Raw genomic sequence first — 116136 nt, 5'->3', positions numbered from 1 at the left:
TGGAACCCAGGCCCTGCACACACTGGACCTTCCCCTCTCGGTGCTGCAGGGCACAAGCCATGGATCTCCTGCACACGTCCCCTGCTCCGAGGCCCTACTGTGCAGCAAGCTTCCAGCCCACCTGTGCTAGTGTCTCTGCACAGCTCTGTGAACACTCCAAACCGCAGGGATGGAGCCACTCATTCTGGCTTCGCGAATCAGGATTGTTCATAGATTTGTTCCTGCCTCCTAGTTATCCTTTCCTCCTGGTGTCTCTGCCTTCAGCACCCTGAGGAGCACTGGCCATTGTCAGCCTCATGCTGACCATGACATAATGATGTAGAACATTGCATCTGGGACACACACAATGTATTTACATAAGAAAATGGACTTGGCAGGGGTAAGAGCTGAGGTCTCTAGCTCACAAATTCTTTCATATGGGCAGGACTCATGGATATTCAGGCGGCCTGAGTCACAGTCCTTAGGCCCAGGAGGTGGGCCCTGTTCTACTGTGGCTCATGTCCCTTCCTGGAAAGACCCTCCTGTCCCTGCCTGTGTTCAGTCTTCCTGAGAGAGAGGGCACTTCAGGGAGAAGCCATTCCTGGTTTGGTTTGCTTTGGTTTTTCGAGACACGGTTTCTCTGTAGCTTTGGAGCCTGTTCTGGAACTCTGTAGACCAGGCTGGCCTTAAACTCACAGAGATCCACCTGTCCCTACCTCAGAGTGTTGGGATTAAAGGCTTATGCCACCATCACTCCTGTTTAAACACTCATCTGGTTCACTGTCTGACAGATTCTACCCGGTGGGACGGAGAGGCTAGTGAGGGTTCCGCTGGGAAAGGGACAAGTGACACAGAGGACTTTGGAAACTCGAGGTGTTTTTTCCACCATGCTCTTGCTTGGTGTCTGTCTCTACCCAGTTCTTTATGTCAGGAATAAATTTGTGGAACCCCTGCTGCAGTGGGACATTGCCAGGCTTGACTCCTTCCCCTGGTAGCAACTGAGCCTCCTATTGGGGCAATGAGGTGATAGCCTGCCATGACCCTTGTCCCACAGTGGCCCTGGACTGCAGGAGTGCTTCTTCCTAAAAGCTGGGATGCCGGTTTCAACCTGCCCGAGAGAGAAGAGCCCTGCTCACTGTCATCTGCCATGACCGTACACCATAGTTACACAGAAGAGCTAGTTAATCACGGGATTCTAAAGCAGCCCCTTGCTGTCTGCAGCCCCGAAAGCTCAACACACTCAGAGGGCTGAGAAAATACCCAAAGATAGCAAAGCTATGTGCTGCCTCTGATCCATTCATTTTTATTTTGAAGACAGTTGTTGCTACGAAGGAGAGAGAAAGCAGATTTAGCTGTAGAATTTATCGATGCCCAGAGCACGAGAGAATAAATTGGAAGCTGCTTGGACCCTGACAACCCTGACTGGAACAATCAAACCTGCTGTTCTTTTAGCCTTACAAAGCACGATGGCTGCCAGAGGTCTGCAGAGCCTGGGAAACAGAACAGCTGTGGTCTGGACAGGCTGATAGCCTTGGCTGTCCTGTGTGTGCCCGTGAGGGCACTTTAATGATGTTTGCCTGTCACCTAGTACACAGGAAGGGCTCTGCAAATGTCTACGGGGGAGTTAACTTCGTGTAGGTTCCGAAAATAATATCAAATGACACATTTAAGCAAATTTATTCTTAGGGGGGATAGGGGTACACTCACGCTGTGGTGTGGGTGTGGCAATCAGAGGACAACTTTCAAGGGTCATTCTTTCCTTCCGTCATGGGTTACTGTCCTGGGTGCTGTGATCAGAGGCTTGGCAGTCCTGGGTGGCTTTTTGATTTGGTTTGGTTTGGTTTGGTTTTTCAAGGCAGGGTTTCTCTGTGTATCTTTGGGGTCCATCTGGCACTTGTTCTGTAGACCAGGCTGGGCTCAAACTCAGAGATCCACCTGCCTCTGCCTCCTGAGTGCTGAGATTAAAGGCGTGCACCACCAACACCTGGCCTCCCTGGGTGGTTTTTAAATGCTGCTTCTAGTCCCTTGGTGTAGAAGGCCCTGAAGGGAGAACATGAACCCTCCACATGGTCCTTGCACTGCCTCAGGTGGTCTGTGCCACCTTTGTTCCTCTCCAGGCAGACCTTCTTCTGGTATTCCCTTTTATCAGACACACGGCCAAAAGAACCTCCCCCAGACAGCCCTATGGATTCCCTGCTTCTGACTTCTGACAGGTGGATGGAAGGCTTCTCCTTAACTTCCCCACCTGGCTGTCCTCTCCAGGCCCAGCTGGTGGACTCTGTTCCTCACTGGGGCAAAGAGCATAAGGCAAGGAAGTTATTCAGGTTGTCTAAGGGCTAGAGGGCAGATTCTGTGCCAACTAAGAGCCATTTCCTACTTCCAGGGAAAAGAGAATTGCTACCTTCTCCTTCCAGGGGACAAGGCCTTATGAAGGAGTCCCTGAGCTGGAGGAGGCTCCAGCCCTGGCATCTTTGTCAAGTGCCTCCTTGGGGCCTGGCTGCACTATACTGAGCTGTGTTTTGTGGTTCCGGTCTGCTCAGACCCCCTCAGACCCCACAGGTGCCATGGCCTCACATGGCCATCTCAGCCTGGACTTGCAGACTGGAGTCAAGAGCATACTGCCACCAAAGTCACAGGAAGAGAGGACCTGCAGCATTCTGGGAATCAGCTGATTTCAAACCTCTGGATCCACAGAGGAGGAAGCAGGGCAAGGGGCAGGGAAAACCAGAGGTCATGTCGCATAGGTAGTGGTGGACACCTGTGCAGCTGGTAGGTCGGAGCTATGCTGCTCAGTCTTTCTGCTTGTGTTTCTTTCTGTTTTAGTGAGGGTCTTGGCATGAAGCCCAGGCTGGCCTGGAACTTACTACATAGACCAGCTTGACCTCAAGTTCCAAATCACTCTTCCTGCCTGTGCCTCCTGAATAATAGAATTAGAGGGATGTATCACCACTCCTGGCTTGTGCCATAGAATTTTTGTTTTGTAGGCGGGCATTGGTGGCACACGCCTTTAATCCCAGCACTCGGGAGGCAGAGGCAGGCGGATCTCTGTGAATTCGAGGCCAGCCTGGTCTCCAGAGCGAGTGCCAGGATAGGCTCCAAAGCTACACAGAGAAACCTGTCTTGAAAAACTAAAAACAACAAAAAAAAAGAATTTTTGCTTTGTGATGGCCTCATGGAGGCCTGGCTGGCTCTGAAGTTGTTACACAGCTGAAAATGATCTCCTTGAACTCCTGATCCTTCTCTCAAGTGTTGGGGTAACAAGTATTGTCAACACACCCACCTCTAGCCACGAGGGTTCCAATATGAGCCACAGATGCAAGCCTCACCTGTATCATCGAGTTTGCTAGAAGCCACGTATTTATTTTGTTGTTTGTTTGTTTTTGTTTTTCGAGACAGGCTTTCTCTGTGTAACAGTCCTGGCTGTACTGGAACTTGCTTTGTGGACCAGGCTGGACTCAAACTCACAGAGATCCATCTGCCTCTACCTCCCAAGTGCTGGAATTAAAAAGCATAAGCCACCACTACAAGGCTTTATTTTTTTTTTTTTATTTTATGTGAGTGTTTTGTCTGCATATTCAGGGCAAAAGAAGGTATCAGATCTCCTGGAAGTGGAGTCACAGACAGCTGTGAGCCCCCGTGTGGGTGCTGGGATTTAACCCGGGTTCTCTGGAAGAGCAGCCTGTGCTCTTAACTGCTGAGCCATCTCTCCAGTGCCTAGTTATTAAGACAAAGATTCATGTAGCTCCAGCTGGTGACCTTGAACTACTGGTCTTCCGGCCTCCATCACTCTAGAGCTTGAATTTCAAGTGTCACCACACTGTGCTGGACACTGAACCTAAGGCCTCGTAAAGGGTAGGCAGGCACTCTGTGAACTGAACTGCACCCCCAGCAGTAACAGCCAAACAAATTGGGACTGTTATATGTTTAACTTCACATACTCAGAATCTCATTGCAGCATGTCATTAGTAATTATGTGAAAGACAGAGCAGGATTTGCCAGGCGCAGTGGCGCACGCCTTTAGTCCCAGCGCTCGGGAGGCAGAGGCAGGCGGTTCTCTGTGAGTTCGAGGCCAGCCTGGACTACAGAGTGAGTGCCAGGACAGCCAGAGCTGTTATACAGAGAAACCTTGTGGGGGGTGGGGGGAGATTTTATATGTGGTCAGTTTAGGCATGTTCAAACACTCAGCAGCCACAAAGCTCCAATGCACAACATTGCAGGTCTCAATAGAGACAGGAACACCCAGTCACAGCTATCCTTTCTCCCAGGATTTACCCTTGGGACCAATGCTGCTGCCATCTGAGCCGGAACCCCTGCTTTGAGGATTCCTATCAGAGCCTGGAATCTCCCTGCCTGCACTGGCCAGCCCTCAGCTGGGAGCCATCCGATTTGATCTGACAATCACATCAGGCAGTCAGCTCTTGTTTTTTCTTGCAGTGAGTCAATTAGCCCTTGAGCCTTGGCACACACAGCAACCCATGGTGCTCATCTGTTGCCTGGAGGCCTTCCGTAGGGGAGTGGAGCTCTGTGGCACAGGCCAGCTGCAGTCTGGGTACCTTCTACCACCCCACCCACCTCCCACAGCCACTACCTCTTGGGAAGGGTCCTGTCTCCAAGGTGAAGATAGCTGTGTGGACACAGGTCTGGGAGAAAGGTGGTAGTTAGTGCAGACCTTTGGGCCATGAAGTCACTTAAATGGTCCCTTGTGAGACAAGCTGACTGCAGGCCGGGATATTGGTGTTTAGAAGGAAATTGCCACAGGAATTAAGGGGGGGGGGAGGCTGGGACTGAGGCTGAGTGGCTTGCATCCCTGGTGCCTAGAGTAGAGGATGTTGTGGGCGGGGCCTCCTGTCCTGAGGGTTCTTCACCCCCATCGCTACTACCAGCCTCTTCAGGAACAGAAAACTGAATCTTCTTCTCTAGTTAAGTGGCCGAATTTGGTAGCTTCTCGGTGAGATGCAGCCAAAAGACGCTCTTCTGTTGCCCCGAGGCCCTGCTAGAAATAGGAGTCTCCTTGGCACTTGCTGTGAGGAAAAAGCCACTAAATCGGTGTGATCATCCAACACTCAGTTTGACTTGGCAGAAACCACAAGGGCCACTCAGTGGTCTTTCTACCAGGAAACCCGACAGAGGAACAACCAGGGTACCACGGGCTTCTCGGTGACCTCGGCTGAGGCTTAGCTGCAGGGCTGACCAATTCTGGTAGTGACTGGAAAAGGGGCACAGTGGCCTCTCTGGGGGGGGTCCTAACCATGCCTGGAGCTGTAGGGCCCGTGGGGAACCAGCTGGGTAGCACCTACATTTTAAAATATTAGGTTCGAGCAGTTATGGTGGCTCACACCTGTAATCACAGCACTTGGGGGGCTGAGGCAGGAAGGCTGATTGCCAGTTTGGGTTACATAGCAAGAGCTTATCTCGAATGAAAAAAAAAGGTTGCTGCATGTGAATGTCTCCCAGCTGTGCTGTGGGAGACAGAGCAAGGCCCCAAGTGGCCCCACCTCTCCTGGCCGGCGAGCGGTGGGCGGGGGCCACGGCTGATAGCGGACCTCCGTGCAAGGGGCCCCGGTGTTGGCTAACTCCAGCACGAGGACCCGCTGAGCCAGCGCCTGCCTATGTGCTTAGGTCGGTCTGTTTCGCCTTGCTCCGGCCAGGCCACTTCCCCACCTGGGTGTGATCGTTGCTCTTTAGCTGGGCGTGTGGGTGTAACAAGTCCAAACCTCGTGGGAGTCGCTCGGGCGCCCCGCCCTTGGGCTGTGCCCTCTCCTCCCAGACTGGTTGTGCAGGAGCTGGCTGTGCACGTCGGGGCGGGCGGGCGAGCGCTGGGGCATGCGCGGGCCGGGCCTGGCCAGGACACCACACCTGCAGGGAGGGGCCTCCCAGAAACTGCCATCCCTGACCGCCGCCCCACCTCTCCAGAGCCCGGCTAGTAGCCAGCGAGGACGCGCGTCGCCTTCCCGCCCTCCTCCCAGGAGAGCCCAGCCTGAGCCGGCACCTGCTTCACCACCATGTTCAAGGGGCTGAGCAAAGGCTCCCAGGGGAAGGGGTCCCCCAAGGGCTCCCCAGCCAAGGGGTCCCCCAAGGGCTCCCCCAACAAGCACAACCGGTGAGCGGGGCCCTGGGTAGCGGTGCTGGGATCAGGGTGGTGCAGGGCCCAGGTGTTAGAGCTACCTGGGAGCCCAGTTCTGGCATTTGGTCTCCTGAAGCCAAGGGCCCAAGGGTGGGCACTCTCCAGCCCAGGTTGAGCAAGGGATGAACAGCCTGCCTCCGCTCACGTTCTCCTGAGGCGCAAGGGGGGTGCACAGATGGAGGGTGGCCTTGCGGAGATGCTGCACGAGGTGACTGGGAACGGCAGAGTCCGGCTCCCTGTTTGCCACTCAACTGTCATGGTCCACTTGGATTGGATAGGTCTTGGAGCGTGGGCACAGGTTGGACAGGACCGAGAGGCTCAAGAGAAGGGTTTCTGGGCTGGCCCACACCCCCCACCTAACACGACTTTCCTTCAGGTTCCAAGCCTGGGTCCTGGCTGTGAAGAGTCAGAAGGCCCTTTTCATGGGGTGAGAAGGGGTGGTGCCATGCCCTGGTCACCAACTCTCCACAGAGAGACTTGGCCGAGTTCTTCCCGCTCACAGGCCTCAAGCCCTCTGTAGGAGGGGGTAGCAGCCTGCCTGGAGTCAGGTGTTGGGGTGCAGAGGTGTCAAGATAAGATGAAAGGCTGAGGTCTGGGTACCCATTACCTCGATAGGGATCAGGGTGCCAACCCAGAGGCTGGGCATCTGGGCGGACAGGAAAGACAGCGGTTAAGACTCTCACTGGACTGACCTGTCCCCCTCAGGCGCTGAGCCAGCCCAGGGTGGAGCGCACAGTTCCTAGTGGAAGTGTTTCTATCGGGAGGCCCAACCTGAGGCTGGACTCTCCCTGGAGTCCCAGACGCCTCCTGGCCTTGCGTTCTGGACTCCTCTAGCTGTATTCACACATCCCCCTAAGGGCTCCTTGTTCCCCTCAGAGGTGCCTACTCTTCAGCTCTTCTTTGAGGGCCTGTGGTGTGCCAGGACTGCCCTAGGCTCCGGGGATGCCCTGCAAGAGAAACAATGACGTCTTTTCCTTCAAGGTGTTCATATTAGCACAATAAAAATTAGCTGGGTGGTGGAGGCGCACGCCTTTAATCCCAGCACTAGGTAGGCAGAGACAAGTGGATCTGTGAGTTGGAGGCTAACTTCCAACTACATAGTGAGTTCCAGGCCAGCCAGGGCTACACAATAAGATCCTGTTTCAACTAATAAAAAGGGGGTTGGGGTGGGGCTGGAGAGATGGCTCAGTGGTTAAGAGCACTGACTTCTCTTCCAAAGTACCTGGGTTCTAGTCCCAGCTTCCACACTGACAACTATCTGTAACTTCAGGTCCAGAGAATCCTTGGCTGGTCTCCACTGACACACGGGGTACAGATGCAGGCAAAACACCCATACACATAAAAATAGAATAATATGTACTGTGAGGCTCTGAAGTGAGAGCTTCTCATGGCTTAATTCTTCAAATGCCTAAGAGAGCTCTGTGTTCAGGGCCGGGCATGGTAAGCTCCAGGCCAGCCTGGGCTACAGAGTAAGACTTGGTTGCTGTGGGTGCTTCTTGTTGTTTGTGTTTTTAAGACTAACAATAATATAATAATAGTAATAAGTAAAGCCAGATGTGGTAGCATGTGCCACTGAATTCAGCACCTCAGGAGGTGGAGACAGACAGGGTGACCGAGCCAACGGTGGCTGTGCACCGAGTCCTAGCACGGAGGACCAAACACAGGCCTTCGTGGTCACAGACTTCTGGTATGGCCATGTCTTCACTGGCACTGTCCCTCGAGAGTCTAGGTGCAGCTCAGGTAACACTTCCAGGTTGCTGGACTGTGACTCCTGACTTTCCAAGTCCATCTAATTCTCTCCCTCTGCAGAGCTCTGTGGAGGACGCTGAGTGAGAGTCTGGGGAAGAAGCCTGGGGGTTGAGCCTAGGGGCTAGCTGCTTAAGAGCAAAGCAGGACAGGAGGAGGCCAGGCTTTTAGCCCTGAATCAGCAGGAAGATTCCAGCCCTCTCTTGCCCCCTCCCTGCCCCGACACTGGCTCCTCCAGGGAGTCACTAATGTCTCCATACTGCTGAGGCCCCATGTGCCAGAAGAATGGTGGGGGCAGAAAGGCTGGAATGGGAGCAGTTGGGGCCGGAGGATACGCCACTACTCCCTCGCCTTCACTCAGCCCAGCTGTGCCTGTGAAGCCAGCCAGGCTGTCTTAGGTCATTTACTTTCTCCCTGGGCCACCTCCCTACCCACCCCAAGAAGCAGGCAGGGTGTTGGACAGGGTTTGGAGTAATTCATGCATACATGCTTTGTAGCTGCACACAGCCCTGGACTGTCGATTTCCGAACCCTCTGCAGGGGACAGTACCCTCAGCCCCATCTAAGGCCCAGTGCTTCAGAGCTCAGACCATGGATTCTTCCCTGTGGAAGGGCAGGGGAGGTCCCACATGGCAGAGGGCTTTTCCCTAAGGCTATCTTCTGTCTCCCACCCCCACCCCCCACCGCCATCCTCCAGGGCTGCAACCCAGGAACTGGCCCTGCTCATCTCTCGAATGCAAGCCAACGCTGACCAGGTGGAAAGGGACATTTTGGAGACTCAGAAGAGATTGCAACAAGTAAGGACTCTGCAACTGGGGGGCAGAGAGAGGGATAGGGATGGGGGGTGGGATGACGACAGAGGCCCAGAATCAAAGTCTGGGAGTCCCCAGAAGGCCTTCTGTGAAGAGGAATGGACAGCCCAGTCCTCAACTGTCCACAGCCCACCCCAGGCTCAGGGAGGGCACATCTTTCTTTCTGCATTGTGCACCCTACTTTGGGAATAAAATAAAAGCTGACCTAGGTGTCCTTGACACCTGCCACAAGGATGCACTAGTCCTCTGCTTGGTGGTCTGCAAGGCAGACTGGTACAGGGTCCCAGGGCCAGGTTGGAGGGGGTCAGTCCAGCAGGAGTTTGCATGGCTCCGTGTCTGGCACCAGGACCGGCAGAATGGTGAGCAGAACCAGGCTTTGCAGCACCAGCAGGAGACCGGCCGCAACCTGAAGGAGGCTGAGGGGCTGCTTAAGGACCTTTTCCTGGATGTAGACAAGGCCCGTCGGCTCAAGCACCCTCAGGCTGAGGAGATTGAGAAGGAGTAAGTGAGCTGGGGCTCACAGTGGAAGGCCGAGGCGGTGGCAGCAGGGGGTGGGGCGGGGGGGGGACACGACAAAGCCAGCTCAGCTCTGACCTGGTGGCTCCTCCTTGGCAGCATCAAGCAGCTGCATGAACGGGTGACCCAGGAGTGTGCGGAGTACCGTGCCCTGTATGAGAAGATGGTGTTACCGCCCGATGTGGGGCCCAGAGTCGACTGGGCGCGTGTGTTGGAGCAGAAACAGGTTAGGGTCGCCTGAGTATCAACTCATTCTGAGGGGCTTAAAGCCATCCGTAGTGCAGTCAGATGTGTTTGTTGGGGCTTTGAATTTGAACCCGGGGCCGGGAGGGGAGCCGGCAGACAGTGCAGCCAGGGAGGGCTTCCTGCAGAAGGCACTGACAGGTGGGAGGACTTGGCTGGGTCACAGTGAAGAGTGAGGACCTCCCAGGAGTGGGGTAAGATGGACAGTGGACATACGAAGCCTTGGATAATTGTGATGAGAACCAGGGACCGTAGGGAAGGGCAGGTCCTGGGTCTGGCTGTCCATGTCCAGGCAGCAGTTGCTGAGGTGTGGGCTACAGATAACACGGGAGTATAGTGGGAGACCAGAGTCCTGAGAACCATGGCCACATGAGGATGGCATGTCCCTACTGTGGGGAACAGGGCCTGTCCACTCTTTGTCCATTCTGCTTCTGCTGTGGGAAGGGCACAGGTAGCTGTTTGGGGTGGGGTGGGGAATTGTTCTCTGGGCTGTAGGACCCAGGCCTTCCTGGTGGGACTGAGGACCTGGCTGCTCCACAGAAACTGGTCTGTGAGGGCCAGTACGGGCCTGGGATGGCAGAGTTGGAACAGCAGGTGGCCGAGCATAACATCTTGCAGAGAGAGATCGAGGCATACGGACAGCAGCTACGGACCCTGGTGGGACCGGTGAGTGAGTCCCAATCCTGTCCAGCCTGGTGCAGGTCTCCCTTTCTTCCATCACAGCCGGGCTAGATCTGCCGGCCTTCAAGGGAGAGATGCTGATGGGGAGTGGCCCGTATGTAGGGGGCCGCCCCACTACACCCTGCTTCTCACTGGCCCCGTTTCTCCCCTTGGTTGAGACAGGATGCGACCACCATCAGGAACCAATACCGTGACCTACTGGTGAGCTAGGAGATGGGCTGGGCCTGGGTGCTGAGGTTGGTGGGAGCTCTCTGCCTGGACCCTTCTGGGGTCACTGTTGCTGATGGCACTGATGCTGCCTCTTGCCTTGTGCTTCCCTCCTGAGCACAGAAGGCGGCCTCCTGGCGCCGACAGAGCCTGGGCAGCTTGTACACACACCTGCAGGGCTGCACTCGGCAGCTGAGTGCCCTGGCGGAGCAGCAAGGCCGCATCCTGCAGCAGGATTGGAGTGACCTCATGCCTGACCCCACTGGTGTGAGGCGAGAGTATGAGGTCTGTGGGGACAGGCCCAGATGGTGGGGGTGTCTCGGGCTGTCTCATTGCTAATGCTGTCCTCACTTCACTCGTCCCTAGCACTTTAAGCAGCATGAACTGCTGGCCCAGGAGCAGAATATTAACCAGCTGGAGGATGACGCAGATCGCATGGTGGAACTTGGGCATCCAGCCGTTGGGCCCATCCAGGTGTGGAGGCCCCACCCATGCCCCCAACCCTGAGCTCCCCAAACAGGAGGGGGGGCTGGTAGGTGTGGCAGGATTCCCGCGCTCACCCCGCTGCGCTCCAGGTCCACCAGGAGGCCCTCAAAATGGAGTGGCAGAATTTCCTGAACCTTTGCATCTGCCAGGAGAGCCAGCTCCAGCATGTGGAGGACTACCGCAAGGTGAGCCTGGGGCTAGGGAGCCAGGGTGGTGGCTGCAGGAGAGGGGGCTTGAGGGCAGCACAGGACACAGGGGCCACCCAAAAGACAGTGTACCTAGGTCACCGTGGGGGAACAATACCAAGACTACGTTCTTCAACAGAGTGGTTTCACCCCAGTGAGCTTATTTTCTTTCTTTTTTTAAAAAAATAATTTACTTAACCTTTATTTTATGTGCGTTGGGGTAAAGTTATCAGATCCTGGAACTCTAGTTACTCTAGTAACAGACAGTTGTGAGCTGCCATGTGGGTGCTGGGAATTGAACCTGGGTCCTCTGGAAGAACAGTCAGTGCTCTTAACCGCTACACAACGAGTTCTAGGACAGCTAAGGCTACACAATGAAACCTGGCTCAAAAAGACAAACAAAAATTAATAAGAAAAATAGGGGGCTGGAGAGATGGCTCAGGGGTTAAGAGCACTGACTGTTGTTTTTCCAGAGGTTCTGAGTTCAAGTCCCAGCAACCACATGGTGGCTCACAACCATCTGTAATGTGATCTGGTGCCCTCTTCTGGCACGCACTGTATACATGATAAATAAATAAAAATAAAAGACAGCAAGGTGAATTCATCACTTTAAAAAATTAATAAAAAATAATAAAATAACAGCTGGGGTCTAGTGTGGTGGCTGTGGCTGTGGCTGAAAGGGTACTCCTGTATCCTAGCACTTGGGGAGCAGAAAGCAAGAGATTGACAAGCTGGAGGCTAGCCTGTGCTACTTATTGAGACCCTATCTCAAAATTAAAAAAAAAAAAAAAGAGGCCGATGAGGAAGAGGAGGAAGATAAATAGCTAGGGCTGCAGTTGGGTGTAGAAGACTGAGCTGGATGCCCCAGACCCCTGAGTACAGCAGGCAGCAGATTACCTCACTATACAACACAGATATTAGCAACACACCAAAATGCCCCGTTTGTGGACACTCCCTTTTAAAAATGTCCCAGTGCCTGGGTGGATGGAGCTGGTCTTTGTTTAACTGGTTGAGATTTAACCTGTTTTTGGTTTTTAAGCTGTTTTGTGTGTAGCTGTTTGAGTGTAGCTGGCCCGGAGTTTAGCCTGACTTGAATTTTATCCCAGTATGAGTTTAGCCTGACCAGTGTTCCAGCCACTTTGCAGGGTCAATGGGTATCAGGTTGCCCCGGCTCTACCCTTGACTACCCGGTCACCTTAGTTTCAGGAAGAGGCAGACTCTGTCAGCCAGACCCTGGCGAAGCTCAACTCCAACCTGAACACCAAGTATGGCCTCATCGCTGGGGCCTCCTCTGGCTCCGCCACAGAGCTCCTGCTGCAGCTGGAGGTGAGACGCCCCCGCCCAGCGCCACGGGAACATCTGCACCCTGCTTCTGGGCATGGAGCTGTCTCCAGAAAAGTGGTTCCCAGTTCAGTCCCAAGGCCCCCAGGAGAAGGGCTGCCCCAGCAGAAGCCCTGACCCTTCTACCCTTAAGTATCCCATCTGTAATGTGACCAGAGATGCCTGGGAGAGCTCTGAGGACCCTGCAGCTTTCACTCTGGAGACCTGTGTGGTACTAGCTGGCATCCTTACCCTCCATCCATCCGTAGCCACTCTGATTTAGACTTCTTCCCTGATGAAGGCCATACCCCTCATGAGAGATGGAAAGGGGGCAGGTGGCTTCCATTGCAGCCTGGTCTGAGCTCCTGCTGCCTGGGTCCCTAACAGGCAGAGGAGAAGCAGCTGGCCATGACGGAGAGGGCCGTGGGGGAGCTGCAACAGCAAAGCCGGAAGGTGGCCCCGCTGCCACAGCGTAGGAACCCACCCAAGCAGGCCCTGCAGGTGGACAGCATCTGTGACTGGGACTCAGGAGAAGTACAAGTGTGCCCAACCTTCCTTCCCTGCCCTCCCCAGTCTCTGCACCCCCACACCGTGGACATGTCACTCTGCACCCCTGCCGCCTCCCTCTCCCTCGCTCCCTCTCTGACCCAGCCCCACCCTCACCAATCTGTCCCACCTCTGATCTGTCCTTGTCCTTACCTCAGCCTCTCCCACCTCTAATCTAACTCCAGTCCCAGCTGCTGTCCCCACCCACGCCTGTCCCCAGCACAGACCCCTCTTGACACTAGTCACCTCGCCAGCTCCTGTCGTTGATCCCACACGAGCCCCTCTCCATCTGCCCCAGGTGCAGCTGCTTCGGGGAGAGCAGTACACACTCAAGGACAATGCTGACCCATATACGTGGGTGGTTCAGGGCCCTGGAGGAGAGACCAAGAGCGCCCCCGCTGCCTGCCTCTGTATCCCTGCACCAGACCCTGAAGCTGGCGCCACGGCCTCCAGGTGGCTCACCCCAAGATGCCCATAGGCACCAAAGCCAATGCTTTCCTCTGAGGTGTTGGGTGCTCGGGCTGGAATCGGGGAGAGACATGCTTCTCTCATCTCCTCATTCCAGACTGGGTGCAGAGCTGCAGACCCTGAAGCAGAAACTGTCTACAGTGAAGAGCCGCCTTAAGACCACTGTGGTCGAGCCCTTACAGCCAGGCCAGCAGGGTACCAGAGGATGGCCTAAGGAGGGGGCTGATGGGAGGGCCACCGTGGGTGGGTAGGCCGTACTCCATCCCTGGGACTATCCCTCCCTCGGTTAGGCCCAGCCCATCCTCCAGGTCCTCCACACCCTGTGGACACTCAGGGAGAACCCATTTCAGGGAGACATAGGTAGACCTGGATGCCTACTGGCGCTTCTGCCCCCAGCTCCAGCAGGCTCAGCCCCAGCTGACCCCCAGGCTCAGAAACTCCTGACACGGATGACCCAGCTGGATGGGGATCTGGGGACAATAGAGAGGCAGGTGCTGACCTGGGCTCGGACCCCGCTGAACCGATCTAGTCCACTGGCAGACCTGGAAGACCGCATCCACAGCCATGAGGTGAGCAGATGGAGCGCCTGCGACAAGAAAGGGCCCCACTCTGGGGCCACAGACTCAGGAAACAGGGTTTCCACACACCCTGGCTCCTCTACGGCATGCTCTGTCACCGTGGACATGTCACTTTTCTGAGCTCCAGTTTTCTCACATCTGGGGCGGTCCCCAGATCCTTCGGGCATCCTTCGGGTGAAAGTGTGACCATGCCTGGCCAGAGTAGAGGCCCCACACACGGAAGATTTTCTAGTGAGAGTTGTGGCATAGCAAGGAAGCCTGGGATGTTCCGGGGGGGGGGGGATTTCTCAGCACTACAGGGAAAGCCTACCTGGAGGGATGGGAGGGCTGTCAGTGTCAGTCAGTGATGACCCTGTTCTCTGACACGTGAACCCAGCAGCCTGGAAGTGCCCTGGGTAGAAGTCCAAGCATTCTAGTCAGCCTTCCAAACCGGTTTCTGTTCAAACACAGCATACCATTACTGTTGGTTTTTCAAAAATGTGAACCATGTTCATTTACATTGTTGTATAACCTGTTCTGGTCTGTCTGCTGCACAGAGCACAGAGAGGGAGGTGGCAGCTCAGCCCTGCTGGGAGGAGGAGAGAGGCTTCCCCAGGGCAGGGGATATGAAGCCAGGTGCCACATGTGGGCCCTCTGGCTTGGGGTGGGGTGGGGGTCTCGGTGCTCATTGAGGGTCTCACATATGGGATGTTTGTAGAGGGAAGGGTATGGATACAGGATATCTGAGGCTGATAGTTGACCCTGCTACACCAAAATAGGTCTGTGGGGTTTTGTTTGTTTGCTTGTTTTGAGACAGGGTCTCCCTTTGTGTCCCAAACTGGCCTCAGCCTCCTGAGTGCCGGGATTACGGCCATAAGCCACCACGTCCAGTGGCCCTTTGTTTTGATGCTAATTGCCATATCAGAGGTGTTGGCAAGACCTCTAAGCACCCAGTTCAAAGGTCTGCCTTGTGGAATAGATGAATTAATGGTGATGAGAAGTCAGAAGGCAGCAGCCCCAAGTGAGCTGAGCCAGGGCTCTGCCTGCCCAGCTTGAAGCTACAGCAAGCTAGAGGGCCTGACGGTGAGCGGTGAGCCACAGGCCACGTGTTCTTGTTGCTAAGCGTCTAATATATAGGATCTCATGCCATCGCCCAATCCGCCAGTCTGCAGGTGAAGACATGGGAGGGGGTAAGAAAGGGTGTCCAGCCCTAGGCTACTTGGGGACTAGAACAGACAGGCTGGCCTCCAACTGCACAGTGCCTTCATGTGCTTACGGTCAGGTGAGCCAGGGATCTCCAACTGTGTTCTCTGCCTGCTCCTCCCGTGACCCAGGGCACAGCACAGCACCTTCAGAGCCTGGGAGCTGAGAAGGAGGCAGCCCAGCAGGAGTGCGAGGCGTTTCTGTCTACGAAGCCTGTGGGCCCAGCGGCCCTGCAGCTGCCTGTGGTCCTTAACAATGTCAAGAATAAGTACAATGATGTGCGGAGTCTGTGCTGCCTCTATGGGGAGAAGTGAGTGCTTGAGTGGGGGCCATCTGGAGGGCCCTGGAGTGTATGGCTGAGGTACCTGACTGTCGCTTCCTCACTGCAGAGCCAAAGCTGCCCTGGGCCTGGAGCAGCAGATCCAGGAGGCAGACGTGGTCATCCGAGGCTTCGAGACTACCCTGGCACAGGAGGGCCCCATCCCTGAAGGCTCTGGGGCCCTGCAGGAGAGGGTCAGTGAGCTGCAGGTAGGCTCAGCGGCAGCTTCCTGGTGGAACGGGCAGGTAAGGAGTGGTCTGGCTATCCCAAGGAGCCTGGAGCATTCTCCCTTCTGTCCTTCTCCACAGCACCAGCGGAAAGAGCTCCTCCAGCAACAGGCCTGTGTGCTGGGGCTGCACCGCCAGCTGAAGGCGGCTGAGCATGCGTGCGGTGCACTGCAGAACAACTTCCAAGAGTTCTGCCAAGACCTGCCGCGCCAGCAGCGCCAGGTGCGCGTCCTCACAGACCGCTACCACGCCGTGGGGGACCAGCTGGATCTGAGGTGAGTGGAATGGGGGGTGCACGGGCACTGCTGCTGAGCTTGTGAAAAGGTGGTTTCCTTGCCTCTAAAATGGGTGGTAACCGTGCTGTCTTCTCGCCCTTACCTGTGCCAGGCAGGCACAGTTCACTGTGTCTCTGGGAGAGGACCTACATGGCCTGTCGCTCAGGCCTCCTGCTCTGTCTCAGGAAGGAGGCACAGACTTCTCTGTGTACCCCCCAAGCTATGCACCCCCCCATCCTTCCGGGGAGGTTAACTCTCACTCCTGTATGGGACCTTGTCCTATGGCAGAGAGAAGACCCTACAAGATGCCAGGCTCACCTACCAGCAGTTCATAAATGTCAGGGATAACCTGAATTCCTGGCTGGAGCAGCTGCCCCACAACCAGATGCTGCCCGGAGATGGGCCCAGCCAGATTGCCTACAAGTTACAGGCACAGAAGGTGAGGGCCAGGGCTACAGGGTGGCCTGAGACAGGGCCTGGCCTAGAGCTGGGGCCTCTGGCTACCTGTTCTTTCCAGCCACCTTCCCAGAAGGGACGGGTGCTTGTATTCATGAGGCTGAGCCTCAAAAGCAAGAGGCCTCACAGTTGAGACCGGGGGAGGGGGGGGTTGCCCCTTCCCCTCCACAGGTTGCTCAACAGCACTTTCCACTGGTGGGATCCAGTCACTGTTGTATGCTCTTCCTGATCCTGGTTAAGGCTGTAGGTGATGAGCCGGGAGTGGAGGGTACAGACCCCACTCCCTCAGGCAGTCTGTCCGTCCCAGGCCTGAGCTGATAAATGTATTCAGAGTCAAGATGCCACCTTGGTGTGGGCGCTCCTTGGTGGACACTTGTGGGACTGAGGGCAAGTGACCTGAGGAAAAAGCCTACTCAGGGGACTCTGGTGCAGAGAGCTCTGTGGGGCTGTGAGGCTCAGGGGACTCTGGTGCAGGGAGCTCTGTGGGGCTGTGAGGCTCAGGGACAGGCCACCTAGGCTCTTCTAAGTACAGGAGGGAATCTGGACTTGATGTTACAGCACTGGCAGCCCTGGGGGAAGAGGGTCACCTCAGGTTGTTTGAAAGTGGTCTAAGGCTCCAAATGGACAATGGATAAAAGGGTGTGGATAGAGACAGGGGGCTTCTGAGGAGCCAGGGTAGAAGTTCAGGGGGAATAGGGGGCCCCAGTACCCATCTCCAAAAATTGAAGTTGGAATTCTTTTTTTTGGGGGGGGTTGTTTTCAAGACAGTGTTTCTCCATGGCTTTGGAGGCTGTCCTGGAACTAGCTCTTGTAGGCCAGGCTGGTCTCGAACTCACAGAGATCCACCTTTCTCTGCCTCCCAAGTGCTGGGACTAAAGGTGTGTGCCACCAACGCCCGGTGAAGTTGGAATTCTTATAGCATTGGAATTTTTGTCTTGTTTTTGTAAATTTTTTTGGTTGGTTTTGGTTTTGTTTCAAGACAGGATTTCTCTGTGTAGCCCTGGCTGTCCTGGAACTCATTCTGTAGACCAGGCTGGTCTTGAACACAGAGATCCACCTGCCTGTAGTTCCCAAATACTGAGATTAAAGGTGTGCATCACCACTGCCTGGCAGTTTTTTGTTTGGTTGGTTTTTGTTTTGAAGAGTCTAGATGAATCAAAGAATGTACCCAGGGTTCAGAATGCGGGGTAAGCAGTGGCTTCTAGAGCCTGGTCCCTGACCGGTATCATTGGCATCACCTGGTGCCATCACTATCACCTGATAAAGTAGGCAGAGTTTCTGTTGCACCTGGTCCTGCTGCCCTTCAGCCCCAAATAAACACACAGAGACTTATAATAATTATAAACTGTTTTGGCCAATGGCTCAGGCTTCTTATTGGCTAGCTCTCTCTTAATTATTAACCCATAACTATTAATCTATGTATTTCTACATGGCCTTATCTTACCAAAGAACGCCGGTACATCCTATCTTCCCTGTAGCTACATGGCATCTCCCTCGTACCATCGTCATCACCTGGTACCAGCTTGTTCAGAATGCTCTTCAGGTGGTGCCCAGGGCTGCAGAGTCTTTCGCTGGGCAGCTGGGGCAGCAAATCTTTGGCCTAATGACACTAAAACTACAATGCAAGAGCCACTGGGCCAAGACAGGATTCCTAGGGCCGCAGACAAGAAGGTCCGAGAGAATGGCGTCACAGAAACCAGGCACCCCTGGGTCCCCTTTGCCTCTGTGTGTGCTGGATGCTTGTAACTCTTGTTTCCTCCCTGGCAGAGGCTGATGCAAGAAATCCTGGGACATGAGCAGGACCGGGCCACAGTGTCCTGCCTCACGCAGGACCTGCAGGAAGCTCTCCAGGTAAGCACTGTTCCTTTAGCTTCTCCGTCTTATCTCACCAGCCTCACTCCCTCTTCTAGACTCCAATCCTCCAAGGCAGGTCTCTGGAAGTGACTTTTCTCCCTGCTCAGGACTATGAGCTACAAGCAGATACCTACCGCTGCTCCTTGGAGCCCACCCTGGCAGTGTCTTCTCCTAAGAGAGTCCGAGTGATTTCCCTTCAGGACAGTGTCCAGGCTCAGGTGAGGAGGGTCCCAGCAGGGCTTAGCATCCCCTGGCACCAGCTCTTCAGTTCCTCAGGCCAGAGCTGACTCTAATGTTCTTCTCCCCACTTTGCCACCTCCAGGAGAAGAACCTCACCAAGGCTTACACGGAGACGACTGCAGCCCAGCAGCAGCAGCTGTACCAGCTGGAGTTTGCTAAAAAGATGCAGGAGAAGGTAACAGAGACAGTGCCCACCCTCTGCCCACACCCCACCTGGCCTGGTGTTGGCCTGAATGTCATCCTTTCTCTCGCGCAGCCTCCAACCCCTGGAGGGCTTGGGCATGAAGATCTCTCCAGAAGTTCATACAGGCCTGTGCCTATTCTGAGCGGGCCATGGAGATGCCCTCTAGTATTGTTTAGCCATAGTCAGTCCTCTGATGGGGATGTGTCCCCTAGCCCCAGAGAACCAAGAAACACTCCACAGTCATCAGTGTAGTGCCCAGGCACACTGGCGACAGGCCACCTGGGTCTCAGTAGCTGGTAGAGCAGAAGCCAAGAGCTCTCTGTGGTTCCAGTGGTGTGCCAGCTTTGCTCTTCCAGAGCCATATAAAGCATCTACTGGAAAAGGTTGGGCGGGCCTGACTGTGGGGGAGACCTAGGAGGGCCCTGTGTATACTATCTACTGCAAATGGCCTGGACCCTGCCTGGTACCCAAGTAGCATCTAACTGAGCTCCTCAAAATCCTGTGTCCAAGCATCCCCCATCTTCAGCTCCATGACCGGGATCTACAGTCTCAGAAAGCAGGGAGGGGGGTCTCTGACCTTGGGGTGGGAAACGGAAGAAACGGGGCTGCAATCTTTTCTCTGCTCGCCCCGGGACTCACTCTCTTTCCCCTCTCCCTGCAGGAGCTTAGTGAGGACATCCGAATGACACACAGAGCGGCACAGGGATCCGGGAGCCCAGCCCAAGCAGGGGCAGAGTCAGAGGCCTTGAAGTCCCAACTAGCGGAAGAGAGGAAGCGGGTGGCTGAGGTGCAGCGGGAGCTGGAAGCGCAGAGGCAGCAGCTGCTCCAGCTGAGGACCCAGCAGCCCGTGGCGAGGCTGGAGGAGAGAGAGGTGGTGCAGGTCTACCGGGACCCCCAGCTGGAGAGAGAGGTGGCTAAAATGTCGTCCCGGATGGCGGAGGAGGGCAAGAGGCGGGCCCACCTGCAGGCCGAGCTGGAGGTGGTGGCCCAAAAGGTCGTCCACTTGGAGGGCAAGAGGAGGACCACGCAGCCGCACCTGCTGACCAAAGAGGTCACCCAAATCGAGAGGGACCCTGGCCTAGACAGCCAGGCCACCCAGCTGCAGGACGAGATGCAACGGCTGCGTGGGGAGAATGCGGTCCTCGCGGCCCGGCTGGAAGAACTGAAGGACGAGCTGCTGGCCTTGGAGCGGAGGGAGGTGAAGGTGAAGGAGAAGGTGGTGGTGAAGGAGGTGGTTAAAGTCCAGAAGGACCTGCAGATGGTCAAGGCGGTCCAGACGCTGCAGCTGCAGATTGGGGAAGACGCTGCACGGAGGAAGGGGGCGACGGAGGCGGTTGCTAAGATACAGGCCCGGATCAAAGACCTGGAGCAGGCGATCAGCTCGGCGGAGCCCAAGGTCATCGTGAAGGAGGTAAAGAGGGTGGAGCAGGACCCTGGCCTTCTCAAGGAAGCCTCCAGGCTGAGAAGCCTCCTGGAGGAGGAGAAGAACAAGAATGTCGTGTTGGCCAGGGAACTGCAGGACCTGCGGGACAAATACAGTGTGGTGGAGAAGCAGAAGCCCAAGGTACAGCTGCAGGAGCGCGTCAATGAGGTCTTCCAGGTGCACCCCGAGACAGAGCGGGAGATCGCCCGGCTCCAGGCTCAGCTGCAGGAGACAGGCGACAAGAGGAGCAGCGTGGAAAAGGAGGTGGAGAGGCTGCTGCCTGAGCTGGAGGTCCTGCGGGCTCAAAAGCCAGTGGTGGAATACAAGGAGGTAACTCAGGAGGTGGTGAGGCACGAGAAGAGCCCGGAAGTGCTCCGTGAGATCGACCGCCTCAAGGCTCAGCTCAACGAGCTGGTCAACACCAATGGGCGCTGCCAGGAGCAGCTCATCCGGCTGCAGGGAGAACGTGATGAGTGGAAGCGGGAACGGTCCAAGGTGGAGACCAAGATGGTGAGCAAGGAAGTCGTGCGGCACGAGAAAGACCCGGTGCTGGAGAAAGAGGCCGAGAGGCTCCGGCAGGAGGTGCGGGAGGCGGTCCAGAAGAGGCGGGCGGCCGAGGGCGTGCTCTATGAGCTGCAGAGCAAGTACCTGTTGCTGGAGAGGAGGCGGCCGGAGGAGCAGATCGTGGTGCAGGAGGTGGTGGTCACCCAGAAGGACCCGAAGCTGCATGAGGAGCACAGCCGGCTGAGCCAGAGCTTAGATGAGGAAGTGGGGCGGCGGCGGCAGCTGGAGCTGGAGGTGAGGCAGCTGAGTGCCAGTGTGGAGGAGAAGGAGGCCCTGCTCAGCTTTGAGGAGGACCGCAGCAAGAAGCTGGCTGCCGAGAAGGAGCTGCGGCAGCTGACCCTGAAGATCCAGGAGCTGGAGAAGCGGCCTCCTGCCCTGCAGGAGAAGATCATCCTGGAGGAAGTGGTCAAGTTAGAGAAAGATCCAGATCTGGAGAGGTCTACAGAAGCCCTGAGGCGGGAGCTGGACCAGGAAAAGAGCCAGGTGATGGAGCTGCACCGCAAGTGCAAGGGCCTGCACGTGCAGGTTGACCTCCTCCAGACAACGAAATCCCAGGAGAAGACCATCTACAAGGAAGTCATCAGGGTGGAGAAGGACCCGATGCTGGAGGGGGAGAAGGCCCGAGTGTGGGAGACCCTCAGTCAGGAGCGCACAGCCCGCCAGGCCCGGGAGGAGGAGGTCCGGAGCTTGCGGGATCGCATTGACCGGGCTGAGGCTCTGAGGAGGTCCTGGTCGCGTGAGGAGGCCGAACTCCAGAAGGCCCGGGACCAGGCGAGCCAGGACTGTGGGCGGCTGCAGCACGAGCTGCGAGAGCTGGAGCTGCAGAAGCAGCAGAAGGCCCAGCAGCTGCAGGAGGAGGGGCGGCTACTGAGCCAGAAGACGGAGAGCGAGCGCCAGAAGGCGGCCCAGCATGGCCAGGCCCTCTCGCAGCTCGAGGCAGCCATTCTCCATGAAAAGGACAAGATCTACGAGAAGGAGAGGACCCTCAGGGACCTGCACACCAAGGTGAGCCGGGAGGAGCTCAGCCAGGAAACCCAGACCCGGGAGACCAACCTGTCCACCAAGATCTGCATCTTGGAACCGGAGACCGGGAATGACATGTCTCCCTACGAGGCCTACAAGAGGGGTATTATCGACAGAGGCCAGTACCTCCAGCTGCAGGAGCTTGAGTGCGACTGGGAAGAAGTGACCACCTCCAGCCCCTGTGGGGAGGAGTCTGTGCTCCTGGACCGCAAGAGCGGGAAGCAATACTCCATTGAGGCGGCTCTCCGCTGCCGTCGCATTTCCAAGGAAGAATACCACAGGTACAAAGATGGCCGCCTCCCCATCTCCGAGTTTGCCCTGCTTGTGGCCGGGGAGACCAAGCCCTGCTCCTCACTCTCCATTGGGTCCATCATCTCCAAGTCCCCTCTCTGTTCCCCAGGCCCCCAGAGTGGCGGTCTCTTCTCCCCAGGCCTCTCTTTTGGGCTCACTGATGATTGCTTCCCCATTGCTGGGGTTTATGATACCACCACAGAAAGCAAGTGTAGCATCAAGGCGGCTGTGGCCAAGAACATGCTGGACCCCATCACTGGGCAGAAGCTGTTGGAGGCCCAGGCAGCCACAGGGGGCATCGTGGACCTTCTTAGCCGAGAGCGATACTCTGTGCACAAGGCGGTGGAGCGGGGACTCATTGAGAACACCTCCACGCAGCGGCTGCTCAATGCCCAGAAGGCCTTCACCGGCATTGAGGACCCGGTCACCAAGAAGAGGCTGTCAGTAGGTGAGGCCATCCAGAAGGGCTGGATGCCCCAGGAAAGTGTGCTTCCCCACCTGCTGGCACAGCACCTGACCGGGGGTCTCATTGACCCCAAGAGGACGGGACGCATCCCTGTCCCTCAGGCTGTGCTCTGCGGGATGATCAGTGAAGACCTGGGCCAGCTTCTGCAAGACGAACTGGGCTACGAGAAGGACTTGACTGACCCCATCACCAAGGAGCGGATGAGCTACAAGGAGGCCATGGGGCGTTGCCGCAAAGACCCACTAAGTGGCCTGCTGCTACTCCCGGCCATGCTGGAAGGATACCGCTGCTACCGTGCAGCCTCCCCCACCCTGCCACGCTCCTGCGTGCGTTAATGAGGGCTATGCAGAGGGGAGGGGAGGGTATGTGTACCCCCTTGCCCTGGAGCAGCGTAATCCCAGGCAGTGGGTCCTCCCTCTGTCCATCTGCCTCTTACTACTCAAACAGTTGTGGTGTTGGGCTCTGTCCCCAAACTCGGGGAGCTCCGTTGTCCCTCCAAACCCCCACCCCATGCTTCTAATAAATGAACTGTATTGACGCCGTGTCTAGCTCTCTCAGTATGTTTCGGGTGTGAAGTCAGGAGCAGCACTGCTTGGGAATTTTCCCCCAAAGTGTATGCTAGGTGGGGCAGATGTGTTCTGCTCACCTGCCCGAGGGATGGGTGGTCACAAAGTGTGACCCGGAAGACCCCTGGTCCCTCAGTCCCTGTCTCTCTCCAGCCCTCTGTCCACCTCCCCTTCAGTGGCAAGCTGTGTCCTCCATAAGCAGAATGACACCAGAGAACTCAAGAACAAGTTACATTTATTTCCCACTTGTCACAAAGAAGGACATCCACAGCCTCACTGATGATGTGACAACTACTTAGAACACCCTGACCAGAGTGTCGCCCTCCACCTCCTGCTCGAGTCCTCCCAACTGGACTCTTCCCACCAACAGCTTAAACAAAACTCAAGACCAGCAGAGGGCGCCCTGGATCTGCAGCTACAGCGGTGAAGGGGGGGGGGGGGCTGTTAACTAACCCGAAACCCGCTGCCCAATGCCAGGGAAGCTGTGCACTCCACCCCACCCCACCCCATGTACGGAGCACCTGCACAGCTTTTGAAAGTGCACCATTAAATCCAACAAACAACACACAATTCCCCAACCCGCAGGCAGGACGAACCAAAGCCCAGCTTTCTGATGACTGATGTAAAATTCCTCAGAGTTGTATTCTCTCCCTAGATATGCTTTATCTGCAGTGGGCGGGCAGTCGTCTGGAGAGGATGTGGGCTAGTGGGCCCCACAGAGTTGTTCCACGTTTTACAAGTGCTCCACCACGCAGCGGCGGGATGCTAGGGAGTGCTCGGTAGAGAAGTAGGGATGGGCCAGGGCCGTCTTGGCTGAGATCCGCTGGCTGGGGTCGTACTGCAGGAGGTGCTGAGGGAGAAGGGCAAGAGAATGAAGCTGGGTGCAACCAGGGTAGGGAGAGGAACTCCCTTCACAGGTTCCAGGGGGAGGCCGCGTCCCTGAGCAGGTGCCTAAGCCCAGAGCTTTGAGAAGCCACTGCCTCCTAGCTCTCTCTGTGTGTGTATGTGTGTGTGTGTGTGTGTGTGTGCAGGCGCGTGCACGCACGGGAGCACTCATGGGTGCCGCACCCATGGAGGCCCGAGGCATCAGGTCCCTTGGAACGAACTGGGGTTACAGTTGACTATGAGCCACTTGGTGTGGGTGCTGGGAACAGAACTGCAAGAACAGCCATCACTCTGGCCCCAAGACAGGTCTCTTTTCTGTCTGCCTGCACTGCATACACCAGGCTGGCTGGCCCGTGAATGCCAGGGATATGCTCCTGCCTCAGACCCCCTCCTGCCCTGGGTTATAGATTCCTGCTACTGTATCCAGCTCCAGGTGGCTTCTTAGATGCTCATGACTGTGCCTCAAGAGTTTTGCCCACTGAGCCATCCCCAACCCTGCCCCAGGCTTTGTGTGGGTGCTGGAGATCTGAAGTCGGGCTCTCATGTTTGCACGGCAAGCACTTTACCCGCTGAGTCACCTTCTAAGCCCATGTGCCTGTCCCAGCTTCTAAGCCAGCTCTGGACACTCCCAGAGCAGGTTAAACCATTAGTTTCGGTTCCAGGCCTATGATTCATCTGGGTCCCCTCCAGGTACCACCTGCTTTTGGCTGGGAACAGGTATGTTTCATGTTAGGCCGCAGTCCCTAAACCTGTCCAAAGAATGTACTCTTGGGCTGGTGTAGGACTGACAATGAGCAAGGTGAAGGAGGAGCTAACACAACCAAGAGGCCAGGTCTGTCCGGCTCTCTGCGCTCAGGTACATTACCCAGGCAGGATGCCAGGAAGTAGCCTATGAAGGAGAAGGGGCCTTAGCAGAAAGTGCAAGCCATCCTGCTGGCATTATGTTGGTAGACAACACATAGAACTCTGGTGACCTGACCATGGCCTCAACAGACCTGCTGGCACTTCCTTCCCTGGTCCAACACTAAGGTGTAGACAGAAATGGGGATTGCAGGCTTTATCTGAGGCCCTGTAGGCAGCCGAAGGGTCACTAGGTGGCACTAGGTGGCGGGAGCCCAGATGATAGGAACTTGTTCTGCACAGCTAGTCCTTGGTGAAGACCAACCTCTGGGAGACAGCGAGTGGGGGACACTGAGGCAGGAGGAGTTGTGGCCTCTGCCCAGAGAAGGGCTCCACCTAGAGGGGGCACAAAGCCCACAGGGAGAGACAGACACAAGACAACTAGGGAAAGGGGACAACAGCCACGACACAAAAACACAGCTAATTACTTCAAGTTTCAAAAGGGGAGATGAACACTGGATGTCAGCAGAGAGGCTCCTGACCAAATATATACCGGCACAAGCCCAGGGTGTACAAAGGTGAGAAGAGCCAGCCCAGACTCAGAGTTATGTAAGAGGGTGGCTGACAGAGGGCACTCTGGGGCAGCAACAGCTCCTGGGGTGCTGTCCTCGTCCACTTGTACCTACCAGGAGCAGGTCCTTGCCTTCTGGTCCCAGACTAGGCACGATCTCCTCCAGCCCCCTCCTGGTCCATCTGGGGAAGCTGTCCTGAAAATCGGGCAGCTGGGAGACTCCTGGCCATGTGGCTTCACTGGGTGTCCCCAGGGTACGAAAGATGCGAAAGAGCTGGTCGATCTCCGAGTCACCGGGAAACAGAGGTTTGCCAGTTACCTGGAGCAGGGGAGGAGAGGTTTGTTCTGTGTGACCTGGCTATTCGGAAAGACACAGCGAGGGATATCTTGCCCAAGCTGGGTGTGCTGGCACAAGCCTTTAATCCCAACACTCAGGAGGGAGGCAGAGGCAGGTGGATCTATGAGTTCAAGGCCAGCCTGGTCTACAGAGTGAGTTCCAGGACAGCCAGGGCTACACCGTGAAGTCTTTGTCTCAAACAAACAACAGATACTTTCCCTGGGGCTATGTTAAATTTCTAATCTTGCCTGGAACAAGACTTGCTTCCCCAGCCAGCCACAGTTACCCCTCAACCCACCTCTAATAGACATATTAGCCACAGTGCGGTCCTGGCTGCCCTGGTTCTGTGTAGTTCTGGCTGGCCCTAAACTCTAGAAATCTCTGTGCCCCAGGACACCCCTCCCCCTTCCTTGTTTTTTGTTTGTTTGTTTGTTTTTTATGATAGGCAGGTGCTCAACCACTGAGTGTCATTCTTAGCCCTTGGTGTTTTTTTGTTTTGTTTGTTTGTTTGTTTGTTTGTTTCAGACAGGGTTTCTCTGTGGCTTTGGAGGCTGTCCTGGAACTTGTTCTGTAGACCAGGCTGGACTCAAACTCACAGAGATCCACCTGCCTCTGCCTCCCGAGTGCTGGGATTAAAGGCGTGCGCCACCACTGCCCGGCTAGCCCTTATTTTTTAAGCTGGCCTTAACATCAAGAATATCTTGTCTTCCCAAGTGATAGATTGACAGTCATGTGTTACCATGCACAGCTCATATTTGTTGGTTTAATGCTTTTGTTTTACATTTATAGATTGTGTGTGTGTGAGTGTGTGTGTATGTATGTGTGTGTTTGTGTGTATGTCTGTGTATGTATATGTGTCTATGTGTATGTGTGTGTATGTATGTGTGAGTGTATGTATGTGTGTGTCTCTGTGTGTGTATATGTGTATGTGTGTGTATGTGTGTATGTGTGTGTGTGTGTATGTGTGTGTCTGTATGTATGTGTGTGTATGTATGTGTGTGTCTTTGTGTGTGTATATGTGTATATGTGTGTGTGTGTGTCTGTATGTATGTGTGTGTATGCGTGTGTGTGTGTGTATGTGTGTGTGTCTGTATGTATGTGTGTGTATGTGTGTGTGTGTGTCTGTGTGTGTATACTGTGTGTGTATATGTGTATGTGTGTGTATGTGTGTATGTGTGTGTGTGTGTATGTGTTTGTCTGTATTCGTGTGTGTGTGTGTGTGTGTGTGTGTGTGTGTATGTATGTGTGTCTCTGTGTGTGTATATGTGTATGTGTGTATGTATGAGTGTGTCTCTGTGTGTGTATATGTGTATGTGTGTGTATGTGTGTATGTGTGTGTGTATGTGTGTGTCTGTATGTGTGTGTGTGTGTGTATATGTGTATGTGTGTCTGTATGTGTGTGTCTGTATGTATGTGTGTGTATGCTTTAGGGATAGAAATCAAGTTGTCAGGCTGGGCGGCAAGCACAATTACCCATTAAGCCATCTCCCTGGTCACTGGCTCAAAAAGTTTTGTTTTTGGTTGCAGTCTTGGGAACTGAACCCAGGGCCTTCCCCGACCCTACCACTGAGGAATGCCCCTAGCTCAGCTTGTTCCCCTCCTACCATTTCTGCAAAGATGCAACCAATGCTCCAGACATCCACGGCTGTTGAATAAAACTTGCTGCCCAAGAGGATCTCGGGAGCACGGTACCACAGTGTCACCACCTGTGGGGGCAAGAAGCAGCATCATCATGATGGCCGAATCCACTGATGACATCATTTGGCTGCCCCTCCCACTCCCCCGGCCTACACCACCTCGTGGGTGTAGGTGCGCATGGGAACCCCGAAGGCTCGAGCCAGTCCAAAGTCAGCCAGCTTGATGGCGCCAAACTCATTGATGAGCAGGTTCTGAGGCTTCAGATCTCGGTGGATGACTCGATGGCAGTGGCAGAAGTTCAGCCCCTGCAGCAGCTGGGAGAGGTAGCTCTGTGGGAATGACCGAGAGAAAGAGCCATTAAACACAAGGTGGCTGGCCAGCCGGGGGCGTGGCCTTGCCCTCTTGCTTTTCCTTGGGTACCTTGACTACGTGCAGAGGGAGCTCTGAGGTGGGGGCGGAGTCCATGTGCTTCTTCAGGTCCTGAGTGAGGAACTCAAACACCAGGTAGAGTTTCTTCTCTCTATGGACCACATCCAGCAGTCTGGCAGGGAGGGCTCAGTCTCAGGATGTGGCACTCAGGACCCCAACCCCCACCCTCTCACTTCCTTTCCCAGCTCACTTGACAATATTGGGGTGCTTCAGTTCTTTGAGCAGGGAGATCTCTCTGATGGCGGTGCTGGGAACCCCCTCAGTCTCCCTGTTGGAAAAGATGAAATACCAAGCAGTCACTTCTGGCCAGGGCATGTGTGTGTGTTTGTGTGTGCGCACACACCTCTGTGTGCCTGTGTGTGCACCTGTGTGTAAGCACCTCTGTGTGTGTGTGAGCATGCTCGTCTCTGTGTGTGCCTGTGTGTGCACCTGTGTGTAAGCACCTCTGTGTATGTGTGTGAGCATTCCCATCTCTGTGTGTGCCTGTGTGTGCACCTGTGTGTAAGCACCTCTGTGTGTGTGTGAGCATTCCCGTCTCTGTGTGTGCACCTGTGTGTAAGCACCTCTGTGTGTGTGTGAGCATGCTCGTCTCTGTGTGTGCCTGTGTGTGCACCTGTGTGTAAGCACCTCTGTGTATGTGTGTGAGCATTCCTGTCTCTGTGTGTGCCTGTGTGTGCGCCTGTGTGTAAGCACCTCTGTGTGTGCGTGTGTGTGAGCATTCCCATCTCTGTGTGTGCCTGTGTGTGCACCTGTGTGTAAGCACCTCTGTGTGTGTGTGTGTGTGTGTGTGAGCATTCCCGTCTCTGTGTGTGCCTGTGTGTGCACCTGTGTGTAAGCACCTCTGTGTGTGTGTGTGTGAGCATGCTCGTCTCTGTGTGTGCCTGTGTGTGCACCTGTGTGTGCACCTGTGTGTAAGCACCTCTGTGTGTGTGTGTGTGTGTGAGCATGCTCGTCTCTGTGTGTGCCTGTGTGTGCACCTGTGTGTAAGCACCTCTGTCTGGGTGTGAGCATGCGTGTCTCTGTGTGTGCCTGTGTGTGCACCTGTGTGTAAGCACCTCTGTCTGTGTGTGAGCATGCGTGTCTCTGTGTGTACACCCACCAAGCTCCACACGGCTGGACCCAGGACAAAGGCTAGTCAGAAGGGAGGTGGGGCTGCATCTTTGTGTCTACCATAGAGGCTGGGTGCAGGCCCACGAGATGAAGATAGGTGTGATAGGTGTTAGTATCCCCCTGGGAGACAGACAGGGCATTGGGATGCGCCCTGACACTCACGCATCCAGCCTGATCTTCTTGAGGGCCACAAGCTGCCCGGTTGCTTTGTTCTTGGCCTTATAGACCACCCCATAGGTGCCCTCTCCAATCTTCTCGACCTTCTGGAATGAATCCATGTCTGTAGAGCTGCCCGGGAAACAGACCGCATCTGGACGTTTAAATCCCACACGGAGCATTCCCTCTGCCGGACTCCAGGCTGCACATAACACCCTGCCCAGCCCCCGCCCTGGCCTGGCTCTCCCATGCACTGCCTGCCACCCATCTTGCTCAGGAAGATAGTTCAAGGCTGAGGGCTGCTTCTTGCCCAGCCCAGTTCAACCCAGCTCCAGGCTTCTTCTCCATTGCCTAGCTACGGAGTGCAGGAGAGGCCAAACTTCTGCCTCAGCCCATGACTGGTACCCCGCACACCAGTGTTCCCGGGCCACAAGAATCTACTCAGGAAGGGTGTACAGGGAAGGGTTAACAGCATGAGGCAGAGGTTAGGAGTTGGCCAAGGCTTCTGAAGCCACAATCCTGGCCCTGGGTCACACATCAGGACCCAGGGCCTCCGCTTGGCTCCTTGTCAGTTCTTAGCTTCCATCACGTCAGAACCTCTGCAAGGGTGACCCCTGAGCATCTTGAACCCCTCAACTCTGCCCCTGGTTCCCCCAACTCTGCCCCTGGGCCCCTAGCATCCTCCCCTCAGCCTCCCAGCCCAGAAGTCACCAGAAGTCCTCAGCAGGCTGCAGCTTCTCTGTCAGGCAAGCTGTCTGCTGTGGCTCCCCCTGCTGGCCCCCGCTGGCTGCAGCCGGCTCTGCACCATGCACACACACTGTAAGCTCATACTCTTTCTTTATTCATGAGGACACTGAGGAACCAACCCTTCGTGTCTTTCACAAGTCACAGCTCCAGATATCAGATATATATTTTAGAGAAAGGGTCTCATGTAGCTCAGATTGGGCTTAAACTCCAGATCCTCCTGACTCTGCCTCCCTATCGCTGGGATTACAGGCACCGGCCACCACGGCTGGCTTGAGGTGGGCTTTCATTTACAGATCAGTTCAGAGTCCAGGGAAGGGGCATCTCCCCACCATCACCCCACCCCCACCCCCACCCCCGAGCCGCCACTTTCTGGTTCCAGATGAAGACCGTTACTGGAAATGAACAGCACATGGAGGGGCTGGCAAGGTGTTGGTGGCTCCTGTGGGCTGCTGCTTCTTCTGCAGGTACAGCCTCTGCTCCAAGATGGCTTTTTCTAACAAGGATAGATCCATCCCCTCCACACAGGTGAGCAGCCGGGCCTTCACCACAGGACCTCCATCTGAAAGACAGACCCCGAGGCCTCAGCAGTGACTTCCAAGAGCATCTGCAACACTCTACCGATGCTTGCTTCCGGGCATCCCCTGACTGATTCCTTCACTCCAGAGACACTTTGTCTCCAGGAGACCCAGGACTGTACTTCAGGTAGCAGGAAGTTGACCCTCCACATTCCAACTCCTGTGTCAATTCCTTTTTCTTCCAAAAGCCCAGCATTGAGGAAACACTGCTCTAAGGGAAAGCCTTCCTTGGCACCCTGGGACCAGCGTCATTGAAAACTGGAGTGACTGGCAGGGGTGGCGAATGCTTTTAATCCCAGCACCCGGGAGGCAGGGACTGTGAGTTCGGGGCCAGCCTGGTCTATAGAGCGAGTTCAAGGACAGGCTCCAAAGCTACAGAGAGAAATCCTGCTCAAAAAAAAAAACAAATAAGACAAAACAAAACAAAACAAAAAAAAAAGGAAGGAAGGAAGGAAGGAAGGAAGGAAGAAAGGAAGGAAGGAAGGAAGGAAGGAAGGAAGGAAGGAAGGAAGAAAATTGGAGTGAAGAGAAACCATGTTTGATAAATCCAAGGGGCTGAGGCCCAAGCAAGGCTGGTTTTATAGGGGTTAGTCACCCCACGCTGGGAAAGGTGGCTGGGGCCTGCTAGCAGCAGATGTAGGTGACAACCTGATATATGTCAGTCAATGTTCCTGTAATATCAAAACAGGAAAGACATTGATTATGGTGTCCACAACAGATGTTTAGAATTTTTTATTTTAAAAATATTTATTTATTTATTTATTTATTTTTTGCTGGGTAGCGGCGTTGGTGGTGGCACCGGCGACGGCAGCAGTGGTGGTGGCGCACGCCTTTAATCCCAATGCTCAGGAGGCAGAGGCAGGCAAGTCTCTGTAAATTCAAGGCCAGCCTGGTCTACAGAGCCAGTTCCAGGACAACCAAGGCTACACAGAGAAACTCTGTCTCTAAAGACAAAAAAAAAAAAAAAAAAAGTATGTTTGTTTTATGTGGATGACTGTTTGCCTACATGTACGTAGGTGTACAGGGGGCCTGCAGTACCCTGAGAGGGCAGGAGTGGGTATTGGATCCCCTGAAACTGGAGTTAAAGACACAGTTAGTTGTGAGACACTGTGAGTGCTGGAGATTGAACCCATGTCCTCTGGGAGAGCAGCAAGTGCTCTTAACTATTGAGCCATCTCTCCAGCCCCTATATTTAGTTATTTATGTTCTGATTTAGTTTATGTGCACGGATGTTTGGCCTGCATGCAGGTAACTGTATCATGCATGTTCCCGGTGCTCCCAGATGACAGAAGAGGGCATCAGATCCTCTGGAACCAGACTTAGGTATGGTTCTGAGCCACCGTGTGAGTGTCGGGAAGGGAACCAAGGTCCTCTGCAAAGGCAGTCAGTGCTCTGGATCTCAGAGCCATCTCTCCAGCCCCTACTTACTTTTAGACAGAGGTTAGTATAGTTCAGGCTGTCCTGAAATTTGCTATATATCCTAGGGTGACCCTGAACACGTGATCCTCTGCCTCTACCTCCCAAGTGCTGTGATTACAGGTGAATGTCACCATGCCTGGCTTAGAAAAAACTTCCTCTTGGGTTCTTACTGCTTCCCAGGAACTTCAGTGAATAAGCTCAATGTTCTATTTCTGACGATCTGAGATAACAGCTTTCTGGCTGAAGTCTCTCGCCTGACCTTTCTAGTCCAGGTCACTTACCTATGGAAGACAGTCTGCAGGCAGACCTCATCATCAAGCTTTTTAGGGTTCAGCCACCTGCACAGGTCGCCCATGGAAGACGGATTTGTCTGAGCCTCAGTTTCTAAGTGCTGAGCGCAGAGGTGGTGTTGCTCACAGAGGCCTCAGTGTGTGGCCCCAATGATGGGTGTTGGCTGCCGATTACCGACACTCAGAGGACTCTGGATGGAGGATTATCTATCTACACACGTCAATCAAACATTCATACCACTCCAAGAACCCTGGGGACACACTTAGTTCTAAAGAGCTTGTCGGATCGGCAAGAACAGAATCAGATGTTCACAATGTCAAAATGGAGGGCTGGGGGACTGGAGATGACTCAGTGGTTAAGAGCACTTGCTCTTCTTCTGAAGGACCTGAGTTCAATTCCTGACACTCATGCTGGGTGGCTCATAAACATCTCTAAATCCAAGTCTGGCTTCTGTGGCAACTCACACATATACACATATAACAATAAGTAACTAAAAACAAAACAAACAGCTGGGCGCTGTTGGCACATGTCTGTAGTACCAGTACTTGGGAGGCAGAGGCAGGCAGCTCTCTGTGAGTTTGAGGGTAGCCTGGTCTACAGAGCGAGTTCCAGGACAGCCAGGGCTACACAGACAGAGACATCCTGTCTGAAATCAAAATGAACCAAAACAAAACCAGAGGGCATGGAAGGGGTTTCTTGAGAGCCCTTCCTTAACATGAATGAGGTGATGATTTGGTTGTGAATGCCATGGAGAGTTACTGGAAGGAGGGATGGGAGATCCTAAACTCAAAACAGGATTCTATGTCAATTGTTCCCAAACTTCTGATGCGAACATTTTCTTAGAAATCTGCTTAAATTTCACAGAATCTTTAAAAAGTGTTTGTTGACATTATTTAGAGGAGTTAATAGCTTAAATTAGGTGTGTGTGTGTGTGTGTGTGTGTGTGTGTGTGTGTAGGCGTGTGCACAGGAGTGTGGGAGCCTCTGAAGGCCCAAGGAGAGTAGCTGCTCCCCTGGAGTTGAAGGTACAGGTGGGTGGCGGTGAGCTGTTGATGGGGATGCTGGCAACCAGGCTTGGATCCTCCAGAAGGGCATCCATCACTCTCAACTGCTGAGCCAGCTCTCATATCCCATTACTGTTATTTTTAAGTTTAAGTTATTTTAGTTGGCGTTACCTTTTACTGTATACTTGGGCAACACTTCACTGCATATAACAGAGTAAGGGAGCCACTGGTACACTCGGCCTGAGGCTGGCGGTCCAGGTGCTTCTGCCTGTTTAGGATGGAAATCGATATGGACCTGGACGACGCACATGATTAGAGGACGGCTGGCCGTGGCCTGGATGTTAACTGGGGTAGCTGATGTGAGGAAAACCGGGCATGACGGGGGCTTGCCTAGAATCTGAGCTCTTGGGAAGGTGTGGCTGAAGGAAAACCCCACCTGAAATAATAAACAGAGCACTTGTCGAGTGTGTGCAGGCCCAGAGTTTGACCTTCAACACTGCCAAAAATGAACATTAAAAACAATGACCAAAAAGAGGAACCGGAAGTTGGCTCAGTGGTTGAGAAGCACAAACTACCCTGGCAGAAGGCTGAGTTCAGTTCCCAGCACCCACAACCATGACTCCAGCTGCAGGGCCATCCAAGGCCTCTGGTTTCTATGGATACCTGCATATGTGTGCACATAACCTATGCATAGACAGAAACACACACACACACACTCTCTCTCTCTCTCTCTCTGACACACACACTGGAAAGCAGAGTAAATCTTCAGAAGGAAAAGGCAGGAAATGGAGGCTAGTTGGTATAGTACTTGCCTAGCACCAACTCAGCCTAGGGTTTGAGCCCCAGCACCACGTAAAGTGGACATGGTGGCACACACTTGTAATCCCAGCACTCGGGCGGTAGAGGATCCAGAGATAAGGTCATTCTTCAATACATAGCTACTTTGAGGGCAGTCTAGTGTACAAGAGAGACCATCTAAGGATAGTAAAAACATAACCATTTGCCTGGCATGCAGGAGGCCCATGGTTCAACTCCCAGCACACACACAATTGTCAAGTACCATGGCTGCCCTGCTGTGCACAGAGTACTAGGGCTCGCATGTGTACCCCTTAACGGTGGATGCTTGACTGCATCAGAGGTTGTCCTGGCACAGTCACCCCAAATCCCACCATGTTCTCATCCCCGCCCCACACACTCCTGTGTCCTATGTCCTTCCTTTTACACCCTCTGGTCTATGGTCTCTGTCTTCCAGAATGCTCCTAGCTTTTCGGGGTCAGGGGGACCTGGCTACAAGTTGACATCATCCAGACAAGCAAGTCCTCCTAGACAGGCTCCCACCCCACATTTCCCACAAAGGGTTCCAACCCCTACACTCCCCATACTCCTCACTCGGGCTCCCACCCCACACCCCACGCCACACCCCACGCCCCACGCTGATCCGGGAGGTGAGTCCAGAGTTCACCCACTGTGCAGGGGTCACATGACACGCCTGTCTCCTCCTTCCCACCGCTAACCAGTTACACCACTGTTCACCTCTGCCCCAGTTCTACCTCCCACACCCACCCCGCACCTTGGACTGGCTGTCCTGGAGTCAGCCGCCTCTACTGGAGAAACTTTGTTCTTCTCAGTATTTATCTATCGATTCACTCCCTCTGCACCCTACTTCAGCCCTGACAGGACTCGAGGATTTTCTCTCACCTTCTCTGGCCCCTCAGCTGGCACTAATCAGCCTTTGCCTTCTCAGCTTCCTGCCCGATGCCTTCCCTGGCCACACCCCCTGATGGGTGAGGAAGGCCACAGACCTCTGCATGTGGACTTCAAAGTCTTCCATCTCACTGAGCGGCTTCCCTCCATGTCCTGGTCAGCCTGGCCTCAGGCTCTGGGACAGCTATCCAGGCATTTACGAGGCTGTAACTCTCCTTCCTCATGCCCCGTCTCTCTTGCCTTTGTGCTGCCATGACTGAACTGTGCTCCCCTTCCCAGCTTTCTTTCTCTTTCCTGTTTTTAACTTTTTGAGGCATGGCCTTACCAAGATGCCCAGGCTGGTCTTGAACTCACTCTGTATCCCTGGCAGGGCCTTGAACTTCCTAGGTAGTTAGAATTACAGTCCTTCCCCACCAGACCCACTTGCTGCCAACTACTTGAGTATTTCAAAACAGCTAGCAGAGAGGATTTTTGAGTATCTCTCTCTCTCTCTCTCTCTCTCTCTCTCTCTCTCTCACACACACACACACACACACACACACACCTATAGAAATGGATGTGTCAGTTTGGCCCTTCGTTATCTATGGAGGGACTGAAATGTCACCTTGTGCCCTGTAATATGCATATACAATCACCATGTATCAATTAAACTTTTGTTGTTGTTTATTTTCCGAGACAGGGTTTCTCTGCTGCTTTGGAGCCTGTCCTGGAACTTGCTTGTAGACCAGGCTAACCAGTCTAGTCTTGAACTAACAGAAATCCACCTGTCTCTACCTCCTGAGTGCCAGGATCAAAAGCGTGTGCCACCATCTCCCAGCTTTACAGTAGTTTTTAAAAGAGGAGAAATGAGATTTGTGAGGTGGCAATTGTTATAGCCAATGAGGCTTTACCAAGTGTAATTATTGCTAATTACAAAGCCAGGACTCTTGGGCTGCGGGAAGGTGGCCAGAAACACCTCACTCCAGACAGGAACCCCTCAGGACCTTGGGTGGAGCTGGGAGGTGTCACCTCTTAGGAGCTGATCACACAGCTGGCATTGTTTCACACTAATCTCATGGCTGGCTCTACATGAGAAGTTAGAAAAGTCCCTCTAACTAACATCTCCTCTGACCTCAGGGCTTTCTACCTGGACACAGGGCACAGCACACGCTTGATGGACCTTTGCACCCAACAAGACTCACAGCAGGCTCAGGAAGGTTGAAAGCAGCCGCACAGTACACCCTTTGCCCAGGTGAGAGGGCAGGACAGACAGGCCATGCTCAGCCTACACAGGGCTCCACCCATTGCTCATCTTAATTCCTCACTCCAGATCACAGTGACCTGTACAAAATACTCAGAAAAATGCAGAAAAGGGTTATGGTGGTGCACGCCTTTAATCCCAGCACTCAGGAGGCAGAGGCAGGCGGATCTCTGTGAGTTTGAAGCCAGCCTGGTCTCCAGAGCGAGTTCCAGGACAGGTTCCAAAGCTACACAGAGAAACACTGTCTTAAAAAAACAAAAATAAATAAATAAATAAACAAAGTTATAAGAAAAAAAAATCGAACAGGAGCTGGGGAGCTAGCCTTACAGAGCACCGTGCCAGCACATTTATGCATGCTGGGGCAAACATGAGAGTGTGCACACATACAAATAAATTAGTTTTGTTCTTTAAAAGATAAAAGGCCCTTTGTACCTCCTCTCATTCTCTCCCAAACCAATTATGAGGGCAGGAACTCTGACCTTCAAATCTTAAATCTGAATGAGATGAACTTTTATTAAATCCAATGTAATTAAGACCAGCCATTTAATTAATGGATTTAATTGATGTATTTTATCCAGAGCTATAACCCACCAGGGATTTTTAAAAAGAATTTATTTCTAATTGTGTTTGTGTGTGAGCACACGAGTGTGAATGGACGTGAGTGAGGTGACTGACGGCAGAAACCAGAAGAGCCGGTCAGAAGGCAGCTGTGACTATCAGACGTGGGTGCTGGAAAACAAACCCAGGTCCTCTGCAAGAGCAGCAAGTGCCCTTAACCACTGAGCCATCTCTCCAGCCCGTGGAATTTTAAAAGTATAAATTAAAGAGACATAAGTGTACTAAGCATAGTAGTCCATGCTGCTAATCTTAACCCTTCTGGAAGAGTCAGAATGATCAAGTATGATAATCAGAATGAGGCCACAGGCCAGCCTGCTCTACACAGCAAATTCCAGGACAGCCTGGGTTACATAGACCTATCTCAAAACACAAACAATTAAAAAGCTAAGGAACAATCTTATCAGGATGGGTCTATAATTCTAGCACGTGGGAGGCTAAGGAAGAAGGCCTACTGTGGGTTCAAGGCCAGCCTGGCCTACAATGCAATAAATTCCAGTCAATCTGAGATATGGAATAATATCCTGTCTCAAAATAAATAAATACCCAAATTAACAAATTAATTTTTAAAATGCTAAGGAAAGTCCAAAAATTTAACTGGTTGTAGTTTCACAGATGTGAAATCCTAGTACTTGGGAGTCAGAGGCAGGAAGATCACAAATTCCAGGCCAGCCTGGGCTACATAAAGAGAGTCTCTGTCCCAAAGCAAAGAAAAGGTGGGGACAAGTTTCACTTCATAGCTGGGCCTGATGGTACATGCATGTCATCCCAGCATGAGGAGGCAGAGGCAGGAGGACTACAAGTTTTTGGTTTTAGATATATTTATTTTATGTGAATGAGTGTTTGCATGTATGTCTGCACACTGTGTGCAAGCCTTGTGCCTACAGAGGTCAGACAAGCCTGTCACATCCCCTGAAACTGGAGCTGTGGACTGTTGTGAATGGCTGTGTGGGCACTGGGAATATGTACCATTAACAGCCATGGCCATCTATTTGCAGGAATGACAAATGCTCTTAACTGATGAGCCATTCTTCCAGCTCCAAACACAAGTTTAAGGCCAGCCTTGGCTATACTGCTGATTTGAGGCCAGCCCAGGATATATAAGATCCTGTCTCAAACAGCAACAACAACAACACACACACACACTAACAAATTTTAAATGGCTTTTAAAAACTTAAAAACAACCCAACACAGACATAAAGTATAGTGTGATGTCGACACTTCTGGAAACCACCTCCCCCACCCCAAACACCCCAGCTGAAGCTGCCTACTGCCTCCTGGCAGTGGATGCTGTACTGTCTTCTCACTTATAATAATATTCTATGTGTGTGGTGTTTATATGTCTGTACATTACATACATGTAGTATCCACAGAGGCCAAATGAGGCTGTCAGATCTCCTGAGCCCGGGCTATAGATGGTTGTGAGGCCCCGTGTGGGTGCAGAGAATTGCAAGAACAGGTACTCTCAACTGATAACCTGTCTCCCCAGCCCCCTATTCTGTCTATTTAAATAAAGCTTCTACTACTTGCCTGCCCAGAGAGAAGAGGTGGACAGACAAACTACCAACTACACCAGTCAAGTCTGGCATCACACCCCCTGCAGGGCCAATTACCCAGAAGGCTGAGGCAAGAGGGTCAGTTGAACTCAGGGTGGAACCAGACAGTACACTATAATGAGACATATTCTCCAATAAAACAAAGTGGAAAGTACTGGAGGGGCATGTGCCAGGTTAGTAACAGTAACTGCCTTGGGGTAGGATTGAAAGTGACCTTTTCCTCTTTCTTTCTTTTTCCCCTCCCTCCATCTCTGCACTGTTGGCGGCTAAGCAGGGCCTTACACATGCCAGGCGAGTGTTCCACTACCGAGCTATAGCCTCAGCCCAGTCCCTGTTTGTTTTACTACTTAAATTCTCTAAAATGAACACACATTCCTGTGATAACAGGGTTAGGGGAGCAAATCATAACAGAAGTCGAGGAAATACCACCCACACACATAAAATGGATGACATGGATAGGCAACCCGTGCCTCCCTCCGGAGTACAGAAAAGTCATTGTCCCTTCTCTATGACCTGGGAGCTCAGCTTGCTCAACTCTTTTTTTCTTTAAAGCTGGGTCTGGAACCCAGGACTGATGCACGCTGGGTATCTATCACTTAACCGTACTCCCACCTTGCTTCCAATTCTTCATGGCAGGTGGACTGTTGTTCCAGACTGTTTTTATTCCTCCCCTGGTGTTTTATGTCTCTTCCCTTGACTTCCTGGCCTGTTATTACAGCCCCATCTTCTCTTGAGTTTGGCTTTTATGAAGTAGCCATAAGACATAGATTAGCCCTTAATCTGGCATATTAGGTGGGCATATTAGGAAAGCTCTAAGCCAACTACATCACACACAGACACTCAGAAATCTGTGATTCTCTTTTGTCACTCCATGGTGGCATCTCTTCACTGTCCTTTCTGAGATGGCATCACATGGCTGGTGCCTTACAGTCCAGTCACACCTGTTTCTCAAGAGTCCTTGACCTCGTGGGCTGCTCTGTAAACAATGGTGATCCCACTAGGTCACAGGACGGCTTCAATCCATTCTCCTCTTTTTTTTTTTTCTTTGTGAGTTGGCTTCTGTATGTCAAGGCACATGTGTGGACATCAGAAGAAAACCTTGAGAGTCAGTCCTCATCTCCACCTTGTTTGAGGCGAGGTCTCATGCTCACCAATGCATATACCAGTCTGTTCTCTGCTCCCTGTCTCCCTGTTAGGGACACTGGAACCAGATACCTATTGAGTTTCATTGTGTTCTGGGGACCTGAACTCAGGTCCCCACATTTTTGTGGCAAACACTTTACCCACTGAGCCCACATTTCCCTAGTTCTATTGTTTTGTTTTTGTTTGAGACAGGATTTTTTTCTATGTAGACCAGGCTGGCCTGGAACTCACAGAGTGCTGAGATTACAGGGGTGTGTCCCAGACCCAGTGCATTGATTTACATAAAGACACCCCAGCTCAGGAGACGGAGTGATGCAGGTTGTAGAGAGAACAGCTCACCCTCCTCATGCTCCAGCTCCCCCAGAACCATGTACAGGAAGTCCACATGTGGCTCAAATGGCTCCACCAGCTTGGTGCAGACTCGCAGCTGACACTGATCAGACGTGTACCGTGCTGTCAGGGTGGCAAGGGAGCGTGTCATGTCGTAGAAGCACAACCTGGAGGGCAGAGGAAGTGTGAGCATTTGTACTCAAAGATAAGCTACCACCAAGCTTCATAGAGGAGGCCGGCAAATCCATGGGAGCCCATGATTGGCCTCAGTGTGATCCAAAAATAGATTATAAGCCACAGACTGGAACAAGTATCTCCCACTACCTTATAGGTGGGAGGTGACTGCCTGGCAATTTTCTTACTTTTGTTTTGAATTTTGTCAATTTTATTTTGAGACAAGGTCTGGCTATGCATCCCTGGCTGGTTCTGGAACTCAACATGTAAACCAAGCTGGCCCTGAACTCACAGAAATCCACCTGCCTCTGCTTCCGAGTGCTGGAATTAAAGGCTAAAGGCGTGCGCCATTGTGCCCAGCTTATTTTTTTCTTTTGTGAGACAGCACATTGCCAAGCTTCCCAAGCAGGCCATCAACCTGAGATCCTTCTGCGCCAGCCTCCCAAGCTAAAATGTGTGTCACCATGCTTAGCATCACTTTATTTTCAGGTGATCTGTGACATAACAATATACAAATAACAGTATATATGTGTATACCCACATCCACCAGTCATCACTCGCATATACACATGAGAAAGTAAACAGGTCAAAAAATTATCAATGGTTCTCTGGACAATAGTACCACATATATATATATATTTTTTTCTTTATTCCTTTGTGGGTTATTTGTATTAAAACAAATAATATGACCAGGCATGGTGGTGTACACCTTTAGTCCCAGTACTCAGTAAGCAGAGGCAGGCAAATCTCTATGAGTTTAAGGTCAGCCTGGTCTAGATGGCTCATTCCAGGCCAGCTGGGGCTACACAGTGAGAGTTTATAATTAGACAAAATTATATTAAAACCATTTTCATTGAGTTTCTTTGGAGGGGAGATATTTAATCACCACTGCCACATGAAGGAATGACCATTCCTTTTTTTTTTTTTTTTTGTTTTTTTTGTTTTTGAGACAGCGTTTCTCTGTGTAGCTTTGGAGCCTATCCTGGCACTCGCTCTGTAGATCAGGCTGGCCTCGAACTCACAGAGATCCGCCTGCCTCTGCCTCCCATGTGCTGGGATTAAAGGGGTGCGCCACCACCGCCCGGCTGGGATGACCATTCTTACCTGCCAAATGTTCGCAGTGTGCTTCCGTCAGGAACTTGGCCATCACTGACTTCCCAGGGGAAGTAATAGGTCCCAGGTTTCGGCAGCATTGATGACACCAGGAACCAAATAGTTGGGATGGAGTTTTGAAGATTCCTGATAAACGACCATAAGACACGAGAGACCTGCCATGTCTGGAAGACTAGCTCCAGCAGGAAGGGTTGTAAAAGTCTTTGATACAGTATGATCTCACACGTTCTCACAAGCCTGCATCACACACTGACACACAATCGCATTAAACATAAAGCTACAGGGGAGCACTGTTTCCACGGCAATCACCATTCTCTCAATTATATAGGGCAGAGGTCTATAAAGAAACACATTAGTCAGGTGTGGTGGTGCACACCTTTAATCCCAGCACTCAGGAGGCAGAGGCATGTGAATCTCTTGAGTCTGAGGCCAGCCTAGTCTACATAATGAGTTCCAGGACAGAAGGGTTACACAGAGAAACCTTGTCTCAAACATGCTCCCCACAAAAGATGCACTTATGGACTTCATCTTTGTGGGCTAGAGGGTCTCTACTGATGTTCATGTCAGTCACCTCATTTTTCTTTTCTTTCTTACTTTCTTTCTTTCTTTCTTTCTTTCTTTCTTTCTTTCTTTCTTTCTTTCTTTCTTTCTTTCTTTTTGAGACAGGGTTTCTTTGTGTTGCCCTGGCTGTCCTTTGAACTCACTCTGGAGACCAGGCTGGCCTCGGAACTCAGAGAGATTCTCCTGCCTCTGCCTCCTGAGTGCTGGGATTAAAGGCCTGAGCCACCACTGCCTGGTTTCTCATTTTTATTTTATGTGTGTGAGTGTTTTGCCTGCATGTATGTCTGTCCACACATATGAGCAGTGCCCGAGGAAGCTGGAAGAGGGTGAAGGATCTGCTGACATTTGTGAGCCGCCATGTGGGTGCTGGGAGTTGAACCTGGGTCCTCTGGAAGAGCAGCCAGAACTTTTAACTGCTGAGCCATCTCTCCAGCTCCTGCCATTTGAGAAAAGCCATAGATAAAACAAAAACAAAGGAGCCTGGCCATTCTAATCAAACCCTGTCTACAGGCTGGTGACCTTGGCAGCCTGTGCCTTTCATCCAAGCGTCATGTCTACAGCTAGTAGCAGGGTGTAACTCAGTTGGTAAGACTGCTGCCTAGCGTGGCTTGGATCCCCAGTCCTGCAGACACCGGAAGAAATCCACCCCAGAACTCCTTTTTAAAGTTATTTTTAAATGTGTATGGGTGTCTGGCTTGCATGTCTGTCTGTGCACCTTGTATGCCTGGTGCCTAAGGAGTTACAGATGTCTGTGAGCCAAGTGCTGGGAACCTGGGCCCTCTTCAAGAATAGTAAGAGTTCTTAATCACTGAGCTATCTCTCTAGCCCTTTATTTTCAGTTTTTAAAAAAAGGTTTTATTTTTACTTATGTGTGTATGTGTGTACGCATGCCTAGCAGGCTAGAAGAGAGTGTCAGTCCCCTGGGACTAGAGTTTTGGGCAGCTGTGAGCCGCTGACATGGGTGGTGGGAACTGAACGGGGGCCTCTGCCAGAGCAGCAAGTGCTCTGCTCTTAGCCACCGAGCAGTCTCTCCAGCCTGTGGACACTTTCTTTTATTGACTGGGTTCCATTCTGTGACCCTGGCTGGCTTCTCACTCTCCTCCTCCCGACCCCGCTTCCCAACTGCTGGCGTTTAGAGTGTGTGCGGCTGTATAAGCTCTGTGGACATTCTGATCTCAGACTCCTTGCTTTCACAGATGAGCCTGTCATTACTCAAGTCACTCTGCAGCATTCTACTGCAACAGCCCCCAGCAGGTAACATAACATCACTTATGATGCTAGATTGGATTCCAGATGAGTGAAACCTCTGGTAAAGGAGAGTAACCATGGACAACAGTAAAGCCGTGGAAAGGAATGTGGATTCAATTATCTTAACCGTAATCATCCTGTTAAATGTCCTCATTTTTTGGAAATTCTTAAATATTGATAAGTAAAGACTTCCACAAAGTTTCCTCAAAGAGATCCAAAAGAGAATGAACAAACAAAGCTGACCTGCAGGTGACGGCAGCAACTGTGACAAACTTTAACTGGAGAATCTGGGGGAAAGGGGAATTGCTTCTTTATTCCCCTATCGTGACTCCTGGGTGTTCAGAAATGAAAATTCACACGTGATGGTCAGACCACAGGACTTCCTGTAAGTGGTATGAAAGGCAACCTCTCACTACAGCCAACAGAACACCGTCTTAGGTTGGCCCATGGTGCCACACTGGATGGCAATGGTCTAGCTCTACCTTAATTTCCCTTCCCCTTTCCTCTGCCTCACGATCAACTGAGGGGCTGTGGCTGAGCTTTTCCTGATTCTCAAATCAGGTTTTATTCTGTTAGTTTTAGACAAAAACCATGCATCTCTAGTTGGCCTGCAACCCACAATCTTATGTAGTAGACCAGGCTGCCCTGCAATCCACAACCTTTTTTAGTAGACCAGGCTGACCTTGAACTTACAGAGCTCACCCTGCCTCTGATGCCTGACAAGTCTTACTGTGGGTGTAAGTGCAGGCATATGCCTGTCATAGCACGCAGTGTACGTCAGAAGACAATCTTGTGGAGTTGGCTCTCCTCTTTCAAAACCTTTGTGTGGGTTCTGGGAACTGACCTCAGGCCTGTAGGCTTGCATCTTCAGGAAGGAAGAACCTTTACCCACTGAGCCATCTCGTCAGCCCAACCGAAAGTTTTTCCTTTCCAGACCTTACGTGGCTGTTTCTTCTCTTCCAGGTCCCTTGTAGTTCAGATACTTTCATATATCTCTTTGACAGCAGGGTCTTCCTCCTCTACCTCTAAAATAGCGTCCTCTGCAGCCCTGTTCACTCTGTACCTCCACAATGACTCATTTCATTCACTGCAGTTTACTAAATAATCAGATTTCAAATAGTTTGGTCTGTTTTCTTGTGTTGGTCACCAGTTTATCATCCCACGAGGCAGGAATCCTGATAACTATGTTCTTTGCATCTACCAGTTTCTGGGACATTATTAAATATGAATGGATGAACAGATCCATGAAGAGGATGAAAATTAAAACCACCCACCGCATACTTGCTGGGCACTGAGCTAAAGACATACCTTACTATATTCACGTGAATGTAAACCTGCCAGAATTCTGCCTTCATCAGCATTTCTAGCTCTGCCTGGACTGTCCACCCAGGTGAATGGCTTCAACATTAACTGCCGGTCTGCCCTCTGAGGTTATCTGAATCCCTCACCATGTCATTCCCTATTTTGTTGTTGTTTTGAGACAGGGTCTCACTATGTAGCTTGATTGGCTTGGAAATCACTATATAGACCAAGATGGCTTAGAAGTGACAGATATCCACCTGTCTCTGCCTCCTGAGGGCTGGGATTAAGAGTCACCGCCACACCCAACCTGTACTGTACTATATCAACGCTATTTGCTGATGATATGATAGTATACATAAGTGACCCCAAAAATTCTACTAGGGAACTCTTACAACTGATAAACACCTTCAGTAATGTAGCCAGATACAAGATTAACTAAAAAAACAGTAGTCCTCCTATATATAGATGATAAATGGGCTGAGAAAGAAATCAGAGAAGCAACACCCTTCACAATAGCCACAAACAACATAAAATATCTGGAATAACTCTAACCAAATAAGTGAAAGACCTGTATGACAAGAACTTTAAGTCTTTGAAGAACAAAATTGAAGAGGATATCAGAAAATGGAAAGATCTCCCATGCTCTTGGATAGGTAGGATCAGCATAGTAAAAATGTCAATCTTACCAAAAGCAATCTACAGATTCAATGCAATCCCCATCAAAATCCCAACACAATTTTTTCACAGACCTTGACAGAACAATACTCAGCTTCACATGGAAAAACAGAAAACCCTGGATAGCCAAACCAATCCTGTACAATAAAGGATAAAGGATCATCTGGGGGCATCACCATCCCTGACTTCAAGCTCTACTATGGAGCTATAGTAATGTCCAAATGGATCAAAGACCTCAACATAAATCCAACCACACTGAACCTCATAGAAGAGAAAGTGGGAAGTAGCCTTGAACACATTGGCACAGGAAACTCCTTTTGAAATAAAACACCAGTAGCACAGGCACTGGGAGCAACAACGGCTGTGTAAATGGGATCTACTGAAACTGAGAGGCTTCAGGCAAAGGACATGGTGAACAAGACAAAACAGCAGTCTACACAATGGGAAAAGATCTCCTCCTACTACACATGTGACAGAGGGCTGATCTTCAAAATATCAAAGAACTCAAGAAACCAGACACCAAAATACCAAATAATCCAATTTAAAAATGGGCTGGAGATCTAAACAGAGAACTCTCAACAGAGCAATCTTAAATGGCCAAAAAGATGTTTAAGGAATTGCTCAACATCCTTAGCCATCAGGGAAATGCAAACAACTCTGAGACACCATCTTACACCTGTCAGAATGGCTAAGATCAAAAACAGATGACAGCTGATGTCAGAGAGGATGTGGAGTAAAGGGAACACTCCTGCGATGCTGGTGGGAGTGCAAACTTGTACCACTGTTTGGACATCAGTACAGTGTTTTCTCAGAAAATTGGGAATCAATCTACCTCATGAAGCAGCAATACCACTTTTGGGCATATACCTGAAGGATGCACACTCACACAAGAAAATTTGCTCAACTATGTTCATAGCAGCTTCATTCGTAATAGCCAGAACCTAGAAACAACCTAGATGCCCCTCAACCGAAGAATGGATTTAAAAAAAAGTGGTATATTTACACAATGGAGTACTATTCAGTAGTTAAAAAAACAATAACATCTTGAAATTTGCAGGGAAATGGATGGAATTATAAAAAAAAAAAACTTCCTGAGAGAGGTAACCCAGATCCAGAAAGACAAATATGGTATGTACTCACTCATAAGTGGACATTAGACACAAAGCAAAGGACAACCAGCCTAAAATCCACAACCCCAGAGGAGCTAGACAACAAAGAGAACCCTAAGAGAGACATACATAAATCCATCTAGGAACCGGAAAAAGACCAGATCCTCTGAGTAAATTGGGAGCATTTGAGTTAGAGGTGAGGGTAGAAGGGGAGAGGAGGGAAGGGGAGAGTGGAGGAGAACACGAAGAAACTGGATGGTTGAGTTGGGGGAAGGACAGAGAGGGAGAGCAAGGAAAAAAATATCTTGACAGAGGGAGCCATTATGGGATTATCGAGAAACCTGGCACTAAGGAAATTCCCAGGAATACACAGGATGACCCCAGATAAAACTAAGCAATAGTGGAGAGGGTGCCTGAACTGGCCTTCCCCTAAAATCAGATTGAGGACTACCTTGTTATCATAGAACCTTCATCCAGTAACTGATGGAAACAGATGCAGAAATCCACAACTAACCACTAGGCAGAGCTCCTGGAGTCCAGTCCAAGAGAGGGACAAGCAATAATATGGGCAAAGGGATCGCGACCATGATGGGGATACCCATAGAAACAGCTGACCCAGGCTAGTAGGTGCTCACTGACTCTGGACTGACAGCTGGGGAACCTTCATAGAATTGAACTAGGCCCCCTGAATGCAAGTGACAGTAGATGGCGTGGGCAGTTTGTGGGCCACTGTCAGTGGGACCAGGACTAGTGCATGAACTGGCTTTTTGGAACCCATTTCCTATGGAGAGATACCTTGCTCAGTCTAGACACAGGCAGAAGGGCCTTGGTCCCGCCTCAACTCAGTGATGCGACAGACTTTGTTGACACCCTATAGGAGGCTTTACCCTCTTTGAGGAGCAGATGGGGGAAAGGTGGGAGGAGGGAGGGGGAACTGAGATTGGTATGTAACATTTTTTTAAAAGGTGAAAGAAAAAAACAAAAGGATTGACAATCAGTAAATCAACATCCAAAACATGGCAAGAAAGAAAGAAAGGAAGGAAGGAAGGAAGGGAGGAAGGGAGGGAGGGAGGGAGGGAGGGAGGGAGAACGAAAGAAAGAAAGAAAGAAAGAAAGAAAGAAAGAAAGAAAGAAAGAAAGAAAGAAAGAGAGAGAGAGAAAGGCAGGCAGGCAGGTAGGCTACCTTAAACCAAATTAACAGTTCTCTGCAACTCAGGTGGGCCTTGAACTTGTGATCCTCCTGCCTCAGCCTCCTGAGTAGCTGAGATTCCAGGCCAACAGGCCAGGTCAAATTTCCAGTTGTCACTAAGTTTGACCAGACCTTCTGAGACACTGCCAAAGGTTTGCCATGCAGTTGCCCTTTACCCCATTAAGCAATAACCTCAATCTCAGTTTTATCTCATCAATAGTTTGTGCTGATTGTATTTGGGATACAAGCTTTTGATAAGAGAAATACAATTCACAATAACCAAACTAAATAATGTCTCAGTGCCAGGGGAGTGTTTTTGAAAACAACCTCAGTAACAGAGCCTTACTCAGACATATTGGAGCCTGAGCCAAAGGTACAATCAGCAACAATGATACAGTCTTTATTTAAATTTTTAGTATTTTGCTTATTTTCTCTTTTGAATTTATAAATATTGTGGGATTGGGGATGTAGCTCAGGGGTCCATCTCCTGTACCAAGAAAAAAAAGTGCATTAAAATATTGAATTTGGCTGGGCGTTGGTGGCACACACCTTTAATCCCAGCACTCGGAAGGCACAGGCAGGTGGATCTCTGTGAGTTCCAGGCCAGCCTGGTCTCCAGAGTGAGTGCCAGGATGGGCTCCAAAAGCTACACAGAGAAACCTGTCTCAAAAAAAAATTTTTGAATTTGGGGGCTTCCTTAAATTTTGCATTCAAGATAAACTCTTCATTCATGTTGTCCACTTGAGGTAATAATGTTAATGTAAATGGGTCTTAAATACATTATTACAAGGGCAAGTTAGAGATAACAAACTGTAGCTCTCTCTTGTGGCGTCAAGTCAAAACACGGATAAATCAAATGAAGAAAGTGCATTTTACTAAGCACTTAAAGACTTTTTGAAACAGGTCATCACAGGCCAGGGTGCCCTCAAACTCTACACAGCTGAGGGATTACAAACCTGTGCCACTGTGCCCAGTCTATGTGGTGCTTGGGGATCAAATCCTGGGCTTCGTGCATGCTAGACAAGCTCTCTAGTAACCTGCGTCTCCTGTTTGTTTTGTTCTTTTCTTTCTTTTTTAAAGAACACATATTCTCCTCTTATATTTCCCAAGTGACTTAATCTCTCTCTCTCTCTCTCTCTCTCTCTCTCTCTCTCTCTCTCTCTCTCTCTCTCTCTCTCTCTCTCTCTCTCTCTCTCTCATTTGCACTGGTGCTTTGCCCACATGCATGTCTGTGTGAGGGTGTCTGATCTTGGAGTTACAGACAGTTGTGCACTGCCATGTGGGTACTGGGAATCGAACCAGAGTCTTCTGCAAGAGCAGCCAGGACTCCTAAATACTGAGCCATCTCTCCAGCCCCATGTTTGTTAATGTTGTTGTGTTTTGTTTCTTTATTTTGCTTTTGCAAGACAGGGTTTCTCTGTGTAACTCTGGCTGTCCTGGAACTCACAATGGGTTGCCTTGAACTCTCCCCGAGTGCTGGGATTAAAGGCATGCGCCAACATGCCCGGCAATTTAGCGCTTTTTATAGAACAAGAACTAAAAAAACCGAATTGGTGAAAACTAGCTGTCTCTGAGGCTAAGGAACTCTTTGTCATAAATCGTACGCTGGAGCCTCTTAGGCATGTGTACATTTACGTTTTCGATGACGATGATAATGATAACACAAACCAAAGTCTGGGTTTCAAAACCAGGAGGAAAACGTCTAGGATGATAACATGTAGAGAAGCACGTCCTGATCGCTTTAAATCAATGGACACTGCATCAGCCGGGCAGCCTCGCAAGAGCCAGGCCCGTGCCATGCAGCCCACGCCTCTAGGGTCAAGTCGCCAGTATTTTTAACCGACGGTAACGAACCTTCTCCCGAACGTGACCCTTGTCCCAGTCCCCTTTTGCTCCGATTTGGGTGGGTTCCAGTAAAACCAAAATCTTTCCTCTACTGGCCTTCTCGGCGCAGCCTAGGCCCTTATCACCCATGCCCCTCCTCGTTTCCGGGGAGTGTTATAGCGAGGGGACCCCAACGCTGGAACCAGGTGAGCCCCACAGCGCAGGCGCAATCCCGCCCCTCAGGGCCCCCGGCCAATCCGTCGCGCGCATCTCCGGGCTTCCCAGTTCCTCCTTTCGGCCCGGAGAGATGACGTGAGCCGGGAGGAGCGACGCCCGCAGGCGCCCCAGTCCCCTTCCTGCCCCGCCGCGCTGTCCTCACCTTCTCCCTTGGTCTCCTTGGCGGGGAGCCGCTCGGGGCCGTCCCCTGGCTCGCAGCAGGGGATTCGTCCGTCCGGCGGGGCGGACCCGGCGTCCGGGACCGCAGCGGGTCACGCGGGGAGTGGCGGCGGGACGGGGCGTGCCCGAGCGGCGGGCGGGCGCGAGCGGGGCGGGGCCTCGGCCGGCTGGCAGAGTTCTTAGGGCCGGCCCCGCGCTTTGGCTGCTGACACTTCAGGGTCGTCGCTTCGGCGTCTGTCGCTCCTGTCGCCACCTCGTCTGCCGCCGCCACCATGAACCCCGACCTGCGCAAGGAGCGGGCCGCCGCCACCTTCAATCCGGAGCTGGTCACGCACATCTTGGATGGCAGTCCGGAGAACACCCGGCGCCGCCGGGAAATCGGTGAGGCCGAGGGCCAGGCCTCCCTCTTCCCCCGACCGAGGCGGAAGACCCCTGTGAAGCGGGGTCCCGGGAGTGAGGGGAAGCCGGGACGCCCTCGGTTCTAACCCGCTGGGATCCAGGGAGGGCGAGTGCTGTCTCTCTTGATGTGGTTTAACTCCCTTGCAGAGAACATTATCCTGAACGACCCGGACTTCCAGCACGAAGACTATAACTTCCTCACGCGCAGCCAGCGCTACGAGGTGGCTGTTAAGAAGAGTGCCACCATGGTGAAGAAGATGAGGGAGTTCGGCATCTCAGACCCTGAAGAAATCATGTGGTTTAAAAAGTAGGTGTGCCTTAGCACAGTAGTGCAAGCCCAGACTACAGCTGCCGTCTGGGGAGGCCTTTTTATCTTGCATGGTATTTGAGGGCTCAGACTGGACGTTTCATCAGTCAGTTTTATGTGTGAAAAATATTACTTTTGCATCTAAGGCCTTCAGTGGGATAGTGTGGCAGATTTGTAAAATGCTAATAATGGATATGCTCAGTTTTGTATCTTATTTTTTTTTAAAAGTTTAAGGGTTCCTGAGATGGCTACTCAGCGGGTAAAGGCTCTTGCCACCCAGCCTAATGGTCGGAGGTCAATTCCCAGGACCCACATTATAGAGAGTCACAGATTGTCCTCTGCCTTCAGTTCACTAGAGGTGGCTGTTGTGTGCCTCCCCCACAAACAGAATTAACCTCATCAGTGGTTGTGCACACCTTTAATTCCAGCGCTCAGGAGGCAGAGGCAGGATGATCTCTTGAGTTCAAGGCCAGCCTGGTCTACAGAGCCAGTTCTAGGACAGCCAGGGCTGTTACACTGAGAAACCTTGTCTCAGAAAAAAAGAAAGAAAGAAAGAATACACAACAAATAGTAATGAAAATTCTTTTGTTCCAAACATCCCAATGAGAGTTATTTAAATGCAAAATGAACTTGCACTTTGTAAAAGTGTCCTATGCCTGTTGCCAGGGGTGTGGCTCAGTGGGACACAGGTTGTCTAGTATTCACAAGGCCCTGGGTTTGCTTGTCAGCACTGAAGACAAGGGAAGAAAAAGGCCTCCTGATTTCTGAGAAATGTTGTGGTTAGGAAGCCAGACATTTAAATACCTTGGGATGGTAGCAGATGTTGTTGTTACATGATGTGTATTTTTGAGTATAAGATAATGGGTGACGAGAGAGTGGATGGAGACATGTCAGGTCTCAGAATGAATCTGATATTCTAAGAACCACATTCTAAGAACCCAGCATTGTTGGATGTTATGTAGCGTTCATTAATGGTTGTTCTGTGCATAAAACCTGCTGTAGTTCTCTTGCTGGAAAAGTGTCCTTGTCTCACTCATTCTGTTACACTTTGCTTTTCAATTATGCATAGAACTCCTTTTCCCCCTTAGCCACACATTTTGTGCCAACTCTGATGCTTCTACTTTACTTCTGGGTTTTTATATTGTAGAGGAACTCCAGCGTTTCCATCAATAAAGATAAAATTGGGGAGGCTGGAGACAGACCTCAATGATAGAGCCTGTGCCCAGCATGCATAATTAATTACCTAGGTACAATCCCTAGCATCACCAAATAAATAAATAAATTATGAAATAAAGGGGGCTGGATAGATGACTCAGCTGTTAAGAGCACTGGCTGCTCTTCCAGAGGTCCTAAGTTCAATTCCCAGCAACCACACAGTGGCTCACAGCCATCTGTAATGGGACCTGATGCCCTCTTCTGGTGTGCAGGCACACATGCAGATAGAGCATTCATATATATAAATAACTTAATTATTTTAAAAAATGAAATAAAGATTTGGACCATAAATATAGCTCACTTTGCCTGTTACTCTCCAGGTCCTAGGTTAAATCTACAGCACCTGAGCAAGAACAGAAAGTTCTGTTTTGTTTGGTTTTTTTGAGATAGGTTGACCTAGAATTTATTGTGTAGTCTAAGCTGGCGTCCAATTCGAAGTACTGCTCCGCCTCAGCCTCCTAAGTGCTGGAGTTATAGGTTCGAGCCACCCTACCCGACTTAAAGAGATTAAATTTTATTAAGAATGTTTTCAAGAGCCAATATAAATGATTACAAGCCTCGCCCCTGTGTGGAAATAGTTATTCCTCCTTTCTTTGTGTGTGGGTACAATGCAGTCAATATCTGCTTGTGACTTGATTCAGCCATTACTGGGATGATGAAATGGCTTGCTTTGCCCTTAAGTCCTTAGGACTCCATTCAGTCTTGCTAATCAGAAATATGCCGTGTGCCTGTAATCCTGGCACAAGGGAGCTGGAGGCAGGCCAAGGTCATCCTTATGTATCTATCCGGTTGGAGGACAGAATGACCTGCATTTAGACTTCTTTCGTGTTTAGTTTGGCAGTCCAAATCAGAATACTCACCAACTTCTAAATATTCACTCTCATGTCCAAAGCATGTAATTCGTGGGATTTTCAAGCACAATAAATCCTAGGAAAGAGTTATAAGATGGACTAAGTTGGGTTTACAAATTGAAAATTTCTAAGATTTTATACCTTCTCAAAGCAACATAAAAGAGAAGGGTTGCTGTTTTGTTCTGTAAGTGGGTGATACCAGGTGTTTCATAACCTGTGTTAATGTTCACTGTGCAGCCAGACTTAAGTGAGGTCGCAGAGGCCTGGACCAGAGTCCTTCCTGTGGGTCCAGCCTCCTGTTCAGATGAAATATTAATGACGTTTGAACACCCTGTGACAGGGAGATCGGTTTAAGTTAAAAGAGGCTGGAAGCTGGTCTTGGCAGTGACTGTGGTGTTAGGCCCTCTGTGAGCATGTATTCCCACTTGTATCTTGAATGCTGACTGTAACATCAGAATTTTATGTGCCACCAAGAAAAACTTTCATTATTCATTTTTGCCCCGTTTCTTATCACTTGTTGTAGATGGGTAATTTGCATACATGTAGACTTTGTGCAAGTACACCTAGTAATGCACTAGGTGTGTTAATGTACCTAGTAATAAAAATTTAGGAAAAAACCCAAAAACTTACTATTAATTGTAAAATACACTACATATGCTAATCAAGGAGGAGGGCTGGGATTGATGAAACAGGAGGGTTTCTAGGGATTTAGAGCATTCATGGGTCTTTTTGCTGTGTGTTTATTACTATTTTTTTCTTTTTTTTGTTTTTCAAAGCAGTTTCTCTGTGTAGCCTTGGCTGTCCTGGAACTCGCTCTGTAGACCAGGCTGGCCTTGAACTCAGAGAGATCCGCCTGCCTCTGCTTCCCTAGTCTTGCCCTACCAACACTCAGCTACTATTTCTTTTTAAGATGATCTTTTTTATGTCTTGTTTGGGGTTTTTCTTTCTTTCTTTTTTTTTTTTTTCTTAAGAATGTGTTGTTGGCTGGGCTTTGGTGGCGCACGCCTTTAATCCCAGCACTAGGGTGGCCTGGAACTCACTATGTAGACTAGGCTATCTTTGAACTCTCAGATATCTGTCTGCCTCTTGAGTAGTAAGCACATAGGATGATGCTGTCACACCCTGCTCTGTGTTAATGGACCTAGTAATTACATTTTCCAGTCTCAGAAGCCTTTTCAGTTCCCGTTTCTGGCTCCTCAGTTACACCTTATTCCTCAGAAATCCCTGTTTCCTTCCTCTTTACTCTCTCTGTCTCTCTGTCTTCTCTGGCATACTTACATGTACATGAGCGCTCATGTGGGTGAGGAAAAGGGAGGTGTGTGGTTTTAGTGGGACACGGAAGGCCTGTTGGGATGCTGTGCCAGTCTTGCCCTGGAGGGTGACTTTAGCGTTTGTCTGTCATCAGACTTTTAGTGCTTTAACTTCTCTTTCCATTCATGTTTTCTCTCCAGTTTCTCATCTGTTTTTTGCTTAATGGCCTCTTGGAAACTCAAAATCATCCTGCCTTAGCCTCCTCTTTTGCTGAGGAAACAGGCATGTGCTACACCAGCTTCCACCCAGTTTAGAATGATAGTTGGATATGATGTTATAGAAATCAGACAAAAGGCACAGCATTATTTGGGGCTTTATTATCGTCTCTGTGTCTAGTCAGTTATCTCATGGACATTTGGGCATTTGTTCCTAGCATATCTGAGAAGTGATTTATCTGTCTTGCTGGGCAGTGAACAGAGTGCCTTCTACATGCTAGACACCGGATCCTACCCCAGCTGCAGAGTGATCTCTCTGCTCTAACAACACAACTGAAACCATTGACATCGGAGCGAACGTTCGCTGAGCTTAACATTGCCCAGGACAGAGGACGAAGAAGTCCTCTCTTTGCAGATTATGTGATCACATTAGCTCATTTGGGTTGATTGGTGGTATCCGTCTCTGAGAGCATCCTTGCAGAGAGTGTCTCAGAGTAGCTGTGATGGATAGAAAGCAGAAGAGTCTGGCTGGTCTGTATGGTGTTATTTCTGTAGGCAGTAGGCAATTTCTGTGTTTGCTGTTGTTGTTGCTTTTAAGGTGGTGGCCCCTCTGTGGAGTGACAGTCTTCCTTTCCTACTGTAGTCCATGCTCTCCTCCTTGTGAAGCCCAAGGTCACCTCTGAGAAGACATCAAAGTCACTTAGGTGACACAGCATTTGTACTCCAAAGTTCTTTGGGTGCACACTGGGACAAAATGCAAAACAGACCCCTAGGAAGTCCATGGGAAGCACAGTCCTAACTGGTGTGCTCAGTCTGTGTTTTGTGGGTTCTGTTTGATGAGAAAGTGGTTGAGGGCTGGATTTCAGTGTCCTGTGCAGCTCCCTTAATCTGAAAGGATGGTCATTGGCCATTGGGGGCGATTTTTAAGCTGCTTACTTCATTTAGATACCCTGGAGACCTTTGGAGATCTGTGGTTCTACCCTGAAATACTTACTCATCCGGTTATTTCCTTAGGTCATGTAGGCAGAGACCATTTTACTATTCTTTTTTTTTTTTTTTTTTTTTTTAAACATGTTACAAGTTCATCCTATACTATTCTGCAGCAGAATGGAAATTGGCCATTTCTTTTTTTTTTTTTTTTAAATTGTTATTTATTTGCTTGCATTGGTGTTTTGCCTGAATGTATGTCTGCATGAAGGTGTCGGATCCTCTGGAACTTGAGTTATAGATGGTTGTGAGCCACCATGTGGGTGCTGGGAACTGAACCCAGGTCCTCTGGAAGAGCAGCCGGTGCTCTTAAGCACTAGCCATCTCTCCAGCCCCGACAGTCTACTATTGTTGATGCCAGGCATGGTGTTGAATGCCTGTAATCCCAGCACGTGGCCTAATGGATAAAGATTCCCAGGAGTTTGAGACTATTCTGAGCCACATAGTAAATTTTAGGTCAGCCAGGGTTATGTAGTAAGAGAAAACAAAACGTTGAAATGGATTATTCTTGGGAGCTTTTGCTGATGGCTCTGTAATAAGCAGTGATTGTGGAATTCCTCTTGATCCTCACAGCAGGTTAACCCTGAAAGGAACACAGCAGTGCCCACACCCACGCTAAAACGCCCACGCGGGCACAACAGTGGCAATTACTGTTTCAGATCAAGTGCAGAGTTCATACAGGACTTCTTTTTTTAATACTGAGAAGAATTGTGAACCCTGCAGGCGGCCCAGTGCTGGAACTAGGCTTAGCAGCCTAAGAGGCTGGGCCCATCCTGCACCAGAGAAAAACAAAAGGAGCTGGTCTCCAGGTTAAGAGGAGAAGGAAGGGCTGATACACAAGACCCTGGTCTTGGCTCTTTATAGTAAACACTACATTTTACATTCTTTTTTTTAAAGATTTTTACTTATCATGTATACAACATTCTGCTTCCATGTATACCTGCACACCAGAAGAGGGCACCAGATCTCATAATGGATGGTTGTGAGTCACCATGTGGTTGCTGGGAATTGAACTCAGGACCTCTGGAAGAGCAGTTGGTACTCTTAACCTCTGAGCCATCTCTCCAGCCCCTAAATTTTACGTTCTTCATCCTGGAGGCCAAGTTTTTTTTTGTTTTGTTTTTGTTTTTGTTTTTGGTCAAGAATGTGGGGTTGAGGGGCTGACAAGATGGCTCAAGGTGATTGCTGCCGAGCTTGACAAGTGGGGCTTGATTTCTGGAACCTGAAGGTAGAAGGAGAGCACTTCCTGCCCTGTGACCTCCACATGCCTCCTTCCCCCATGTCATGGCACACACTAATGATAACGTGACAGATTGGGCGGTGGGCGCCGTGTCCCGCGGGAGGCTGAGGTGCTTTTCTTTTCTCTCCTGTAGACTACACTTGGTCAATTTTGTGGAGCCTGTGGGCCTCAATTACTCCATGTTTATCCCTACCTTGCTGAATCAGGGCACCGATGCCCAGCGAGAGAAATGGATACGTCCGTCCCAAGAACTCCAGATAATTGGTACCTACGCCCAGACGGAGATGGGCCACGGTTAGTCCACATCTGACGGTCCCGGGGTGACCACCTCATAAGTTCAAGAGAAGTAACTCCTACCGTTTGGTTTTTTCCCTTCCTCCCCTGCAGCTATGTGTTTGGGGGTTTATTTTTAAATTGTTGCATCAAAACCCAGTTTCTCTTTTCTGAGTTTATTTCCTCAGGGCTCTGGCCAGTGAACATCTTAAAGCTGTTGTCATTGTCACGCATACCCACTGTTGACAGTTACTGAGCAGCTTGGAGAGGTGGCATGTAGACATATGGGAGCACCCATGTGTTGGTGTGTGTGGTGGTGAGGGAGTCTGTTGGAAGAGGTCAGTGCCTCAGCAGTGTCTAGAGGTCAAGTCGTAAGAACGCATTGTGATAACACGGTAAAAGTAAAGAACTGTCCTGCTCTTTTGTTGGCTGCTAGCTGCTCCACAGTTTGAAACGTGAGTCCTGTGGTTTTCTCCTCTGTGTGTCGTACATTTTCCCCAGGACGTCTGTGGATCCTTCCCTGCCAGTGGTTTTTGGTTAAATCCTTCCTAAATGCATTCAGCAGTTACGTTGGTGGACTCAGTGTGCAATAGACTGTTTTCAGAGACCACACCTGGGGAAATGCGTGTGTTTTAGCTTTTGCTTGTGTACTGTTTTTAGTTTTGTTTTTTGTTTTTTGTTTTTCAAGACAAGAGTTTCCCTGTGTAACAGTCCTGGCTGTCTTGGAACGCTTTGTTGACTAGGCTGAGTCACAGAGGTCCACCTGCCTCTGCCTCCTAGGTGTACCACTACTGGCCTGGCTGCCTGTCAGGTATGGTCAAGTATGACTTTAGTTCCAGCACTCAGGAGGAACTAGGTGAGTTCAAGGCCAGCCTGTCTCAAATAAATAAATAAAGCGGGGTGGTGTTGGTGGGACCTTTAGTCCCAGCACTTAGGAGACAGAGGCAGGCGGGGCTCTGTGAGTTCAAGGACAGCCAGGGCTACACAGAGAAATTGTGTCTCAAAAAAACTAAAAAAAAAAAAAAAAAAAAAAAATTTAGACATGGTGGTACATTCCTTTAATATACAGTTCCTCATGTTGTGGTAACCCCCAAACATAAAATTATTTTCTTTCTTTTTTTTTTTTTTTCTGAGACAGGGTTTCTCTGTGGCTTTGGAGGCTGTCCTGGAACTAGCTCTTGTAGACCAGGCTGGCCTCGAACTCACAGAGATCCACCTGCCTCTGACTCCCAAGTGCTGAGATTAAAGGGATTAAAGGTGTGCGCCACCAACGCCTGGCCCATAAAATTATTTTCATTGCTACTTCATAACTGTAATTTTGCTACTGCTATAAATTGTAATTCAAATATCTGGTGGTCCTTGGCAACCCTACCCCCATGGGGTGGAGACCCACATGTTGAGAACAGCTGCTCTGGAGTGTGTCTTCCCTTCTCTCAAAGCATACCAGGAAATCTAGACAGACCTGGTCAGGATCTATGAGCCTCCTGGAAAGGCCCAGGCCTGGACTCAAGAGGGGCACCCTACAGGGGTCTGGTGTTGAAGGGACAGTGTGGAGATCAGCCTCACATTGACCATTTTGGCCTCAGATTTCTTTAGGACACAGAGCAGGTAACCAGTTGAAGAACTTGTCACCTCATAGGGACTGTTTCTTTTCCCTTCTCCATTAGCACTTTGGTTTAGGGCTGTAGATGTTTAATACAGGTGCTGCCCTGGAAGACCGCACTGGCAGGCTCCTCTCACTGAAGAAAGCGCCTTTCTCCCTTCCAAACTTGGAAGAGAGAAGGTGTGATCTCAGGATCCTCCTGCGTTGCCACTCCACTGCTGTCCCCTGTGCTAGTCTTGTTCTTGCCAGCTGACTGAACTCTGTGGGTTCCCATGAGACTTGCTTCTTGGTTTTGGGCTATTGTAATTTTCTTGACTTTTTTCTGTCCATCTGTCTGTCTTTTTATTTTGATGCTGGGATGGAATCAGTCTTGATGCATGTTAGGCAAGCACTCCGCCTCTGAGTGGTCTCTGGAGCCCTTCCTTGCTGCTGTAATCTATCTTCTTTATAAAAATAATGCTTGCCTAGCAAACAAGAGGCTCTCAGTTCAACCCCAGCACTGCAGTGAAAGAAGGAAAAAAATACACACACATTTTGTGTTTGGGGTTAGACCTTTAGCATAATATTATCAGAAATGAGTCACTGCACTGAAGGAAACGAGCATTTTAAACAGCTTTTATTTTGTTTTGTTTTGCTTTGCTTTGTGTTTTGAGACATGGTCTCATGTAGGCTGTGATCACCGAGAATTCATTATTTAGCCAAGGACGACCTTGAACTTCTGGTTCTCCTGTCTCACTTTCCAAGCGTCATGGTTACAGACACATCAGTCATCCCGCCCAGCTTCACGTCACAGTTTGTATTGCTAGCTTGAGACTCTGCGCTTCTGCTGTCTCTAACAGCTTTGTTACCATACAAGTTCTTGTAAGTACCTCACACTTGCCTTGAACTGTGATCCTCCTGCCTCAACCTTCCCAGTGCTCCGGTTACAGTCACCTCATGTCCCATCTTTAGTCACTTCAGAACATACTTGTATTTATAGCCCTGTCAAGGCGGCCACTTTGTTTTCACCACATCAGTACACACCTGGGAGTTGAAGCTGTGGTGTCCTGTAGCCAGCTTGTATACAACTACACGGTCTCAGTTGCTATTTGCGTTTTCTTTGATAAGATGAGGGATTTATTTTTCCAGCCTTTGAGCATTAATGAAAACAGAATCTGCATATTGACCCTTCTCACAACACTGTCCATCTAATGACTTTTCCATTCCTGCCTCATGTGTCAGACACTGTATTCTGTGTGCTGGGTGTGTCCTCAGAGTAGGTGCAAATCTGTCTGTGCTGTGATTGTTCTCGTCTCTGGCTCTGCTCAGCTCATCTCCAAGGATGACTTAGAGAGTGAGAGTGACTCTCAGACGTTTTCCTACATTTATGGTTCTCAGCTACCTGTTCTTTTTTTTTGGGGGGGGGGTGGAGGCAGGGTTTCTCTATGGCTTTGGAGACTGTCCTGGAACTAGCTCTTGTAGACCAGGCTGGCCTCCAACTCACAGAGATCCGCCTGCCTCTGCCTCCCAAGTGCTGGGACTAAAGGCGTGTGCCACCACCGTCCAGCTGTGGCTTTTCTTCTGTTGATTCTTCATAGCTTCTTTTAGAGTTTTGAAATAGTATGACTTTATTTCTGGAATGTACTGTACACATGTGTGTCTGGAATCTGGAAATGGAGCTCAGAGGTTGGATGCTTGCCCAGTGTGTGCAAGGCCCTGGGCTCAATTTCTATTACCAACCCCCAAAACAAAATAGAGTATGCACTCGGTATTCTTGCTTAAACCAGCATGATCTCTACTGTGAGTGTCACCCTAGTCTAGGGTTCCCCACTCATTTAAATCCAGGGCCTCCTGTATGAATTCTAGGTTTAGGTGTGGGAGATTAGCAGTGATTTGGTTTTTGTCTGTCTGTGATAGAGCAAACCCAAGGCAAACTGTTTACCACTGAGCTGTGCCCCCTTCCCAATGCTGGCACGAATGAGAAGGGCATCTCACAAATGCAGTTTGGTTTGATTTGGTCGATGTGGTTTGGGTTTCTAAGGTAGGGTCTCCCTGTGTGGCCTAAACTGGCCTTGACCTGGAATCTTGCCTCGGTCTCCAATGTGCTTGGATTACAAATGTGCACCATCACAGCTAGTTCCATGAATTGATTTCAATTTTTTATCTAATTTAAAAATGATTACAAATTCATAGGGAGTTGCAAAAGTAGCACCAAGCGTCCCCACAGCCCTTTCACCTGCCCTGCTAGTGGCCCATCTTTTGGGATTTCCGTTTTGATGTTTCTAAGGACAGCTCTGGATTTTAGACATCCTCAGCCTCACGCTTGACCGTTAAGATTGTCACCCAGAGACTGGAGATGGGACTAGATTGCAGCATCTTTGAACTGGCTCGACAGTGTCCTTTTGATGCAGCCGTGATGCTTGGCTATCCATCTTCTTCTCTTTGTGAAGTGGGGCTGGCACTGTGTCTTGTGGATAGTTAGCCCGAAGCACAGCCACTCGCTTGCCTTGGAGAGGTCCTGGTGAGCTCTTCGGAGCACAGCAGCCTTGTCTCAGAGGGAACAGGCTGGAACAGGCAGAGCGAGAGGTTAGGAGACTGAAAGGTTCTGAGCCAGGCTCATCTCTAAGATAGTTAAATGCATCCCAATGGATCACAGGCCCTAATGACGATTTGCAATTGTAATAATCCTCACAAGATCACACGTCTGGAATTGCTGGAATTGCTGGGGTGGAGAGCACTGTCCCTCTCTGTGTTAATCTGCACCAATAGATCCAACCCTCGAGTATCTGACACGGTGAAATTCGTCATGTAAAGACTGTGGGTCTGTCCTCAGTATTTTCTGAACAAACAGAAAGGATCCCAGTCTAGACACTTAACTAAAATTGTTGTGTTCAGAGAAACTTTAGCCTGGATTCATTTTAACCCTGAGAGAACGGCCCTGTTTCCCGTTCAGGCCCCTCAGACTTTTCATTTCCTTTCACCAGCCTAAAGGCTGGAGTCCTGCCCTCGCACATTGTCTGTGCTGGGTCTCCATAGCCGTCCCTGCCACACATTGCCACTTAAGAAAGACGGGCATTGCTGAGTCTGACGTAACACAGAAAAGGGCGCTGCTCCCTCCCGGCCATGATGAAGTGCACGTGACTGATTCACACTCACTGTTGTTTTTTCTCCCCCTGCTCTGTCTGCTCACATTGTTGATTCTTGCACACCTGATGATGCTTCCCTCAATTGCCTGTCCTTGGTATTTCTTCGAAGCTCTGTACACCGAGGGCGACCTGAGCCTTTGGATCTTCACTTGGGCATGTTCCTGCCCACCTTGCTTCACCAGGCCACCGCAGAGCAGCAAGAACGCTTCTTCATGCCGGCCTGGAATTTGGAGATCACAGGCACTTATGCCCAGACAGAGATGGGTCATGGTACAGTGTATTTAGTCTACCTTCTGGGTGGGCGGGCCCTGCGGACCGGACCTGTATAGAGCACCCACCCCATGAGCCTCTGCAGAGTCCGGCTCCCGGCTTAGGCTCAGGCAATGGAAGTGAAGTTATTTTATCACCATGGTTGCTGGTTCTTCCTGACCCTCCTTCAGAAGATTAGGGATGACCAGTCAGGCCTACAGCCATGCAGTCTGTGGAGTCCGTGTGTGTAGACTCTGAGCACATCTGTTTGTTTCTTTCTGATGATTACCTCAGAAGGACAGGTAATGTATGAGTGGCCTTTGACTTCCTGTAGAGAGATGTGTAGCTTCCTGGAGTCAGAGTGTGCAGTATATAATACACCTTGAAGTCACTTGAGGTACTTTGAAGTTTGAGGGTGATTTGACCAGAGGTTAGAAAAGTTAAGCCGTACTTCCAGGCCACTGACATCAAACTGTTTGCACACACTTGCCACCTTGCCTCTCTTTCTGAACCAGGTGGGGCTGGAGGTGGTAGTTTTTCTCATGTTCTACATTGGCATCTCAGATCGCCCCACCTTAATTGTCCCCTGCCCCATTGTGAGGAGTCAGAGAAAGGTACATTCTGTACAGCCCCCTCTTAACACTGAGCAACATTTTATAGACTCCTCACAAGATACAAGGTGGTATACAGCTGAGTTCAGCTGTCATGTGAGAACATTTTGTCTCTACTGCTCTGTTACAGGAAGTCACTTTTCATAACAAACATATGTAGTGACCGTTCTGAAATAAGTTTTGCATATATAGAAAGGTCTAGCTGAGTCTGCCTCTCTCCCATGCTGCCTCTTTGCCTCAGTACAGAGGTGAACACTTTGCTAGAGTTGAAGTTGTCATTTTGAAATGCAGAAATGGCGGCCCAGCCTGGCAATGTGGCTCAAGTTCAATTCCCAGGACCTACTTGGTGGGAGCTGGTGTGCTGCGGCTCATGTGTACCGGCACACGGCACAGTGATGCAGGAGAGTAGCTGTCTCTGTCCTTAGACCGTGTGCTCTCTCTCCATCCTCTCTGTGTTGGTCTCGGGAAATAGGACACATTAAAGTGGGATGGCTGCTCGTGACCTTCTGTGTGCGGCCTAGTGGGGAGCTGTCCATCACTCACAGCTCTGTCCACAAACACATTGCTGCTTCTCAGCTTCCTCTGAGGCCTGGAACTTCCAGGATTCAGCAGGGAGTCTGTCTGTCTGTCTGGTTGGTCTTTCCCCTCTGTGCTGTAGCTGAGGTCATCTGCTCTCTTTCCTTAGGAACTCACCTTCGAGGCCTGGAGACTACTGCCACATATGACCCCAAAACCCAGGAGTTCATTCTCAACAGCCCTACAGTGACTTCTATTAAGTGGTGGCCTGGGGGGCGTAAGTTGTTTTTTGTTTTTTTAAGCATTTGTTTTTTGTTGTTGTTGAACATTTTGAGGACTTATTATGAGATTATATTTAGAATGTAGACCTTATATGAGAATATAATTGTGAAGTAAGAAAAAAATAGTTAAAGTCTTAAACTATTATAAGATGTTTTACATTCTCTTGTGGTACATGATTATATATATATATATATATATATATATATATAATATATATATATTATAAAAGCACAACAGTAGTGGCTAAAATACTTGGCTCAGTTTTTCTTCTCAATATCCCCACATACCATAGCTCTCATAGTAATCATTTGAAATAAAATTCCTCGTCAAGTGTGGTGGTACACCTCTTTAATCTCAGGAGGCCGAAGGCAGGCGGATCTCCATGAGTTCAAAGCCAGCCCTCGCTACGGAGTGAGTTCCAGACTAGTCAGAGCTACATAGTGAGATCCTGTCTCAAAAAATAAAATAAATTTCCCTATTTCTTTTCTTCTTTTTTTTTTCAGACAGGATTTCTCTATGTAATAGCCCTGGCTATCCAGGAACTCACTCTGTACATCAGGCTGGCCTCAAAGTCACAGAGATCCACCTGCCTCTACCTCCTGAGTGCTGGGGTTAAAGGCATGCGCCACCACTGCTCAGCATAGCTTCCCTATTTTTTTTTTTATAAAGCTTTATTTATTTATTTATTTATTTATTTATTATGTATGCAGTGTTATGCCCGCATATATGCCTGCAGCCAGAAGAGGGTACAGATCTAATTACAGATGAGATTTCTTGGGAATTGAACTCAGGATCTGTGGAAGAGCAGCCAGTGCTCTTAACCTCTGAGCCATCTTTCCAGCCCACTTCCCTAGTTCTTATTCCTGACAAAAATTTGAGTTACGTTCAAATTTTTACTATAAACAACTTTGATATAGAATTTATATTTAGTGTGTCCTTTCACTCAATTATGGCCTTGGGATATCTATTTCAGGTGTAATTAGTAGTTGATGGATTTTATTATTTACATTCTCGTTTTGTTTGTGGGAGCAAGGTCTTGCGGTGTAATCCAGGTTGGTCTCAGATTCTAAGTATCTCAAAATAGCCTTTATTTAAGTTTTTTGTTGTTGTTGGTTTTTTTGTTTGTTTGTTTTTTGTTGTTGTCTTTTTTTTTTTTGAGACAGGGTTTCTCTGTGTAGCCCTGGCTGTCCTAAAACTCACAGACATCTACCTGCCTCTGCCTCTGAAGTGCTGGAGTCCCACACCTGACTAGAATTTTGTTGTTGTTGTGTGACAGAAACAGAGCAGTTTATTAAGAGAATGAAGGTATCCCAAGAGCAGATGTGGGTTAAAGAGCTGGGACAGGTCCTAGAACCAAACGCCTGTGCTGCACCAGAGAGCTGGCTCAGCAGGTAAAGGCACATTTGGTACAAGCCTGCAAACCTGAGTGTGACCCGGTAATCACATGGTGGAAGGAAAGAACTGACTTCCTTCAGGTTGTTTCCTGCCTCCTATGGGCACTGTGGCACATGCACACCCACACCTCCTACGTGCTCATGTGTGCACACGCAAATCCCCATACTAAATGTTTAAAAACATTGAAAACCTATCTTTTTTAATGTAGGATTTATCTGCCAAAAAAAAAAAAAAAAAAAAAGAGCAAAACTGCAAGCTTTGTCCAGAAGCTGTATGTGAGATTGTCATGGGGAAGGACATGCTTTCACATGCTTTACTATTCCCACCATTTAGAGATTCAACAACAGGGCCAGTGAGATGGTTCGGCAGGAAAAGGTATTTGTGCCGACACCAGTGAGTTGAGTTGAGTCCTCAGAAACCATTATGGTGGGAGGAGGAACAGTTCCCACATGTTGTCTTTTGACCCCCGCATGCATGCCATATTACCGGCATGATCGACCTCCCCCGGTAAATGTAATATAATCCATAAAAATACAAAAACATACCCAAGTGTGGTGGTTCGTTCACACTTGTCATCCCAGCTCTCAGGACATAGAGGTAGGAGAAACAAGAGTTCACAAGGCTCTACCTTTAAAAAGAAAAGAAAAGAGAAAAATTAAAAAACAGGAACAGCACACTGACTTCTCCCCTATTCCTGATGCTGCAGTTGGGAAGACTTCCAATCACGCAATCGTTCTTGCTCAGCTCATCACTCAAGGGCAGTGCTATGGACTACATGCCTTTGTTGTCCCTATTCGTGAAATCGGGACCCACAAGCCCTTGCCAGGTAAGTCTTGTTCATCTGACTTACACGTCAGTTACACAGGGCAGGAGAGATGATTTAGCAGTTATGAACACTGGCTGATCTTCCAGAGGACCAGGGTTCAGTTCTGGCACTTATGTGGTAGCCACAACCGTCTGTAACTCCAGCTCCATGGGGACCCAAAACCCTCTTCTGGCCTCCTGGGGCACCAGACATGCATGTGGTCATGGACATACATGCACAGAAAATACCCGCACATGTAAAATAATTAAATAAGCCGCAAAAAGTGTAAGGCAAGGAATTCAAAAGCATAACTATCTCACGTATTTCTGTTGTCTATGGTAGGTATTACTGTTGGGGATATTGGCCCCAAATTTGGTTATGAAGAGATGGATAATGGCTACCTGAAGATGGATAATTACCGTATTCCTAGAGAGAACATGCTGATGAAATATGCCCAGGTATATTTATTTAATTTATTTGGTTGTAAATTTGTCATTGCCAAGTTTTCACTATGTATCCCAGTCTAGCTAAGCTAGGGTTCAGAGCAGTTCTCCTGCTCCAGCCTTTGCTTGTTGGCTGCAGAAGGTGATATGCTTTGACATTTGACTTCTTTTATTCTGACAGTGACTTAGAAGCAGTTGAGAAGGTGTGAAAAGTATCAGTTCTCAAGCCCTTAAGCAACTTGAAATAGCCTGGAAGGCCAATTAGAACTCAGATTCTGAGCCAAGTGCCGTGTGCTCTGGAGGGGCAGATGAAGTGAGCTCATGGTCAGGCTGAGCTGCATAGCAAACCCATGTCTTTCTTGTAATGTTTTGTTTGAAGTCAGGGTTTTTCTGTGTAACCCTGGCTTTACTGGAACTCACTCTGTAGACTAGGCTAGCCTCAAGCTCACAGAGATTTGCCTGCCTCTGCCTCCTGAACCCTGGGATTCAAGGTTTGTGCTACCACCACCTGGCTTACCTCATGTCTTAAAATCAAGCCCTTGCTCCCAAAATCTCTGGTTCAGGTCAGAGTCGGGAGTGAAATTTAGTATTTCAGACCAGTTGCCAGGTTCCACTGAAGCCAGGTCCCCTGCTGTTCCAGTACCCAGTCTCTTGGCCTCACAGAAAGACACTTCAGGCCTGTTTTGTTTTGCCAGGTGAAGCCTGATGGCACGTATGTGAAGCCTTTGAATGACAAGCTGACGTATGGGACCATGGTGTTCGTCAGGTCTTTCCTTGTGGGAGATGCAGCTCGGTGTCTGTCTAAGGCTTGCACCATCGCCATACGATACAGTGCCGTGAGGCACCAGTCTGAAATCAAGCCAGGGTGAGAGTGGGGTCTGAGATGGGCTCATGCTGATGGCTTGCTTTGACTGTCTTTTTTTTTTTTTTTGGTTTTTCAAGACTGGGTTTTTCTGTGGCTTTGGAGCCTGTCCTGGAACTCGCTCTGTAGACCAGGTGGGCCTCTCCAGGATTGGTCAGAACACAGCGTGTTGAGCCTTTTGTAGTATCCTCTGAATTGTTAGCTGACCAGCTTGAGTTTTTCTGTAGCTGAGATATACGGGAAACACTGAGGCAGTTAGAAGACTGTCCTCCCAGCAGTGCAATAGCGTGGAGAAGAGCATTGCAGGTGGATCTCTGTATGTTCCAGGCCAGCCTGGTCTACAGAGTGAGTGCCAGGACAGCCAGGGATATGGGGAGAAACCCCGTCTCAAACAACCAGGGAGAAGAAAAAAAGAAAACAATATGACCTTACAGAGCCAAGAACTGCCATTTTTGAGCTGTGTGACCTCAGACAGATTCCCTAACCTCTCACTTCCCCATTTGTAAAATGACAGTAGTGACAGCCGCTGTCGTACAAGAAGAACCTATGTAAGGATGAACTCAATTGCCATGTCTTTACTGCAAGTAAATTTTACTATTTTTTTTTTCTTTTTTCTGTTATTTAGTGAACCAGAACCACAGATTTTGGATTTTCAAACCCAGCAGTATAAACTCTTCCCTCTGCTGGCCACTGCCTATGCCTTCCACTTTGTAGGAAGGTACATGAAGGAGACCTACCTTCGAATTAATGAGAGCATTGGCAAAGGGGACCTGAGTGAGCTGCCTGAGGTATGGATGCACTTTCTCATTCCTCTGTAAATACCTGTAGGTTTCTATACCCTTAGGTTTCATGTTTGCCTGTTGGCAGACGTCCAGCAAAAACTGCATGTTGGAATTTCCTAAAAGGAATTACATAACCTTGGAACTTTTTAAAATTAAATGCGGATCAGATGGCAAGCTAGAATTGTTATTAATAGAATTTAAAGAAAGGGCTCACTGTTTGGGCAGTACAACCGTTCAGAAGGTGTGAGAACATTGCTGATTCAGATCACAGATGACTGTCTCTGCGGCAGACATGCACACAGACTGCAGATGACTGTCTCTGCAGCAGACATGCACACAGACTGCAGATGACTGTCTCTGCAGCAGACATGCACACAGACTGCAGATGACTGTCTCTGCGGCAGACATGCACACAGATCACAGATGACTGTCTCTGCAGCAGACATGCACACAGACTGCAGATGACTCTCTCTGCAGCAGACATGCACACAGATCACAGATGACTGTCTCTGCGGCAGACATGCACACAGATCACAGATGACTGTCTCTGCGGCAGACATGCACACAGATCACAGATGACTGTCTCTGCGGCAGACATGCACACAGATCACAGATGACTGTCTCTGCGGCAGACATGCACACAGACTGCAGATGACTGTCTCTGCAGCAGACAGACATGCACACAGACTGCAGATGACTCCCTCTGTGGTAGGCATGTGCACAGCTGTTTCTGACAGTGACCAGTGCACTCCCAGGAGGATGTGTCTTTCTGTTAGAAGGTGTATTCTAAGCCAGGGTTCTCATGGCCTGTACTTGTCCCCTAGCTTCACGCCCTCACCGCTGGGCTTAAGGCTTTTACTACCTGGACAGCCAATGCTGGTATCGAAGAATGTCGGATGGCTTGTGGTGGACATGGCTATTCTCACAGCAGTGGAATTCCAAATATTTATGTCACTTTTACCCCGGCCTGCACTTTCGAGGGAGAAAACACTGTCATGATGCTCCAGACAGCCAGGTGAGAAGTAGGCTTCCCAGACTCCCCATGAAAGGCAGTGATGGTTTCCCTTCTGTCACAACTCACTTCTTATTTGTGGTCTGCCATAGTTAGGGTCACTATTGCTGTGATTAACGCCGTGACCAACATAACTTGGGGAGGAAAGGGTTTTTTAAGACATAAGCTTTCCTTAGTTTTGGTTCATCCCAAGATTAATTAATACCACAAATATAAAACATATTAGATCTTGAAAGTCTTTACTATTTCAAAAACTTTACTTAGCCAGGCCGCAGTGGTGCATCCCTTTAATCCTAGCACTGGGGAGACAGAGGCAGGCAGATCTCTGTGAGTTCGAGGCCTGCCTGGTCTACAAAGCTACACAGAGAAACCCTGACTTGGGAAAAAAAAAAAAGTTCAGTCTCTATAAAAATCTCAAATCCTTTAAAATCTAAAATCTCTTTTAAAAATTCAAAGTTGGCGGCGCATTGGTGGCACACGTGTTTAATCCCAGGACTCAGAAGGCAGAGGCAGGCAGATCTCTGAGTTTGAGGCCAGCCTAGTCTACAGAGTGAGTGCCAGGATAGGCTATACAGAGAAACCCTGTCTCGAAAAACAAAACAAAGAATTAAATAAATAAATAAATAAATAATCAAAGTCTCTCAACTGTGGATGCCTATAAAATAAATAATAATCGGGTTGGAGAAATGGCTTAGTGGTTAAGAGCGCCGACTGCTCTTCCAGAGGTCCTGAGTTCAATTCCCAGCAACCACATGGTGGCTCACAACCATCCGTTATGAGATCTGTTGCCCTCTTCTGGTGTTCAGATACACATGGAAGCAGAATGTTGTATACATAATAAATAAAACCTTTAAAAATAAATAAATAATAAGCTAATACTTTCTCACTTGAAGAGGGAAGAACCAGGGCACAGTCACAATTGAACAAAGCAAAACCAAACTCCCAACACAGATAAATAATGCCACAATCTTCGATTCACTCATGATCTTCTCCTGGGCTTCTCCAAGGGGCCTGGGTCGCTTCTCTGGCTCTGCCCTCTGCAGCACACACAGCTTGTCTTCTAGGCTCCTGCTGGCTCCGCTCCACTGCTGGGCTGCATCTTCACCCTTAGCCTCTCCTGGGCTCTCTTCAGGGACTCCAGCTCTGCCACACATTGCCAAGCTTCAACTGCTCTCCATGTCCCCTTCACACCTTCAAAACCAGCACCTGGGTGACTCTGCCAAGTTCAGCTGCCAGCATGAGTACAACCTCTTCCACTTCTGGACCACAGCTTCTGTGTGCTGACCCTGAACAGACACTTCCCTGAAGACTTCACCTCAGTGATGCTGGTCTCTTGTTAATCACAGCTGATTCTTCAGCTCCAGCTGACCAGCATCCATTGTTCCTGCAAAGCAAAGGTTTAACTTCAGTGTTTCTGGTTCCCTGTTAATCACAGCTGATTCTTCAGCCCCAGCTTACCAGACTCCACGGATTCTTCACACAAATGACCCGGAAGAGTTTTTGCTTCCCTCTGAAATGTCACAGGCCAGGCCTCCATCATCTGTACTGCTCTCAAAATTCTTGTCTTCCAAGCTCCTACAGAACAGCCCACTGTGCTCTCAATAATCAATGGCTTTTCTAGCCCCAAGTTCCAAAGTCCTTCCACAACCCCCCCCCCCAAAAAAAAAAAACATTGATGGTCAGGTCTGGTCTGTTATTGCAGCATCCCGCTATCCTGGTACCAACTTCTTTCCTAGTTAGGGTCACTACTGCTGTGATGAAACACCATGGTCAGAGCAACTTGGGGAGGAAAGGGTTTATCTGGCTTATGCTTCCATATTGCTGTTCATCATCAAAGGAATTCAGGACAGGAATTCAATTAGGGCAGGAAGCTGGACATAGGAGCTGATGAAGATGCCATGGAGGGACTGCTTACTGCCTTTTTTGGGGGGGGTCCCCTCCCTCTTACTGGCTTGCCACCCATGGCTTGTTCAGCCTTTCTTTTTGTTTTGTTTTTTCCAGACAAGGTTTCTCTGTGTAACAGTCCTGGCTGTCCTGGAACTCACTCTGTAGACCAGGCTGGCCTTGAACTCACAGAGATCCGCCTGCCTCTTTCTCCTGAGTGCTGAGATTAAAGGTGTGCGCCACCACTGCCCAGCTGTCAGCCTGCTTTCTTATAGAAATCTAGGACTACTAGCCCAGGATGATAATACACACACAATGGCTGGGCCCTCTCGCAAAGTCACTAACTTAAGAAAATGCTCTGCAGCGGTGGTTCTCAAGCTTCCTGGTACTGCGGCCCTTTAGCACAGTTCCTCATGTAGCTGTGACCCCAACCATCAAATTGTTTTCGTCACTACTTCATATCTAATTTTTTTTGCTACTGTTATGAATCATCATTTAAATATCTGTTTTATGATGAGGGGTCGCGACCAGCAAGCAGGTTGAGAACCTCTGCTCTACAGGCTTGCCTGCACCCTACTTTTATGGAGGTATTTTTTGAGGTTCCCTGCTCTCAGATGACTCTAGCCTGTATCAAGTTGACATAAAGTTAGCCAGCACAATGGTCAGACAGTGTGAAATCATTTCAGGAGCTATTAAAAGCATGTGTTTTGGTGATTTCTAGGTTCTTGATGAAAACCTATGACCAGGTGCACTCTGGGAAGTTGGTGGGGGGCATGGTGTCCTACTTAAATGACCTGCCCAGTCAGCGTATCCAACCACAGCAGGTGGCAGTCTGGCCAACTCTGGTGGACATCAACAGCCTGGACAGCCTGACTGAAGCCTACAAGCTTCGTGCAGCCAGGTGAGCGCCCCTCAGGGTAAGAGGACAGCCGTGAGGTCTCCAGGCTGGGGCCCATTAGAGGAGTGCGAACCAAGACGGCTTCCTCCGCTCTCTACTCTTCCTTCTTGCTTAACAGATTGGTAGAAATTGCTGCAAAAAACCTCCACACTCATATGAGTCACAGGAAGAGCAAGGAAGTAGCGTGGAACCTAACTTCTGTGGACCTTGTTCGGGCCAGTGAGGTCAGTGGTGGCTCCCTCACCAAGCTCTGCTGCCCCTTCCTTCATGTCCAGGTCACTGTGGCAGCTTCAGTAGCCACCACTGCTCTGGAACTCACCATGTAACTAAAACTGACCTGGCAGTCCCGGGCAGGCCTCCGGCTTCAGCCTCCCAGATTAGAGTTAGACACGTAAACCACCACACCCACCTTTGCGAGGGTTCCCACACGCCACTGTTTGTCTTTTCTCTAGGCCCATTGCCACTATGTGGCAGTTAAGCTGTTTTCAGATAAACTCCCCAAGATTCAAGACAAGGCCGTCCAGGCTGTCCTGAGGAATCTGTGTTTCTTATATTCTCTGTATGGGATCAGCCAGAAGGGAGGAGATTTCCTTGAGGTCAGTATTTCCAAAGCAGAAGTCTTGTTTTGTGCTTGTCTGTTTGATTTTAAGCAGTTGTCTGTTTTACAGTTCTGTGTGTATAAATGTCTAGTCTGTACATGTTTTTATTCATTTTACTATTTTCCTTAGGGGAACATCATCACTGCAGCTCAGATGTCACAAGTAAATAGCCGGATCCTGGAGTTGCTCACACTAATCCGGCCTAACGCCGTTGCTCTGGTGGATGCCTTTGACTTTAAGGATATGGCGCTCGGCTCTGTTCTTGGCCGCTATGACGGGAATGTGTATGAAAACTTGTTTGAGTGGGCTAAGAAATCCCCACTAAACAAAACGGAGGTAAAACAAGCAAAAAGTGTCTTTCTGGCTTCTGGAGCTCTCATTTAATTGTGCAGTGCCCATGGTGACCTGGCAGGTGCTGGCAAGGGCTCTGTCCCTGAGTGGCACTCCTGGCCCACTGACTTTTGTCATATAAGAGAGAGGAGGGGCTGGAGAGTATTTAATGCTCCTACCTGGATTTGGTTCCTACCACCTATGTTGAATGACTCACATAGTAACTCCAGCTCCAAGGGATCCAATATCCTTTCTGGCTTCCATGGGCCCCTGAACACATAGAAACATACTAACGTACAGACACACACACACACACACACACACACACACACACACACACACACACACACACACGAATAGTAAGATTCAATACATAACATTTATATGTCTATTTTTTAAATAAAGGCTGGGCTTAGTGGTGTGCACTTTAATCCCAGCACTGGGAGGCAGAGGCAAGCAGAGCTATGAGCTTGAGGCTATAATGAGCCCCTGGTTTTAAAAAAAAAATGACAAAAACAAACATTTGTATTTCTGCCTGTATAAGGTCCACATAATTTCTCAGTTAAAAGTTGTGTTGCTGTTACTGTTTAAAGATGCTAGTTTACATGGGAATTTCCTGACTGGCCGTCTCTGCTTTCCCTGCAGGTCCACGAGTCTTACTACAAGCACTTGAAACCCCTGCAGTCCAAGCTTTGAGCTTCCCCAGGAGAAGTCTGACTTGCTCAGAGAGTGGCAGGAAATCTCTCCTCCTTGATTCACTAATCCTTGTGAAATCTTCATCAAATTTGTGTAGCTATAGAGCAACTGGTGGGTTGGCCTTTTTCCTCTATAAGTAAAGAGAAATGAGCAGACTGTAGAGATGAAATGCTTTGAGTGCAGTCACAGACTCTTAGGTACTAAGAGGGCTGGCTTCACAGCGTGGTCTGTCTGACCTCCATCTGGGCTGCTGCTAATCCCAGTAGGCATGACTGAGCAATTAACAGTTTACTTCTAAATCCTTATTTTCACATTTTCACTGCTAATCACTGGATATATGTTTTCTAAAGCAACGGTCTTTTATAAGGTGGAACTTTCTAGGTTTTCCAGCCTAAGTAATCTACACTAAAAAGGCTGTGCACGTGTGTCACTCTGTGAGCTCTATCATGAATATAGCTGACCACACCCACCTAGGAACCATAAGCCCTTGTTGGAATGATCGTCCGTTCTGGGCTCTAACTTTCCTGGTCTTAGCACAATTGCACCTTGTTCCCCAGTTTCTGACGTACTTAGGCATAGTTATCTTTACTTATTTGGCCATTGCCCAGGCTTCAGTCATGGTTGCTGATGTCCTACCTTTCCTGCTTGCCTTCTCCTAAAAGAGATACTAAAGACAGTAACTATTCCTACCTTGTGGGTTAAGTATAGGGAGAGCCCTCAGCTGTGGCACTGATGTATTTTGGTTACTTCATTAAGTAAATTTCCTGGGACAATCCAGATTTGAAAGATTCTTTCGTCTTGTCATAAGCCATTAAAATGGTTGATGGTCAAGTATTTGGCATATAAAAGTAAATCACTCAGCTCACCTTTTACACCCAGAAATAACAGAAAACCCTTTGCTATAGCCATGCACTGTGGTTTCTAGTTCAGGAGATGTAATCATTGATGTGGCCTGAAGGATGAGCGGAGGTTGCAGCTGAGTACCTGGCTTTGTGGTAAGCGCTAGCAGCCTTACCTAGCTGGTCAAATGGCCCCTTCAGTTGCTTGTCTTTACAATCATTGTGCTTAAAGGTGAAATACACCTTTTATGGTGTATGTGTGTGTATGTGCACACGTGCCTGCATGTGTGAGGGTTGTTTTTTGTTTTGTTTTTTTTTTTTTTTTTTTTTTTTTTTTGGTGATTTTGTTTGTTTTGAGATGGGCCCAGTGTGGCCTTGAACTCTTGATCCTCAGTCTCTTGAATTCTGGGATTACAGGTGTGTGCCACCATGCCTGGCTAATAGGGACTCTTTGTTCTTAAAATCACAGAGAAGACATTTTAACCTGTTAGCTCTGTATCCATGGCATTTGCATCATGAAAAGAATTGAGAGCATTGTGCTGTTGAGAGCTGGTGTGATGGAGTGGAAATGGTGTCTGACACTGACATGAAAGCAGCCCCAGGGCGGTTGATGTCATTAGACTTGTTGACACAAGCCTTACCCTTTCTCCTGGAACAAATGATAATTGCTTAAGATTGAAGATTAGCACTATGTCACTTCATTTGGGCTTCTATTAACAGTACTTCATATTGTTGAAAATAAGAAATAAATTTAAATTCCTGGATCTTGGCTGTTAAATGTAGTCTTATTCCCGAATACTGTACTGTGTTAACCAGCACCACCACCTTATCCCATTGCATAGACCTGGGATCTTGGTAGGACTGAAGAGGTGATCTACACTACAGAGCCCCCTCCAAAAAAAGTGAAGTGTGGTGACAGAGACAGAGGCAAGTGGCTCTCTATGAGTTCAAGGCCAGCCTGGATTACACAATGAGTTCCAGGCTGCCAGAGCTGCCATGACACTTGGGACTAGAACTTTTAATGTGTTGGGTGTTATACCTACATATACATATCTGTGCACCACATGTGTTGAGTGCCCTCGGAGGCCAGAATAGAGTGATGCATCCCCATATGGGCAACTGAGTTCCCAGGGAGCCAAAGCCCTCTTCCGGCCTCTGAGGACACCACACATACATGGTACTCATACTTACATGCCGGTAAAACACCCATACACATAGAATAAAAGCAAACCTTTAAAAAGAAAGGAAGAGACAGAAAAGATCACTGTTGGTCAGCTCTCTCTCAGAGTATCTTTCCTGCCCAGGAATGGGCCCACCCATAGCTACACTTGTCTCCCGCATAATTGACAGTCCCCTGCAGGTGTGCCCAGAGACCAGTCTTCAGATGATTCTAGACGATCAAGATGACAGCACTAGCTATCACACAGCCCTTTGGTTTTTACCTGGATGAGCCTGGTTTTCAGGTCAGCTTAGGTGCTTTGCTTATGTCCAAAGGCTTCCCTGTGGTTTCACAGTGCTTAGAACCCCGGGCTACCAGGACCCTAAAACTCAAGTGTTAATCTTCCTGGTTTTCTTTCATGGCACAGCTTTTAGCTGCCGCCTAGAACTTTACAAATTCATCACCTAATGTTCTATGGAGTCAAAAGTTTAAACACTTGCTACCCAGAGTTGTTCCTCCTTTTCTGAATTCTTTAAGTCTGTCTTCCTAAGAAGTGAAATAGCTATGGGTGGTGGTGATTCCTGACAGTCATTGTGGTTGGCTGGTGACCTGGCCCAGCAGCTTTGCCAGTGACAGACAGGTTCCTGAGAGGAGGACCAAGAGACCAGAAAATATAGTTAGGAAACTTTGGGGTCAGGAGGTTTTGCCTGGATTATTTCTTAGGCCAGTATCAGGCTGGAGAGGTGGCTCAGTGGTTAAGAGCACTGGCTGCTCTTCCAGAGGACCCCCATTCAATTCCCAGCACCCACATGGCAGCTCACAGCTATTTTTAGCTCCAGGATCTGGCACGCTCACACAGATATGCATGCAGGCAAAACACCAATGCACATAGAAACAAATTATATATGTGTGTGTAAAGTATATGAGTTTGTAGAAGGAAAATGGAGCAGTCAGCAGAAAGCAGCCATACAATGGGATGATGCCAACAGGAAGCTACGCAAGCTGTCTTGCACAGAGAGCCCAGGTTGCCGCAGGTGCACCATGGACCAGGCACATATCACTCTTGGGACTATTAAGGGGGGAAAGGAGATGCCTACAAACTGAAACCTTAAAACTTCAAGGCCCTGGCCCCAACCCCAAACCAGACCTTGCCAGCTCTGGCCCTGGGCAAGGACACAGAACTAGCAACCTCTAGCAGTGCTCTGTCTTTTCATCGGGGACTTTTTAAAAAAGCCTTGGATCTGCCTGCCTTCTACAAGTTGGTTGGGTTGTTGTCCTCTGTCCCCACACATTTGCAGTGTGCGGGTGCTCACACAGGAGTAAGTGTAAAGTTAAAGAACATGTATGAGGGTTTTGCTTTTATCTGTCCACACTTAGTGATTTTTTCTTAATTTTTCTTTTGTGTTTTATGTGTATGGGTGTTTTGCCTGTGTATCTGTACCACAGGCAGTGGCAGATCCCCTGGAACCACGTGGGTGCTGAGGAACAAACCCAGGACCTCCAGAAGAGCAGTTGGTGCTCAGAAAACTGCTGATCCATCTCTCCAGCTCCAGCTTACTGATTTTGTTTGTTTTGTTATTTTCAAGACAGGGTTTCTCTGTGTAACCCTGGCTGTCCTGGAGTTATGTAGACCACAGATCTGCCTGCCTCTGCTCCTGAGTGCTAGGATTAAAGGCTTTGCACTACCACCTGGCAGTTTACTGAATTTCTAAAACACTCCTGTGGTTTATAATTGTAAAAATATGACAAACTCCTTTTAGTTTTTTATAAACCAGTTTTTTGGTTATTTTTTTTAAGATTTATTATGCATAAAGTTTTCTGCCTGCATGTATGCCTACATGATAGAAGAGGGCACAAGGTCTCATTACAGATGGTTGTCAGCCACCATGTGGTTGCTGGGAATTGAACTCAGAACCTCTGGAAGAGCAGCCAGTGCTCTTAACCTCTGAGCCATCTCTCCAGCTCCATAAACCAGTTTTTGTTTTGTTTTGTTTTTTGATTCTTTGAGACAGGGTTTCTCTGTGTATCTTTGGAGCCTAAACTGGAGCCCAAACTCACAAAGATTTGCCTGCCTCTGTCTCCCGAGTGCTGGGATTAAAGGCGTGCGCCACCAACGCCCGGCTCATAAACCAGTTTTTTAATGGTTGCAAATGCATAGATTCTAGTGTGGTTTAGTAACTAGTTAAATTTTTGTTGCAGGTGATGCACATTTTTAATCCCAGCACTTGGGAGGCAGAGGCAGGAGGATCCCTGAGTTCGAGGTCAGCCTGGTCTACAGAGTGAGTTCCAGGACAGCCAGGGCCACACAGAGAAACCCTGTCTCAAAAAAACAATCAATCAGTTAATAAATTTGAGTTAACTTCATTAGAAGCTTCTTTTTGCAAAAGATGGCAATTAATACGGAGACAACCGATCAATGTACAGCGTGTAAGATACTGGAAGTGCTCAGTCATACACACACACACCATATACCATACACACACCACACACATCCGCACCATATGTATACACACACACCACAGACACCATATACACACAACATACCATACACCATACACACCATACACACACACCATATACACATCACACATACCATACATACACACACCACACACACACACCATACACATACACAACACAACACACACACCATATGTATACACACAACACACTATACACACACACACAAACTCCAAGGCTGTAGCTGCTCTCACACAATCAACCCAGCCAAGCTTTCAACATGGATGAGGACAGGCTCAGAAGTCCCACCCTAGCTGAGTGAGGAACTTTTGGCAACTGATGGCTGATAGGAGAGAGTGTGTCAGTTTTATTCAGGAATTCTTCCCGATAGGCGGCCCATGCTCCAGTGTGCCCATGGGCATGGTGCTGTCTCCTGCACACACTGGAGACACAAATGGACTCTGGTTTTATAAAAGAGCCCATGAAGGTGGGAGGGGACAGGCTGGGGAAGGGGATACAGCAGGGCTTGGGGGATGTAAGTGGAGGGTGGATTTGATCTAAACATTGACACATATAAAACCCAAATTTAACCCAGGTGGTGGCGCACGCCTTTAATCCCAGCACTCAGGAGGCAGAAGCAGGCGGATCTCTGAGAAGGCCAGCCTGGTCTACAAATCGAGTGCCAGGACAGCCAGGGCTACACAGAGAAATCCTTTCTTGAAAAACAAACAAAAATAAGTACAGACTACTCTTGAGAGAAGTGTGTCCATTTTTTAGACGTACTTTATGTGTATTTGTCTGGATATGCATCTATACACCACATTCCCTGGTGCCTGAGGAGGTAGTGCGGCTCCTTGTGCTGGTGAACTGAACCACTGAGCCAACCGTATCCAGAGGACCCAAGTTTAATCCCAGTATCCACGTTAGGCTTCGCACAACTACCTATAACTCCAGGGGATTAGAAATCTTCTGACTTCTATGAGTGCAAATAACCATCCCCTAGTCATGCACAGGAACAAACCTGGTGGTTTGGATAGAAATGGCCCCACAGACTCAAGCCTGTAAATGCTTGGCTTACAGGGAGGGGCACTATTAGGAGGAGGTGTGGCCTTGTTGGAGGAAGTGTGTCACTGTGCAGGCAGGCTTTGAAGTCTTATAAGCTCAAGACTGGCCAGTGTGACACAGTTTTTCCTTCTGTTGCCTGTGGGTCAAGACATAGGACTCTTAGCTCTTTCTCCAGCACCATGTCCTCCTGTATGACACCATGTCCCACCGTGATGATAATGGACTAAACCTCAGAAACTGTAAGCCAGCCCCAATTGAATGTTTTCCTTTGTAAGAATTACCATGGTCCACTTGGGAGGCAGAAGCAGGCGGATCTCTGTGAGTTCGAGACCAGCCTAGTTCCAGGACAGCCTCCGAAGCCACAGAGAAAAACCAAAAACAAAACAAAACAAAACAAAAAAAGAATTATCATGGTCAGAAATCCTAAAAGAACACGTAATTTTAAAATAAGAATTCTGCATCTATTTTGCTACAGTACTGTTAGCTTTCATAGTTTTTTTTTTTAAGACATACACATCATCTTCCATATAATGACCACCTATAGATGATGGCTCAGTGTAGGGAGACATCCTAGCCCCGCCCTGGGACAGGTACCAGGTGGACCCGGGACTCGCCCATAAGGGCGTGGTGTAGGAAAGCCAAGGAGACGTAAGGGAAGCTTCTTAAAGACGGCTCGTGGAGACCCGAGCCCCCTTTTCTGGCCGCGCTTGCTGGGTTCCTGTAACCTTGCTCTGGCTGCGTTTTGCCCCTGGTATTTTCTTGAATAAAGAGACTTTAATCATCAATTGGTGCCCAACGACCCCGAGACCCGGGAAGAGCCCACTGGACGCCCAGGAGCGGCAGGGAGCACCCCGCCGCAGCATCTCCACAGTGAGTTCCCACCGGGAGGCCAGTGGCGCTTCTCCACCCTGCGCTGCCGCTGTGGTGCATCCCCCCCCTCCCCGCCCTCAGATTGGGTAGGATTGGCATCAGCTGTCCTTGAGAATTCTTGCCTAATTGAATGGAAGGCGTTATTCAGGGAAGAAGGCGGACTCTTAGGCAAGCTGCCAGGGATGGAGTTGATGCACCCCTCCAAAAACTCCTAGGAGAAGGTATTTATACTGACCCAAAGATTCAGGCTAAATATGACGACCATATGCTGTCCCTCTGCAGGACAGCAGCACTAAATGCATGGGACAAGGTTCGTGAATCAGGAGAACTAGAAGCTTTTGGGAAAATAGAACAGGGACAAACAGAAACATTTAAAGACTTCTTAGACAGATTGACCAGAGCAATAGACAAACTGATACGACATTCAATTGTGTATAGCTTAGCTTATGACAGTGCAAACCCAATGTGCAAAAGAATACTTTTGCCTCTAAAGATCAGCTCAGCTCCACTAGAAGAATGGGTTCTGCATACTGCCCATGTTGACTGTAACATACAAGATGCTGGAATCTGGGCAGAAGAAGCTGTCCCAAGAGGTTTCAACAAATAACAGATTAGAAAAGATAGCAACAGAAGGACTTGGGAAGGAAGAGCACCTTACAGGGGCTCACACAGGTACTGAGAGGCCAGTGCTCATCGCCACCATGACCCAGAGCCTCGCATAGGAAGAGCACGCTCCAGGAGTCCACGGAGGCGTCAGGAGAATAGATGTTTCAGCTGTGGTAAAATAGGACATATAAGGAGAAATTGTAGACAGAGAAATTCTAATGATTCTCCACGTGACAGGTCATTGCCCTCTGGGTTATGTAGGAGATATGGTAAGGGCAAACACTGGACTAACGAATGCAGATCAACTAGGGATTTGCAGGGGAACTTATTGGCGCTGGGAAACTCGGAAGGGGGACTCCAGCAGGCCCCTGCCCCAAGAACAGTTCGATCATTCCCAGTAACAGTGGAAGACAATCTCTCGTAGGACAAATAGATAGTTCCTTGCCTATGGTGGAAAATAACACTGCTCTAGAGGGTAGTTTGAATAATGATGAAGAATCACATATGACTGGTAAGAATGAGAAACATATTTTGGCAAGCTTCTATTAATGATAAAAGGCCTCAGTTGAAAGTTAAAATTAATAATAAAGTTATTTCTGGCTTAATGGACACTGGAGCTAACGTAACTATTATCACTCAGAAAAGTTGGCCTAAAAAATGGCCGCTTAAAGAGGCAAATGTACAATTTTTAGGAATTGGAACTCTATCTAGAGTTCGACGGAGTGTTAACTCGGTGGCCTGTATTGGACCAGAAGGACAAAAAGGAATACTAAAACCTTACGTAGCAGATATTGCTATAAATTTATGGGGTTGTGATTTATTACAGCAATGGAATACTCAAATTAACATCCCTCCAATGTCAGATACAAATTCTAGACAATCACTGGATAGTAGAAAGGATCGGGCAAGATGCCATGGTAAAATGGCTGTACAGACACTAAATACAAATGGCAGGCCTTCAGAGGAATCAAAGGCCCTGCCATTGAAATGGCTTACAGATGAACCAGTCTGGATAGGGCAATGGCCTTTGACCTCTGAAAAGCTTGAGGCTCTAGAAAAGTTAGTACAGGAACAGCTAGAGGCTGGTCACATAGAGCAATCTACCAGCCCTTGGAATTCTCCTGTATTTGTCATCAAGAAGAAGTCAGGTAACTGGAGAATGCTGACAGACCTGAGAGCCATAAATAAGGTAATTCAGCCTATGGGCGCTCTGCAGCCTGGAATGCCATTGCCTTCCTTAATACCTAAAGGATGGCCGATCATAGTAATTAACCTGAAAGACTGCTTCCTTCTTCACTATACCATTACAAGAAAGCGATAGAGAGAAGTTTGCATTTACAATGCCAACTCTTAATAACTCACAGCCAGTTCGGAGATACCAATGGAAGGTTTTACCTCAGGGGATGCTAAATAGCCCCACCTTGTGTCAACAATTTGTACAACAACCTTTGGAAATAATTCGTAAAAAATTTCCACAATCTCTTGTTTATCATTATATGGATGATATTCTTTTAGCAGATTCTAGTGAGGAAACTTTGGAACATATGTTTAAAATGGTGGAGGTGGTTCTGCCTAGATGGGGTTTACAAATTGCCCCAGAAAAGATACAAAGAGGAGATTCTATTAACTATTTAGGATATAAGATAGACTTACAAAGAATCAGACCTCAAAGGTACAAATTAGAAGGGACTATTATCAAACTCTTAACAGTCTTCAGAAGCTACTAGGAGAAATTTCTCAATTACAGATGATTATTGGTGTGGAAGGACATGACTTAAAGCATTTAAAGATGGCACTATAAGGTGATAAGGACTTAAACAGTCCACAAATATTATCTGCTGAGGCAGAAAAAGAGCTACAATGGGTAGAAAACAGAATATTGGATGCGCATGTAGATCGGATAAACCTTGATCTAGACTGCATTCTGGTTATCTTGCCATCCAGAGAATACCCTTCTGGGATTCTGATGCAGAGGGAAGACACTATATTGGAATGGATATTCCTGCCACATAAGCAGAACAAATAGCTAAAGACGTATATAGAAAAGATTTCTGATTTGATTTTAAAGGGCAAATTAAGACTTCGTCAGTTGACTGGGAAAGACCCAGCAGAGATTATAGTACCTTTAACTAATGATGAAATTTCCTCCTTATGGAAGGATAATGAATATTGGCAGATAGCTCTCACCGACTTTTTGGGAACAATTAGTAACAACTATCCCAAAACCGACAGAATTAAATTCATAAAAAAGACAGTTTGGATTCTTCCACGAATTGTAAGACAAACTCCCATTTCTGGAGTTCTTACTTTCTACACTGATGCTAACAAAACAGGTAAGGCTGGTTATAAAGCAGGTGAGGTAAGTAAAGTAGTTCAAAGTCCATATACATCTGTACAGAAAGCAGAATTATATGCAATTCTTATGGTGCTTATGGATTTTACGGAACCTCTTAATATAGTTACTGATTCCCAATATGCAGAGAGAGTCGTCTTGCACATAGAGACTGCAGAATTTGTCCCTGATAATACTGAACTAACCTCGTTGTTCTTACAGTTACAGGAAACAATCAAAAACAGAAGTAATCCTCTGTACATTACACATATCAGATCCCATACAGGTCTGCCAGGCCCACTGGCACAAGGCAATGACGAGATCGATTGTTTATTGATTGGCACTGTGCTAGAAGCCTCAGAATTTCATAAAAAGCATCATGTAAATAGCAAGGGTTTAAAGAAGGACTTCTCCATCACTTGGCAACAAGCCAAGGAGATAGTGAGAAACTGTCCTACTTGTTCCTTTTATAACCAAACTCCACTGCCAGCAGGATGTAATCCTAAAAGCCTTCGGAGGAATGAGATCTGGCAAATGGATGTCTTTCACTTTACAGAATTTGGAAATTTGAAATATGTGCATCATACCATTGACACATTCTCAGGTTTCCAATGGGCTACTGCTGTCAACTCTGAAAAAGCTGATTCCGTTATTACACACCTACTGGAGGTGATGGCAGTTATGGGCACACCGGCACAGATAAAAACTGACAATGCTCCAGCATATGTCTCCACAAAAATGGAACAGTTCTTCAAATATTATAACATTAAGCATGTCACAGGTATACCACACAACCCTACAGGACAAGCAGTCGTTGAAAGGTCTAACAGAACACTTAAGGAGATGCTCCATAGGCAAGCTGGTAAGTCGAAACCCGCCAAACATAGATTGCATAATGCTTTATTAACGCTAAACTTTCTTAATGCCAATGACAGTGGACAAACAGCTGCGGAAAGACACTGGACTACGGAAAAAACTGCTAAACTGAACCAACCAGTGTATTTCAAAGATGTGCTGACCTCGGTATGGAAGCCTGGACATGTGTTACGTTGGGGTAGGGGTTTCGCATTTGTCTCCACAGGAGAAAATCTTTGGATACCATCAAAATTGATCAAGATTCGAGTTGAGGAAGACAACCCTCTCAACAAGGATGACTGACAGGTATTTACTGAGGAACCCTCCTCCAGAAGTCAAAGGACACTACATGTGTGGATACTTAAGGAAAGAACGTAGCTATAACCATCAAACAAAAGGAACGTGCCATACGGTAAAATTTACAGCTGTCTCTCAAATATCTCTATGTCTCTTCATTTCCTAGTCCCTATTCAATTAAATCAATGCTGGATTTAGAGTTTGATTTGGCTTTCCTACTCTAAAATCCAAGCATGTTATTTAACAACATTTAAGTTTCTGTGTTATATCAAGAAGCCAATTGCTGTAATACAGAATAAATGAAGAATAAGAGGACTATCTTTGTCTTTTCTTGGCTCGCTCTTTCAAGGCCTACACCCTTTCATAATTGTTTTTCTTCAAGGATTGCCTTTCCCAGTACACATACATGAACGAGTGAACATTTCTCTGATGACACTTATGTTTGAGTCCCATATAGCCAACAAGAACCAGCCTGACAGCAATCCCTGCATGCTCTGGAAAAAGAATTGGACTACACCTCCCCGACTGCACTGGATTCAGCTCACTTCATTTCGACTGACACTCCAACCAAAACCTCGAGTAATGACTTCAGTCAAGTTGAGGATTTCAACGTAGATCTTCAGTCAAGCAAATCTCATCTAACATGGACTAGACAAAACTCATTAGAGACTTTCCCTGTACTAGCATTTTTTTTCACAGGGCCCCCACATGACTATCATCGTCCCATTTTAGCAGGAAGTAACCTAGAAGATGCTACGCCCCCATTCCCCATTATGGTTTATTAGGGTAGTATACGCCTAGTTAAGGATGACCTTCTTATTGTTTAGAGTCGGGATTGGAAGAAGGTGTTCAAGTTAGACACCTTTTCCACATGACTTTAAGACTTAGCTGGAATAGACATAGGATGTGCATAGCAGATTATTGTATCTTCTTGTATTTCACCTTTATGATTGTTAGTTTGGGATATTTTACACTATTAAGTTTTAATCCTCTTTTAGACTAAAAGGGGAATTGTAGGGAGACATCCTAGCCGCGCCCTGGGACAGGTACCAGGTGGACCCCGGACTCGCCCATAAGGGCGTGGTGTAGGAAAGCCAAGGTGACGTAAGGGAAGCTTCTTAAAGACGGCTCGTGGAGACCCGAGCCCCCTTTTCTGGCCGCGCTTGCTGGGTTCTGTGACCTCGCTCTGGCCTGTGTTTTGCCCCTGGTATTTTCTTGAATAAAGAGACTTCAATCATCAGCTCAGTGATTAAGAGCACATACTGCTTGTGGTGATTTCAAGAAAATGGACACCAAAGGAATTGGCACTATTAGGAGATGTGGCTTTGCTGGAGTAGGCATGGTCTGTTGGAGGAAGTGTGTCACTGTGGAGGCAGGCTTTGAGGTCTCCTATGCTCAAGTCACACCCAGTGAGACAGACCACTTCCTGTTACCTGCAAGTCAAGATGTAGGGCAATCAAGGGGCCAGTTCTCCAGCACCATGTCTGCCTGCACACCACCAAGTCCCACCATGATGATAATGGACTAAATCTCTGAAGATGTAAGTCACCCCAATTAAATATTTTTCTTTTATAAGAGTTGCCATGGTCATGGTGTCTCTTCACAGCAATGGAAACCCTACCTTCCCAGCACCCATAACTTACAGCTCATAACTGCCTATGACTCCAGCTCCAGAGAATCCAATGCCCACACCCGTCACTCGTGCAAAAACCCACACTTACACACAATAATTTTAAATGTCTTTTGAAAGACTGCTTGCTACTGGTTGACAGACATTTCATTTTCAGTTGCTATGGGTTTATCTAAATGACTTGTAATCTTTAGTTCCTGACAATAGCCTTCAGCACGTGTTACTACCTAGCCCTGTAGAAACGGGACAGGAGGTTGTTGTCCAGGACCACAGCTAGCAAATTATGGCTGGACACCAATGACCTGCCAACGCTTTAATAAAATCTTACGTCTAAATGTGTAATGGGGTGGGTGTGGTGGCCCAGGCCTTTAATCATGCCTCTTGAATGGCAGACACATGGGGATCTCTGTGAATTCAGGGCCAGCCTGGTTTATATAGTTCCAGAACAGACAGAGCTACATAGTGAGACCCTGTTTAGGGAAAAGGGGTCAGCCAAAGAAACACACCTTGAGCAGTGGCCAAGAAACACATTTGGCCCTGAAACCAGAACCAAAGAAATGCACCCTGGCCCTGAAACCAGTGCCAAAGAAACACACTTTGTCTCTGGAATCAGAGCCAGTGAAAGAAATACATCCTGGCCCTAAAATTAGAGCCAAAAGGCTAAAAAGGACCAGTGAAAGAAACAGACTTTGGCCCTGAAACCAGAGCCAAATCGGACCCTGAACCTGTGCAGAAAACCAACCAACCCCTGGGCAGAAGATCTAGCCAATCTGAGCTCAGGGATTGAAATCTGACCAATCCCCACCCTGGAAAAACTCCACCCTTAAGAAACCCCATATAAACCCTGTGCCTGCCGACTTGTTACACTCAGGAGGACCGAGCCTAACTGTAACAACTTCTCTGGGGAAGCCCTCCTCTTCCCTCCCCTGCCAGAGCAGAGCTGTAAAACTGGGGAAGCCTTTCCCCGGAGCAGGGCTGCAAGCTGCTACGCTGACCTGTGGTATTCCTTGGCTCCCGAGTGCCAGGATACCTTTCCATCCGAGCTGTGGCTCTCGACTGCCAGAATCCCTGTGCATCCCTTCCGAGCCGCTGTACACTATCTCTTTAAAAAGCTGTAATAAGTACAGCCAAGAAAATGCGTTAAGTGTAGTTCTGAGATACTATTATGTAGCTGGCTGCAAATTTCTGCCACAGCCGGTTTTGACCTAGGAAATGCAGTTTTGGATCAGTCTGGGCTTTACAGATGCTGGGATTCCGGGCGTGGCGCGTCCACTGTGTGCCTCTGTTGATGGTTTTGGGTTTTCTGATAGCGCAGCTTTGACCTCTTCATTGACCACGAAGGTTACAGTCACCACTCAGTCCTCAGAGCTCGAGGAACCAGCTTGCACACGCTCCGAGGATGCTTTCCCTGCCCCTCACTAGAGTGGCATTGAAACAGCTCCTAGCAACGGACTTCCAGCCGGGAGAAGCGCCCCGCCGCGGGGCACGCTGGGAAATGTAGTTCTTCCCGGCACCTCCTGGGGTTCGGCCCGCAAGGGAGCGGGCCGCGGACTACAGTACCTAGAATGCTTCACTTCGCCTTCTAGTTGAGGCCGGAGGCGGCGAGGTGGGAATGTCGCCGGCGCCCAGGTGGTAGGCCTGGCGGAAACGGGCGGACTGAGTGGAATCGGAATCCGGGTCTCCGGTTGGGTTGGGTTCCCGTGGCCGTGTTTGTGAAAGGACGGCTCGAAACAGGGCCCTCGGGGGCTGGGAGGAGCACGGGATGGGCGCGCGGGGGATGGAACCTTGAGGGGCTCCGTGCCCGGCCTGGCGCCACACTCCCGGAAGCGCTGCGGCTGAGGGGCGGGCTCGCGAGGTTTAAAATGGCTCGGAGGAGCTGGGTGAATGGGTGTGAAGACTCGACGTTCTTCTCGCACCCGTGGGCCCTCACAAGCCGCTCCTAGAAAACGCCGCACCCCCCGGGAAGCCGCCACGGGATGCTTAGGAGATCCGGAGGATCCTTGGCGTGACACAAGCCAAAGGCCTTTGGACTTGCAGGTCGCTGCAGTTGCCATTGCGCGGGAGAAACACAAGCACCCCCCCTGCGTCCTCAACCCCAGAAACACTGTGCACTGTGGTAAGAGGCTAGATACACCGGGAAGACAGATGAGGGCCGCGGCCGCCTTTCTTCCTAGGCATGCGAAGGTGGGTTCGGGGAGTGGGAGAGGCAGTGCTAGAAAGATCTGTTCCCAGGGCGAGCTGCCCGCCGTCTGTGAAAGGAGAATCCAGGGCTCACTCTCACACTTACAATGCTGGATGCTGCCTACAGATTCTCGGCAGAGATTCTTGGTAAAACGGGCCGGGATGTGGTTGCCCCTCCCACATGGTTCTTTGCCATTTCAGCATCCTCTCCCAGAGTAAAGGATGGGGACCGCTTTTTCCAAGTACTCTCTAAGCCAAGAAAAGCCCAATAAGTGAATTGGGAATTCCCATTATCTCGCTTTCTTCATATATTCTCTTTTTCTCATAGTCTCCTTCTCTTTTTCATGTAATCTCTGTGCCTCTCCCCACCCCCCCACAATCTGTTTCTTGAGGCAGGCGCTCACCCTAGCCTTAAAAAAAAATCACAATATAGTCAAAACTGGCCCCTAATTCATAGCAATCCTGCTTCGCCCCCCCCCCTCCGTGCTGGGATTACAAGTATGAACCACTATGCCTACTTAACTTTTTCTTCTTTTTTATGTGTAGGGGTGTTTGCATGTAAGAGTGCCACATGCATGAAATACTCTGGGAGGCCAGAAGAGGGCATCAGACCCATTTGTCCCTCCTGTGCCCATGGGAGTTACACAGGTTGTGAGCCACCATGTAGGTACTGAGAACCCAACCTGGCTCCTGAGGAAGAGCAACAAGTGCCCCAAATGGCCAAGGCTTCAGGTCCCTAGCTTTTTCTTTCTTGACGAAGGCCTTGTTAAATAGCTCTTTCTGTTGCAGCCCTCCAAGTTCTGGAATTGAAGCTAAGCTCTGAAATTCTTTTTTATTATTATTATTTTTTAGTTGCACTTATTTATTTGGGGGTGGGACACACATGTGCATGGAGGTAAAGGAAACCCTGCAGAAGTCAGTTTTCTCCCTCCGTCTCGTGTGTTCTGAGGTCCCACTCATGTAGTCAGGCATGTTGGCAAACACACCTTCATTCACCGAGCAGCTTCCAGTTCACAAGTTCTGAACTTACAGAAATGGGTGTGAGCCTATTCCTGGCTCTGCTGGAACTTGCTCTGTAGACCATGCTGGTCTTGAATTCACAGGAGATCCTCTTGCCTCTTCCAAGAGTGCTGGGATTAAAGGTGTGAACCACCACCACATGACTAGGTTTTGACCTCCTAAGGTGAGAGGATTCTTAACACGCTTGGAGTCAAGCACTGTTAACTGCTGTATTTTATTTATTTATTGTTTCAGGTTTTTTGTTTTGTGTTTTTTTGGTAAGATTTATTTATTATGTATAGTGTTCTGTCTGCATTATCCCTGCAGGCCAGGAGAGGGCACCAGATCTCATTGTGAGCCACCGTGTGGTTGCTTGGAACTGAATTCAGGTCCTCTGGAAGAGCAGCCACTGCTCATAACCACCGAGCCTTCTCTCAAGTCCTTGTTTTGGGTTTTTTGTTTGTTTGTTTTTTTGAGACTTACTTAGCCCAGGCTGGCCTTAAATTTGTTATGTAGCTGAGGATGACTTTGAGCTCCTGATTTTTCTACCTCCCTTTCCCAAATTATGATATTTCAGGATGAGGTCACCATGTTGAGCTAAACTACATATTTTTAAAAATTTACTTAAATTAAAAAAGATTTTTAATTTTTAACTATATGAACTCGTATGTAAGTGTATATGGGTACAGGTGTCCATGAAGGCCAGAGGCTTGGAACCCCCTGGAGCTGGAGTTACAGGAGGTTGTGAGCTACCCACAGGTGCTGAGAACTCAACTCAGGTCCTCTGCAAGAACAGGTTGTGCTCTTTGCTTCTGAGCCATCTCTTAAGCAGCTACTTTAATTTTCTCTACTAGGGAGGATGAACTTGTTCAGCGAGAGTGCACATGACTGAACAGTGCTGTGAAGGAGATACAGAAAGCCCCCAAAGCCCAAGATGGTAGGCAGATTGCATCAGTGTAAGATGTGTGGAAATATCAGCAACCCCCAGCCCATCCCTGCACCCTGAACATTTGACTGCATAGAGTATTCTAGAAGTTTTGTGGCAAGGACCAGGAGATAGTCTCTATGGCAGAGTAGCATAAGAAAAAAACAAAACAAACAAACAAACGTAAGCATGGAGCTGGACCTTTTATCCTGGCACCTGGAGGCAGAGACAGGTGGATCTCTGTGAATTTCAGGCCAGCCTGTTTAATATAGCAAACTCCAGGCCAGTCAGGACTGCACAGAGAGAGACCCTTCCTAGCACCTCCCCCCAAAAAATTAAACAGTGAACAAAGTTTCCCTTGAGCCTCTGTTTTAGTTGTTGTTCTTTGGTTTGGTTTTGTTGAGGGATGCTCTCACTGTTGCTCTGACTGGCCCCGAATTGCTATGTAAAGGACCAGGCTGGTCTGGATGCAGAGATCCACCTGTCTCTGCCTGCAGTGCTGGGATTGAAGGGGAGCCACCTTTGAGATCTGCGTTTCCTGCTGGAAGCTTTTTTTTTTTTTTTTTTTTTTTTTTTTTGAGACAGGGTTTCTCTGTAGCTTTGGAGTCTGTCCTGGAACTCACTCTGTAGCCCAAGCTTGGCCTCCAACTTACAGAGATGCGCCTGCCTCTGCCTCCTCAGTGCTGGGATTAAAGATGTATGCCACCAACACCTTTCGCTGTTGGAAGCATTTTTATATTTTTGGTTGTGAGCCTAGCCTTTAACGGCTGAGCTATCCCTCCAGCCCTGTTGGAAGCATTTTTAAACACGCATCAGACACACGACAGAAGAAAGCATGCTGGTTATTGATTGCATCTGTCTGGTGGCTTTTGTGTGTGGTATCTGTAAGTCCGAGGAAAGGTGTCCATCTACACCTGGCTTTGCTGGCTAGTATGGACTGTCTCTGGGCTCTGAGTAAATTCATTCTCAGAAGCTGGAGGAAAACAGAACTCACTTCACCTGTAGTGCCTGGTGCTCCTTCCTGGGCCTGGGGGAGAGCTCTCGCTTCCTGCCCAGTTCCTGCACATCCTCACTGATGCATTCTGCTAATGGGATTTCTTCCCTCCACTCCCATTTTAGGCACTGAAAACCAAGAAAGGATTGAAAGGTAAGTGGAGCCATGGAACATCACCCTTAATCCAAATACACCTCTTTCTTCTATTGGGGGGGAGGGGTTTCAAGACTGGGTTTCTCTGTAGAGCCCTGTCTGTCCTGCAACTCCTTCTGTAGACCAGGCTAGCCTGGAAAACACAGAGATCCGCCTGCTTCTGCCTCCTGAGTGCTGGGGTTAAAGGCTAGACCCCCTTTGTTTTTTTTACAAGCTGGTGAGGAGGCCCAGCAGGTAAAGGTGTCTCATGACAAGCGTGATAACCTGAATCCCAAGGACTTACACAGTGGAAGGAGAGAACTGACTCCTGCAAGTTGTCTTCTGACCCCCACACGAATGTCATTACACCCATTCCTACTCCAACTTAAAAAGAAAAGAGCCAGGTATATTGATGCACCACTTTAATCACAGCACGCAGAAGGTGGAGACAGGCTGATCTCTGTGAGTTCAAGGCCAGGCTGACCTATATAGTTCCAGGACAGCCAGGGCTGTGTAGAGAGAGACTGTATTTCATAAAAACTACAGAGCTGGAGGATCAAGAAGGCTGAGTCTGATGAAGCAAGACTTTGCTGATACACTCCTCCTAGAAAAAAGGGTGGAAAGAACAGCCCTTATTGGAGACAACCACAGGGTTGACTGCACTACCCAACATTTAACAACAAATAAATAAATGAAGTTGTAGGAAAAAATATTTCTCATTGAGCTCTGAATTCAGGGACATATGGTTGAAGCTAAGGGTGAGAAGGCAAAGCTGGTGGGAGAATTAATCCAAGCATGCTTACCTGGGTGTCCCCACCATGCTTACCTGGGTGTTCCCACCATGCCTCCATCAGAAAGTGGCCAGGGTGAGTGTATTCAGGCCAGCTCTAGGAGGTGTCAGATGGGGTTGGGGGGTACAGAGGGATACGAGAGAAGTGTTCATGTGTGTGGACCACACTGGCCTCTTAGAGGCTGGAACTGATCTCTGGCTTGTGTGTTTTGGGTGAGGTGGGTAGAAAGATTTCACTGAAAAGTCATTACCATCACTCTTCAGGAAATTTTTTTGAGGCTTTCTACCTGGGGGCATTGTGGCTGTAGCTGTGGCTGTTGCCATTGGAAACCATCTCATGGCCAGGGAAAGTCAGCGTCAGCCTGAAGCCTGGGATCAGAGAACTCTAGGACAGAGACATATCAGGACATCAGGTTTATAAACATCATTCATCTTGCCTCCTGAAGTCCTGATGTCCCATTTGTTTTCAGGTTCCATTGATGATGTCCTTGGTGACCTCCTGGGAGATGACAGTAAGTACTTCCCTGGGCAGGGGAGGAGAGATTGATAAGAGAGCTCAGCCAATGAGAGTGTAAGCCTGACCACTTGAGTTCCCACATGGGGAAGGAGAGAACCGGCTCCTAAAAAATGCCATGGGGCTTGCTGGACCTTGTATAACCTTACTTTATCTTTTTCAAAAACGGCCAAGTGGTTTCCCACAGCAGCCACACCATATACATTCCCACCAGCAACACCAGAGGCTCCTGCTTTGCCTCACACCCACCAATGCTTAGCTCCCGTCTTTTGTGTTTCATGTGATTTGTATTTGCTTTTTGTTTGTTTGTTGAGATGGGACTTGAACCCAGGGCCTGACTAATGCTAGGCAGCCACTGTATCACTGGGCAGTTTTATTTTATGATGAGGTATGAGTGGGATGCTCAGGCTGGCCTTGAACTCACTGGGTATCCCAGGGAGCCACTACACTTTCCATTCAAATTCCAGCGCAGCTGTGATCACAGGGCTGTGCCACCAGGCCCGGCTCTCTCTGTCATTTTGATTATGGCCATGCTGAGAGAGACTGGGATGTATGTTTCCCTAACGCTGGGGAGTGTCTTCTCATGTGCTTATGACATTTATCATCATCTTTGGAAAAACCTGCTCAGAGCTTTGCCCATTTGTGATTAAGGCTCTTGGCTTTTGGTTGTTGAGCTGCAAGTGTCCTCACGTACTCTATCGTTTTGTTCTTCTCTACATTGTTTGTAATGCTGGGAGTGGAACCCAGGGCCCATCTCTTTTACTGAGCTACCGCTCTCAGCCCCAAGTTCCTTATAGATTCTTCCTTTTAAAAAAACCTTGTAGGCCTCTAATCCCAGCACTTGGGAGGCAGAGGCAGGTGGATCTCTGTGAGTTCGAGAAAAGCCTGGTCTACAAGAGCTAGTTCCAGGACAGCCTCCAAAGCCACAGAGAAACACTGTCTCGAAAAAAACCAAAAAAAAAAAAAAAAAAAAAAAAAAAAAAAAAACTTGTAGGTTTCTTTTTTTTTCCTTTTTATTTTTGGAGAAGTGGTGCACGCTTGTACAGTAGCACACTTGTAAGTCAGAGGGAATTGAACACAGGAATCAGACTTGGTGGCAAGCACCTTTACCTGCTGAGCCATCTTGCTGGCTATTTGTTTATTTATTGTTTGTTTGTTTATTATGTTTGGGATGAGGTCTCACGGTGCAGCTCAGGCTAACCTCAAACTTGAGGAAATCCCCACCTTAGACTCACTGGTGCTGAGATTTAACCATGAGCCATCATGCCCAGCTAACCTCTTACTTAATGTTTGTGTTCATGCTGTTGCACTGAGGGACAGGGCAGAGCTCACCAGGGGTCTCCAGGCTTCTGTTTCCAGGGAGAACCTGTGTATTTGAACCTACAGTTAGGATAGTGGAAAGCCATTGTATCTCTCTGCCTTTTCACGTGGCACAGGTGGAGTGGGTTGAACTGTCCATTTGGCACTCCTAGCATCTGGGTTTGACTTTCTACGTAGAAATGTACCCACTCTCTTCGTGTTTATCAAGTATGGCATCAGGACATGCCTGTGTGCCATCGAGCTGCCCTTTTCGTGGGAAGGTGCAGGACACAGCCAAGTGGAGGAATCACTGTTCTCTTCATTGTGACTTCAGGGTTTGTGGCTGAACTGCACCATGTGTCTTTACTTGTTTTCCTTGTCCCAGCAGCACTGCTTGAGAAGCCTGTTGAGCCAGCCTCACATGCCAAAGACACAGCAAGCGTCCCTCAGTGGCCCCCGTCCAAGGCTAAAGGAAGGTAGGCCCTGTTGGCACATTTCTATCCAGCCCCCTTGCCCCCACTGCACTCCATCTTGGCCAGTGCACAGTTGATGTTGGGAGATTCTACTTTTCCCTTAGCTCTGATTTTTGGTGGAATCAGAGTAAAAGGACCCCAGGCCTGGGGGCCTGAAGGCCTGGCATCTACTCCACTTGTTACTTGGGTCACCCCAAATCACTCTGCCCTCGGTTTCCCTATCCCTGAAATGGGAGAATGGCTCAGATCCCTGCTTTTCAGAGTTTCCCAGCCTCTTGCGAATGAGCCCGCCATTTGTCCATCTAGCTGGGGTGGGGCTGCCTTTAGTCCCCCCACAGATTTAGAGATCTGTGAGCTTGAGGTGGGTTGGGCCTACATGGAAGTTCCAGGGTAATGAGGACTACATGGTGAGACTTTGTTTTGTTTTGAGACAGGGTTTCTCTGTGTAGCCCAGGCTGTTGTGGAACTTTGTAGACCAGGGTGGTTTTGAACTCACAAACATCTACCTGCCTCTGCCTCCCCAGTGCTGGGATTAAAGGCATGCGCCACCACACATAGTTGTCTGTGAGATTCTTATTCTGTCTCTGTTTCCTGGGGAAATCTCTCCAAGTTCATTTTGACACTGTGGTTTGTCCCACAGCTCTGTGAGACAGGGTCTCGTGTGTTGGAAACTGGCCTAGAATTGGATCTGTATCTGAGGGTGACCTGGAGTCCTAACCCTCCTGACTCTCCTTCCAAGTGGTGGCCTAACAGGTGTAGGCCCTTACACCTGACTGGCCTGCCCTCCCCCCCTTCCCCTCCTTTCTTCTTCTTCCTTCCCTTTCCTGATGCTAGGATTGAACCCAGGGCCTTGCACATACTAAACACTTGCTGCACCAATGAGTTACCCCCCAGACCCTAGTTTTAATTTTTAAAGTCATCTAGGGGACATCTCTTTGCAGGTCCCTCCCAAAAGACAGTGTTGACGGGCTGCTGGGAGCTGATGCTGAGGTGAGCCTGGTCCATCCCCAGTCTTTGACCTTTGTGCTTGTCCCCCAAATAGTGAGACTTGGAGTGGCCTAATAGCTGCTCACGGAAAGGTTTAGAAGTCCTGCAAAGTTGGGTTGTTTTGTTTCATTTCATTTTGAGGTAGGTTTTTCTGTGTGACCCAAGGATTACAGGTGTGCAAGCTAATGCACACCTCTACTTTCCCCCCATTCCCTCCAACCCTCCCCCCCCTTTTTTTTTTTTCTTTGGAGACAGGGTCTTACTATGTGGCCCTAGCTGGCCTGGTGACCTGGAACTCACCATAGAGAGCAGGCTGGCCTCAAACTGGAACTCATAGAAATCCACGGGCCTCTGCCTCCAGGTGCTGGGATTGAAGGCGTGCGCCCCCATGCCCAGCTTCTTACTTGATTCTTAAAGTCCATGGACTGCTGGATGGACCCAAACAGCACCCATTTCCTCCTCACCAGACAATGAGCTAGATGAAAGAGCCTTCCCGAGTGCAGGAATTGGGTAGAGCCTCTTCCCATGAGACAGTCCTGCCTGTCTGGCCGCATGGTGAGACTACTTCCTCATCGTGTGACCAGATAGCTTGGACTGTGGTGGAAGTGGCTTCTGCAGCTGGGAGGGACAGACACTGGGAACACTTTCTGGGTCTCCACAGATGGGCAGGTTTGACTTCAAAGAGCTAATCCCTGGGGGTTGGGGAGTAAGAGACCCTCCTGTTGACAGCCATCAGTTAAGCTCTCTGGCCCTGCATGGTGACTGGGGCTGGGAGCCTCGTGCTGCTGGGCCTGGCTAACATTAGTTTCACTGTGTTTCACCTGTGGATTCAGGTCTCCAGTATCTCGGATGCAGACCCACAGGTCTTCTTGCAGAACATGAAGGTAGCAAGATGTCTTTGCCCTCTTCATGGCTGGGGTGGGTGTGGGCCCCAGCCGTCCAAGCCAAGGCTTCCCAGTCCTGTAACTTCTCCTTTATAACTCTGTCCATCTGGAGCCAGGAGAGTCTGTCATGGCCTCTAGTGAGAGACTTTCCTCGCTGGGTCCCTGACATCCCCTGCTTCCACTGAGGGGAGTAGAGCAAGGGTAAAGTTTCTTCTCAAGTCTGCTCCTCGCCTTTCCTGTGTCTCCTCCAAATCCCCTGTCAAGAGTGCCTCTCTCATCAGACCAAGCTGGAAATGAACCCTTATACTGGACTCTAAAGAGACATTGTGAAATGTGGATAAGAGCATAGGCACAGTGTCCAGGTGGCTTGGCCTGGGCCTCAGCCATGTCTAGTTCTCACTTCTTTCACAGTCAGCAGCACTTTTATCCCAATCTGTCATGGTCCCTAGGCCAAGGCAGAGCTCTTGGTTCCAGCCTCATGGAGCTCTGTCTCTATTTTCTTCTTGTCTCTGTTTTTCTCCCCAGAGTCAGCAGGCTGGTGCTGGGCATGACTTTCCTGTCCTCACTGTCACTCTTTGTGGTGACCTTGTGTCTCATGAACAGTTCCCAGCCACCCCACTCTGCCTGCCTTTGCTTCCTTTTTCTTTCCTTTCTCACCGGTTCCCTCAATTTCCTTTGCCCTCTCACAGTTCTGTGCCTGGGTGTCCTCAGCCCAAAGTCCTTCTCCCACAAGCCAGGCAGCTCCGTGTTGTTCAGTTTGGGAGCAGGAAGTGGCTTGGCCGCTGGTGAGGGTGCCAAATGGCAGCCGGGAAGTGTGTTGGTCACTTGGTCACATTTTGAAGCACAATAAAGAAAGAGAATAGATGTGTTTCTGAAGTTCTTTTCAAGAGACTGCCCCCAGTGACCCAGGGACTCCTAGAAGGCCCTACCTCCTAAAACCATCACTCCAAGAACAAGACTTTTCTTAGGGTCCTTTGGGGGAACCCTGAACATCTAAACCATAGCACCTTCCTAGACACCAGGCTTCACTCCTGCTCTCCTAGGACCTGGATAGCATGGATGATGATCTCTTTGGTCGGATGAAGTCTCATCCACCCTCTGGCAAAGGAACTACAAAGGGTTCTGGGAAAGAAGTGCCTAGCAATCCCAAGCCTGCTGGCGCATTAACAGCTAATGATAAAGGTACGTGGATGAGACTACTGCCCTTGTGTCCTGTGAGCTCTCTGTGCTGTCTTAGTCACTGTTCTACTGTTCTGTTGCTGTGAAGAGACACCGTGACCAAGGCAACTCTTTTTATTTATTTATTTTTTGGTTTTTCGAGATAGGGTTTCTCTGTGTAGCTTTGAAGCCTATCCTGGCACTCGCTCTGAAGACCAGGCTGACCTCTGCCTCTGCCTCCTGAGTGCTGGGATTAAAGGCATGTACCACCAATACCCGGCCCAAGGCAATCCTTATAAATAAAACATTTAATTGGGGGCTTGTTTACAGTTTCAGAGGGTTAGTCCATTATCATCATGGCAGGGAGCTTGGAGGTACCCATGATGCTGGGGAAGTGGCTGAGAGCTGACCCACAGACAGAGAAAGAGAGACACTGGGTCTGGTTTGGGCTTTTAAAACTTCAAAGCCCGGGCTAGAGAGATGGCTCAGAGGTTAAAAGCACTGACTGCTCTTCCAGAGGTCCTGAGTTCAATTCCCAGCAACCACATGGTGGCTCACAACCATCCGTTATGAGATCTGGTACCGTCTTAGGTGTGCTGATACACATGGAAGCAGAATGTTGTGTACATAAGTACATAATAAATAAATAAAATCTTTAAAAAAAAAAAAACTTCAAAGCCCACCCCTCTCCCCAGTGACACACACCAAGGCTTCACCTCCTCCAACAAAATCACACCTCCTAATCCTTGTAATCTTTTCAAACGGTCCACTCCCTGGTGACCAAGCATTTTAATACATGAAGCTATCAGAGCCATTTCTCATTTAACACCATGTGTACCTAGGATGAAGAGGCCAAGGAGCCAGTTGTGTGTCTTTCTGTGGGGCAAAGGTCTGTTCTCTTCTTCTTGTCTTAGTTAGGATGACAGTTGCTGTGATGAAACACCATGGTCAAAGCAACTTGGGGAGGGAAGGGTTTATCTGGCTCACACTTCCACATCACTGTTCATCACTGAGGGAAGTCAGGACAGGAACTCAAGCAGGGCAGGAACCTGGAGGCAGGAACTGCTGCAGAGGCCCTGGGTTATGGGCTTGCTCCCCATGGCTTGCTCAGCCTGCTTTCTTTTTCTTACAGAGCCCAGGACCATCAGACAGGGATGACCCCACCCACCATGGGCTGGATCCTCCCCTCTCAATCACTAATTAAAAAACTGCTACAGCAGTGGGTCTCAACCTTGAGGACCTCTTTGGTGGTTAACAACCCTGTCACAAGAGTCGCATATCAGAAGTCCTGCGTGTCATATTTACCTTACAGTTAATAACAGCAGCAAAACTACAGTTATGAAGTAGCAACAAAATAATTTTGTGGATGGGGGTCACCACAACATGAGGGACTGTGTTAAAGGGTCACAGCGTGAGGTTGAGAAGCCCTGCTCTGCAGGCTTGCCTGTAGCCCAGTACTATGGAGGCATTTTTCTTAATTAAAGTTCTCTCCTCTCAGATAACTTTAGCTTCTCTCACATTGGCCTAAAACTATCTAGCACACCACTAGAGTGCTGGAGGGTCATTCTTATTTAAAATGCAAGGTTTGGGCTAGGGATATGGCCCAGTGATAGAGCACTTGCCTGTGCATGGCTTCCTGGGTCCCACCCCCAGCACTGCACAAACAGGAAAAGAGACGTTTGATGGCAGTTTGTGAGTCTCCCAAGTCATGTTTCCTTCCAAAGGTCCAGGTGAGAACCCTGCTGTATGGATTCCTCCATGGCTGTGCCTACAGCCAGGAGCCTCAGTTTGTCAGAAGAAAGTGCCCACTGTCCCTGGGGCTCTGAGACGAGTAAAACCTTGGGCAGGAAAGACCCAGTTCCAGAGTGCCTTTTCTGTTCCTCCTGTAGGAGATGCCATTCCCGCCAAGAAGTCACCTCCTCCTTCCAGCAACTATGGGCTTCAGTACAAGAAGTTTTCCTTTGAAGGTATCAGAGTCCTGTCTCCCCCACTGTCCCCTCCCCCTTTCTGGAATGCTTGACTTAAGAGCCGTGATGCTGCTGAAGGCCAAGTCTGTGTGTGTCAGAGGGACAAAGACTGGTCACCATTTAGTTCTTATGAGTTTCCCAAGGAAATGACTGTGCCCTATCAGCCAGGATGTTTGAGGGACCTACTGGCAAAGACTATGAAGCCAGGCTTTAAAAGAAAATGTTCTAAAAGAGAAGGAAAAGGTTCCTTTATGCCTGGGTACATGCTTTAGGGACAATTCTAGGAGTCCCAGGGTTTACCCAGCTCCCTACCCCTTGCTTGAGTCCCTTGGTGTGTGCCCTCCCCCATAGACTGCACTCTGTGGATACTGAAGAGCCCCTTTAACTTCAGCTTCCGGCTTGTTTTTCCTAAGCAAAGGACAGCAGTCTGACCTTTGTCTTTCTTTCTGGCCATGAGACTTTGAAGACCCACTGGCGGGACTTCTCTCTGATGAGGAGGAAGAAACAGCCAAGAAGCCACCCACAATGGAGAGTAAGCCTGTTTCCAAGAGCCCCAGCACAGCTACAGGCCACCAAGGTAGGAGGAGAGGCCTACTCCTGGTCCCAGAGGTAGAAGGGGTTAGAGTCGTTATAGCTCCTCAGCAGGGCAGGCCCGAGACCTCCTGTCCAAACCGGGAGATTATCAGGCTCCAGGAGTAAGAGGTGAATGTGTGAACATGGCCCTAGTTCTCTCTCTCTCTCTCTCTCTCTCTCTCTCTCTCTCTCTCTCTCTCTCTCTCTCTCTCTCAAACTGACAGAGTTCTGCCACCACCACCAGGCTCTGGTTCTCTTTCTTAGGGCCTTCTGTTCCTCTGACTCCTGGGGATACTCCCATCCGGAAGAAAGAATTGCTGTTTGACGAAGGGGACGACATCATGACCACCCTGGGTTTTGAAGACAGCCCCAAGGAAGAGAGGAAGAAGACCGGAGACCAGTGAGGATCCTTGTGAAGTGGGGAATCCCTGGCCAGGCTGCTGCCTGAGGCTCAGGGAAAGTTCAGGTTGGGACAATATGGGAACCCCATGTCATGACACACTCCTTCCTCACACTCTGTCCCACAGGGAAGGGCCCCTCCCTGCTCGCTCCAAGCTGGATGAACTCCTGGGTCGAGGCACAGCTGCCAAGCTCCTTACTCGCCCAGGCACTGGGGAACGCAGAGAATTCAAGCTAGACAAGAAGTATCAGAAGCCAGAGGGTACGGATGCCCTAGGGAAGGAGGAGGGGAGGGGAGGGCAGGGTCTGTACTCGCTCTCTCTGTCTCTCCCCCACACCCCTTGCTTTTTGGTTTTGTTTGTTGAGATAGGGTCTCTATAGCTCCTGGCTGACCTGTAACTCTGAGGTCTGAGCCACCCTGCCCGTGTTTTCCTCTCTTTTGAGACAGAATATTACTGTAGGCTAGCTTCAATTTCATGATAATCCTGTATGTACCAGCCTTCCCAGTGCTGGGATTGTAGGTGTGAGCCACTGTGTCTAGCTCAAACCGCATCTTCACCACAGGCTGTAACAAAAGCTTCCCTTCAGAACACAAATTGCTGAACTCTGTCACTGAGACAGCTATGTCTTGAGATAGTTTACCCATGGGTAGTCTAGCACTCTGTTGCTTTCTGTAGCTAGTTTTTATTTATGGCTTCCTTCGCTTGGCCTGGAGATGTTGCCCAGTGGTAAAGCGAGCACTTGCCAGATCCTGAAAAGGTTTGGCTTTCCTTGAAGATGATGTTCATGCCCTTTAATTTCCAGACAAAGAAGACAGCTGGGATGATGAGATCCTCACCTTTGGGGCTTACCAGCCCACTGTAGCCTCCTCTGAGGGCAGACAGTCCCGCCGGCAGTCGGTCAAGTAAGTGGGGCTTCAGGGAGGTCAGCCTTGGGGACAGGCCTGTCCCTGCGGCCTTCCCAACCTCACCCTACAGCCATGAGTCTACAGTGCTAAAGTGAGAGGGAAGCTAGGAGCTCCTAACAGTCCAGGCAGAGCTGGGTAGACTTGCAGTCTCCAGACCCCTAAACTCCTCAGAAGGAAAAGGAAGAGGTGGGCCTGCTTTTGCTTGAAGCTCTGAATGCCATGAAAGGCTGGTATGTCACTTGGTCTCCCAGAGAAACCACAGCCCAAGGAGTTAGCACAGCCACCATCCTGAAGCCGTAGTGGGGATCCCTCTAATAGCTTCCCAGACCCTGCCATTGGCCATATCCTCATGACACACGGCACATTTGCCACAGAAACAGACCAGCAGTGAACTTTCCGGAATGTGTAATTTTTCTCCATGTATATGTTTTTTGTTGTAAAAGGATTTATTTGTTTATTTTGTGCATATGAGTGTTTTACCTGCATGTATATCTGTGCACTGTACACAAACCTGGTGCCTGAGGAGGTCAGAAGAGGATGTCAGATCCCCTAGAGCTCGGGTTCCCGGGCTTATGTGAAATCGGACCTGTCTTTTCCTGCCCTTTTTGTTGTTGAGACTGGCTGGCCTCTAACTCACTGTGTAGTCAAGGATGGACATTGACTTTATCCTCCTGCCTTCATTCTGGAATGCTGGGTCAGCAGGTGTGGATGGACCACCATCCTGGTTGGTTGTGGCACTAGGGATGAGCTTAGTATATGCTAGACATGTAGTCTACCAGCTGAGCCATGTCTCTAGCTGCTGTGAGATGGTCACTATTGTTAACACTATTTTGACATAGGGTCTTTGTAGCACAGGCTAGTTTTGTACTACAGGCCAGCTTTGCACTTATAGCAGTCCTGGGTCAGCCTCCCGAGTGCTGGGATTACAGGTGTGAGCTACTGTGCCCAGTTTGCTGTGGGCCAGACGTGCACCCCCCTCAACAGCAGAGAGTAGGACTGATGGGGGCTAACAGGGTGTGCTTCCTCCCCTGCCCAACACCCGCCTCTCTGTCTTGAAGCAGGTTCTTGGGAGAAGGTGGCTCAGACCTTAAGGGGGACCTTAAGGGGGAAGCCGGCTTCAGACACAGCCCTCCACCAGCTTCCAGCCCTGCCCACCCCAGAAGAGGAGGAGCTGACTGGCTAGGCCTTAAGGACGATGACCTGGACCTGCTGTCTTCCTCTCCTGTTCAAAAGGTTCAACAAGAAGACTCAGCCATCTCCACACCCTCTCTACCCCCTCCTATAAACCAGCACTCAGCCCCAGAGCCACACCCTGCCCCAGTTGGATTGCCCTCAGCAGCCAAGCCAGCAGCTAAGGGTGTGAGGCCCTCTACCAAAGCCAGCCAAGCCTCACTGAAAGCCTCTGAGGAGAAAGAGGATGACTGGCTGAGCCATGTCATATCTCAGAAAAAATCCCAGGGTCTAGCCAGAGAGGATCGTGCTGAGCCCTCTAAGGGTCTGAACTCACGGGGATCATTGGGTCAGACCCCTTCTAGCAGGTATGAGCGTGGGCTTCTACGGTTGGCGGGAAGGATCTGGCAAGGTCTGGGGGTCTAGCCTTGCTCACCTCACCTGTTGCATCCTTTGTTAGAGATACTAGTGTGGCCACTGATGCCGCCCCAGCTTTGCTTCTCTTCCTTCCGGGCACAGTAGAGAGCTGCCCAGATGCAGACAGACAGGCCGGGGGCTGCTAACACTCATGCCCTGGCTGCCGTGGGGACAGGTGCTGACTGGACTGGGCAAGGGAAAACAAAGGGTGTTTGTGGTAGCAGTGTCCCTGTCCCTCTTCTCTGAGCACAAGCGCTGTCTGCAACACCAGTCAGACCCACTGTGCCGAGTGTAGGTTTCGGTCAGCTTGTGTTAAAGGTAGCTAGTGCATGTGTGAGTGAGCTTCCCATGGCCTCTTGGAAGTGTTTGAGTAAATGTGGAAACTGGGAGACAGCCCCTGAGCACCACAGAATGGCCATCCAGTGAGGCTGGGGGTGAGTGACCCCTGTAGGCAGGAAGGGAAAGGGGCTGACAGGCCAGGTCCTAGGAAGCAATAACAAGCCTTGCAAGCAGAACCAACAGGAAGAGGTTGTGTGAGCCCAGGGACACCACCACTGTGTCCTAGATGTCCTAGAACTGGTGTGTTGGGGGAGAGCAGTTTTGATGTTGACCTGAGATGAGAGGGAAAGCTGATGACCTGAGAACCAAGAAAGGAGGGAAAAGAATACAAGAGAGCAATCAAGGGTAGCTATGGAGACGGGGTGACCCAGCAGCACCAGAATCTAAGACTACACAAAGCATGACAAGGCTTGGGCTTGGACTTAACTCCAGTGTGTGTGGCATGCCCATGGTTGCTGTGTTACTGAACCATGATGGATGCTGAGTTGGACAGCAGGTCCTAGAAGGGAAAGGCAGCCCACAAACTGCAGGAGTCCTCCAGCCTGGAAAAAATTCCAGAAAAGTGGTGGGAACAGAGGCAGAAAGGGGAAGGAGTGGTGGGAACAGAGGCAGAGAATGGAGTGGTCGGAATAAGCAGGGGAGAAGTGGTGGGAACAGGCAGGGGAGAAGTGGTGGGAACAGGCAGGGGGAGAAGGCTGCCAGAGCTTCATGCTAGGAGCTTGTCTGGGGTTATCTTCATGTAGCTCACTACCAGTCTTCACCTTTAACATGGACTTTCCTCAGCCAATCTGTTGCTGGCACTCAGGCCCTTGAGCAGGCCATTGCTGAAGAAGCCTCAAGAACAATTCCACAAGGGATCGCAGCTGGCAGGCCTGGTATCACAGGGTATGTCCAAAGACAGGGCTGGGAGGGCCACCCTCTGCTTCCTTCCCTGGCTCACTGACTGTTGTATTCAGCATCTATGCCTAGCTGACAGATGTCTGAGACACATATCTGTTGCCCCTTTACCAAGCCGCCAGTGCAGCCAGGTCCTTCACCCCAGCAGAGCACCAGCCCCTAGACCTCTGCATCCAGCTGTTTGAATCCAGTGCTTTTCTTTGCTTCCCCTTCTCTGCCTCTGTCTCACACAGAAGCTGTTCAATGTGCCCTCATCTTTATGTCCCCAGGTCCTCCATGCGTTGGAGCCAAGCCACTACTGTCCTCCCTGTAGGTGACCCCAAGACAGGAATGGTCTCTGCCTCTGGGGACTTTTCTAGCAGAGGTTTGTTTCCGTCTCTGCTTGGAGTTTAGCCCTGGGTGAGGAAGAGGTACCTTGAGCTCCTTTGGGAACTCTGGAAGATCCTCGCTATGCAGTCCTCTGAACCTCCTCCTCTTTCTCTGCCGTCACGTTTCCAGAGCCTGCACTTTATGTTCCACGCTCCCAAGAACCCACGGGGCTCTCTGTGCCAATCCAGGTAGGGAAGGTGGACAAACAGGGTTAGGTCTTGGGCCCAGTGAACAATTCTCCCCTGCTCAGAGGCAACTCAAGGAGCTGGCCTTTGACACTCTGCTAGAATGCATCAGATACACCCAGTAGGGCATCAGCCCACTCATCCAGTGTCCCCATTAGCACTTCCCTGAACTCCCGGGTGGAGATGGGTGTGACTCTGCCAGCTTCAGTCGGGAACTGGAGATGGCTACTGTGCAGGAGTGGCTTGAGACATTCCAGTGGGAAAGCATTAGTACAAGCCTGGCATGATGGGACACTCAAGAAGAGCATAAGAGCATCACACATGTGAGGTTGACCTAAGGCTGCATAGTTAGTTCCAGCCCATCCTGGGTTCAAGAGGGCTGGGGCTTGCTCTCTAGAGGAAGGCTTGCCTGGCATGTGAAATACCAGGGTTCAGTCCCCAGTACTGAAAAAAGGAAAAAAGAATGCTGTCTTAGTTACTGTTACATCCTGATCCTTAGGCAGCAGAAACAGTGAAAGAGACTCTGGGCCTGGCATCAACTCAAAGCCCATCTCCAGTGGCATACCTCCTCCAACAAGGCCACACCTCCAAATCCTTCCCAAATAGTTCCACTAACCAGGGACCAAGCATTCAAACATATGAGCCTATGGGACCATTCTCATTCAAAACTCCACCACATCCCATTTCACACAAACCCCTAGTCCACAAGACTGAGGAAGAAGAATGAAGTTTGAGGCCAGGCCTGGCCACACAAAGGCACACACAGGTGCCCTGTTGTTCCACTGGAAAACATACCCATCTCTGTATCTTCTCACTCATCACTGGGCCTGGGAGCTATGACAGTCAGGAGTGCATCCCCGGGAAACAGTGGCTGAAGGGCTGCTTGCCGCACCAACTGTCAATTTAGGCCTTTAGGCCTGACCTAAAGGGCCAAGGTCAGAAGCTTTTGTCGCAACTGAGGCATTTCTTCTCTCAGGCTAGAGATGGCCCCTCATTGAGGAGGAGGGAGGGAGCTCTGATGACTGCTTCCCTGAAAGGCCTAGGCCTCACTAAGTTCCTGTCCTGCTGGAGCCGCTCTGGTCTTGTCCTGTCTTGCCACCTAAAGGGATGGCCAATAGGTCCACCAGGCAGAGACTGTGGAGTGGCAGAGCTCAGCAGGAGGCCTGTGGGAACAGCTCTCATCCTCTCCCACAGCCCCTACTCCCAGAGTCTGTGGTGCAGAGTCTGCTGCCAGGCTCAGGATACCAGAAGCAGCTCCTGGCCGCCCAAGGGCAGCTTCAAGGCAGCACTGCCCAACTTCAGGCCGAGCTGCTGCAGAGCCAGACCAAGCTGTCTGAGCTGGAGGCCCAGGTAAGAGCTGCAGGGCACGGAGGGCTGCTGCCCTCGTGGGAGGTAACCCCAGGAGGGAGGAGGGGCTGGATGCAGCAAATGTGGAGTGGGTTGCCTGAACCCACTCTACCACTCTTGCTTCATCCATGCCTAGGTGCGGAAGTTGGAGCTGGAGAGGACCCAGCACAGGGTGCTGCTGGAGAGTTTGCAGCAGCGGCACCAGGCTGACCTGGCGCTCATTGAAGATGCACACAGGTACCCACTGTGTCCAGCCTGAGTGCAGGTTCACATCTCCTCCCTGGGCCCCAGGATCATGCCAGTGTGCTCAGTGAGCCCTCTAGGTGGGTGTTGTGTTGACAGAAGCCGAGTCAAGGTGCTAGAGGCATCCTACCAGCAGCGGGAGGAGCAGCTCCTCAGAGAGAAGGAGGCGCTATCCGCTCAGCATGCATCCTACTGCCGGGAAGCTGAGCAGGCCAGGGCTGAGCTCATAGCCCAACACCAACGGCACTTGGCCATGGCTGCACAGGAGAAGGACCAGGAGGTGGCGCGGCTTCGGGAGCTGCAGCAGTAAGGGCAAGAAGCAGGAGAGCGGGGAGTGGCCTTATGAGGACAGGGGCAGGGTCTGGGGAGTGGGCTTATGAGGACTGGCTGGATGACAGCAGTGCCCAGGAGACCACAGTGTGGCTCTGCAGCCATTGCATGAACTCACCCTTCCCTTCAGCCCACTGAGATGAAGGCTCAAGGCTGACTACGCCAATCCATTGCCCCTCGTGGGTGGGATTCCACCCACTGCTGGGATGGGAGGGTCTGGGAAGTCACCCACTGAGCTTTCTGGATGAGAATGGACTAAGAAAAGACATGTAGAGGCTCTTGAGGACAGAGCAGCCCATGGCCAGCACAGAGGGCCAGGCACAGCTTCCTCCTGTGCTGGGAAAGGGGCCCTCTGCTGCACAGCCCTGTGCACGTGCAGGGAGGCTGTAAGAGAGGGCCGGGCGGTGGTGGCGCACGCCGGAAAGGAGCCAGGAAGCTGAGGCACTGAGGCCAGGCCTGGAGGAGGAAGAGGAGGAGCTAGTGCTCGGAGGCATGTTCCTGCCGTGCTCTCCGGTGTCATGAGTCTGTGGTGCTGCTCATAGTGGCCTTGGCCTTCCTTGCCTCCCCCAGGGCATCCATCCTGGAGATGCGCAAGGACCATGAGCACCAACTACAGAGGTTGAAGGTGCTGAAGGACCAAGAGATCGATGCTGTCACCAGTGCCACCTCCCATACTCGGTATGTGTGTGCCTGGTGCTGTTTACCCAGGGGATTAGTTAGGCCTGGGAGTCCCCAGGGTGAGACACCCTGATAATCTTTCAGGTCCCTGAACGGCATCATTGAGCAGATGGAGAGATTTTCCAGCAGCTTGACTGTGCTGTCCTCCCGTGTGGAGGCCTCACACCTTAATACCTCACAGGAGCGAGAGTTGGGGATCCGGCAACAAGACGAGCAGTTGCGAGGTAGCCCTTCTCTGTAATTGTCACCCCCTTGTTGGGTAGCAGGGCGGTCAGTGAGCACCCTGTGTGTTGCCCCCAGCTCTGCAGGAGCGGCTAGGCCGGCAGCAGCGAGACATGGAGGAAGAGCGTAGCCGGCTCCAGGAGGTCATTGGGAAGATGGAGGTGCGCCTGAGTGAACAGAGCCGGCTCCTGGAACAGGTGAGTCTTTCCTGATGTATAAGATGTCTCTGCATTTGATCCTCACCAATAGGCCAAACCCATGGTCAGCCGTCCTCTGACCTCCACCAAAGCAGGCAGTAACCAAGGCTTGTTCTTCTTGTCTCTCCCTGCTGCTGTCTTTACCCCTGCACTGGGCCACCCAACACCTGCTCTTCGGCTGCCAGCCCCAGGGCATCCTGCAGAGTCCCCATCATCACTGTACTTCTCTGTTCCTCTCGTCACTCAGATATGTCACATCACACCTGTGACACTGGAATGGATACTCTTGCCTACTAAATGTTATTTAGCCCCCTCATGTGACAACTGTGTTTCATCCCCTACATGTCATTCATAGATGAAAGTGAGCTCCAGTCTTGTTTTGTTTCCTTTTTAATGTGTGTGGGGTGTTTTGCCTTTGGAGGCCAGAAGAGAGCATCAGATCCTCTGGAACTGGAGTTACAGGTGGTTGTGAGCCACTGCCATGGGGTACTGGGAACTGACCAGTCCCCTGGAAGAGTGGTCAGTGCGTTTAGCTGCTGAGCCATTACTCTAGCCCCTAAGCTTTAGTCTTTAAGGGAGACTAAACTTGCTGAACTTCTCCCCTCACGCTTACAGAGGCTGTGGGTTCCTAGCATGTGTGACTGGTAGGTAGTGAGCAAGACCTGGCAGTTCAGGGCAGGGCACTCCTGAACCTTCCTGTGCTGCAGTCTGACCTGTTGCTAGAGCCTTCTAATTCAGAACTGCAGGAGCTGGACCTAGGTGGCCCCTTCCAAGCATCTGTCACTCCATGGTTCTCTGGAAATGAGTTTATGACTCAGCCTGGGTGAAGCCAGATTTGCACAGCCCCTCTGGAACAGCCTGGCCTGCTCCCAGAGTAGGGAGTCAGCCCTCAGCCCTGCCCTGGGCCTTGCAGGAACGCTGGCAGGTGGCCACTGAGAAGTCCAAGGCAGAGTCTGCCCAGCGCACCCTGGAGGAGCAGAGGAGGCTCATGGTTCAGCAGATCTCCATGGAGAGGGAAGAACTGGAGAGAGCCAAGGTGAGGCCAGATCCACACCCGGCTGCTGACCCCACCATTCCTGCCCGAGGACATTCCCACTACCCCCACTGTCCCCACACAGAGCGCCTTGCTTGAGGAGCAGAAGTCAGTCATGAACAAGTGTGGGGAAGAGCGCCGGCGCCTGGCAGCGGAGTGGGCCGAGTACTTCACACAGCAGAAGCTGAGTAAGGAACGGGCCGAGCGCGAGGCTGAGAGGGCGCTGCATGCAGACTCCCAGCGGGAGGACACTATCATCAGCCTGACCAAGGTAGGGCTCAGAGCCTCGGTGGCCCTGGCCTCCCAGCTGTGTGCAAAAGACCCCAGGCCTAGGAAATAAAAGCACAGCTAGACATAGCAAGAATTTGGAACAGCAGTCAACACCTCAGGTACCTTGCCTTTTCTGAGGCACTATGCATATTTGTCTTCTATGCTAGTTGGTTCTTTTGACTCATATTTAAGTGAGGAAACTGACATTCAGAGATACTGGACACACTGAATTTGTGTGGCTTGTGTGGGAGCCCCTGAGCTTGGCTATAGGCCTCTTTGGTCCATGTCCAGGGAGCCCCTTGCCCTACTGCCCACTTCCAGAGGCAGGGGGAGAAGGGGCCCCCAAGGGCTGTACAGAGCCTGGGTTAGCTCTGGATAAGTAATCACAGCCATGATCCCACCTTCTCAGGAGCAGGCAGAGCTAACGGTTAGGGCCTGTGAGCTCCGGGCCAAGGAGGAGAAGTTGGCTGCTGAGAGGGAGGCTTTGGAGAGAGAGCGCCAGGAGCTTCGACTGGAGAAGGACAGGCTCCACAAAGCCAGCCTGCGCCTCCAGGCCCGCGTACAGGAGGTGGAACATATGAGCAAGGTATGCCTTGGAAGGGCTGTGCTGTGAGCCCTGGCCATGTGACTCTAGCCAGCCCTGACCCAGTGGCCTCCCTGCAGGTGGCCTCCAAGAAGTATGAGGAGGGTGAGCAGGCCCTGCAGGAGGCCCAGCAGATGCAGTCCGAGCAGCAGGGCCGGCTGCAGGCAGTTCAGCGGCAGCAGGAATGGCTGCGACAGCAGGAGCAGCGTATGCACAAGGCAAGTTTCCAGTCCTCACTCTCCTTGCGGTCCCTCGGGCCCACCTGCCTGTCCTCCTCTCTGAGTCCATCTCTCTGGGGTTGGGCACAGGAGCATCTGAGCCTGGCTCAGCAGAGACTGCAGCTGGACCGTGTGCGGCAGGAAGTGCCTTCCAGCCTTCTCGGGCAGCCCTCCACAGTTCAGGGCCCAGCAGTGCCCAGCCTGGATGGTAAGTGACTCCAGGAGCATGGGACACGGCCCGGAGCAGGTGGCAGGATCTCCTTCAGCTACTTAACTTAGGGGCTGCTTAAATCCCTTTGTTTAAAGACAGGGACTTGCATTATAGCCCAAGCTGGGTTCAAACTCAGATCCTCCTGCCTCAGTGAGTTATGCCAAGTTCATGAGACCCCAACTAGACCACCAAGGAGTCCACTCTCCAATGCAAAAAACAAAGGTATTGGGGAGTATTAACTCAGGTTCTCTGTCCCTCCAACACTGTGGGTAGAGTGAGAAGGACCCAGAGGTATTGGGGTCCCCAACAGTCTCAGGATTGGTGCACTTCTGGGCTTGGATGAAATGCCCTCTGCTGATTAGTCAACTGGTTGCTATAACCTATAGGCCCTCCCAGGGTGGTTGTTATGCTCTGTACAGTAAAGCACATCCAGAACCCGCCAGCTAACTTCTGATTGATTCCTTGCCACATGGAGGGTATCTGGCTTCCTAGTGACTGGGGTAGGTCCAGCAAGGTCAGAAGGTCAGAAACTCAGCAACATGTGCTGAGTCAGAGGCTTACATCTTACTGGGTCTTTTCTGCAGCCTGTCATGGCTGCTCAAGCAGGGGCTGGGTGAGGGTCTGGTCCCTTCAAGTACACTGGATGCTACATTATAGGTGTGTCAACTGTTGAACTCTCTCTAGCCCCACCCCCTTATTGTTTTCTTTTTGTTTGTTTGTTTTTGAAGACAGGGTTTCTTTGTGTAGCTTTGGAAACTGTCCTGGAACTCTCTCTGTAGACCAGGCTGGCCTCAAACTCACAGAGATATGCCTGCCTCTGCCTCCCAAGTGCTGGGATGAAAGGCGTGTGCCACCACTACCCGGCTTGTTTTTGTTTTGAGACAGGGTCTCACTGTGTGGCCCTGGATGACCTTGAAGTTACAGTCACAGAAATTCTGCCCCTGTCTCCAGAGTGCAGGGATTAATGAGCCACCATACCTTTTTGTTGCTGTTATTTGTTTTTGGGTCTTTGGAGTCTTAGCTTGTAGCCCAGGCAGGCCTTGAACTCAGAGTAATCCTCCCGCCTCTGCCACTCCGTGCTGGGATTGCAGGTGTGTTCTGCCACCACAGGCTCCGAGTCTTCTTTCTTCCTTGTTCTTTTGTGTGAGGGTCTGTGCACCCATGTATAGAGCCCACAGGAGGTCACCAGGTGTCCTGCTCCAGTACAGTCTGCTTTGTCCTTTTTTAAAAATATTGTATGGGTGTGTTTTATGGGTATGTGACTACTATAAAAAAAAAAAATTGTTGTATGGGGTGTTCTGTGTTCTGTGCCTGATGCCCACAGAGGCCAGAGGAAAACATCGGATCCCCTGGAACTGGAGTTACAGATGGTTGGGAGCTGCCTGTGGGTGCTGTGACTGGAACCTGGGTTTTCTGCAGTCCCTTCCTATAGGCAGTGTGGGTATGGGTCATGCAGAGGAAAGCAAGGCCCCTCAGTTTGCCCCCTGACATTGGCTCCTGCTTTTCTCCTCAGCCGTCCAGGCCCCTGCTCCCACCAGTCCTCAGTGTAGCCAGACTCCTGCTGCTCCGGTGCCCACACACCTTCTTGCCAAGCTGCTGCTGCTGAAGCACACAGCAGCACAGGTAAGTATCCACTGGGCCCAGGTTCTCACATTTACATTCATATCGAACAGCCCCTCCAAGGCCCCAAGGAGGGCTGGCCCTGCTCATAAGGGAAAGAATAGATGGCTAAGATTGGGGATATAGTAAATGGTAGGATACTTATCTAACTTGTTCAGTCCCCAGTAATATCCCATTAAAGATTGGCTTTGAGGGCAGGAGGGATGGCTCAGCTGTTAAAGGCTAGGGTCACAACCAAAAAAATGGCTTTGAGCTAGGTGGTGGTGCACACCTTAAATCCCAGCATTTGGGAGGCAGAAGCCGGTGCATCTCTGTGAGTTTGAGGCCAGGTCTCAGACAGCCAGGTCTTAAAAAAATCAAAGAAAAACAAACTTTAACCCCTGCACTTGGGAGGTAGAGACAGGCAGATATCCAAGTTCAAGGCCAATTTGGTCTACATAGCAAGTTCTAGGCCAGCCAGAGCTACACAGTGAAACCTGTCAGGGGGAAAAAAAAAAAAGAGGCAAACTGCCGCCTATATAGGTTCTGGCCTGTTCTAGGCACAAGATGTTGGCAATAACCCTTAAACTGAAAATAACCTATGGCACAGTGACAGTTGCTGTCACTCAAGGAGCAAGTCCTGGAGGCTGAGCTCAGAACTGAAGAGCGCATGTACGTCATGTATATCATACATTCTCCTTTCTCGTGACCCTGCAAGAGGGCAGGGGATTTCACTGCCACTGCGGCGCTGTCTTAGCCTGTCTTCCTTTCTGTTTGCTTGCTTACTTTCTTGAGATGGGATCTCACTCTGTAGCCCAGGCTAGCCTTGGATTTGCATACAGTCCTCCTTGCAAGCACTGGGACCACAGGTGTGAGCCAGCAGGCCCACCTATGACACATTCTTATCTCCGGTCTGTAGATGAAGGCACTGTAGCCTAGAGACTTGAGGTCATTGCTGATAAGTTCCAAGGTTCCCAAGTCCTTGCCAGGACTGACATCATGGCCTGTCTCACTTCATGCTTGGACTCCCACATACCCCCACTGCTTCCCAGTGCCAGGCAGTAAATGAGGGGGTTCCCAAGTGCAGGCTGGCTCTGCCAGGATCAGGGCACAGACGTGTAAGCACTCCTCTGGATCTGCCTCACAGGACCACGACTTCTTGGAGAATGAACAATTCTTCCTGGAAACACTGAAGAAAGCGCCCTACAACATGGCATACCACTCTGCCTGAAAGTACCAGAGCCTTCTCAGCAAGCATCTGGGCCTAGAATTCTCGCTCACTGCTGACAGCTCCCCACTCCATGGGAGAGGCTTCTAGGGAGGTGGCAACTACCCAGAGTCTGATTACAACTGTTTGTGTGGACAGGGTATCTGTGTGTTCTTCCCAGGGACTGACCTGCAGCTGAGAGGCAGGTGCCTTCCTCCAGGGAGCAATGACAGCAAGGAAGTCTTAGCACCAATCGCTCACGCTTGTCCCATACATAGTAAGGCCCCAGCTCCTCAGCCCCTTGTATAGAGCAGCCACTGGAGACATGCCTGGGTTTATTTCAGGGCAGCAGGGTGGGACACCATCATCACCAGCCCCTACTTTTCCCTGACTATGGTCCCCTCCCAGATGGGAACAGGGAGAAGGGCTGCTGAGCTGAGTGGGCGGCCTGGCCAAGGACAAGGATGGCACTGTGCTGGAGGGTACCATGCCCAGACAACTCCCTCTAGTTGGATGTTTCTGGAATTCATTCAGCACTTCCTCCCCACTCTCAGGCTAGTTTACACACTCCCATTACTTCCTGGTGACCAGCTAACTCATCCTGGAGAAGCAGGAGGAGGAGGGAGGGAGGATTCAGAAGCAGGAGCCTCTGCCTGGAAATGAGGGGCCACTCGACCGAGCTGCTGCGGCTCCTCCAGTCTCTAGTGTGCTGAAACCCTGTAGCAGGGAGGGTAGCAGGAGATGGGTGAGGGACGGGAAATGACCCAGCAGACCTAGGGCAGAAGGACTCAGAAAGAAAATGCAGTTGCTTCTACAGCAGCTTCCATTCTGGGGCTCCTTGCTTCCCACCTGAGAGAGTGTGTCCACAGGAGCAGGTGGGCAGAAGAGGAACATACAAGGGGGTGAGGCAGAGTCTGCCTCTGCTCTCCAGAACCATTCTCACAGGAACCTAGTGCTGTAGCCAAAGATGTACACGTAGTCTTGGATCCATTAAAATGCTATATTCTTTGGGGTTCTGTTTTGATTTGCATTTCTGGGGGTCAACTCTGGGGCTGTACACAAGGTAGGTAAAAGTTCTTCCCCTGAGTTGCCCTCGAAACCACTCACTATGTTCCTGGTATTGGAGTTTGCCCATGCCCATTGGAATTTATCCTTACTTATTAGAAATGTTTGCCCTGCTAGTTGTGGTGGCTCATATGTGTAATCTCTGCGCTCAAGTTCAAGACAAGTCTTAGCTACAGAACGTTCCAAGCCAGGTCAGCCTGGACTACAGAATGAATGGTGGCCCACACCTCTAATCCCAGCATTCCAAAGGTAGAGGCAGGCAGATCTCTGTGAGTTTGAGGCAAACCTGGTCTACAGAGTGAGTTCTAGAACAGCCACGACTGTAGAGAAACCTAGAGGAAGGAAGGAAAAGAAAATGAAATATAATGTTTTCTTTATGCTCCTGTTATTTGCTGGGAGAAACACAGTCCCCAGAACAGGCAGGTTACTTTTTTGTTTGTTTTCTTTTGTTTTTCAAGACAGGGTTTCTCTGTGTAGCTTTTAAGCCCATCCTGGAAATCCCTCTGTAGACCAGGCTGACTTCGAACTCACAGGGATCCACCTGCTTCTGCCTCCTGAGTGCTGGGATTAAAGCCATGTGCCACCGCCGCCCATCGTGACTGTCAGCTACAAACTAGACAAAAGGGGGGACAGGAGTGAGAACAGGAAAACTGTGTGTGTTTGTGTGTGTGTGTGTGTGTGTGTCAGGAGATGGCAGTGCACAGGAAGGGACAGAGGACAGAGCTGCACCTGACACAGCAGTGTGTGGGCACAGAAAAGTCCACCTAGGGACCTGAACATGCATCAGAAAGGAAGACGTGAAGAGGAGCCCAAATCTCTGACATGACCCAGTGGCATGTGAATGGTGCCCATACACCTGTAATCCCAGCGGTCAGGTGACAGAGGCAGGCAGATCTCTGAGTCTGAAGCCAGCCTGGTCTTCAAAGCGAGTTCCAGGACAGCCAGGGCTACCCAGAGAAACCCAGCCTCAAAAAAAATACTAGCCTGACTATAAAATAAGTGCCAAGGTAGGTAGGGATACATAGCAAAACCCTAATGCATTTAGAATTGATATTGTTGGAGCTGTTGTTTCCAGTGAGGACATGTATGAATCCATGCTAGGCCTCTCAAACAGGTGAAATCCAAGTAAGCCCCACTCTTCAGAGCTTGCCAGACAGGGAGAATGAGAGTGAAGAACAGGCTACCTGGTTGAGCAGTGAGCCTCCACACATTCCTGGGGACCCTGTGTGTCTTCAGCCATACAAGGGCAAAGAAGGGAGCTTAGAAACAAAAGGCTAAAGCAGCAAGTGAGACCTAAACACACTGCAGAACTTCAGTTCCCCTAACACTCAGCAGGAGCTGTTCAGTATCAGCTCCTCAGGGTGAGCTCAGCTCAGGCGTCCCTGACCTGTGAACTCCGACGTTTGTCAGACATACGGTGCTCCCTGTGGAGGAATCCGAAGTATTGGTGTCAACCAAACACAGCATATCAAGCTGTAGTAAGACTAAGCGCCTCCCATGTATTAAGGCCAGGCAAGGCGACTCAGTAATGAGGAGTAGCATCCCAAAAGCCAGTAAAAGAGTCGGAGACAGCCCTGTTCCCATTGTTAGGAGTCCCACAAAAGGACCAAGCTACACAACTGTAACATACGTATAGAGTGCCTAGGTCGCTAAATAGAAACGGAGGGGGAGTAGACTGGGGGATGAGAACAGAAGGGAGGGAGGGGGACTGCAGCCAGGATGTAAAATAAGTTTTTTGTTTTATATGAAAAAAATTGAAGCGATGGGGAGAGGTTTAGCTGTCTGGAAGCAATGAAATCGAAGACGTGGCCATTGATGCTGGTTACTGAGACCCCATTGCATTTCAGTGTGAGCTAGAGGGTCAAACCTGTGCTAGGAGAGCAACTGCTTGTCATCAGCCTGGACTTGAGATGTCAAGATTTCCTGGAGGACCCACTTCGAGGCAGGCAGGTCTCAGAGGGAAAAGATAACACTACGCGCACCTGTGGCCTGGGGATAAGCTGAGGAACTGAGCTTTGCTGTAGTGGAAGCTTGGGTTCCAGGGCAGAGGCGCTGTGGCTGGGACAGAAGCAGAACCATGAACTGCACATGATCAAGAGACAGCTGGTACACCAGCGTGCAAATCCTCCTAACAGACCTACGAAGTGAGCACGGCCATTACCTGTTTTATTCCCAGCTGTCTCCAGAGTCCTCCCCTTGGATCCCCGCGTCATGGGAAGAGGAATTTGAGCGAGATCCTCCCCACCCCCGGCCAAAACCCTTAATTGTTCTTGGAGCTGCCGGTATGTGCTGCCGCCTAGTGGCAGCTCTCAGCACCCGCGCAGCTTGTAGCCTTTCCGCCCCTAGCAAGAAGGTCCCGGGACCTGTCAGAACCGAGTCTGGCGCTGGCGTCCGCGGGGCGGGGCCTGGGGAGGGGCGGGGCCTCCTCCGACGGGGCGGGGCCTGGGGCGGGGCGCGCAGGCTTCTCGCTGGCCACCTCTGTGTGGGTCCTAGCGGCGTCTTTGGCGACCTCCGGGAAGATGGCGGCGCCCTGGTGGCGCGCCGCGTTGTTCGCCAGCGGGAGAGGCCGGGGCTTCGGCACCTCGGGTGAGTGCGTGGTGTGGGGTCAGCGAGCTCTTGGGCCCCGGGCTTCCGCCGGGCCCGGCGCCCGCGTGACGGCCGGTCTCCGCCCTCCCGCAGGCGCCCTGAGCCGCCGGACGCCCCCCCTGGGGCCCATGCCCAACGAGGACATCGACGTGGGCGACCTGGAGCGGCTGCAGAAGTACCGGAGCTTCGAGCGGTACCGCCGCCGCGCCGAGCAGGAGGCGCGGGCCCCGCACTGGTGGCGGACCTACCGGGAGCACTTCGTCAGGGAGACAGGTGCGGCGGCGGCGGGGGCCGGGGCCGGGGCCGGGGCCGCCGAGGGAGACCCGCGGGTCCCCGGGACGAGGGGCGGCCGCTTGCCGCCCCCGAGGCCGCTGCTTCCCCGCTTGCAACACCTCTTCCCCAGCTATGAAGAGTTCCTTCTGAGGCAGGCGGCTCGCTGTGGGTTCGAGGCCAGCCTGGTCCCCAGAGCGAGCGCCAGGACAGGCTCCAAAGCCACACGGAGAAACCCTGTCTCGAAAAAAAGAGTTCCTTCTAACTCAACGACCACTCCGCCTCGATCCCTGTTGGGACACCCCTGTGTGTTCCCTTCTGCCTCCCTGCAGAGAGGCGGCAGGCACCCTGGGCACAGAATCTCGCCTGTCGTGCCCATCATTTGGGTCCTGGCACCGCACGGTGCATGGCGCCGTGTGGGTAGTAATTTGCTAAGTAAAATTAAGACCTGGGAAAAGTGACTTAGGGACCTAGCCTTAAAGAGTTCTCTTAGTATGTATTACTTTTATATTTTGAGACAGGATCTTGCAGTGTAGGACGGCCTGGAATAAACTGTAATCCAGACTGGCCTCAAAATTTGCAACAATCCTCTTGCCTTAAGAGAACTTGGTTTTTTGGTATTCACCATTGCAAGAAACTAACATACATCCTTTATGAGAAGTTTAGCCAGGTGGTGGTGGTGGTGCTTGCCTGTAGTCCCAGCACTCAGAAGACTGAGGCAGGTGGATCCCTGAGTTTGAGGTGAGCCTGGTCTACACAGAGAAACACTGTCTCGAAACCACACCCCCTCAAAAACGTTTTTATTTTTATTGCCTGCATGTGCGTGCATGTCTGCAGGTGTCCACAGAGGCCAGAAAAGACATCTCTCCCTGGAGTTAGAATTACAGGACTTTGTGAGCCGCCCTGTATCTCTGCTGGGATCCAGACCCTGGTCCTCAGGGTAAAGCGGCTAGCTCTCTGAACTGCCCACCATCTCTATTTGGCTTAAAGTGTGTACTGACTGGTTTTTGTATGTCAACTTGACACAAGCTAGAGTCATCAGAAAGGAAGGAGCCTCAGCTGAGGAAATGCATCAGTGAGATCCACCTGTAAGGCATTTTTTCAATCAGTGGGGGAGGACCCAGCCCATGGTGGGTGGTCCCATCCCAGGGATGCTGGTCCTGGGCTCTATAAGAAATCAGGCTGAGCAAGCCAGTAAGCATCACCCATCCCAGAAGCATCAGCTCCTGCTTCTGGGATCCTGCCCTGTTTGAGTCCCTGTCCTGACTTCCTTTAGTGATGAACAGCAATGCTGAAGTGTAAGCCAGATAAACCCTTTCCTCCCCAGATTGCTTTTTGGTCATGCTGGGTCATCACAGCAATAGAAACCCTAAGACCACATACATTGTGAAGCCTTTAAAGAGGTGTGGTTGGTGGTGCACGCCTTTAATCCCAG

The 116136-nt window shown here is 50.0% G+C and overlaps 6 protein-coding genes and 1 non-coding gene across 39 annotated transcripts in view; 5 read left to right on the top strand and 2 right to left on the bottom strand.

Annotated features, from left to right (window-relative positions):
- Positions 1–4839: 4839 nt before the first annotated feature.
- On the top strand, positions 4840–22938 carry Evpl (envoplakin). 3 transcript variants are annotated; one of them, XM_027425609.2, is made up of 22 exons: positions 4840–6079; positions 8546–8645; positions 9007–9161; positions 9276–9402; positions 9960–10085; positions 10263–10301; positions 10431–10592; positions 10674–10781; positions 10883–10978; positions 12179–12304; positions 12686–12832; positions 13143–13297; positions 13410–13507; positions 13709–13881; positions 15204–15382; positions 15462–15600; positions 15700–15893; positions 16182–16332; positions 18117–18200; positions 18311–18421; positions 18526–18618; positions 19289–22938. In XM_027425609.2, the coding sequence occupies exons 1-22, from the start codon at positions 5982–5984 to the stop codon at positions 22727–22729; spliced, it is 6102 nt and encodes a 2033-aa protein (XP_027281410.1). In that variant the 5' UTR covers positions 4840–5981; the 3' UTR covers positions 22730–22938. The 3 variants fall into 3 exon arrangements, with proteins under 3 accessions (XP_027281410.1, XP_027281409.1, XP_035303138.1); XM_027425608.2 differs by having other exon boundaries at positions 12686–12838; XM_035447247.1 differs by lacking the exons at positions 4840–6079; positions 8546–8645; positions 9007–9161; ... (2 more) ...; positions 10263–10301; positions 10431–10592 and having other exon boundaries at positions 10611–10781; positions 12686–12838.
- Positions 22939–23199: 261 nt separating this feature from the next.
- Cdk3 (cyclin dependent kinase 3) lies at positions 23200–29680 on the bottom strand. Of its 2 annotated transcripts, XM_027425614.2 has the most exons (8): positions 29638–29680; positions 28933–29058; positions 27851–27928; positions 27652–27772; positions 27390–27560; positions 27198–27299; positions 25372–25575; positions 23200–23810 (listed from the first exon to the last, which is right to left on the bottom strand). In XM_027425614.2, exons 2-8 carry the CDS (start codon positions 29046–29048, stop codon positions 23694–23696), a joined length of 909 nt encoding a protein of 302 aa, XP_027281415.1. In that variant the 5' UTR covers positions 29049–29058; positions 29638–29680; the 3' UTR covers positions 23200–23693. The 2 variants fall into 2 exon arrangements, with proteins under 2 accessions (XP_027281415.1, XP_027281414.1); XM_027425613.2 differs by lacking the exon at positions 29638–29680 and having other exon boundaries at positions 28933–29571.
- Positions 29681–29746: 66 nt separating this feature from the next.
- On the bottom strand, positions 29747–49277 carry Ten1 (TEN1 subunit of CST complex). The gene is given in 5 exon segments (XM_035447249.1): positions 29747–30074; positions 30076–30232; positions 39559–39716; positions 40828–40962; positions 49124–49277. Coding segments are annotated over 4 exon segments (474 nt in total). The 5' UTR covers positions 40917–40962; positions 49124–49277; the 3' UTR covers positions 29747–30004.
- A 6-nt stretch (positions 49278–49283) lies between these two features.
- On the top strand, positions 49284–73573 carry Acox1 (acyl-CoA oxidase 1). 4 transcript variants are annotated; one of them, XM_027425611.2, is made up of 14 exons: positions 49284–49521; positions 49687–49846; positions 55739–55899; positions 62152–62259; positions 64366–64485; positions 64807–64922; positions 65603–65772; positions 66395–66557; positions 67376–67566; positions 70169–70348; positions 70464–70569; positions 70798–70941; positions 71074–71280; positions 71920–73573. In XM_027425611.2, exons 1-14 carry the CDS (start codon positions 49413–49415, stop codon positions 71968–71970), a joined length of 1986 nt encoding a protein of 661 aa, XP_027281412.1. In that variant the 5' UTR covers positions 49284–49412; the 3' UTR covers positions 71971–73573. The 4 variants fall into 4 exon arrangements, with proteins under 4 accessions (XP_027281412.1, XP_027281411.1, XP_027281413.1 ...); XM_027425610.2 differs by lacking the exon at positions 55739–55899 and adding an exon at positions 60716–60876 and having other exon boundaries at positions 49285–49521; XM_027425612.2 differs by lacking the exon at positions 49284–49521 and adding an exon at positions 60716–60876 and having other exon boundaries at positions 49707–49846.
- Positions 73574–85650: 12077 nt separating this feature from the next.
- Positions 85651–111792, top strand: Fbf1 (Fas binding factor 1). Of its 26 annotated transcripts, XM_035447271.1 has the most exons (32): positions 86073–86199; positions 86811–86931; positions 88118–88200; positions 89308–89335; positions 89550–89718; positions 90575–90616; positions 92306–92393; positions 93332–93380; positions 94211–94261; positions 95305–95443; positions 97309–97386; positions 97844–97963; positions 98224–98359; positions 98487–98620; positions 99163–99262; positions 100324–100803; positions 101975–102076; positions 102358–102452; positions 102587–102645; positions 103837–103992; positions 104126–104226; positions 104332–104538; positions 105133–105240; positions 105325–105464; positions 105541–105659; positions 106573–106695; positions 106778–106963; positions 107372–107548; positions 107626–107763; positions 107854–107971; positions 109488–109597; positions 110721–111792. In XM_035447271.1, the coding sequence occupies exons 9-32, from the start codon at positions 94256–94258 to the stop codon at positions 110802–110804; spliced, it is 3216 nt and encodes a 1071-aa protein (XP_035303162.1). In that variant the 5' UTR covers positions 86073–86199; positions 86811–86931; positions 88118–88200; positions 89308–89335; positions 89550–89718; positions 90575–90616; positions 92306–92393; positions 93332–93380; positions 94211–94255; the 3' UTR covers positions 110805–111792. The 26 variants fall into 26 exon arrangements, with proteins under 26 accessions (XP_027281440.1, XP_027281439.1, XP_027281428.1 ...); XM_035447268.1 differs by lacking the exon at positions 86811–86931 and having other exon boundaries at positions 86063–86199; XM_035447272.1 differs by lacking the exon at positions 86811–86931 and having other exon boundaries at positions 86063–86199; positions 92303–92393.
- Positions 89862–89989, top strand: LOC113836712. The gene has a single exon (XR_003487156.1).
- A 2479-nt stretch (positions 111793–114271) lies between the features above and the next one.
- The window catches only part of Mrpl38 (mitochondrial ribosomal protein L38), a 6929-nt gene continuing 5064 nt past the window's right edge, over positions 114272–116136 (top strand). For both annotated transcript variants that reach the window (XM_027425643.2, XM_027425642.2), the window contains exons 1-2: positions 114272–114431; positions 114525–114704. In XM_027425643.2, coding sequence (XP_027281444.1) covers positions 114365–114431; positions 114525–114704 — 247 coding nt within the window. In that variant the 5' untranslated portion in view covers positions 114272–114364. The remainder of the gene's footprint in view (positions 114432–114524; positions 114705–116136) is intronic.

The sequence above is a fragment of the Cricetulus griseus genome, chromosome 7 (assembly GCF_003668045.3).
Source record: "Cricetulus griseus strain 17A/GY chromosome 7, alternate assembly CriGri-PICRH-1.0, whole genome shotgun sequence".
In the NCBI taxonomy this organism is placed as follows: Eukaryota; Metazoa; Chordata; class Mammalia; order Rodentia; family Cricetidae; genus Cricetulus; species Cricetulus griseus.
This window is presented reverse-complemented; position numbering and strand designations above follow the sequence as displayed.

Bases quoted from the DNA above. Each gene is read 5' to 3' on its own strand.
- Evpl (XM_027425608.2), top strand. From the start codon at position 5,982: ATGTTCAAGGGGCTGAGCAAAGGCTCCCAGGGGAAGGGGTCCCCCAAG. The intron at 9,162-9,275 runs GTAAGTGAGCTG...CCTCCTTGGCAG, and splicing joins GCTGAGGAGATTGAGAAGGA to CATCAAGCAGCTGCATGAAC. The intron at 12,305-12,685 runs GTGAGACGCCCC...GGTCCCTAACAG, and splicing joins AGCTCCTGCTGCAGCTGGAG to GCAGAGGAGAAGCAGCTGGC.
- Cdk3 (XM_027425613.2), bottom strand. From the start codon at position 29,108: ATGCTCCGTGTGGGATTTAAACGTCCAGATGCGGTCTGTTTCCCGGGC. The intron at 27,929-28,932 runs GTGAGTGTCAGG...CTTTTCCAACAG, and splicing joins AAGAAGATCAGGCTGGATGC to GGAGACTGAGGGGGTTCCCA. The intron at 25,576-27,197 runs GTAGGAGGGGAA...CCCCTGCTCCAG, and splicing joins GTTGCATCTTTGCAGAAATG to GTAACTGGCAAACCTCTGTT.
- Acox1 (XM_027425611.2), top strand. From the start codon at position 49,413: ATGAACCCCGACCTGCGCAAGGAGCGGGCCGCCGCCACCTTCAATCCG. The intron at 64,923-65,602 runs GTATATTTATTT...TTGTTTTGCCAG, and splicing joins TGCTGATGAAATATGCCCAG to GTGAAGCCTGATGGCACGTA. The intron at 70,942-71,073 runs GTCAGTATTTCC...TATTTTCCTTAG, and splicing joins AGGGAGGAGATTTCCTTGAG to GGGAACATCATCACTGCAGC.
- Fbf1 (XM_027425616.2), top strand. From the start codon at position 85,968: ATGGGTGTGAAGACTCGACGTTCTTCTCGCACCCGTGGGCCCTCACAA. The intron at 92,394-93,331 runs GTAGGCCCTGTT...ATCTCTTTGCAG, and splicing joins CCGTCCAAGGCTAAAGGAAG to GTCCCTCCCAAAAGACAGTG. The intron at 107,549-107,625 runs GTATGCCTTGGA...GCCTCCCTGCAG, and splicing joins AGGTGGAACATATGAGCAAG to GTGGCCTCCAAGAAGTATGA.